Here is a 119,028-nt window from a genome sequence, read left to right as displayed (position 1 = left end):
AGCCCCGTTTCCTACACTGTCCCCCTCGCTAGCACCCACGTTCTCTGGTCACCGAGAGCTTGCTGGTTTACTGTGTTTGGGGCACAAAGCCCAGAACCGCACACATCAGAGGCGCTTGACAAACACTGAACAGGTAAGTCGTGCACATGAAGGAACATCTGCCCAGCATTGTCCCTTCTTTTCCAGCCAGGGGACCCCAGAAGACTGACCAGGTATTCAGAGACGCCCGGCCTCTGGCCAGGGTTGACGGGTCCAGGGGGAGACGCTGACCCAAGCCCGGCCCGAGGAAGTCCATCCCTGACGATGTCCAGCCACGGTTCAGGAAGGGGGTGCGCTCTGCTGGGAGTGGGGGCACAGGACCTCACACTTGCACAGGGAGAGACATGACGCACCGGGACACAGATGACAGAGGGCTTCTGGCCTCCCCAGCCCTGGCCAGCTGCGCTGGCTGTCTCCCGCAGGCTGATTGGCTGGCACTTCTTTGAATGAGGCACCTCCCCAGTTAGTCCCTCTCTGGCTTAACAGTAGCATGAAGAACAGTAAACTAGCATAAAGAAAACAAAAATGCCCCTAACCCGGCACCTGGAAAGATCCTTCTGACCATAAGCAAGCAACGCATGCTGTCCTTAGGTGCAGGGAGGGCAAACAGGGAGGGCACAGGCTCTCCTGCGGACCCCTTCCCAGGCCCCCGGCCAGCAGCGCCCTCTGGCCGCCCAGCAGCTCTCCCACCACCCCCAGAACCCAGGGGCACAGCAGGTCCGGTCACAGCAAGCGGAGAAAACGGGAATTCACAATCCCGCTCTCGTGCAGGTGCGAGCCCCTCGCTCCCAGAATAGAGCACTTCCTGGCCCTGCAGGACGGAGCAGGGACCTCACTGGGGGAGGTGCACGGGTAGGTGCCCTTGAGAGCAGAGTGTGGTCGCTGCCCTGAGACAGGTGCCTTCCCTTACCGTTCGTGCGTCTCCGTGGGTGTGCGTAGAGAACAGTTGGACAGGGTGCCGGGGGCGGGGGGTGGGGACTCAGTCGGTGAGCCGGCTGCCTCAGCTCAGGTCATGATCTCAGGGTCCTGGGATGGAGCCCCATATCAGGCTCTCTGCTCAGCAGGGAGCCTTCTTCCTCCTCTCTCTCTCTGCCTGCCTCTCTGCCTACTTGTGATCTCTGTCTGTCAAATAAATAAAATCTTAAAAAAAAAAAAAGTTCATGCGTTGAAAACAAAACCCAAAGTTGGTGCCTTTTGTCAAACTGTTCTCCAAGAAAAGCACATGCACGGACCCCATTCACGCGGGACCGAGGACGAGAACGCTTGTCCTCACGTCCTCCCCAGGACAGAAGAGCATCGAGCTTGAAAATTTTTTGCCAAACCTGCAGATGAAAGCCGCGGCTCCTGACTTGGATTGACCCGTGCTGAGGAAGAGGGTCAAGCTGTTTCTTCTGTTCAGTATATGAGAGTCCGAAGATAAAATAGTACATTGATATGGAAAAGAAGCCTTAATTGGATAAATCCCGTTGTAACAACTAGAAAACCCATCATCAAAATAACCAGCAGACCCTCAACTCCCGAATGCCGCTCTCTGGGCCAGATAATGCGCATAGGACACGAAACCCAGAAAGCCCTACCGGAAAGCCAGAAGGCCTTTCTTCCCTCTCCTGCAGCCCCAAGTCCCGCCATAAGAGAAAGAAAAACTACAGAATGTTCCTGTAGGGTCAAAACCCTAAACCCAAAGGCAAGTAAACGACAGACTGAGACTGACGGGTCGTATCCTCCGTCGCTGAAAACAGTCCAAGGCTCGTGCGGTGCCTGCGCTGCCGGGCGCCACCCCTCGAGGGCACCAATGGGGACCAGGGAGAGACGCCTGTGCGGAGAGGGCGGTGGTCCAGGGTCAGGGGGGAACGCGGGCCAGAGCAGGACGGCCGCTGGTCCCTCGGGAAAGAGATGAGAACGAAGACTCACAAAATCTTTAGCAGGGAGTGGCCAAAATGAGAGAGAGTCAGAGATGGGAGAGGAAGGGGGAGAGGGAAGGCAGAGAAAGGGGCACCTGGGGTGGCCGACGCAGCTAGGGGCTCCCCCCAGCTCAGAAGGACGTCCTCACCCTCCCTAGGACCTGCCTCTTCCCTCACGTGGCTACGGGAGAAAACAAGAGTTGTTGGGGCTCACCAGTGCAGGAGAGAAGGGGTCCACTCTGGCCGCCTGGTTACAGGCCATCTGGAACCCACTTCTCCTCTAGAACAGAGGGAGAAGGCAGGAGGGCAGGTCTCAGTATCAGCCAAACACGGACGGTGCATTCCAGGGAACATTCTAGAACATCGTGGGCTGGGCTCCGGAGGGAGAAGGCGCACTGCCACATGGATCCTGCTGACGGTTCTGAAAGCCCAGGAGAAGATGGTTCCGAGTCCGAGAAGCGCCACTGCCAGGAACTCCCAGTCCCCACCAAGCCCTGAGCCGGCCCGTCCTCACACAGGCAGGACGCGAGAAGCCCTGAGGAGCTCCGACTCCCAGGCTCTCGCCACCGGGGACCCTGTTCCGTGCACACAGTGCCTGCTCTGCTCGGATGAGAAGCAGCGGGACTCGGCCTTTTAAAAAGGCCGTGGGTGCGTTTCTCTGTGTAAATTATGACTAAAAGTCTAATAAATAAATAAATAATAGTAAGACAGACTGTTGCAGGGCTCCACAGAGGACTAGCTCCAGGAGCAGACCTGGGCGTCCTAACGGTGAAGAGATCCTTTAATGGATTTTTTTTTTAAGATTTTTAATTAATTTATTTGACAGACAGAGATCACAAGTAAGCAGAGAGGCAGGCGGGGGTGGGGGGAAGCAGGCTCCCCACTGAGCAGAGAGCCCCATGCGGGGCTCAATCCCAGGACCCTGAGATGGTAACCTGAGCTGAAGGCAGAGGCTTAACCCACTGAGCCACCCAGGTGCCCCGAAGAGACCCTTTAAGCAATCAAATACTCACAGGGACTGTCTGCTCACCGACATCGCGGGTTTTGAGGGTCTTGTCTGTGTCTGTGGAGGATGATGGTTGTGAAAGACACGAAACAGACACAGTTCCTATCGTCCCTCCTCACAGTGATGGGCGCATACATGCGACACGCAGGACGTGTTTTGGGAAAGGTTTTTGTCTGATCTCCCTGCCCATCCGTATTTTCCTTCCAAAAGTCCCCTCAGTCCCATGCTGAGATCATGAAAAAGACCCTTCCTGAGAACTAGTCATCACAAACGTTTCTCCTGCCAACGTCAGTGGTGGCGAAAGAGTGGGTATACAGTGACGGTGGACGATTCAGTTCTGCTCGGGCAGGGGGGGGGTGCCTGGGGGGCTCAGTGAGTGAAGCCTCTGCCTTCAGCTCAGGTCATGATCCCAGGGTCCTGGGATGGAGTCCCGCATCGGGCTCTCTGCTCAAGTGGGAATCTGTCTCTCCCTCTGTTCCTGCTCTCTCTCTCTCTCTGTCAAATAATAAATAAAATCTTTAAAAAGAGAGAGATTTTATTTTTAAGGAATCTCTACCCCCAACATGGGCTCGAACTCATGACCCCGAGATCAAGGGTGCCACACTCCACTGACTGAGCCTGCCGGGCACCCCCTCGTTTGATCTTTTCTATTTCATAGCATGTATATGTGCTGCCGAAGCGAGCACTATTTCATAGCATGTAAAACTGATTTTTTTAAAAATAAAACTGATTTTTTAAAGGGAAGCTATGACGACAGTTAAACAATGTTCTCCTTTTGTGGTGTAAAACCAAAGAACACAGATTCCTGTATTTGATTATTAATTTTGTCAGCCATCCCGTTGTCAACATGGGGAGAGGCTTGTTGGACAAGATTTTGAAATAGGGGGCACCTGGGTGGCTCAGTGGGTTAAGCCTCTGCCTTCTGCTCGGGTCATGGTCTCAGGATCCTGGGATGGAGCCCCGCATCGGCTTCTCTGCTCAGCGGGGAGCCTGCTTCCCCCCCTTTCTCTGCCTGCTGCTCTGCCTACTTGTGATCTGTCTGTCAATAAATAAATAAAATCTTTAAAAAAAAAAGATGAAATGTTTTTGACAGTATAATGGTCCATGAATGGCCACATCAGTTCTGAAAAATAAAAGGGGACGGGATCACCCCGGCAGATCTTAAAACACCCCATGAAGTTCTGGCAAACAAGCAACGACAAACAAAAACACAAAACACACAAGGACACAGGGGGCCTTGCTTCGTGGCTGACAAGGGAGCTGTGGGAAGCGGGTCAGAGCGGAGAAGCCGCCCGGGCGCACACAGCGCGCAGTGGTGGCAAACAGTGGGGTGACATCTGCAAGGGCAGGTGGGATCGCAGACGGGGTGAGCCGCTGCCTCCCCCTCAGGGGAGTAATGCAGGAAGAAAGCCGAGAAAGCCGCCTCCCTAAGACATGCCATGACACAAGGAGAGGGCAGGTGGAGGAAGGACTTTAAATCAGCGGGAGAGCTGCGAGGCTAAGAGAGGAGAACGTGGGAGAGTGTTTTGCGACCTTGGAGTGGGATTTTCTTAAACAAGACACCAAGACCAAGAACCATGAAAGGAAACACTGATGGCCTGAACACATCACAATTAGGAGTTTCTGCTCAACAAAGGACATCACACGCGCTCGCGCGCGCGCACACACACACACACGCCCAGATCGGGCTGTTTGCAGAGCTCGGTAGGACCAGTTTCCCTCCTCGAATTCCCAGATCCGGAGCCATCGACTCCACCACGGTCCCCCTGAGGGGCCCATCCTTAGAGCCCAGGAGACCCCCACAGACGGCCCGGTTAGTGGCTTTGCCGGCAAACACTGCGTGGGAACATTCCACACCTGACGACAGTTGGGACGGTTCCCACTTGCAGGTTTGGTTTTTAGTCCAGTTCTGCTGATTACGAGGAAAAGGAATACAGTTAAAGCACCTAGAAAGATTTTGGGGCACCTGGGTGGCTCAGTGGGTTAAAGCCTCTGCCTTCCGCTCAGGTCACGATCTTAGGGTCCTGGGATCAAGCCCTGCATCGGGCTCTCTGCGCAGCAGGGAGCCTGCTTCCCCTTCTCTCTCTGCCTGCCTCTCTGCCTCCTTGTGATCTCTGTCAACTAAATAAAATCTTTAAAAAATAAAAATAGGGGCGGCTGGGTGGCTCAGTGGGTTAAAGCCTCTGCCTTTGGCTCGGGTCGTGGTCCCCAGGGTCCTCGGATCGAGCCCTGCATCGGGCTCTTTGCTCCGCGGGGAGCCTGCTTCCTCCTCTCTCTCTCTGCCTGCCTCTCTGCCTACTTGTGATCTCTGTCTGTCAAATAAATAAATAAAATCTTTTAAAATAAATAAAAAGTAAAAAAATAAAGCACCTACAAAGATTTTTTCATGCTTCCCGGCAATGATGGAACCCCACGAGGGTCACTGAGGGGTGCCGTGGTTTGCAGGCCAAAGTCTAATTGGGAACAGGGTATTTGCGCTGGATCCAAACATCTCCCCACAAAAGCACTTCTTAGCAACAAAAGGAAAAACAGGATCTTGACCATGGGAAAGCGCACGGGGTCCGCCTTAACCACTGGCAGAGCGAACCTCGCCAGAAATAGGTCAAATTGACATAAAGTGTTTGCTGATATGATTGGCCCAAGAAAGCCACAGTCCCCACCAGATATGCGGACCCCAAGTCCAGCCATGAGAGACATGGGACAGACAGAGGGAGATTCTGCACAGTTGAGGGAACTTCCAAGTAACTACTTGACTGTGCCTTTCAAAAATGTCAAAGTCCAAAGAATAAAGACAGTTACAGGAAACCCGAGAGCTGCGGTCTACAGCAGGATCCTGGGCTTGGGTGGAGGCGGGGAGCTCTAAAGGACATCTTTTTGGGCAGTTGGCAAAATGGGAATGTGCCCCGTAGATCGAACTTCCTGAATTAGCAAGCATACTGCATCATGTCAGAAAATGTCCCTGTTCTTAGGAAACACACATGGAAATGTGAGAGGCAGAGGGACACGATGTCTCCGCATTCGTCTCAGATGGTTCAGGAAAAAACACTTGAAAGAGAGTGATAAAGCCAATGAGACAAAATGTGAACAAATGGTGAGTCTGGGCCAAGCTGATACAGAAAATTAACCCTCACACAGCGTGCTTGTTGCCGACGGTGAGAAACTGAAAAGTTGGCCATGAGAAGGTAGCCAAAGCCACCAGGGAGATTTCCGCTTCTGGGAGGTGGGAGTGGATGTGCTTTCCCCCTGTGCGGCCCACTGAGTCCGGTTAAACTCCAGAACATTCTGTATAAACACGTAGGTGAAGGAGTCGGCAATTAGAAGCAGGCACAGACAAAATAATATTAATATTAATAATAATATCCCAACAAAAGCCTGCTTGCTCTAGCCAAAGGACCAGGGGAGGGTTAGCCTAACAAGGAGGCACCTGGCGGCTCAGTGGGTTAAGCCTCTGCCTTCGGCTCAGGTCATGGTCCCAGGGTCCTGGGATCGAGCCCCACGTCAGGCTCTCTGCTCAGCGGACAGCCTGCTTCTTCCTTTGCCTGCTGCTCTGTCTGCTTGTGCTCTCTCTCTGACAAAAAAATAAACTCTTTAAAAAATAAAAGAACTTGGAAAATCACCCCTCTATGCCAGACAAATATCACAGACCAAAGAGTGAGCCTAGATTTCCACCCTCCCCGGGCTCGTTATGAGGCGTCCCAACATCCCTGCTGGGGTGGGGGGCTCGGGGTGCAGCAGCTGGTGACCACAGGGATCCTGGGTTTCCATCCCAGGCCGTCGCGAGGCACCCCTTCCCCTCCCCACTGCAGGGCCTCAGCGGAGGCAAGGCGGGTCGGAACTGGTACTCATCTCTGCACTTAGAAGGCTGCAGGGAGCGCCTGGGGAGCTGGGACCCCCCCTCACCCCAACAGGTGCCAACAGAAGCTGAGGGGGGACTTGAACTTCCAACTCTGCCTGGCAGTGCCTCTCCTCGCCAGAGCGGTGTCAGGAAAAGTCAGCTGGAGAGACTCTCATAAAATAATACAAAAATGGCCATGTTTCCATTAAAAATACGTACATATCATTCCTCATACCAAGAACTGCAAAGACCGCAATAGGAATGGCAGAGACAACCAGCCGCTGCCAACAGGCACAGGGCGGAGGTGTGAGGATTCTGGAGAAGATCTTAAAGCAGCCACGATCAAAATGCTCGAACGAGATGTTATGGACACGCTTGAAGCAGATGCAGACCTGACTTCAGCAAAGGCACAGAAGGTCTGCAGACGAACAGGAGGGAGACTGTGCAGCCAAAAGGCAGGACAGTTGACATTAAAGCTCGGGGCGGGGGCCCTGCAATACAACGGAGGGAACAGAGAAATGAATCAGGGAGCCAGAAGATACAGCTACAGAAAGCACCCATTCCGAACAACAGAGAGAAAACAGACTTCAGAAACGTGGGGTTTGGGGGCCCCTGGGCGACTCCGTCGGTTACGCGTCCAGCTCTGGATTTCAGCTCAGGTTGTGATCTCAGGGTCATGAGATTGAGCCCCGCGTCAGGCTCCTCGCTCGGTGCCGAGTCTGCTGGAGATTCTCACTCTCTCTACCTTTCCCCCTCCTTGTGCTCACTCTCTCTAATAAATAAATACAATAAATCTTAAAAAAAAAGGGATAATCCAAAGGTAGACTCCCCAAAATAAACATAGAATGACCCTATGACCAGCAGTTGCGCTCCTGGGCATTTCCCCAGGGAAACGAAGACAGATGCTCACACAAAAATCTATACACTGATGTTTAAGGCAGATTTATTTGTAACAGCCAACAACTGGAACTTTCCGGGGGTGAATGGTTACGCCATGTTCTGTTCACGCAGTGGACTACCACCCAGTCACAAGAAGAAATGCGCTACCGCTGGGCACTCTGAACCACAGAAACGTGTTGGGTGGAGAAAAGCCAAGTCCCCAAGGTCATACACTGCACAATCCCGACGTGGTAAGACTGCAGAACCGAGGAACAGAGCAGCCGATGTCGGGGGAAGGAAGGGAGCTGAGTTGGTGTAAAGGGGCCACAGGAGGGACCCTTATGGTGAAAACAATGTCCATATCCAGGTTGTGATATGGTCCCGTGGGTTTGCAAGAGATTGCCAATGGAGGAAACTGGATGGAGGGGTACACGGGAGCCCTCCCTGTCTCATTTCCTACAACTGCACATGAACCTACAATGGCCTCAGAGAAATGCTAAGTGTTTGAAAAGTTACCTGAAATTTAAAAAATTCCTTTGTACACAACTCTACTTTAAAAAAATGGAAAATATAATTTTTACCTCTTTTTTAAAAGATTTTATTTATTTATTGGACAGAGAAAGAGATCACAAGTATGCAGAAAGGCAGGCAGAGAGGAGGAAGGGGGAAGCAGGCTCCCTGCTGAGAAGAGAGCCCAGGACCTTGGGACCACGATCTGAGCCAAAGGCAGAGGCTTTAACCCACTGAGTCACCCAGGCGCCCCTAATTTTTAACCTCTTAAAGCTCATTATGTTGCAAGTAAATATCCCAATACCAACTTTTTTTTTTTTTTTTTTTTAAGAAATAAGCAGGTTTTTGGCTCACAGAATGTCACAATTAGTTCAGTACAACATCTTTGTGATACCAATGGTTTTTTTTCCACTTTTTTTTTTTTTTTAAATGCCTTTCCTGACATTAGCTTCATCCTAAGGCCACACCCCCTTGGGATCACAAGCCCGTCCGGGGTTACATTATCTCCTGTCCACATCTAGAGAAAGCGTGCCTTCTCCAACCCTCCCACAGAAGTCACGGGCCCCCTTATGAAAGGGACCTGCTTGCCTTCTGTTTCTGTGCCTGGACCAGTCTCGCCTGACCACGGGATGCTCTGACCTGCTTCCGTCAGGCTCCTGGCTTAGGCCCCGTGGCCTGGCTGAGGTCCGCTTCTGCAGCAGGAATAGAATCATTCCCACCAAGAACCCTAAGGATGGAGGCGGAGTGATTTTTCAAGAGATAAAAAAGAAATCTTAGTGGACCTTGAGTAGGTAGGCCTCCAGCTAACATCTCCTGCACAAGCTCTTTAAAAATGAACCACAGCCAGAACACTGAAGTGGATTCTTTGGCTGAGATTACCTCTGCCTAACTTAGTGTGACAGAGACTAGGTGGGAAGAGGCGGGACTCACTGGGCACAGGTGAATGCGGGCAGTCCAGGACGGCTTGGGGATCAGGCGGCAATGGGGCCTCAGTAGGAGGAACTGCTCTATGTTTTTCCTGAGCACTTTGTGAAATGAATGCTGCCCAGTTCTATTTTCTCTTGCCTTGTCGCCACACTCAACATTTGAAATCCTAGGACGAGAACAGTCGTCCATGATTAGGTTACAGCCAGGAGCTAAACTTGGGTGGTGACTGGAAGTAGGCAGTGGAAGGAGCTTCCAAAAGACATTTGGGCTTCCAAAATGGGAGGGCAAAGTGCCTGCTTCTCTACTCCTCTCAAGTCTGTGCTCCTCTAGGGAGAGGCGACCTCCCAAAATGAAACTGGGGTCCTCTTATCCAAGAGGAATGGATGCTGAATTTAAAGAATTACACATATTTCCCTTAGGTATTACAGGATAAAACACGTTAAATGGATCAAAGAAGTACTCAGATGAAAAGTATTGGGGCGCCTGGGTGACTCAGTTGGTTAAGCAACTGCCTTCGGCTCAGGTCATGATCCTGGAGTTCTGGGATGGAGGCCCACATCCGGCTCCCTGCTTGGTGGGGAGCCTGCTTCTCCCTCTGACCTCTTCCCTCTCATGCTCTCTTTGTCTCTCATTCTCTCTCTCAAGTAAATAAATAAAATCTTAAAAAAAAAGTATGAATTAAGTGGATTTACCTGAAAAGCAAGAAAGATTTAAAATAAGGGAACTAAGATTTCAACTCAAGAAGGTAGGAAGAGAACATGAAAATAAGCTCAAAATATGAAGAATTATTAAAAGTGGAAGCAGACATTCATCATCAAACAGAAAAAAAAGCCAGCAATTGTCTAGTAAAACTAATCAATCTGGTTCTTTGACTAGTCCAATAAAAGAGACTAATCTTTGGCAAGTCCAGTTAGGGAAAAAGAGGAGGTAGGGAGAGAGAGAGAGAGAGAGAGAGAGAGAGAGAGAAAAGACAAGGGCTCATAAGCACAAAATGGAGATTTTAACAAATGATAAGAGTAAACATGTTCAAACCTGCCAAATAAATTTGAATAGCCACATGCAAGATATTCTATGAAAAACTACCCACTACCAAAACTGACTCAAGAAACCTCAAAAGACCAAAAATCAGAAATTGGAAAGGTAGTCCAGAAGCTATCCCCCAAATGGCATCCAGTCCAGATGGTTTTATAGGTGAATTCCACCAACCCTGCATTGAATGGAAAATCCCTGTGATCTCTAACTTTTCCAGACAATATAAAATTTTCCAATTTAATTATTAAAGCCAGCATAACTTTGGTAACAAAGCAAAACAAACAAACAGAAAAAGACAAAGCCCCTCAAAAGAAATCTATGAGCCACTTCTATTTTCTAACTTAGATGGGAAAAACTCTAAGTAAAACGTGAGCAAACCAACCTAGTATTGAAAGAATAATTCCTGGGGCACCTGGGGGGCTCAGTCATTAAGCATCTGCCTTTAGCTCAGGTCATGATCCCCTGGGATCGAGCCCTACATCGGGCTCCCTGCTTGGTAGGAAGCCTGCTTCTTCCTCTCCCTCTCCCCCTGCTGGTGCTCTCTCTTTGGCTATCTCTCTCACTCTCTATCAAATAAATAAATAAAATATTTAAAAAAAAATTTCTATTGGCCAAGTAGTTTTCATTCCAAGCAAAGATGCAAAATTAGGGGCACCTGGGTGGCTCAGTGGGTAAAGCCTCCACCTTTGGCTCAGGTCATAATCTCAGGGTCCTAGGATCGAGCCCCGCATCGGGCTCTCTGCTCAGTGGGGAGCCTGCTTCCCTCTCTCTCTGCTTGCCTCTCTGCCTACTTGTGATCTCCATCTGTCAAATAAATAAATAAAATATATTTTTTAAAAAGGCGAAATTAGAAAAAAAAAATTCAGAACGTTGCCATGTGAGGGATGTGAAACACAGATCACGCAGATCACATCAGTAGGTTCCAAACCAGAGGAATCCCTTTTCTGCGTCTGCAAAAGCCTTCAATTTAGCAATGTTTGGAGCAGCTAAATCAGGCTCCTATTACAGAAGCTAAAGTCACCAGACTTGGTTTCCCAGACTTCCTTGCAACCGGGTCACAGATGTATGACTAATCCGAGCAACACCCAGACTTTGAAGGGGAGCTGGCCCCACAAAGGAGGAGGGGGGTCTGGGATCCCCTCTGCGCAGGGAGGTCATGGTGACATGGAGTCTCCATGGCTCGAGCAGCATGGGCTTCGGGGACCTGGTCTCGGAGCAGGAGCAGGGCTCTGCTCACCGGACTGGTTCTGCCGCTTCTGCTCCGGGCCCCGCAGTTCCCAGTCTGGTTCTCTGGCCCTTACTGGGAAGTCTGTGAATGCTGAACAAATACATTCCTTTTCATCCTAAACTCGCCAGGACCTTCTCTGTTGCCTACAAGGAGAAACCCTAATACCAGTATATCAACAATCAGCACCCCTAGGGCCCCATGCCCCCTCACAGCTTCTCTCTCTCCACAGCCTCTCCCTACACTTCCCGATGCTCGAGTCCTCTGTCGCCCATGTTCTCAAGGACTTCTTGCGGTCGGCAAAGTATATAAACGTCAAGTGTTCGGAGTAACTTACATTTGGTTCAAGTGTCCCCAGTGGGGAAGTGAGCAGACAGTGGCAGACTCACGTGGTTGTATGACGTCCTTTCCAGGGGACAGGAGGGGGGATATTTTAATAATAGGAAGGGGTGATGGACCAACAGACATGGTGGCTAATTTGCTGAAACAGGGCACCTCATTTGGTCTCAAGAAGTTTGGTTCTGTTTTCAAGTCATCTCTACACCCAACGTGGGGCTCGAACTCATGACCCCAAGATCAAGAGTCAAACGCTCTACCAACTGGTGCCGCGGTGCTGGGCGGTCTTAAAAGGCTTTAAGTATGGGTTGGGCACAAGGTGCGGAAGGGGTAAGAAGACAGTCCAGGCACAGGAAAGAAAGAAAGAAAAGGGTCTGCCGGAGTGAAAGGTGGAGTGGAGCATTAAGAGACGGGGCTAGACACGTGGGCAAGGGTCAGATCACATAGGACCCCGGAGGCCATGTCAGGGAGACCCTGTAGGCAGTTCTGGAAAACCACTCCGGTGGGGTATGGGGAGAAGGGAGGTCAGGGTGTCAGGAGACCAGCTGGGAGGATGTTGCTGTGAAGCTGGAGAGAAGAGCTGGTGTCCATGGCGGCAGCGGGGACGGAAAGAAGCGGATTTGGGAGAGATCAGGAGGTAAAACCAGCAGGACTTGGTGACCGGTTGTGTGGGGGGTGAAGAAGGAAAGGGGCAAGGATGACCGTCAGGGATTCTATTTGTACTGACTGAATAGCTGAGTGCGGGGGGTGGGGGTTGACCGTGCTGTTCACCGGCCGGACAACATGGGCGGGTCACCTATTTGGAGAGATGATGAGCTTAGCTTTGAACATGTTGTTTTAATGCTCGTGGGACATCCAGGGAATCCAAAATGCAGTGGGACCTGGATGTCGGGTCTCTGGAGAGGGGTCTGGGTCAGAGCAGAGGTGAGCCACTGGGGCGGGTGTGTGGGGTTTGACAGCCAGGGAATGAACGAGGGCAATGTTGAGTGTTCGTGAAGCACAAGAAAAGGAGAGAGCCAAAGACCGAGCTCAGGGGGGAGGCTGGCTTTCCACGAAGGACAGAGGACGGGAATCTACGGAGATTGAGAAAGGCCAGATAAGTCAGCAGGAAACGAGTGGCGTGAGTGCCAAGGTTGGAGAGGCCATGGGTACGCAGTGCAGAAAGTGAGTAAGATCATAATGGGAAGTGTCCGACAGCTACAGAGGGGTGGGGGGCACTGGTGACCTCAACCACAGTGGAGCCAGTGGGTGGGGGGACCCGTGCTGGAGAGCGGGAAGGCAGAGGGTGGTCAGGGTTAAAATTGGCAACTGCGAAGGGGAAGCAAGTGGCAGCTGGAGGCTGGGCTCGGGGGTGGTTGGAGGACTCCGCTCCCAACCTACCATGTGTAGATGGGAAGTGGGAGAAAGAGAGCCACAAGGAGGGCTGGGGACGGTTGTGGAAGGAGGTGATAAGGGCCTGTGTCCGGGAGGGTCACCGTTCCCGGGTCACAGGAGGGAGTCCCTATCGGGCCGGCATTTCCTCCCCATGCCCACCCCCTTCCTGCCCATGCCCAGGCTCTCCGTGGAGCTGGAAGACAGCAGGGCAGAGTCACACCCTGTGAGCATCTCTGTGCCCTCGGAGGTCCTTCTGCATGCCTGTAAGCTTGAGTTGGGGCTGGGGGTTGAGGCCGCTGAGGCACGGATAAGAATCTAGAACGTGGGGCCGTGGGGCTAGCAGTTAAGGCTTTTGGGGGCAAGGGTGGGAGAGGGCAGTGGGGGGAGGACAGGAGCCGGGGTTGGGCTTCTGGTGGGTGCGCTGCAGCAGGGACTCGAATCTGGGGGAATGATGCCCAGCGCCCACAAGGTGCCCACATGTGTCCCCCCGCCCCCAGGTCCCCATGCCTCTCCTCTTGCTGCTGCTCCTGCTGCCAGGCCTGTCGTACCCCCAGGAGGTCTGTGAAGTCTCCCAGGTGTCCATCCTGATGGAAGTGAACTGTGACAACCGGGGCCTGAAGGTGCTGCCCTCGGATCTGCCAGGAGACACAGCCATCCTCCACCTGAGCGCGAACCCCCTGGGCGCCTTCTCCACAGCGTCCGTGCAGTCTCTGACCCGGCTGGCGCGGCTGTACCTGCGTCAGAGCCAGCTAACCCGCCTGCAGCTGGAGGGAACGCTGCCTCGGCTGGAGAAGCTGGTCATGTCCCACAATAAGCTGAAGAGCCTGCCCTTGCTGGGACAGGCACTGCCGGCCCTCACCGTCCTGGACGTCTCCTTCAACGAGCTGACATCGCTGTCTCCCAGCGTTCTGAGCGGCCTGGGCGGGCTCCATGAGCTCTACCTGCGTGGCAACAAGCTCAAGACTGTGCCCCCAGGGCTCCTGCGGCCCGTGCCCCAGCTGGAGAAGCTCAGCCTGGCCGACAACAAGCTGAATGAGCTGCCCCTAGGGCTCCTGGATGGGTTGGGGAACCTGGACACCCTCTACCTCCAAGGGAACTGGCTGCGCTCCATACCCAAGGGCTTCTTTGGGAACGTCTCCCTGATTTTCACTTTTCTCCACAACAACCCCTGGTCCTGCGACTGTGAGATCCTCTATTTTGCTCGCTGGCTGGATAGAAACTCCGACAAGGTCTACTTGTTCAAGGAGGGTGTAGGCGACAAGGCCATGACTCCCAACGTGGAGAGCGTGCGATGCGTCAACCTGGCCAACACACCCGTCTACACCTACCCAGGAAAGGGCTGCCCCAGTCTTGGGGATGAGGATGACCTAAGCTACGATGACTATGAGAACGAGGAAGAGGTGGAAAAGGTCTCTGCCATGCGGGCTGTGGTCAAGTTCTCCACCAACACCAGAGCCCACACAACCCAGTGGGCCCCAACGCACTCAGCATCTGAGGCTTCCCCACACCGCCACGTGCCCCATCTGCCTTCCACCCTCGCGTCTGTGAAGAACCAGAGCCTGTTCCCAACCGCGCCCCGCCCCCCACCACCCACCACCCTAAAGCTCACCATGTCCCACCCCACACCCTCCACCACACCCCCCACCACCCTGAAGCCCACCATGCCCCGGCCCATGACCTCAACCACCTCAGGGTTCATCACTTCTAACATGCCCCCGACCGCCCCAGAGCCTACGACGACCTCCACCATGGCCCCCACCACCCCACAGCCCCCCATCACAATTCCGACCACCCCAGGGCTCAACACAACTTCTACCACACCCCTGACCACCCCAGAGCCTACAACGACCTCCACCATGGCCCCCACCACCCCTCAGCCCCCCATCACAATTCCGACCACCCCAGGGCTCAGCACTTCTACCACGCCCCCAACCACCCCAGAGCCTACTACGACCTCCACCACGCCCCCGACCACCCCAGAGCCCACAACGACTCTATTTCTCTCTGAACTGACCACATTCTTTGAGATCCCAAAATTAACCTCACTCCCTACCATTTTGGGATACCCGATAAGCCCCTCATCTGTCCACCTCCCAGGGGCCCACGAGGTGGTTCGAGGGAATCTGGAGAGCTCCAGAAACGACCCTTTGTTCAACCCTGACTTTTGCTGTCTCCTCCCCCTGGCCTTCTATGTTCTGGGTCTCCTCTGGCTTCTGTTTGCCTCTGTGGTCCTGATCGCGCTGCTGGCCTGGGCCCGGGACGCGGAGTCACGGGCCCTGGCCACGGCCACACACACAACACATCTGGAGCTTCAGAGGGGAAAGCAAGTGACTGTGCCCTGGGCCTGGCTGCTTTTCTTTCAAGGGTCCCTCCCTACTTTCCGCTCCAGCCTCTTCCTGTGGGTACGGGCTAACGGCCACATAGGGCCTCTGCGGGCAGGACGGCGGCCCTCGGCCCTGAGTCTGGGTCGGGGTCAGGACCTGCTGGGCACAGTGGGCACTAGGTACGCAGGCCACAGCCTCTGAGGGTGGGCAGTTTGGGGACCTGCAGAGGCTATGATGGCTTTCCTCTTTGGATCTAGATGGGGGTGGGTGGGCAAGGAGTATGGGGTCAGGGGGAGGCCTTTATCACTTTTCCTTTACCAGAAACCTCCTCTTCACAGCACACACACAACCTCGAACGCACAACCTTGGCAGGGCAGCAGGGGTGGAGAGGAACGGGCAGGTCACAGAACAAAGATCCTGGTTCCGGGACCACTAGGTCATTATCATCACCTTGGGGAAAGTTTGAGGGAAAAGCAAAGGGAACAGAGCAGGATTCTCACACGCATCCAAGGGAGGGAAATGGGAAAGGGCCTTATCGACGGGGCCCTGATAGTCGCTGGGGAGCACAAACATGGTGGTTTCCTTTTCTTTCCCCCTGTTGGGCATTTCCTACTTTTCCACCCTTGTATGGTATTTGCAGAATAAAACAAAACAAAACAAAAACCCTGTGTTTCCTCCGGAGACCAGAGTGCCCAGAGGGCCTATCACTCGCATGACCTAAGCCCCACCTGCCTCCGCCGAAGTTGGCTCCCTCACCCACAAACGTGCACCCGCTGCCTGGCGGGCCAACCACCAGGCCACCGCGGGTACTAGTTTTGGCTCTAAACCCTAAGTCTTCCTGGAGCGGCCACTCCTGAGGCGCACCAGTCCCCCAGCACCCAGGAGCCAGGCGGGCACCCGCCCCACTCCTGCCTATACCTGCCCAGCTCAGTGCCCAGTGCGTGTGCCTGGCGGCCTGCGCCACCACACCGGGTCCTACCGACCACCAAGCCACCCTGGCGAGGTGTCCTGCTTGCACTCTGGAACCCACTCCTCTCCCGCTGCCCACCATCCACCGTTTTCCCTCACCACACAGAGTGGGCTGTCTTTCCTGTGGGGTCTCCAGCCCAAACCAAGGCTGGCCCCATTCTCTGGGGCCCAGAGAACAGGAGTGAGAGCTGAGCCTTCCTAGTTCGAGACCCCCCCCACTTCTCCGGATGGCATGAACCTGAAAACCGGCCCACACCTGTCCTGCTTGGAAGCCTCCTGTGGGCACAGCACAAACCCAGAGCTCAGCCAGCAAGGGCTTTGACGCGCTCACCCATCTGACTTCTTACAGTAGGTGCTTCTCCCCGTGCTCCCGGGGCTGCAAGCTTTGAGATCACCTGCTCCCTGCACCGCCCCCCACCCCAGGGGTCCCCTCCAAGACTTCACTCTCTAGTCGGGCAGGTGTGCCGCCCCACCCATCTGACCGCCACCAGCGGGGCTCTCTTCTCCAGCCGGGCCGGGGCCCCCAAGTTACCCTGCTGCGGTCCACTCTCCACTCTCTCCTCCACTGCCCCTGGGCCATCTTCCTCTCTGGACTTAGAACCCCTTAAGGACAAGACTCAGGCTCCTGGTGTCTTAAGAGTGGCCACTGTGGCCCAGGCTGACAAATGTCCAGAATAGGTAAGAGGAGTGGCAAACATGGGAGGTCCCAGCCGGGGCGCCGGGCTGCCGGGCTGCCGGGCTCCTCCTCTCCTCCTCCTGAGGCAGCTCTGCCAAGGGGACAGCTCCCACCTGCCGCCTGCCTGTCCCCTGGCCTGGCTCAGACCACTTCGGGCCTCACGCTGCCCAGCCCTCCTTCCAGTTGACCTTGCTGTGCCCTCTGATGCCCCAGGAGAGTTTTGGGCTCCTCGAGGCAGGGCCTGGGAAGCACACATCAGTCTCTGTAGGGTGGAGCTCAGATCAAGCCTCTGGCCAACGCCCCCGGTGCCCCAAGTTCCCACAAGCCTCCTGGCCCTGGGCTTCTGCCCCCACAGCTCAGCCTGCTCCCTCCTCTCCCTGAGTCGTCAGGCCGCAGAGGCTTTCCTGGGGATTCCGTGAGATGAGTCTTGCCTCTGAACGAGTGGCCGGGAAGCAACAGGCAGGGCCTGAGTCTTGGCTGTCCTTACCTGTCGGCTGCCGCTGCTGCCGCCACACCAAGACCGACCGACAGACCTGGCGATTGCATAAAATGAGCAAGTGCCTTCTCTTTAATAACTTCTCTTTAAAGCTCCAGCTGCTGTGTTCCTGGAGCCTCCGCCTCTTTGTCCAGCTGCCTCCCCTCCCGCCACCACAACTATCCAGATCTGGGGGTGATGTCATCAATCCAATTTATTGATCACGTCCTCAGTGAGGTGGAGGGTCACGTCCACCTGCTGCGGACCTTCTGGCTATCCCGACAGCTTCTGCTGCTTCCTGTTCCCTCAGCCCTACCTTGGTTTACCCACCGAGAAGGGGGAATCTTCCGCTGTCCTACATGCCCCAAAACTAACGCCCAAGAGGAGGCTGGAAAGCTCGAGGCAGCTTCCCAGCTCCCCCAGCTGCCGACGCACAGCCAGGGGCAGAGAGGTCATGAGAATCTGGACAAGCAAGGCAGGGGGACGCAGGAGTAGGACAGACCAGAGTCCTTTGCCACAGAGGAGAGAACCACACCGTGGAGGGCAAATAAATAGAGGGGCCCAGGGCAGTAGAGTTCAGGCCCCCAGGGGTGCACTGAATGCGGGAGCAGCGGCAGATCAGGAGCCCTGGCACTCCGGGCCCCTGGCCCCTGGCCCACCTCAGCCACTGAGAAAGACACGCTTGTAGGCCTTGTTCATCTGCTCCAAGAAGATGAAGGTGAGGACGGTGTGTGGGCCCAGGCGGGCGTAGTACGGCGTAAAGCCCTTCCAGAGGCTGAAGAAGCCCTCGTAGCGGACAACCTTCACCAGCACGTCCTGCACAGGTAGGCAGGGCATCGGGGCTAGGACCTGGCTTCCAAGGCCGTGACCGGCTTCCCCAGTACCCTCTCTGCCCTCCCAGAGCCCCCAGCCCCACTGCCTCACCAGCCCGTTCTTGTATTCTGGCTTCCCGTCAATCATCCTCATGTTCTGGATCCTGCAGGAGAGGCAGGGGCGTGAGAGACACACAGAGCAGGGCCTCCCGTCTGTCTCCGGGAGCCGGCCCGCACACTCACCGGGTCTTGACGATGTCCACAGGCATGGAGGCAGCCGTGGTGACTAAACCGCTGATCATGCTGGCGCAGAAGTGGCAGAGAATGTTGTCAGAGAAGTAGCCTGGGGGAGGCAAAGCAGGGGCAGCAGTTAGCGCGGAGCCGGTCAGGGGCCAGGCTGGGGTGCCACTGCTCCGGGGCTCACCTGAGTCCAGTAAGAACTGCTTGGACTGGGAGTAGGAGGCGAGCTGGGCCGCGTTGACCACAACAGCACGAGCCATGGTAGGGATGCAGCCCTGTGGGGGGTGGGATGGGGGGTGTGGTGTCAGAGACTGCCAAGAACTGCCCCCTGCCCCCCCAAAGTCTCCAGCCCTTCACTCACCCTCCATAGCGTGGGGACCCCCTCCTCTCGGGCGATTCGAATCAGAGCATTAAACACATTTTTGTAGCCACGGCGCTGGTCAGGAGGAAGCCTGGTAGGAAGGTAGGGAGAGGTCAAGCTCAGGATAGACCACCCTGCCCCACAGGAGCAAAGAAAGGGGGGTCAGACCACAGGCATCGCTGCTCTGCTCCAGACCAGGGATAAGGAGTCAGTCCACTGATGCCAGATCCCAGAGAACAAAGCTGGTGCAGACTCAGACCTGGAACTCACCGGCCATCGGCGGTCATGCGGATAAGAGCCACCTCGGCAGGCGTGCCCACGAAGGCACCTGTCGCGCCTGCCGTCATGCCGATCAGGGCCTTCAGCAGAAAGCCAGGTGGCGTGCCGTCCGCCCCAGTCAGGCGCTCAAACAGCACTGTGTAAATGCCGAGGCGGGTGGTGGTGTAGGTGGCCTGGCGCAGCAGGCCAGCCGACAGCCTGGGGAGTGAAGAGGTCAGGGCGTCAGGCCAGGGCCTGGAGCTGCCAAGCTGCCCTCTCCCACCAGCACTCCCCCATACCCAGTGTAAATGCCTCTCAGCCCCTCTGCCCTCAGAATGCTGGTGAGGGCGTGGAAGCTGGTCTTGTACTCCCGTGTCTTGGCTCCCTCCCCGCTCAGCTGCATCCGGTTCTTCACCAGGTCCAGCGGCTGCACAAACACCGTCGCTCCCATCCTGGAGGAAGACAGAAGCGGAGTCCAGGGCCCGCTGCAACCTGGCAACGAGGGGCCACCAAGCACCAGGCCTGCCCCGTGGTTAAGTAAGTGTCCAGAAGTCTGGTGGTTATGTGTGTATGTGTCCGCCTGTGCCAGGAGCCACTGGTCTGAAAAGGTCCAGTGCGGGGGGGGGGGGGGGGGGGGCGCATGCAACGGCAAGCGCTCCACTCTGCTCCAGTGGGTCAGGCATGATCTGGAGCGGTCTGCAGCCCACCCCAGAGAGGAGGTGAGCGCTCCTGACCTGGAAATTCACGCAGCCCAACAGGAACCGGGCAAGGACCTGGAGCCCCACAGGACCCGGGAGAGCCGAGCACCGGGCGGGGATTTCAAGTGGCCCGACGGGCCGTGCAAGGAGCCTGCACGCAGCCCAGCAGGGGCCCCGCAACGGGGGAAAAGGTCCTGGCAGCCCACCAAGGACCTCGGCGTATGCCTGGGACCGCGCTGGCCCCGTGCCGACCCGGGTCCCCGCCACCGACCCGCAGCCGTCCCTTCCTCCTCCCTCCCGACGCCGGGGCCTGAGCTTACCCGGCCAGGCCCCCAAACAGGAACTTGACGGACTTAGGAGACGTGCGGGGCTTCCCGTCTACCCCGCCGGCCCCGGGACTCGCCGTGGCCGCCATCGCCGCTCAGGGGCCCTCGGCTCCGGGTCCTGTGCGCGAGCGGCCCCACTCGCGCCCAAGGTGACACCGCGCGCGCAACAGGGCCGAGGGCGCGCGCACGCCCCTCCGGCTCTCGGGGCCGGACCCAGCTGGAAGCCGGCGCAGGCGCGCGGTGCAAAGGCCGCCGGGAGCAAGGCGGAGCCGGAGGCGGGGCTTCGAGGAGGTGTTGCCGGGAAGGGGTGTGGCTGGTTTAGGAAGCCAAAGCCCAGACTTTTCGCTGAATTGGACTCGCGGGAAAACAGTGTGAGGCGATCTCGCGAGACAAAATGAGCTAGGGAAGCCGGCGGGAGTGGGGTGGGGGACTCTCTCGCGATAGGAGCAGCAGGCGTTCCCCGGCGGGAGTGACAGCGTGGGGAGGACTCTCGCGAGACCCGAAGGTGCCGCAGCCGCGGCGGCGGCCGGAGAGGGCGAGAGGTTTGTTAAATCGGGCAGCTCCCAGGTCGCGGGCATGGAGGGGAAGGACTGGATCGTTCTCTGGGGTGCGACGCTCGCTGCATCTGCAGAGGCACTCCCTCCGCCCTGACCTTCCTCCGAACGGCCCTTTTAGGACCGGAAGTCCTTCCTCTCGAGCGCCCAGGGCTGGAGGCCGCCGGACTCCTTCCCGGAAGCGCTTCCCCGGCCGCGAGGACGCCGGCGCACCTGCCCGGAAGTCCCGCCTCCGGAGCGCCCCCGCCCCGCCCGAAGTTTTCCTGTCACCTGTGCCTGGCCCGGTCCCCGTTCCCGGTCCTGTCCCTGTACCCGCGAGCGGCGCATTGAGTGCCTCCCGTCCCGCCGCGCAGACCGGGCTGGGCACCGCACGCCCGCACTCGGGGCCCCTCCGCCGCGCCCCCATGTAGCTGGGAAGCGGGGCCTGGGGGTGGTCGGACCCCCGGGATCCTGAGGGAGGGGCGGAGGGCGCAGAGCCCCCCTTCTGCTCCTGCTACGGGGCGCGGCCTGCCCGGCCTCTCGCGCCGCTGCCATGCGCCCCGCGGCCTTCCCGCTTCCTGTGGTGGTGGCCGCCGTGCTGTGGGGGGCGGTCCCCGCGCGGGGGCTCATCCGGGCGGTGAGTGGAGGGCCCGGTGAGGGGCGGGGGCGGGGCGCAGGGCCGCGGCGCCGGGGAACACGGCTCTCTCGCCCGCAGACCTCGGACCACAACGCCAGCATGGATTTCGCGGACCTACCCGCTCTCTTCGGGGCCAGCCTGAGCCAGGAGGGCCTGCAGGTGAGGGCCCCCCGCCAGACCTTCTCTCTCCCGGGGAGGGGCTTGCGGAGCCTCGCCCCTGCGGGGCTGGAGCTTGGAGCCCGTCCGGGGTGGGTTCAGAGCATGGAGGAGGCGGAAGACAGAGTCCCCCGCGGGCGCCCTGCAGGGGCGTGGAAGGGGACGAGGGCGACGGCGGGGGCAGAGCGCCGCTCCCAGCGGGGTCTTACAACGTCGGGCAACTCCGTGACCTCCCGCGGCTTGATTTGCTTTCCTGGGAAATGGGGTGAGAGACGTTTTCTCAGGGTTTCGGGGAGAGTCCGGTCCCGTAAGCAGTGCTGACGTGCTTCACCATGAGGACCGCCGGCCGGCGAGCACTCCCCGGCCCGGCGTCCGTGAGCTGGTTCGTTAGGTGTTGGTGGATCACCGAGCGCGGGAAAGAGAGGACACTTGTAGGTGTGGGAACCTTCAGGGTCGTGTGGGCTCTGGCCAACAGTTCATGAGCCGGGTAGCATCCCCTGTGGCAGGCAGGACGGAGCTTCTTGGAGTTGCGCGGAAGGGAGAGGCTTTAGTGGGCACGAGGCGGCAGGACAAGTAAGTTACACTCGAGTTAGAGCTGAGCATGGCAAGACCCTCTCGCTCCAGCGGATGGCCAGGGGCTTGTTGGGCAGATGGCCCTGCGAGTTCTGACCCGCTGGTTCCAGATGGGCTGCTTTCGGTTCTGTTGCTGGGGAGGCTGGAACTAACTCAGGGAGTCAGTCTGGGTCCCGGGCTTAGCACAAGTGGCTCCATTTGGTGCCTTTAGCCGTTTTCTTAACAGAGAGGACTGTGTTTTGTGGAAGTGTGTGCTGGAGAGAGGATGGGACACGGAGCTGGAGAGGGAGTGATCTGGGCGAGTGCAGACTTAGTTTATAATTTGAGAATCTGAAAGGCAGAATCTGAATTAGCTCCGAGTGTGGGGTAGAAGCTTCTCCTGGACAGGAGAGGGATAGTGGGAGGCCTGGCCGAGGGGTGTCGTGTGATGTCCTTGCCTCTTTAGGAGGCGGACTTCTGACTCAGGTAGGACGCTCAGGGGTGAGGAAGTGAGGGATGGCGCGCGCGCGCAGCACAGGGCAGCCAGTCTGCTTGGTGGGGCCCCGTGGGGCGGTGAATCCAACTGTTGTTTGCTTCTCTTCCTTCCCCAGGGCTTCCTTGTGGAGGCTCAGCCGGCCAATGCCTGCAGCCTCATTGCCCCTCCGCCCCCAGCCCCGGTCAACGGGTCAGTCTTTATCGCACTGCTTCGAAGATTCGACTGCAACTTTGACCTCAAGGTTGCTGAATGCACAGTGGGAGCTGGGAACTGAGGGTGTCAGAGGTACCTGGCATGAAGGGAGGCAAGGGCCACGATGGCCCCTTACCCCCTGCCTTGTCCCCCAGGTCCTGAATGCTCAGAAGGCGGGGTATGGCGCAGCGGTGGTGCACAACGTGGGCTCCAACGAGCTTCTGAACATGGTGTGGAATAGCGGTGAGGCTGTGGCACCTGGGCGAGCTGGGTTTTCGCTAGAGCTCAGGCTGAGATATGGGTGGTGTGTGGCCGCCAGCTTGGGAGAACAGTCCGTCCTTGGGGCAGGATAGAGCAGGAGAGCCGAGCGCCAGGGTTAGCGATGGAGCGAAGCGGAGGGCTGGGTTCGCAGCGTCGCGCACTGATCCCCACAGAGGAAATCCAGCAGCAGATCTGGATCCCGTCCGTGTTCATTGGGGAGAGGAGCTCCGAGTACCTGCGTGCCCTCTTTGTCTACGAGAAGGGGTAGGACGCGTCCCTTCTTCCCCCTCTCTTCAGCCCTTCTGTGACCACCTGGAGCCCACGCCTCCATGCCCTAGCCATTCAGCCTCCAATCCTTGTCACGGTGCCTCGAGATTTTCCTCCCATCTCCATCCTCATCTGTGGGCCCCATCCAGCATGTTAGCTTTGTCCCTTTGCCTTTCCTGCTCCTCTGATCCTGGCCTTCCTTTTCCCAGGGCTCGGGTGCTTCTGGTCCCAGACAACAGCTTTCCTCTGGGCTATTACCTCATCCCCTTCACAGGCATCGTGGGCCTGCTGGTTCTGGCCATGGGAGCAGTGATGGTGAGTAGCTCGAGGTGGGGGACAGATGGCAAGAGCTGCGGCTTTTAAAGCCAGACTGGGTCTGTGCGTGGGAGGTTGGGGAGGGGGGTTGTACTGGATTTGCCCTGTTTTGTTCCCTACATCAACCCACATCTGCGCCCCCTTCCCCAGGTAGTCCGTTGTATCCAGCACCGGAAGCGGCTCCAGCGGAATCGACTGACCAAAGAGCAGCTCAGGCAGATCCCTACCCATGACTATCGGAAAGGTGAGAGGCTTGGGCAGAGGTGGGGGCCTTTCCCACGGCTCACCTGGTGCCAAAGGAGCTGGAGCTCGGGAGACAAGGGGCAGGGATGGCAGGTGTCAGCCTGGGATGCTGGCTTTCTCTTTCTTCACCTGCATGCGCAGTGAGGTTGGGACAGTAGAAAAGGAGGTGGAAGGCACAGGTGGTTAAATGCAAGAGTTGGGGGGAGAGATGGAGGACGGCCCTTGCCGGGAAGGGAGCTGAGAGCAGACAGACGGAAGCAGTGGGGAGGAGTTGGTGTGAGAAGGAAGAAACAGGTAAGGAGGGGTTGGGTCTCCAGGCCCTGGAGCCTCCAGTGCCCATATAAGGCTAAGCAGAAGCCCTGCCCCCCCACTTCCGCCCCTCCACTCCCTACCTCCCCACCCCTACACCTCCCCCCACAGAAACCCACTTCCCTAACCCCAGATTCTTCGGGTCCTACTCTGGCCAGGGAGGGTATCTGGCGGGTTCAGCGGCACCACTCCGAGAGTTCTCAGGGGCCTTGGTCCAGGATGGCTCAGTGACAGGATTTTTCTTCCTGCCTCAGGAGACCAGTATGATGTGTGTGCCATCTGCCTGGATGAGTATGAGGACGGGGACAAGCTGAGAGTGCTTCCCTGTGCTCACGGTGAGACCCTCCCTTCCCGGCCCCGCCCTGGGCCTCCCCAGCCCTGCCAACAGCAGGTGCCTCACCCCCCTCACCCCCGCCCCATCTCTCAGCCTACCACAGCCGCTGCGTGGACCCCTGGCTCACCCAGACCCGGAAGACATGTCCCATCTGCAAGCAGCCTGTGCACCGCGGACCGGGGGACGAAGACGAGGACGAGACTCAGGGGCAAGAGGGGGATGAGGAAGGGGAGCCGAGGGACCACCCTGCCTCAGAGCGGACCCCGCTTCTGGGCCCCAGCCCCACGCCACCTGCCTCCTTTGGCTCCCTAGCTCCAACCTCTCCTGTTCTGCCCGGGTCTTCAACAGATCCCCCACCTGCATCCCCTTCCTCTTCAGCTGCCATCTTGGTCTAATAGTCCCGACCCCCCCCCCCATGCACCCCTCCCATGACCTATTTGCACAGCCTCTCATCCTCGCTCAGTCTTCTGTGTTGAGGGATGGGGAGCATTTCCACCCCAGGTTTCTCCCTCCCTCAACCCCATCCTTTTGAGGGGGTTGGGTCTGGAGAGGGACTGGGTTTTCACTTACTGGGTCAATAAAGTTTTTGTGAACTAAGGAAAGGTGAGATCATTCTCACACACATATGCACTCTTTTTTGGGGAATCGCCCCCCCCCTTTTTTTGGCCATAAAGGGGCAGGGGCGTGCTGAGAGAGAGAACCTGTAGCTATGGGGACAGCCCCAGCAGGCGTTTACTGTGACTCAGAGAGGGGGAGCCCCACCCACATGGGGATGACTCAACCGGCCCTGCCTTGCCCGCAGGCCTGAACCCATTCTCTGGTCTGGAAGACTCCCATTACCTACCAATTCAGCTAGCACCTGAGGAGGACTCGGAAATGCCACCGCGTAAGGGCTGGCCCACCCAGGCAGGTGGACCCAGGCAGGCGCTTACCCCAGGGCAGGACTCGAGGAAGCCCAAGTTCCTAGACCCTCTTATGCCCTCAACCCTCTTTTAAGCCGAAGGGTCATGGGGACTATCTATCCTGATACCCAGGCCAAACCACACAGCACCTTGTTAGTAGAATCTTTTTTATTCAGAAAAAAAAAACCCAAAAAACAAAAAAAGTTTTCCAACCACACACAGGAGGGGTTTGGGTAGGGGGAGGTGTCTGTCCATCCAGCCCCCAGCCCATGTGGTTTTGGCAGCAATAAGGGGTGTGGGGTAATGGCCCAAAAAATAAAAATGGTGTATGTGTGTGTCTGGGAAGGACAGGGGTGCAAAAGCCATGGGGAGTGGTGGGGGGCAGGGACGGACGAGGTCAGTACTGGGAACGCCGCAGGTGGGAGGCCATTTCATAACATTTCTTGTTGATCATACCACCGTGGACACCTTCTTTGCCCATCAGCAGGACTAGCGCTGGAGAAAAGAGAAAGGAGGCTGGGACCCAGGTGTCACAATTCCACCCCCTGCCAGCTGTTGAGCAGCTGTCCAGCCCTGGGGCTGTAACCCAACCGCCTCTCTACCAGCATTCCCCCCCCCCAACCACAGGCAGGCTGTCAGTCACTCTGGAACAATAGGGCTTTTCAAGAGGGGGAAATCAAGCTTGGAGCTGGAGAGGGCTCCACTAAAATTCAGGGGCCAAGGCTGGCAGGTTGGTGACTGGGACTCAGGCTAGAAATAACGTGGTGGAGCCTGCCATGCCACATCTTAACAAAAGAGTTCAAAAGACAGCTAAATGCCAACTTCTGGCCACCCCGTCTACCTCTCCCAAGAAAATAGGGTTTCCCCTTTGAAAAGGTTCCGGGGCAGGAAGGAACTTAAGAGGTAATACAGTTCAACTTCTTTACATTTCGAGAGGAGGAACTGAGAATTGGAGGAACCATACAGAGTCCCAGCATCCAGCAGGCTGGTGTGATCCCCTCCTACTGGGGAGCCGCACAGAAGAACCCAAAAGACTAATAGGAGGTACAGGAGGGATCCCAGAACTGGGAAAAGGTTAAGAGCCAGAAACTCACTCTTGGCAGTCATGGTGACAGTGATGTTGAAAGTGGGGGCTCCACCGGTGCTCTTGGTACGAAGGTCCATGGTAAACTCCCCATCCTGCAGCAGTGAGTCCCGGATAACAGAACATTTCTGGCCCCCAAGTGTCAGCCCGTTCACGAAAAAACTTGATCGGTCTTTGCCAACCAGGACACCAACCTCAGCTGGCTGGAAGGGGAAAGGGGCAGCCATCAGGTTAGTACAGCAAGGTTCCCACCGGCTTCAAGGACCCACCTGCCCTCCACACCTCCCCCCAGAGGGGCTCTATGTCCCCTGCTCTGTGCACATCTCTGGGATTTGAGAACCTCTAGAGAGGACCTGCTGAGCGTCGGGGCAAACCTAGGAAATGCTTACAGAGAAACAACACGTTCCTCTGGACGCCTCCATCTCACTTAATAGGAAAAGCAAACCCAAGAAATAAAGGGAGCCAAAAGCCAGGGAGCAGAGTGGCCAGGCATGGAATGGGGAGCTTTTGGATGCACACCATTCTCCTTCAGGAAAAGCAGAAGCGAAGAGGGGACGGGAGGGGGCGGGCGAAGCAGGAGAAGCAACTTTGCCCTTATTTGGTCAAAGGTTCTGCAGGAGTTGCTAGGGGCCCGGACGCCTGGGTCTCCTGGTGACTTAGGGTCTGGGTCCAGGTAGCGGTGCCCCGAAAGGAGGAAGCAGATCCCCGGGGGCTTTCCGGGGCAGCTGGAAAACTTGGGAAGGGGGCGCGGGACCAGAGGCGGCCACCCCGCAACCGGGTCCAGACACCCCAGGGAGCCTCTCCCCCCTCCCCCTAACACCCCAAACCCCCACATCCGGTCCCCTCCCGCCCGGAAATCCCCTTCCCCCCCTCCCGAACTTCCGCTCCCCCTCCCCACTTCCGGGCAGCGAGGACAGGGAGGTGGTGATGGGGCCGGCAGCCCTCATCCCTCATTCCTTCACTCGCACGGCTTCCAACTTCTCACAAAGTTCCCCCGCCGCGGGCCCCGCCGCATGGCGGGAAGGGCGGGCGCGGGGACTTCCGGGACGGGCCTTCCCGGGACGCGGGGCGCACAGCCGACCCCGGGGGGCGTGGGGCGGCCTCGCCCTCTCTCAGGAAGCCGGGAGCGCGGGGAGCCCCGGGCGAGCGCGGCGGCCTCCCGCGGCCCGCAGCGGGAACAATGGTGGCGGGGCGCGAGCCGGCCGCCGGAAGCGGGGCCGGGGATCCCCCCAGCGCCGACCGGTGCCCGCGCCCGCCCCGCCCTGGCCGAGGCGGAAGTGGGCCTCCGCACCGGGCGGCGCGCCCCTCCCCGCCCTGTGCCCCGGATGTAACGCCCCGTCGCGGGCAGCGGGGAGCGGGAGGGATGGGCGCCGCCGCCCCGGGGCGCGGGTATCGGGGCCGCGGGGGGCCCGCTCACGTGCGGCCGCCATCGGCACCGCCTCCAGGGCGAGGACCCGGTCGCGGCCCGCGCCGCCCCCACCCGGGTCCCTCCCTCTCCGCGTCCGCGCCGGCCGGTGCCCCGGGGCGCGCGGGCCTCGCACTACCGTGATGTTGACGAAGGTCTTCCCGGGGACGGCGGCCCAAACGGAGGGCGAGTCCTTATAGCCCACGATGGCCGCGTCCTGACAGGTCCCGTCCGCCATGAGGTTGTCGATGTAGGCGTTCCACCCGGCCATGGCGCTGCTGCGGGGGCTGCTCTCGGCGCTGCTGCTGGGGTGGCGGGCTGGGCTCGGGGGCCTCGGGCTGGCGGGCGGGGGGAGGCGGAGAGCTCGGGGCGCGCGCTGCCGTCCGGACCGCGGCTCCGCTCGGCTGTGCAGCAGCCCTCGCACCGCCACTTCCTGCTCCTCCCCCCCCCCCGGATTTTTATTTGCAAAGGGCGGGGGCGGGGCCTGCTCCCCGTTCCCTCCCTCCCCCCCGCCTGCCCAGAGACCGAACTTTGCAAAGGCGATTTTAAAAATCCCTCCCCCTATTGCAAAATTTGCAGAGTTGGGTGGAAAACCCTGTGAAAGGATGGGGGGCGGCGGCGGCGGGGGCACTTAGGGTCAGGGCTAGCCCCGCTTCACCCCGAAAATCCGTGAGACGCCGGTGTCGGGGAAGGCGGCGAGCCCGAGGCGGGCATGGAAGTGGAGGGAAGGCTAATCTGCGAGCCGCGAGCCGCGAGCCGCGCGGTGGAGGCGGGTGCGGGGCGCGCAGGGTTAAACGGACGGGCTCCCCCTTCCCCCACCTCCGCCGGAGGGCAGGAGCGGCGGCGGCGGCGGCGGCGCCTGCGCCTGCGCCTGCGCGGGGCCGAGCCGGGCGGGAGGGCGCGGAGCGGTTGGGGCCGGCGGCCCGCGGGGCGGGCGCGCGCGCGCCACGGAACCCCCAGCAGAGGCGGGCGGGCGGGCCGGGGACGTGTCTCCCGCCGGGCGGAAAGGGCGGGGGCGCGGCGCGCGCGGGCCCGCTGCTGCCGGTCGGTTTTATTCAGTCCAGAAGTGCGGGAGCCCAGGGGGAGGTGGCCGGGGCCGGACTTGAAGGCGCCCACCGGGGGCCACTTGTGTCCCCAGGATCTGCCCGAGGGGCACAAGCCGGGGCAGCTCCAGCCCTCAGGCAGGCCTTGGTCCTGCATTCCGGCCCCGCCCGGCCTCTCCCCCAACACACACACACACACACACACACACACTCGGGTCACCGGCCGTGCCCCTTGGCCCGGTGCGGCAGAGGTCACTGGGCGCGGGAGACGGGGGCGGGACTACTTTCCGGGCGGAAGAACACCGGGGGTTTGCATGCTTTGCAACTTTTCCGAGAAGGGGAAAGTCCCCTCCCGCTCCGGCCCCTCAGGTTCTTTCTTCTTTTCGGTGAAACTTGTGCTGAGAAGTCGTGCGCGCCCACGGCCCGGCGGGGAGGGGCGCCCGGGGTCCCCACCACCGACCAGGTGAAGTCGTCCGCGCAGCCGCGGGGCTGGGCCGCTTCCGGCCCTGGGGGAGGGGCGTCCCGGCGGTCGTCCCCGGCCCCCGACGCCCCCCGGGCCCGTTCCTCGACAGCCGCGCGGCTGAGTCACCGGGCTGCCGGGTGGGGCAGCGCTCGGGCACGTGGCGGCGCTCCTCGCCCGCCGGCTCCTGAACTCTGGCCCGCCGCGCCCGGAACCCTGGCTGGAGCACTCCGGGAGGGCGCGGCCCGGGCCAGGGCCGTGGACAGGGCGGGGGAGGGGACGAGCCCCCAGGGGCCCGCGGGCTTGTACCCGAGCTGCGGCCCCCCAGATTCGCGCCAGGCTCAGAGGCGCGCAGGGGCCACCCCTCCTCCCGCCATTCATTTTGCGCCCCGCTGAGGAACCTCTTTCACGGCTGGGCTGGGGCCGCGCTCCGAGGCGCCCGCGGTCGGCGGGGAAAGGAGCTCCTGGCTGCCGCTCCGCACCCGGGGCGACAAGTGCTGGCCCAGCGCTATCAGTAGGGAGCCGCGCCAAGTCTGAGAGCCTGTCTAAATTCGGCTCCCTGCCCCCTCCCCCACCCCCTAGCTGGCGCGAGGCGGGGTGGGGCCTAGAGAGGCCGCCATGAGGACCCTGAGAGGTGAGACCCTCTCGCTTTCCGAGTGGGAGATTCCATTTGAGATCACAGCGCTTGCCCGGGACTCCGGCCCCTCCTCCAAGGGAGGGCAGAGCGGCCGGGCGCCTGCCCAGTGAGCTGAGCATGTGTGGATGTCAGTTCTGCAGCCCCTCTTCCCGGCCCCCTCCCCAGCCCAGCAGGGTTCAGGTTACCCCTGGCCTTTACTAAAGGGCACTAGTCCCTCTTTAACCTTTGCAAAAGGGGAATATAATCCTGGTGAGAGCAGAGACCCCCGATCTGAAGGCCCTTCCCTGCACCTCCCCGGCGCTGGAATTAAAAGTTGGGGCTTTTATTGGGGGACAGAGAGGAAGGAGGAGTAGTCATTGACCTTTGGGAAGGGGGCAGGTGCCCGGGGCCCCGGGCCGAAGGCTGCTGCTTTCGGCTGTAGTGGGCACTTGGCTGCCAGCCCAGGGTGGAGGGGGAGGATGGAGAGGGGGAGAGGCGGGGCTGGCTGGGGCACAGGGTGCTTAGGGGATAAATGCCCAGCCTGAGAGGGAGTGAGCTGACACTGTCCCAGCTGCCACCTAGACTCGGAGCTCACCCCGATCCCCTCTCGAAGACATCCCAGGTCTGGTGAATCCTCCAGTTTGAGAGGATGGGGGTGGGGAAGGGTGGTGCTGATTTGGACAAAGTGGGGAAACTGTCAGCTTCTCTTCCTCCCAGGACTGGGGGTGCTTGAGAAAGACATGGAAGGGTTGGAGCAAGCAGGATGCGGGGTGCCCAGGGCAGGGAGGGAGACTGCGAAGAGAGGTATATGAAGGGGAGTGAGGGTTGGAGCCAGATGGGGAATTTGGGGTTGCCACGGATTTAGAGGAGACCAAGGAGCAGGAAGAAGAAAACCAGCATAGCAGGAGAGGGTCCGAGCGCTAGCAAACTCGGTCTGAGGTCTGAGGACCCAGTGCCCCAGCAGACAGGTGAGGGAGAGGGCCTTAGGGCACCTCTGCGGGCAACAGGGGTCCATGAGGGCCCGGGGAACTGTGCAGAGGGCGCAGTTAAAGGAGAGACCCCTGGATCCCTAGGATAGGGGTGGAACAGGAGCTGTTCTGAGGGGGGGGAGGGGTCTGTGCCAGCCTCTTTGATCTGTGACCTTTTTGTGGGATATATTTAGCTCCTGCACCTGCCTTCTTGGGGTGGGGAAGACTCTTAAAGGGCAAGGGATTTCGGGTTCCTTCAGGGATCAGCTGTCCACACGCAGTCACACCTCCTGTCTTGCAGCCATGGCCATGCAGAAGATCTTTGCCCGGGAAATCCTGGACTCCAGGGGCAACCCCACAGTAGAAGTGGACCTGCACACAGCCAAGGGTAACCCAGGCCCCTGGCGTGGCTTTGCCTCAAGACCCTGGCCCGAGTCTTGCCCCACCCCCCAGTTCTGCCCCATATCCTCTCCTTTTTCTGGGATCCCCTTCCCCAGAGTTCTTCCAGCCTGGCTCCCCAGGGCGGAGAAGCAGGAGTCTCCCTCTGCACCAGCCCTTGGCCCTGAGCTCCGAGAGCATACTCTGGCCCTTTGAGGGTGCGGGGGACTGTGTGTAACCTTCCCCTTCAACCCACCCAGGCCGATTCCGAGCAGCTGTGCCCAGTGGAGCTTCCACGGGCATCTATGAGGCCCTGGAACTGAGAGACGGAGACAAATCCCGCTACCTGGGGAAAGGTGAGGGAAAGTGATGGGGGACAAGCCTCCGTGTGCGGGTGGGGTCAGGACCTAGGCACTCAGCAGCTTCATGGGATGTGGAGGACTGGAACCCAGCATGCTTGAGGGTTAGGGTTAGGGTTCTGAACACCCCGCCCCCCGCTTCTCTAGGGGTCCTGAAGGCCGTGGAACACATCAACAAGACCCTAGGTCCCGCTCTGCTGGAAAAGGCAAGAGGGAGCTTGCTGCCCCCACCATGCCCCTGTGCCCCCACCCGCAAAGCTCAAGCCTGAGAGGCCTTGCTTCACCAGACCACCCGTCCATCGTCTCCCCCAAATACCTTCTTCCCACAGCATATGCCCTGACTCCTGACAAACATGATCTCTGCCCCCCATCCCCTGCCCCCAACCTCTCCTTCCAGAAACTAAGCGTTGTGGATCAAGAAAAAGTTGACAAATTTATGATCGAGCTGGATGGGACGGAGAATAAGTGTGAGTGGAAGGCCTGGGGAAGGGATGGGATGTGGCAGAGGGGGGAGGGACCCCGGGCTGGAGGCCTGGTTAGGATTACTTCTGCATCCCATGATTTAGGGCACACCGTGGCTGGCTGGATTTGTACTCACTCCACAGGCATTTCCTGGTGCCTGCCCACCGCCAGGCCTGAAGCTGACACATTCCCCTGGGGCGGGGGCTTCTGGGGGAGACCGCTCTTAGCACACCCTTCGTGCCCAGTGTTTTGGCCTTCCGATGCTTCCTGGGGTGACCCCAAGCCATGGGGGAGAAGCCCTCACCCTTTTTTTGTGCTTGCCTCCTCTAGCCAAGTTTGGGGCCAATGCCATCCTGGGCGTCTCCCTGGCCGTGTGCAAGGCTGGCGCGGCGGAGAAGGGGGTCCCTCTCTACCGGCACATTGCAGACCTGGCCGGGAACCCAGACTTGGTCCTCCCGGTTCCTGTGAGTGCAGCTGCCCTCGCCCCATGCCACAGTGACAGGGCCACCCCACAAGGGAGCTGCGCAGCAGCGGCCTCTGGAAAGTCTAGCTTAGAGACCCAGCTCCAAAGGAACAGTTTCCTGAAAGGGAACCTCTTGAGCTGCGGCCTGGCCCCTCCCTCTTTCCCACAATCCCAGCCTCCCATTAAGCCTTTCCGATGCTTTCCCTGGACCTAACCGCCCCCCCAGTCCCCCCTCCCCGCTGCCCCATGTTCCTTCACATTCCAGTGCTGGGCTTGGTGCTAACTGGGACGGCTCACTGTGCCCTGTACCCCAGTCCGCGGGTCAGATGGACAGCTGCTTCAGGCCAAGGGTCTGGCGTCTCCATCTCCTTTAATCTTTATCAAACCCAGGCCCCGGGTTTAAGCCCCGATGGTGCTTTCCCTGCGCAGGCTGTCCTGGAGGCAGCCGGCTCTGCCTGTTTGCTCACGGATCTTAGAGGAGGTTGCCTAACTGTGCTCTCTGCCTCGTTTTCCTCGTCTGTAAAGTGGGAGTGATGACAGGACCTCGCTAACGCAGGGAGCGAGTTCACGGACCCCACGGAAGGTTCCGCAGTGGCGCCACTGGCTGTCACAGACCAGGCACCCACAGAGGCCTCGTTTCCAGTCTGTTTGATTTTGAGCTTAAGACCCTGCAGGAAAGCGGGTGGTACTCCCGTCTTATAGAAACAAGGAGAGAGACCCTGAGAAGTCAGATTGCTCACTCTAGACCCTGCGGCTGGGGATTTGGGACGCCGGGCTTCCAGCTGGACCCTCCCAGCTGGCCCGGGTCTGAGCTGCCCTCCCCTCCCTCCCCCTGCCAGGCCTTCAATGTCATCAATGGGGGCTCGCACGCCGGCAACAAGCTGGCCATGCAGGAGTTCATGATCCTGCCCGTGGGGGCCAGCTCCTTCAAGGAAGCCATGCGCATTGGCGCGGAGGTGTACCACCACCTCAAGGGGGTCATCAAGGCCAAGTACGGAAAGGATGCCACCAACGTGGGTGATGAGGGCGGCTTCGCACCCAACATCCTGGAGAACAACGAGGGTCAGTGTGAGCGCTCTAAGGGGCAGCGCCCCTGCGTCCCCGCGGAGGTGGGGCTGCAGGGACCGCGAGCCCCGGACCCTCAGATTCCCTGTTGCTCCTTCCCCAGCCCTGGAGCTGCTGAAGACGGCCATCCAGGCGGCTGGCTACCCAGACAAGGTGGTCATCGGCATGGACGTGGCAGCATCCGAGTTCTATCGCAACGGGAAGTACGACCTCGACTTCAAGTCCCCTGACGACCCCGCGCGGCACATCACTGGGGAGAAGCTAGGAGAGCTGTACAAGAACTTCATTAAGAACTATCCTGGTGAGACCCCCCCTCCAGCCGTGCTGTCGCTCCTGCTTGGGACCCCGGCACTGGCCCAGCACGGGGACTGGGGCGCCTCCGCGGCTCCTAAAGCCTGCCGAAATCCCATCCCGGCCTGTGCCCCGCGAGGCCCCTCTGGTCTTTAACCGGTACTCCCCCCCCCACCAGTGGTCTCCATCGAGGATCCCTTTGACCAGGATGACTGGGCCACCTGGACCTCATTCCTCTCTGGAGTTAACATCCAGATCGTGGGGGATGACCTCACAGTCACCAACCCTAAGAGGATCGCCCAGGCCGTCGAGAAGAAGGCCTGCAACTGCTTGCTGCTAAAGGTCAACCAGATCGGCTCCGTGACCGAGTCCATCCAGGCGTGAGTGCCTCCCGGCCCCCGGGCAGCCGCAGCCTCCCCCGGCCCCAACTCTGCCTGTCCAGCCGCATCTGACGTCCCCCAGCTCCTACCCTGTCCCACCCTCCTGGCCCCAGAGCTTTTGCCCCAGCGACCTTGCTTGTGCCCCACCTTCAGCCCGCTGGGTTCCTCCCCCAGATTCTGCCCTTCCTTCCCACCAGTATCTCAGGAGCTCCCGCTCGAAATCGAGATTCTTCCCTTCTCTCCTGCTTCCCAAGGAACTTAGTCATTCCCCTCCCCGCCAAGAACCCACTGCCCCAAACCAAAGGGGAGAGCCCCACTGTGCCCTGGGCTTTCCCTCTGAGGCCCCGGTCAATCTTACTGAGTTTCCTCCCCGCCCAGCTGCAAGCTGGCTCAGTCTAATGGCTGGGGAGTGATGGTGAGCCACCGCTCCGGGGAGACCGAGGACACGTTCATCGCCGACCTTGTTGTGGGGCTCTGCACGGGGCAGGTACGGCTCCCAAGTGTCTGACGGGCCTTCTTGGGGTCCCCGGTTTCCTGCCCTGGTTGGATGCCCCTGTAGGCCGCTCCCACTACCAGCCTCACGCAACCCTGGGAACCCCCCTTTCCTCCCCAGATCAAGACGGGTGCCCCCTGCCGCTCAGAGCGCCTGGCCAAGTACAACCAGCTCATGAGGTATGGGGGGTTGCACAGCGGGCCTGGATGTGGGGGGCCTGGGGCGGTGGGGTTGGGAGACGCAGCTCTAACTTGGCCTGCCTTCTAGGATCGAGGAGGCCCTTGGGGACAAGGCTGTCTTTGCCGGACGCAAGTTCCGCAACCCAAAGGCCAAGTGAGAAGCTGTAGGCCCCGAGCCTCCCCGGGACCCATCCAGGCCTTCAAGCCTTTCCCCACGGAAATAAATGCTGGTGGCAAGCAAGAGTGGCCTGCTCCTTGGTGGGACGGAGGGGATGCTGGTCCCTGGCTCGGCCACACCTGGAGGTGGAGAGGTGGGGCAGGAAGGGAGGAACACCCGGATGACCTGCTGGGGCCCGGAGGAAGGGGAGGGACGGGCTCACACTTCCGGGGGCCGGGGGTCTGAGCGCCCTGTGAGGGGAGGCTCCCTCGGATCTTTCTACCCGCGGGGTGCACTGTGGGTTGGAGTCCGAGGGCTCGTGCTCACGAAGCTTGCAGCATCATCGGGCACCCTTGTAGACACTTGATATCTGTAAACCAGTGCTGTCAAAGGGTTAGGTTTCCCTCCTCATCCTACGTGTGAGGAAACCGAGGCACAGAGAGCCTCCCTGACCGGAGAGGCCAGGAGCCAAAGCCGCGGGCCCTTTGTGCTCAGCGAGTGCACTCTTTCAATGTGATCGCCTGTAAACCTCACCCAGGAAAGTGGCAGCATCTGGCCGTGCCTGGCCAGCAGACGCATTTTACACTGTTCGACCTAGAATCCTCTTCCTCCTTGGGACCCACCTTTCTCTGGCCAAACAAACCGGGACATTGGGTCAAACAGTGTTTATTGAACGTAAAGTCATCCCAGCCCCACGAGGAAGAAAATTCCAAGGAAAAAGGGGGAATAATACACGTTAAATACCCACCTGCGCGTTCGCACACACGCACGCACACACACGAGCACACGCACACGTCCAAACTCCAACAGTGACATGTCAAACACAAGCCCCCCAGCCCGAGTGACGCCGTCAGAGGTGGTGCAGGGGGCGGGGGGGCTCCAGGATGGGTTCTAGTAGCAGCAGCCTGTCCCCCCTGCCCCCTGCCCCAGGGAGCCGTGGCGCCTAGGAGGTGGGCGGCAACTCTTCCCCGCTCTGGCGCAGCCGCTTCTTGGCCCGGATCTCATTCATGGCCTCTTCGATGGAGCGCGTGTCCCTCTTGTTGGCTACAGGCACTGCGGGGTGGGAGAGGAGTGTGGGGAGGGCCCAGGAGCCCTGCTTCACAGCCTCCCCCAACCTCCCACAGCCCTGTCCTGGCCACCCGCCCCCACGGGGCCTCACCACAGCCGTAGGTCTTGTTGGCCTGCAGCATGTGGGCTGCGTCCTTGGCAGCCCCCTTGCCGATGAGGTGGCTGTACTTGTCCTTGTAGTCGCTGGCGGGGCTCACCACCACGGGGCCCTGCTGGGCTGCCTCCTCCTCCTGCTGCTGGGCCAGCTCCTAGGGGTGCAGAGACAAGGCACCAGCGCTCGGGGGCCTATCCCCAACCCCTCCCGGGGCCAGGCTGCCAGGCGGAGCTCACCTTCAACTTGCGTTTCTCCTCGGCCTTCTGGGGGTCCCACTCCTCGCCACGACGGTAGGAGTCTAGCTCTTCGTCAGAGGGCGCAAACTCCTGTGGATAAAGGAACCACGGGGTCAGGCTCCACACCCACGCTGCATCCGGCCTCCCCCTCTGGGGGGCACAGGCTGGAAAGGAGAGAGGAGGGCGGGCGCTTGGGCCTTTCACCTTTTTGAAGATCATGACATAGCGACACTCATCATCTTCCCCGAAGGAGAAGGACGTCAGGCCAGCCACTTCCACCACATCGTGTCTGGGAAGGGAGGCCAGAAGGGAGAGTCTGGAGGGCTGCCGGGGCCCAACACCCACTTCTTGGGGGCCCCGTGGGCCCGTTCACGCCTCCCCTAGCCCAGAGACACTCACAGGATGCTCCTCTCTATCTTGTTCATCGGCTGGAACTTTTTCTTGACCTGGCCGCTGTCTTGGATGAAATCTGACACCTCTTTCTCCATCTTGGAAGACAGAAGAAGAGGACGTGAGTCCATGGCTCCACCCCAGGACCCCTTTCCCGACCTGGGCCAGCGGACCTCACCCCCTACACCTTCCTCAGCCTCCATGCCACTGGCCTCCAGGCTTCTCACTGCACACACCTGGGAAAACCTGAGACCTCAACCTTTCAACCCTAGCTTCTAGAAGTCTTCCCCGAGGCTGCCTCTGCTGGCCCAGCGGCTCACCCTTTTACGGAACTCCGCTTTCTGCTGCCTATCTTGCTCCTGCAGTTTCTTCAGCCGGGCAGCCTGCTCTGGGGGAGAGAAACAGCAGCATGAACCCAGGGCTGCAGCCAGGGGCGGCGGTGTCTGTGAGGCCTCACACGAGGTCTGGCATGCCCTGGGAAAGCCGGGCAAGTGTTTCTTCCCCAGACGTCCGCGCACTCACTCTGCCTGGCACAGACACTGGGACGAAGCTGGCCCTTCAAGAGCGCACGCTTTAGTGGGAGTGACAAGGAGGAGAACCATGCTTGACCCCATTTCCCAGCCCCAGTGGGAAACCCAGTTCACAAGCATTTATTTCATGCCCACGACGCATGGAGACCTGAGACCGCTGGGGCGCTGAGAACAGAAGCAGCGCTGCCTTCCAGGAGCTTCCCATGACACTGTCTCCCCAGGAAAGGAGAAATTATTGAACTTCCTGTACTCTGTAACACCCCCGATTCTCACTTGCACTGACAGGAGGGCACCGCAGTGGTTGGTCTGACACCCAGCTTCTTTGGGGCTGCAGATGTCCAAGGTGAGCTGCGAGGCTGCTCCCCCAGCTCTGGTCTTGGCGCCCCCTCCCCTCTGTCCTGCCACTTGGAATGCCCTGGGCTTCCGGCCCACCGGGCCCACGCGGCCCACGCGCAGGGATCCGAGGCCCCCTGCTGCCCCGGACCACTTCCTGATTGCCTAACCGCTCCATGCCTATGCACCTGTGGTTCCTCCTCATGCAGACCAAGACCCACCAAGAGTCCGAGCTGTCACTGCCTCCCCTGGGGCCCGAGCACGCTGGGGTCACAGACGCGCTCTAGCGTGTGCCCAGAAGCGACAGTGCAACGCCTCATCTGCCTGCCCGACGAACTGGGAGCCGCTGCAGGCAGGGACCCTGTTGAGGCCCCGCCAGTCCCTCCCGGTGGACGCGGCCAGGCGGCCTGGGGGCTCCCCTCTGTCTCATCTCAGAGCCGTATCCCCAGGGCCCCTATGTTGACCAGTTAGACCACTGACTGCTCTAACTGGCCTGCGGGTCTCCCCCTGCGTCTGGGAAGGTGGCCTCCGACCAAGGTTAAGAACGTGAGCCAGAAACACCGCAGTTCGCCAGTCCCGGCCGGTTGACGACCCCACGGCTTCGGAACCCTGGGACCTCAGGCAAGCGACTGGACTCTGCACCTTGGCTTCCGGGTCCGGCTGCGGCCCAAAGCGCCCACGTGCTGCCCGCCTGGAGGCTCGAACACATTTCTCTGCCCAAAGGGGCAGGCGGCTCCCGCCCCGCTGAAGGCCCCGTCGGCCCCCGGACTACGCCTTTTGGGGGCTGTCAAACTCGGTTGTGACCGCTCCGTGCGCGGTCCGGACTGCGCGCTCCCGGACGCATGGCGCGGGTCCCAGCCCGCCGGGGCCCCTAGCGCGGCCGCCCCGGTGCGCCCCGGGCCTCTCGGGAAACCGGGCGGGGAGGCGGCGGCCACTCGGACGGCTATGGCGCCCTCGTGCCTCCAGCCGGCAGAGCGGCCCTGCAGCAACGGGACCCGGCAAGGGCGGCGAGGCCGCGGGAGGGGCCGGGGAGAGCAGTAGGAGGGGCGCAGCCCGGCAGGCCCGGCCACCAATCGGAGGCGCCGAGGGCGGGGTGTGCCCGAGGAAGGTCGGGCCAGACATCGTAGGCGGACTCCGAAAGGGAGGGGGCCAATAGGGGCGAAGAGGCTGCGGAAGAGCGTGCTGCGGAGCCAATCGCAAGGCGGCTGGGGTGTGGCCCGCCGACACGCTCCCCAGCCCGCCGGCGGGCCCAGGAGCGGGTGGGAGGGGGCTGGAGGCAGCCAGCCAATCAGACCCGGACAGCGGCGGACGGGCGGGCCCGCCGGCGAATTGGAGACAAGGACCGCGGAAGGCCAGTAGGAAAGAAGGCGGGAGGCTGGCGCTGGGGTCTGGGCAGCCAATCACCGGCCGCTGAGGGCAGCGGGCGGGCCGCCAGCCCTTTTAGGGACTCCGGGGGTCTCCGTAGGGGCCTGTGAGGGGGTCTTTCAAGGTTGAGGAGGCGGCAGCGTCCGAAGGGGCGAGAGTGTGGCCCTGAGAACTGGGCGAGTAGAGGCGGCTGTGGATTTGGGGTCCTCACCTCGGGCCTTGCGCCGAGACTCCTGGTCCCCGAGGCTGGGCGGCTTCTCCATGGAGCTCAGGATGGAGCCCAGCAGGTCCGCCATCTTGGGAGTGACTGCGGAGGGGCGGCGCGTCTTAAAGGGAAGGGCGAGGCGCCTTTAAGGCCGGAAACACGTCGGAGGCGGCACGCTCCGCGCCCGCGGCCCGGCCCGGCCCCGCCCGCCGCCGGCCCCGCCCCCCGGCGCGCTCAGACAGAGGCGGGAGGCTGGCTGGTGCAGCGGAGTTTAATGGCAGCGCGTGGACACCGAGCCCATGCACACGTAGACGTGCTCGTGGAGCCGGCCGGGCCCCGCCGCGCCGTGCTAGCTCGCGCGGCGCTTTAAATAGACTCTTCACTCTCCTCCGTATGTTACAGTATGTACAGGCCCCTACCCCGGGCGCGCGGGGCACCGAGCGACCCCGCCGCGCGCCCCCCGCGGCCTGGGTCCCGCGGCCGCCGAGGGAGGGGACGCGCCGACGCGCGGGGTCGGAGCGGGGGACGCGTGGCGGGGGAGGGGCCGAGGCGGGCACATTCAGAGACGCGTCCAACGAATAAATAAGGCAAGTCGGGAAGGGCCGAGGCGGGCGCGGGAGGTGGGGGAGCGCGGAGAAGGGGCAGGCGGGGCTCCGGACGTCACGGCGGGAGATGCAGGGAGGCGGGGGCGCGGGTCTGCGGGGCGGGGGACGCGGAAGCGGGGTCGCGACCCATGGGGGAGACGGGGACAGCTGCCGACAGGGGCTCCCCTCCCCCGTAGAGGCCTCTCCCTGTTGAGACTGCCAGAAGCGGCCCCCAGAGCGCTGGGGAAGGCGGGGCGCAGTCAGGTTGCCAGTCCGGGCTGGGGGATCCCTTCCAGCTCCTGGTTCTGCTTCAGTTCCCTCATCCTGCAGAGACAAGGGGAAGGAGTCAGGAGACCAGCGGTGTGGCAGGGGGGGCCGCGGGGAGGCTGGCGCCGACGCGTGCAGGTGCCCCGGGGACCCCTCCGGAGAAGGGAGCACCTGTGTCGGCAGCGCCGCAGGAATCTCATGATCTTCCGGGCTGCCTGGTCCTGCTTCTTGGTGAGGAAGGAGCCTCTGGTGGCAGAAGAAAGGATGAGGCGCCGTGGCACACCAGCACCCTCGCCCTCAGCCCCCTGACCCACGAGGGAGACGCAGGGGCCGGATGCTGGGCTCAGCACCCCCAGGGGCCCAGCTGGGAGAGGCAGAGGTGGGATGCTGGTCTGGGAGTGGGCACAGGGTGGTGGACCTGGGCATGCAGGGCTGCGGGCGGCCGTACTTGCTGCGGGCGGGCAGGCTGCCCGTGGGCCGGTGGGGAGGCCCGGGCCGACGGCGGTAGGAGCGATAGTGCTGCTGGATGAGCACAGCCGCCCTGCGGCTCTGCTGGAAGCGCTTCTGTTCGTAGTAGCTTCGAAACTTGCTCTGGATCAGGATGGCCGCCTGGGTCATCTTCTTATAGAGCGCAAACTGCAGACACGGAGGGGCAAGGACTGAACTGCAGGAACAGAGGCCCGAACCCCTGCGGGTCACCCCCAGGTTCAGCTGGTGTAAGCCTCTAGTCCACACGCTCGTGGGAAGATGAATCATCACGGACAACCTCACACCCAGACCTCAGGCCTAATACCTTAAGCGCAATCCAGGTCAGCTTGTGGAGAGAGAAGGGGAGTTAGGGCTTTGGCAGGGCCGCGTGGTGGGGGTGAGGGGTGGGGGTGCATGTGCACCGGGTGCCTGCGGGAGCACCATCTGGAGACCCAGCTCTCACCTGCTTGTACTTCCGGTAGCAGCGCTGGATCACAGCTGCCGCCACCTCCTGCTGCTCCTTCAGCCTCCGGCCCTGGGGCGAGACAAGGGAGTCAGCACCAGGGCCCCCAGTGCTCACCTGACCTGTCCTGCCACTGGCCAGGAGCCCAGTCTCCCCTGGACTTGGACTGCTGTCGTGCACACCCTGGGACCCCCCGGCCCACTGACCTTGTACTTTCGGAAGGCCGTCTGGATGACGCGTGCAGCCTCGTACAGTTCCCGCTGCTCATGATCCGACAGCGTCAGCAGAGCGAAATCACTCTCCATCTTGCCGCTGGCTGAGGCAGACAGGAACTCTGCCCAGGAGGGGGCTGGAGGGATAGCCGGGCGCCCACGCTCAAAGGGCAGTTCGCTGTAGGGGAACAGGGAGAGGGAGGTTACGAGGAGGGAACCATTGTGAAGGCAGAGCTTGGGCGACGGCATGGAGAGGGACCTGTTCCATCTCTTCTCAAAGGCCCTGGTGCCTGAGCTGCAGTGGAGCTCTGGCTCGGGAAAGGCTCCTTCCCTGTTCCTATCCGCCCAAGACACATCTAGATGCTGCTCTCTCCTGGGCTGGTCACCTGGGGGGGCCTGAGCTGGGGAAATGGTCCACGTTCTCCAGGTAGCTGGCCAGCCAGGACATGGTCTCGCTGAGCCCCAGGGCCCCTGTCCGCTCCTTCGTGGACGCTCCGGCCTCGGGGGGCAGCCCCACGAAGTCCTCTCGCTTTATCCGCTCTGGCGTGGCTTCGATGATCTGCTTGGCCAGCGAGATCATGTCCACCTGCATGAGGGAGAAGCTGCTGAGTCCCCAGCCGCCCCCACTGCCAGGTGTTCCTGCCCAGCCACAGCTGTAGCCAACGTCCACCTCCTGTCACTCCTGTCGCCACCAGAGCCTGAGGCCTCGAAGGTGGCTGTCCTGGCTCCCCACTTCGCAGATTTTTGCATTTATACTCCCTGGGCTCCCGTGTGGGTGCGTGGCGGCCCTCTGTGTGGAGACGTTGTAGCAAACAGGACAGGAAGACCCTGCTCCAGACGGGGATTCAGGAACTGAGCAGACAGAGCCCCTGGCCTTCCAGGCTGACTACCCACTGCCCCCCGCTCCTGGGCAGCCCCCCATCATGCCCTCCTCATGGGCTTGGCCAGGCCCACAACCCCAGGCCCTGGAGGCCCCCTCCATGGCCCCGTGCACTGCTCTGGCCACATGCAGCACGGTTCTCTGCCGTTCCTGAAGCTGTTGGTGACTTTGGCAGTCTCTGGGGAAGGCACATCCCAGCTTTGAGCAGCCCAGGTGCTGCCATCCCCCAGGATCCATGCCGTCAATCCATGCTGCCCTCCCTGCTCCTCTCTCCGTTGTGCTGCCAGCATCCCCGAGGACCCCGTGTCTTCGCGGATCAGCAGGGGCTGCTCCCCAGGATTTTTAACCTCTGATGCCTCATGATTTCGGAGTCACAAGCTCTGAGCGGTGCTAAGCAAAGGGTTCCTGTGCCTGTCCCCAAAACAAGGGCAGCTGACCCCTTCTTCCCAGCTGAAGCCAGACACTGCTTCTGCTCTGCGGGTTGCTCAGTGTCTGCGCCGCACCCCCACACCCCACACCCCTCACAGCTCCGTCCATCCGCGGATGGCGGCGTACCGGGATCACGTCCACGGCCGGTGGGCCATCTGTTTCCTCAGGGGCAGCCCCACCTTCTGGGGCTTCTGGAAGAGGAGGTGGGGAGGGGGCTGGCCTGTGGGGGTTGGTGGTTTCACAGTCCATGAGGAATAGGGGGACCTCGGGGCCACCAGCGGAGAGCTGGCCAGGGACAGTCTCGGAGGCCGGCAGAGGACTACCATCTGGGGCGCTGGAGTAGGCAGACGTGACGGAGAAGGTGCCCTCTGACAGCTCGGAGGGCGAGGAGACGCTGCTCAGCCCTGTGAAGGGAGGGGGAAGCCAGGATAAGGGGTGCCCAACTGTCCTCCCACCTGCAGCCTCCTCTTAGAAAGATCAGGGACGAGCCTCACCAGTGTCAGGACTGGAGGAGGGTGGCGACAGGGCGAGCAGGGGCTCGGCTGAAGCTTCCTGTCTCTGCAGTTCCTCCAGGCAGCGGGCAAGGCGCACGTGACCCCGGGAATGCGCCACGGACAGGGGCAGCCGGCCCAGGGAGTCGGGAATGCTCAGCGCCTGCCGGTTCCAGCGGAAGAGGAGCACCGCGGCTTCCAGGTGGCCCAGGGCACAGGCCCACATCTACAAGGGGGTGGGAAGCAGGAAGTGAGGCCTGGGGCCTCCCTGGCTGGGTCTCCCCTGTGAGACCCGTCCCCAGGCAGCGGCCCGCACGTGCTCACCAGCGGGGTGCAGGAGAAGTGGTCCACATTAAGCGGGTCAGCCTCTTGCTCCAAGTCCAAACTCCCTGTCCCCACGTTCCTGGAGAATTTGGGACAGGGACACCAGAGCCCGGTCAGGGTAAGGGCAGGTGCCATGGGAGCATGCTGTCCAGAAGCACCAAGATGGGCGGGGAGTGCTTGCAGAGACACAGGGCAGGAGGAGCCCCAACACTCAGAGTCCCAAGTCGGGGGATGGGGCCGCAGTGTTGAAAATCCCGGAGTGTGAGCCCTCTCCCAGCCCTTCTAACCACAGTGACCGCAGCTCCCTCCTGGCAGGGCTCCAGGTGGTCTGGGCCCTCCCCAGTCCCCGCCCCTGGTCGCCTCCCCGTGGCCCTGCTCACCGCCACTGGCTCAGTGTCTCGATAAGGCGTGCGTAGCCCTGGGCAGCGGCCAGGTGCAGGAGACTCATGCCACGGAAGGGGCTCCCGTGGGCCAGGCGCTCAGGGCCCCTCTGGGTGGAGCGAGGGATCATGCTCTCTACCAGGACCACCACTCGAGCCTCGAAGCCCGGCCCCTGGCCTTCATCCTGTGGAGAAGACCCCCTTAGGCAGGAACCTGAGCATCCGGCCTCTGGCTCGGCGTGGCCTCAGCCGCCCCCACCTGTCCTCTCCCCTCCCCGTCCGGGCTTCCGCCACCCAGGCCTCCCACTCCAGCTCCTGACGTTCCCCATGCCACGGCTTGCTTCCTCCAGCAGCTGCGGCAGCCGGACCTCACACGGCCTTGCCCGTGTGTGCCCTTCACGCTGGCTGTGGTCAGTGCTGTGCCTGCAGACAGCCCGGCCACGTCCTCAGAGACCCAGGCCCACAGGCTCTCTGTCCCCTCCCCCACCCCCACCTTCACCCCCACCCACTTCGGATTAGAAATAGTCTGTCGTCTGTGGCCTGTCATGCCAAGAGGGCGCCCAGAATAGCCGCTCCTGCCACGGGGTGACGTCAGGGAGGAGGAGGCTGGGGACAGGAGGGACAAGCAAGTCCCACAGCAGAGCCATTTGCTCCAGGGAGACCCTCCTCGGCTTCCCACCCAGACCTCCCTCCCCACGGAGGTACCTGGATCGGAGGAGCGTCAGGACCGCGGCAGGGAGCCTGTCCGGCTGCTGCCATGTCCGCCATCCGCTTCTCCATCTGCTCCAGCCGCTCCAGAATGGACATTCGGAACTGGTTGTCTGAGGGGAAGCAGTATGGGAGGCTGAGCGGGGGGCGGGCGCAGGGGACACCCGTGCCACCACGGCTAGACCCCGGAGGTGAAGACGAGGCACCACGGTCTTTCCTCTTGCCCAGAACAACAGCCCCTGGGCCCCTCGCCCTGCATACAGCCCAGCCAGGATGCAGGCCTGAAACGAGAACCTATAACGCTACCCGCCGACCGGGAACCAGAATCTGGAACCAAAACCTCGTTCTTCCAAACACAGATGGGGCAGGGGTCCCAGTGTGCAGTCCCGAGCTGCCCCAGGTCGCTCACGCGTGCACACGTTCACACACCCAGCCCTCCAGGTGAGCCCTCCGTCAGCTCTCCCTGCCCCAGTGCAATCTCTGTCCCCCACGCTGCGCTGAAGGACTCTGGGGCCCCTCCTGTCTGTCGTCTACTGCCCAAGTGAGCTCGGGGCTTGTGATTTAAGAAGCACCACCCCCTCCTCCCGGCCCCCCGCAGCTGTCCATAGAGAGCATGGCGGGGCTTGGAGGTGACAAAGATGGATCGCCATGTCCATTCCTTCTCTTCCTCCCCCACCCAGGGCACAAGAACCCGTGTGCGCACGCGTGCGCACACACACACGCACACCCCAAGCCATATCTGTTCCTTCCTGAGATCACGTGAGGACAAGGAGGGGAGGTGGGAGGGAATGGGAGCCACAGGACAACAGGCACCCAACGGGTTGGAGGTTGGAGATGTCCTGCTTAAGAGGCAGGACAGAAAAGGCTCAGGGCTTGGAGCTGATGGCCGGGAGGAGTGTGGACGGTGAGGTAAAGGGCAGAAGGGACAGGAGAGGAGGGAGATGTGGCAAAGGAGCACTGGGAAGGAGGGGGGCAGGTGAGGGCACGGGTGCGGCGTATAGGGAAGCGCGGGGAGGGAGAAGACCCCCCAGGAGGAGACAGGGTGGTGGGGCAGGGCTTTGGCAGGAGCCCCCCAAGGCTGAGACAGCAGGGGGCAAGGACTCCTGAGGCAAAGCAGTCCTGCGATGGAGGGGGGCGGCAGGGGTGGCAGCACAACTGAGAGAAACCCAGAGAAGGGGGACCCCCAGCTGGCTGCGGGGGCCACGGGGACACCGCGCTGAGAGCCACGGGAGGGAGAGCCAGGACGGGAACACGAGAGCCACGGGAGGGAGAGCCAGGACGGGAACACGAGAGCCACGGGAGGGAGAGCCAGGACGGGAACACGAGGGTCTCCGTGTAAGTATGTGTGTGCGCACATGTGTGTTTCTACAGGAAAGCATGTTAAAGCGTATTAAAGGTGAACATCACAGAGCAGGGACGCGGTCAGTCTTCTACTTTGTGCCTGTTACCCCAGATTTCTTGTTACCCCAGATTTTTTATTGCAAACACCTACCTCAAAGGCAGAGGCAGAAACAGAAAGGAAGTTGAAATCATGTGCCTCAGTACATGTGCAAGCTTGTGCACTTGGACCCCCATGCACACTGCTCCAGACCCCATCCCCGCTCCCACCTCCTGGCCTGGCCTGGCTCTGTACCATTTTTGGGGCAGAGAGGACAGGCCAAGAGCTGGTACAGAGATGGCTCCAGGATTCCCAGGGGAGGGGACGGGAGGGACAGTGGCTGCCCCTTTAGAAGCATGAAGCAGGAGCTGGGAAAAGGCCGCTGGAGTCCCGGGGTGTTTAGGAGTGTGCCCCACTCCAGTGCTGGGCCCCACATGGGGTACTTACCATCCAATGACAACCAGTCAAGCTGAGTACTAGGCAGTGACAGGAACCGGCGGGCTCGATACTCAAAGAGCACAGAGGCGGAAAGGGGCCCCTCCCGGCCTGCCACCTGCAGAGACACCAGCCCCACCTCATGGGCTGGGGGGGACAGGGTCAGGGTACAGTCTCTCTCCCTGGCTCCTTCTCTGGCCCCGCAAGAGAGCCGCACACGACTGTTTCACAGTCGGCTGTGCTGCACCCTTGCTGGAGGCAGGGACGCCCCTGGCTGACGTGGCCTTGGTGCCACCTGGGGCCGGATTCCCATCACTCAAGAACTTAACACCTGCTGCGGCTGGGCCTGGGAGGCTGAGGGTCCACAGATGCCCCCGCTTAGGAAGCAGCCGGATCCCCCAAGGTCTGGGGCAGGGTCATGAGCCTGTTACCAATATCAGAGAGAGAAAAGCAGCCGCTCACCAGCAGGGTCCAGTGAGAGCTGTGTCTGGGCTCTCCATGTCTATGGCCTTAACAAAAGCACTAGTCCCCAGACTGTAGGCTGAGAGAAGTCCCAGCACCCAGCCTTCCTGGTCTCCCTTTGCCTTTCATGCACCCCTGGACCAGGCTGTCACAGTAGGGCATGCTCATAGACAGCCAATCTGTCCCGTCACTCTGGTGGTCCCTGCGGTCCCAGAGCAGCACTGACTGCTGGGTGCAGGTAAGGAGCAAAACCGGGGGCAGAAGGGCAGAGGCGAGCCTTGGCAATGATCTCTAGACCATGCTATCCAACAGAGCTTGCCTCCACGACGGGAACGTTCTGGATTGGTACTGTCCAGCAGGGCAGCATGAAGCCACGTGTGGCTACTGAACCTTCAGTATGTGTTTGCTGGGGGCGCCTAGGGGGCTCAGTGGGTTGAAGCCTCTGCCTTTGGCTTAGGTCATGATCCCAGGGTCCTGGGATCAAGCCCCACATTGAGCTCTCTGCTCAGCGGGGAGCCTGCTTCCTCCTCTCTCTGACTGCTTGTGATCTCTCTCTGTCAAATAAATAAAATCTTTTAAAAAAATCTTACAAAAAATATGTGTTTGCTGTGTTGGAGGAGCTGAATCTCACGTTTTCATTTATTCTACTGAATTTCCATGGGCTCACGTGGCTAACCCTACCATACTGGACAGTCCAGGTCTAGGAGACAATGTCCTTTAGTCCAAGACTGATCGAGGGAGACCAACGTGTCTCCCTTCTCATGCTCCGAGACCTCCCTGCACTGGAACTAGAAACCGACTCCAAGCAGCCAGAGGGCCTGGAGCGACAGTGGAGGCCCACCCGCTCAAATGCCTGACCTCCCAGGAGAGAGGCCACAGACCGGAGAAAGGAGATTTCTCCAGGACTGCCAGTCTGCTCAGGACTAGACTGCTTACGCCAGAGCCTAGACTTCTGACACACAGCCAATTCCTGTGCCTGTGGTGGGGCATGAGGCTCCCGGGCCCGCGAGTCAGCCCCTACCCGGGGCACTCCCACCCCCGTACCAGGACAGTAGCAGCGTAAGACCCCGGGCTGAACAAGCGAGGCTGGCACAGCGATGTGATCGAAGACACAGGAGTAGTGCTCAGCGGCCTCTGTCCAGGGGCCTGTGATGAGCACCTTGACGCCACCCTGCAGAGACAAAGCCAAGTCCTGTGACTGGAGCCCAGCTGGGTGTTCATTCACTCGTTCTCTATCCTGACTTCAGACCCCCAGGGAGCACCTATGGTGCGGCAGGCCCTGTGCTAGATTCTGGGGTACAGGGATGGGGCAGGACCCCAAAGGGTGAGGTCAGCTAGCCTGGCCCCTCCTCCCAGCACTCCTGCTAGGAATAGGGAACTCACTGCTTCCCCCAAAGCTACCAGCTGATTGGCAGACAGTGGTCATCGGCCAAAGCCCTTGCCTTGGGCTCCCACTGTCCTCCCACCGAGGCTCCTCCTCTTGCTCTCTGGGGCAGCAGAGAGCAGAACTTCATTGCAGGGGACAGACCTTCGGCTTCCCCAAGTCCATATCAAGGGCTCTTGGGGGACTCACAGCCATACCCAGCATGTGGGGGGTGGGCACGGGGAGTGGGGGAGAGGCTCCCTGGAGAGACAAGGGAAGCAGCTACGCTCTACTCTGTCTATAGAGAAAGGTGGGATGAGAGCAAAGCCGCCATGCAGACAGGGAAACGCAGGTGGCAGCGCTGGTGAGCGGGATGGAGGTTGGCTGGGGCCCAAGGCTCACCTCCGGGTAGGACCACTCTGGGGAGAAGTCCGTGATGGTGCTAAGAGCAGGAGAGAGCTGGGCGGCTGGGGCAGGGGCGCCTGAAGCCTCGTCGCTGATGAGCTCTCCCATGAGGTCTGGGAATGATGCAAGACTGAAGGGCTCCAGTTCGCTGGCCCCAGCAGCTCCTCCAAACAAGGCCTCCCCTCTACCTCCCCTGCCTGCCGGCTCCAGGGGGGCGGGTGAAGGAGGGGGTGAAGGAGGGGGTGAAGGTGCAGGTGGGGTGGCCCCCTGGGCCTTGAGCTCCTCCCCACTGCCATCATCTTGAATGAAAAAGCGGTTTCCTCTTCTCCCACCTGCTCCTGGCGGAGGAGGGGGACCCCGAGCAGCTGCCTGGGGCTCCAGGGCAGCAGCAGGCTCTAGGGCAGGGCAGGGGGTGTGGGCGGCCTCTGCCTCTGGGAAGTCTGGGTTTACCCCCTGCCCCCCTCCGTATGTCTGGCCCCTCTGGGGGCTGTTGAGAAAACGATCCGGGTCAAAGGCAGGGCTGGGAGGAGCCGGTGGGGCAGAGGCCTCTGAGCCTACAACCACAGCCAAGCTCATGGGAGGCCTAGGATCCACCTGGGCAGCCAAGTGCCTGGCAGGCGTCAAGCCCCCGGTGTGCTGCTCCAGTCCTGTCAGGAGGAGGATGGCGGTGCCTCCTCTTGATGAACCCCCTCGAGAGGTGGGAGGGCTAGGTCTGATCTCTAGGGGTTCTGCAAAGCCAGAGGAGGAGGAAGAGGAGGAGGAAGAAGAGGAAGGGGAAGTATGTGCCTTGGGGAGCTCCGGGGGAAGAGGGGCTATCAGCGGAGGGGGCTCAGGGGGATGGGGGACTGAGGTCAGGGTTAACGCTCGGGGCTCCACTTTCGGAGAAATGATGCGGTGTTTCGTGCTGCTGCATTTGTGGGTCAGGCTTCCAGAACCTGCAGTGGAAAGGGGCGGGAGGACCATGGTTCTCCACCGCCCCAACCACCCCTTCCCAGCGACCTCTATCCAGCCTCCAGGCACTGGGTCCTGCATGGGAGGTGTACTACCTCCTGTGGCCACTGGGAGGCAGGAGCGGTTGTGTCGTGTGCCCCCTGCCCCCACCCAGTTAAACAGGACGGCAGGGGCTCTGCGGGGAGAAGTTAGAGAAGCAGGTAAAGGCCTGAGAGACACAAGCACACAGCAAAGGGAGTACCAGCGAGAGATTAAGCTAAGTCTGGGCGTCAACGCCCAGACTGTTGTAGCAGGGAGCTGCGAAGGACAGCAGGCAGATGGCGGCCGGGTTAGGCCTGTGCGCCCAGACTGGAAGGCTGTGCACCCGCCCCTAGGTCTCCGATATGCAAAAGACCCGCAAACCGGCATGCAAATCCTGGCAGGACTGAGGTGCCAGAAGCGCCATGCAGCCAGGCAGGAGCACAGTCCCAGGGTCAGGGGTCACTCACCAAGGCCCCCGCTGCACAGGCAGGCATGGGTTCGCGGCGCAGGCTTGGTGGGGTGCGTGTCCAGGATCTGCTGCACCAGCTGCTCTACAGAGAACTCCTCTGTCCCGTTCCCACAGCTCCACTTGATGCCATGAACTGGAAGACCGTTGTGGGGCGGGGGGGCGTGCTGGGGAACCCGAGCACCAGGGACTTCCGGCCAGCAGCCTCACAGCTCACCAACGTCCTCCAGCCCTTCTCCGTGACTGCAAGACCTCAGGACATGCCAGAATCCTCACTCCCTCCGGGTAGCACCCCTGGCTCGAGGGAGCCGCTCACCCCACGCTGCTGGGTACAGAGCCCTTCTGCCCCCAAGGGCCCGCCCACGCCCCCCTGGGAGCCCCTTACACATGGGCTTCAGCTGCCCCAGCAGCTCCTCCCGGGACCACTTCAGCCACTCTCGCCGGTCACTACTGATGGAACAGAAGATGGGGCTGCAGCCCTTCCCGCAGTCCTCCAGGGCCGGGACGTTCAGGTAGTGCACAAGCACGATGTCAGGGTTCTGGAGAACAGGGGCACACACAGGGCATGGTGGGGTCCCTGCTCTCTTCCCAGGCAGGTCCCCCCACCCCCAGGCCCGGCGCCCTCCATCCTCCAGTACTCCCCTCCATTTCCCAAGCTCCTCCTCCCACTCAGAACCCAGTGGCCCTCAGTCCATCTCCCAGCCCCCAGGCCCCCTCACCTGCAGCAGCCAGTAGCAGCGCCGATGGAATGTGGGGACGATGGAAGAGTGAACGTAGCAGCCATAGAGACACTGCCAGGAGACAGGCTGGGGTGGGGGGAGGGCCCGTCTGCTCCCCGACTCCTCCTCTGTTCCGTCCCTTTGCAGGAAGCCCCATCTTTCCACCAGCGCCTTTTCCACCCTCGCCACCCCCACCTGCACGCCACACACACCCTCCCCATCCTGGCACTCAGCAGGGGTTGAGAGGAAGGAAGAGTGGGGCCGGGGCCTTACAAGACAGGCGACAGGACAGGTGGGAGGGACTGTTGCGAGTTCAGAGAGCAGGGCGAGGACACATTGGAGACGAGGAGCAGTGATTTGGTGGGGGAAACCCCTGTGCTCAGAGGTTCAGCACTTGAACCCCTGAGGGAAACAGGCCTGGACGGCCCCCGGGGGTGCCCAAGTCCCGGAGAGCTGGCTGGTCTGAGGAAGTGGCGCATGGCTGAGGCACCCCCGGGGCTGAACCATGGGAGTGAGAAGGGAGGAGTGGCCCGGAGGGTGGGAGGAGGTGGGCCAGAGCCCGCTGAGGACGGAGGAGGACAGCCCGGCCACCGCTGCACGCCCGCCTCACCTCCATGCCCTGGACCTTCAGCTTCATATGGTCCTCGCGCGTGGTCTTCCCGTCCCTCCGCTTCTTCCACAGGTAGCCGTCCTTCCGGTACTTCACCTTCTTGCGATTGTACAGGATGATGGAGCCGTTCCGAGGCCTGGCGAGGGGAGGGCTGGCCTGAGTCCCGCGGCGGGAATCCCGGGCTGGCCACTGCCTGCCTTCACAGACCCGCTCACCTTGTCTTTGGGGCACAGGACAGCCACTCGTCATGCTTCTCAAAAGTGATCAAGTAGGATGCGATCTCCTGTAGGACGAGGGGCGCTCAGCTGGGGGGGTCCCCACGTAGAGGCTGGGGCAGGTCCCCCCCCCAACTCCTCTGAGCTCCAGGGGCTTGTGGAGGCTCCCAGTGAGGACTGCTGCCCTCCTGGGTCCCAGGCTCCATTTCAAACACGAGTCTAATCTCTCCTTCCCTCCCTCTCAACCACAGCCGTCCAAACCCTCCATCCTCCATGCATTTGATTTTGCTTTCCAAATCCCATTTTGTCCCACTTCTTGGTTCAGAAAACCTCAGTGGCTTGACACTGCTAGGAATTCTGAATTCCTCAGCCTGAGTCCAAGCTTCTCCCAGACCAGGGACAAAGCCAGCACCCACTCCCACCATTTACCCTTATTCTGCGGATTCTTCTCTGATCGTGCCCTGAGCCGCGAGCTCCTGAGTGTTCGTGTCCCCCAGACCTGATTGCCCTGCACTCATTTCTCTGAGCCTGGACACCTTGGTCATCCCATGGACCACATCCCTTCCCGGATCTCCACCGAGCCCTGCTCCCTGCCCTGGCCCTTCCTGCATCTGCAGCAATCACACCCACAAGTGCCCTCTTGCTGATGGTTTTCATCTAACAAAATACTCCAGCCGATGATGAGCGCCTAGGACACACGAAGCATCGTGTGTGTGTGTGTGTGTGTGTCGGGGGTGCACAGAAGGTGTGTAGCACGAAGACCGTGCCTCCAGAAGGAGCCAGCATCAGCGGTGCTCAAAAGCAGAGGCTGCAGACTTCACTGAACCCCACGAGGGAGACTGTTTCCTCCTGCCAGCACAGGGTGAGCAACAACGTCTGCTCCACAGGATTGCTGAAGGACTTAGGTAGGGGACTTAGCACAGCACTCAGCTTGGGAGAAGTATTCTGTTGCTGCTTGCTATCACTTTGACCCAGGCAGATGCGCTGGTAAGTGCCTACGAGATGAGGTCCCTACACCCCTTCTGTGACTCCCAAGGAGCTTAGGGCAGCGCTCTGCATTTAGGAAGACCCCCATTCATCCTCCTCCAGCCCATGTTGCCAGGCCCTACGCCCCAAGGCTCCCTGGAAAACCTCATTTGTATTCCAGCGAAGCCGCTCTGGAGGCAGCAGTGGACAGCGAGGAAGACACTCCAGCAGCTTCTTGGGGAGAAAGATCTTCAGGTGGTGGCTGTTCTCTAGAAACAACCAGAAGGGAGGGCGCAGTGTGTTGCCTCTGACACCCTTGGCAGCCCAGGGCAAAGGGCTGAACCCAAAGCACAGGGTGGGGTGGGGGTGGGGGGGAAGGACCTGGAACCAGGACAAGGAGAGCAGGGACCCAAGAATTTCACCATCACCATAGCCAGAAGAAAGAAGGGCTGAGAACCTGGGCTGTGAACTCACCAGCAACCTCGGTGGTGTCCTTGGTATTCATGGTGAGGGTTCCAGGGGGCAAGGTCACCCCCGGCCTGAGGGGCCGGGGGGAGGGGGAGTCTGTGCTGGGAAGGGAGAGAACAAGGTCATGGCAGAAGCCCCCCCCCCCACTGACCCAGGATAAGAAGATTGAACTGGAAAAGGGGAGAAAAACTGGGTTGTGATGTCCGAGAAAGATGAGGAGGCAGGGGGAAGGGGTCAGACTGAGATGTGAGTAGAGCTGGGCATGGACGTGAGAAAGAACCCAGACCCGGGCGCCAGGAGCCAGCAGGAGTGGGGAGACACCAGGGACACCACCGACAGTCATCAGGAAGAGACCGGTGGGGTGGGGGAGGGGGGAGACTGGCAGAGCTGGCGCTTCCCAGGCCCTACACCAGGGACTCTCGGAGACCCTGGGGCTAGATGGGGTCCGGGCCGGGGGGCTGGCACTCGGGCACCTGGTCCTTGGAGATTGGGTCAGCAAAGGGGAGCCTGGATGCTGGGGGAAGGGCAAGAGATCTAAGTCTGCTGGAGGGCCGGGCCTTACAAGACACACCCTGGGTTCCTCCCCAATTTGATATTTGCCGAAGGAAAGGCAGATCTCGCAACGTCCTCCCTGTCGTCCAGGTTGGTCACGGCCTGGCCGAAGCCGGGCCGGGTACCCAGGTCCCGGCTTCCCACCCCCAGGACAACCCATCCTCCACCGGAGGCTCACGGCCCTCCGCACCCCTCCCCCACCAGCGCTCTGCCCAAACGCCTCCGCTTCACTGGCCTCCGGGCCCAGCGTACCCCATCCACACTCCGGCTCCAGCCCGGGCCCCCACCCTCCCGCGGGAGCAGATGGGAGCTGAAGGATGCTCTCCGCGCGGGCTCCGGGCTCCGCCAGGTGTCCGCGGTGGTGGGGGGAGGAGGCCCGTCCGCGCGAGCTGCGTGCAGGGCAGCCGGGTCGGGGTCAGGACTCCGCCCCAGGGCGCAGGTGCGCAGTCCGGGCCCGGAAGGCTGCCAGGCTGCGGAGCGGCCCGGGCGGGGGTCCCCGGAGAAGCCCCGACGTGCGAGGGTCCGCCGCCCGCCCGCACGCAGCGGCGCTCCGGAGACGCCGCGGGACAGAGCCCGCGGGCGCGCGGCGGCGAGGGCCGGGCCGGGGTCCGGGGCGTGGGGTCCCCGAGCGGTGCGGGCGCCGCAGATCCGCCGCGGGGCCCTGCGCGTTGCGGCGCCCCCTGCCGCGGGGGAGGAGGACGGGAGCCGGCGTGGGGGCGAGTCCGGAGGAGGGGCGGGGGTCCCCGCGGCGCGCGTCCGCGGCCGGGCCCGGAGCGGCGCCCCCTGGCGCGGGGGCGGAGAGGCGGGGAGAGGCCCCGGCTCTTACCTCCCGGGGTCCCGCGGGTGACGGCGGCAGCGGCCATTCTACCCCACACCGACCCCCCCCCGCGCCGGCTGACAGCAGCGTCCGACGTCACTGCGCACGGGGCGGGACCTCCCCGTTAAGGGGATTGCGGGGGGGCGGGTGCAGCCGGGCAGCCCGGGGCGGTGGCCGCGTTGGGGGGGAGGTGTGCGGGGCGGGGCGGGGCGGCGCGCCGGGGGCAGGCTTCCGGGGTCCCGGGGTGTCAGGGACCCCGGGGCTCGGCGGGATCCAGCCCGACTTCACTTTAGCTGAGTCCTGGAGGAGCGGACGGCGGCCTCCCTCCCCGCGAGCCTCTCCATCACTGCTCCCCGGGCAGAGAGACACTCCGGGCTCGACTCGCTTGCTTTTTAATGCCAGAACAGAGGAGGGGCACAGGTCCCGGGATCCAGCCTGGGGGCTGGGGGCGGGCAGCCGGCCCGGGAAGCCCCGCGAGGGGCGGGTTGACCAGGGAGGACGAGGGGGCTAGGGGTGGGGGCAGCTGGGAGACGCTAAGGAGGGGGAAACGCCTCCCTGTCACAAGTCGGGAGCTCCAGGGCCGCCAGCCAGCCTGGGGCCCGCGGGGCAGCGGCAGCGGGGGGCACCGGGGACACGGCGTCCATCCTCACTCCTCAGACCGCACCTCCATCCCCCAGGGTTTGCAGAGGAGCGTCCTGCTAGCCCCGACAGCGCTGGAGGAGGCCAGGGAGCCCAGCCGCCTGGGGAGGCAAGACCCGCCCTGGGCCAGGGGGCTCCAGGGAGACCAGAGCAGCTGTAAGGTTGAGAACGGGAAAGGCTGTCTCTCTGCGCTTCCTATCCCCCAAGCCCAGGCACCCCCGCCCCTCTGCGCTTTGTTCCTCTCCAGGCCAGCCACCTAGCCTGGGGATCCTGGCTCCCGCTGTCCCTCCACGCAAGACCAGACAGCCCCCCGCCACACCCTCCTCCACCCCACCAGGTCCCTCCGCCAGACCTGGGTCCCGCCACTGGTGAGAAGGTGGCCGTCTTCCTGTGGATAGGCAGCCCTCTCCTCTTCCAGACCCCGGTATTGGGTGGTGCTGGGGACTCCACCGAGGTCATGGGCAAGAGCCAGGGGCTCAGATGCAGCCCCAGAGCCGCCCCACTGGGCATTTTTCCGTCTGTGAGGACGTGAGGCTTAGGAACGAGGTGCCTGGAGGCCAGGCTTCCTGTATCTCTACTTTTCAGCCCTCTGCCTTAGAATAATTCCTGCTGGGACCCAGGGATGTTACCACTGGACTTCCCCCCCTGACTCCCAGCTTCCTGCTCCCTTCAGATGGGAGCACCCTGCGTCCAGGGACTCACAGGTGACCTGCGGCTGCCCACTACCCTCCGGTTACGTGGATGGCTTTCCTGTCTTTGGTGACCCATTTCCACTCCTTGGGGCTCCTGTGGCTTATCCTCCTCCCCCAGGTCCCTCCCTGTCTCCATACAGCTTCCAATTCCTTAAGGCTCTCAACTCCTTCCTTAATTCAAACCCTCCTGCCCCCAAGCCCTGCTGGGCTCCCAGAGCCCCAGAGTCTCTCTCCTTACTCATTGATGAGTCTCTGTCGCCTCCTTAGATCCTCCAGGTGATAAGCGACTGCCCTCACCCGGGCTGGGATGCCCCCAGCTCCCTGCTGCATTCCTGCCAAAGGGGGCCTCCTTCTCTTTCTTCTGCAAAGCAGTTCCGGTGGTGGGAGCCCCTCAGGGGGGTACAGGCCAGGCTGGGAGCATCCAGTGGCTCTCTGTGCCCAAGAATGGGGGGAAAGGGGCTAGAGGGCAGAACTGGGCCTCTCAAGGGAGGGCTTGGACTGAAACAGGGAGTCGGGGTCTCGAAGCCCAGACTGTGGAAACGGGGACTAATGCAAAGAAAGGAGGGCGTGGTCCGTGCACTGGTTGGGGGACATCAGAGAGAAGAGGTGGTAAGGTCAGCTGAGGATAGAATGGCAGTGGGTACAATAATCAAGGATTGTTTAAGGGCACGTTTGTCATACCTGCAGGGGTGGGGTGTACTGTTCTTCCATCCAGGTGGGGCTGAAAACCACAAAAGGGGAGCTATGTGCAGAGGACACCCCCATCTGTATTGTTTCTCTGACTGCTCTCCCAACCATGTGTCCACCTGGCAGTAGGAGCTACGGTGGCCATCGGCCAGTGGGCCAGCCGTCCCCAGACAAGGGCTCATTGCTGTAAGGCTTAATGCAAAACTCTACAGCCTTACTTCCTCCTTCTCTTTTCTGTGTCTGCCCACCTGGGCTTTTGGCTAAGGTTCTCCCAGAAGAGGTCTCCGTATCGCTGGGGCATCAGTCCGGGGCTCTGGGAAGGCAAGCCGGGGGGTGCCGATCGGCGGACAACCCTGGAACACCTGAAAGGAGGACAAGGGAGGCTCGGGGCTGGCTCAGCTCACCCCTCACAGCGTCCACTCACTCCGGGCATTCAGGGGTCCCGCCTTTCCATGGGGCCGCACGGCTGCCCGGGCCCCACTGGCCACATGCTCTCCTAGCCACTGCAGCAGAGGAGGTGGTAAGATCTGATTTGCGAGACGAAACTGGCAGTCTTGGAGCCTGGATCTCGCCCGATCTCAAACATCTAAGCACCCCAATCAGAGAACACCACGTTTCACTGTTAAAGAGGAAGGCCCTATCCGCTCAGCTGACGTGACGGGGCAGGTTCCTTCCAGTAGAACCCTTGTTCACTTTGCTTTGTGTCCCCTAACTCACAGAATCTGCTATCCTTCTGGGTAGCAAGGGGTGTGAGAACAGGGCTCAGCACTTCCAAAGTCCCCAGACTGGATGCCAGCTGGTCTCCTGCTCCCCAGGGGAGTGTCCTAGGGCTTGGTCTGGACCCTCTGTCTTCTCATCTCCATCTCTCCTTAAGGGACCTCACCCAGGCCCATGACTTTATGTACTACCAATGTGCTAACAAAACCCCAAATCCGTGTCCTCCCCTGGACTCCAGACTTGCACGCACATCTCCCCCCAGCCTGCCCCACTTCCAGGGAAAGCACCCCAGATGGCCAGATGCTGGAGCCCACAAACCAGGTTTGTCTCACTTTCCCTCAGCTCCCATATTCAGTTCATCAGCAAGTTGTGTCAGTTACATCTAAAATACACCCAGATTTTAATTAAAAATAAAAAAAAATGTAGGGCGCCTGGGTGGCTTGGTAAGTGAAGCCTCTGCCTTCAGCTTGGGTCATGATCCCAGGGTCCCAGGATCAAGTCCCACACTGGGCTCCTTGTTCAGCAGGCAGCCTGCTTTTCTCCTTCTCCCTCCACCTGCCACTTCCCCTGCTTGTGCTCTCTGTCAAATAAATAAATAAAATCTTCAATAAAATAAAATAATTAAGGGGCGTCTGGGTGGCTCAGCGGGTTAAAGCCTCTGCCTTTGGCTCAGGTCATGATCCCAGGGTCTTGGGATCGAGCCCCACGTCAGGCTCTCTGCTCAGCGGAGAGCCTGCTTCCCACCCCGCCTCTGCCTGCTTGTGATCTCTATCTGTCAAATAAATAAATTTTAAAAAATAAAATAATTAAAAAGTAAAGTTTCATTTAAATAGAAAAAAGGAGGGGAAGGTCGGCTGGCTCAGTAGGTACAGCATGTGATGTGTGATGTCAGGGTTGTGAGTTCAAGCCCTGTGTTGGGCATGGAGCTTACTCAAAGTAAAAAATAAATGAATAAATAAAATTTTTAAAAAGTTTCACTTAAGTTTCAAAAAGATGAAATATACAATAAAGTAAAGTAAAATACATCCGATTTGAGTGCTCCTCGCCCGTTCTGCTTCCTCCACCAATATTCCAGCTCATCTGCCCCAGCCCGGACTATTAAGGCAAGGGGCTCCCCCTGCTCCCGTCCTCACCCCGCAATCATGTCTGCTGCCCAGAGCAGTGTGAGTAACCCTTTAACCATGGTCGTTTGAAATGACGCACGGGTGGAGATTTACTTCAAAATAAGCCGAGCGGGAGGCAGCTAGATGGTGGCACAGATGAGCGGATCCAGCCCGGAACCGTGATGTGGGAAGCTCCCAGAGCGCGGACGCTGGCTCCAGGACGAGTGGTTCTCTACTTTGCTTTTTGACATTTTTCACAACAAAGAAACCAGAGAGGAAGGAGAAAGCTCTGCTCGTGTCATCTCCGTGCTAAGAACCTTCCACTGACTTTCACTGTCCTTAGGATGAAACCCGGACCTTTCCCGGTGGCCTGGGAGGTCCTGTAGACGCTGGCCCCCAATGCCGACGCTGCTCTCTGCTTTTCCCTGGATCACCCAGTTTCAGTCTCGCTGGCGGGCTTCCCTGTCCTACAAGATCCCGCGCCTCTCTCTTTCGTGGGGGTCCCCCCACTCTTCCTTCTTCTCCCCTCACCCCCTGCCTGGGCTCTTGTCAGACCGGCTGATTCTCATCTTCAGATCCGAGCTCAGACTCGGGTCCCCAGAGCCGCCTTCCACAGCCGCACCGTCCAAGTGTCTGCAGAGCGCCCCGGTCGCCAGCACAGGTCACTACTTCGTCTCTCCTGACACTCTAAGGGAAGTCACACTCGTGTTGGGACGTGCCGTCTCCTCCCCTCGAAGGCCAGCTCCGTCCGTCCGTCCCTCGTCCTTCTAACCCTGGGGCCGCGCTTGACGTCGCGACCGGGACACCGCCGGTCTGGAGGGGACCCGTCGGCGGGACCGCCGAGCGCGTCGTGATCCTGCGGAGACCAGGCTTTGCCCAGAGTCCCTCGTCGGGCACTGCCGTCGGGGGGACACCGGGCGCCTACCTTCCCTTCGTCCCCTCCCCACGGGGTGGGGACGACTCACTTGGCAAAGGGGATGAGCTTGTGTCCATCGTCCCGCACGGCCGGACGCGTGGCCGGGCCGGGTCTCCTTGCCGGTGCGGGCAGCATCGCGGGAAACGAGTCGTCACGCACGGCCCAGCGGGGCGGAGGAGGCCGTGAAGCCGTCTAGGGCGGGAGGAGGGTCTGCGGCAGGAGGAGAGGGGGAGGGTCCTCGGGGCGTCTGGAGCGTGCACGTGGCGCGGAAAGCGCGGAAGGGGTCGGACGCCCAGAGATGGCCGGGACACGGGCTCTCCGGAGCGAGCGAGGTCCGGGGACGGCGGGGACGGCGGACGGACGGCCGGACGGAAGGAGCCGGGCGTCGGCGCGGAACCGGCCGTGCGGCCGCCAAGAGACCGAGGGCGGCCGGCACGTCAGGTGCGAGGCTCGCGCCGCGGGGGACCGGGCAGAGCGGGCGCGAGCGGGGCAGGGTCAGGGGCCCCGCGCACCCGGAAGGGCGGGCAGGGGAGCTCCGCGGAGGGGTTCGAGCGGGAGTCCGCATCTCAGCGGGAAGCTGAGCTTAGGGGTCTCAGTGGGCACCGCCCCTCTCCAGGGCGCGTGCAGCCGAAGGGAGGGGGACAACACCCCACAGCGGGCCTGAGCGACCAGGGCGGGGTGGGGGGCGGGGGCAGGGGGCGGGCGGGGTGGGGAAGGGATGCGCGGCAGTGAGCGGAGGCCCGGCCTGTGGTGAGGGGGCCCGGGCCCGAGACGGCACCCAGGCTGAGGCGGCGGCCGGCCTACCGGGCAGGGGACCGGGCAGCGGACCGGCCGGCGCCGCCGCCCGCTCTCGGTCCCGGCACCTTAGGCGGCGGCGCGTCGAGTTCTAGAACGCCGGCGGGCGCTGAGGAGAGACGCGCTGCCTGGAGCCCGGGGGCGGAGCCGGCGCGCCGCGCACGCGGGGGCGGGGCCTGGGTGGGGGCTCCCCTGGGCGGGGCGCGACGGGCGACTCCGCCCCTGGGCGCGCCTCCGACGGCGGCGACGTGCGCGGGTCCGGGGCCTGGGTCCCCTCCAGGGCCCGCCCCCTGTCCCCCCTGCCCCCCACCTCCCCCCACCCCGGCCCCGTTCCTCGCGCTCCGTAACCCTCCCGCCAGCCAGCGTCCAGCGCGCCTTTCTGCCCCCGCACCCGAGGGTCCCCACAGTACGAGGGCATTGCCCCTTTAACAGCCGTTCCCGGGGCGCTCCCGGGCCCCAGTCGGGACGGCGCGTGCCCGCCCCCCGCGTGCGCGCGCCCGCCGCTCCCCCGCCCCTCGCTCCCGCCCCAGCTTGCGCTGCCCGGGCGGGCGCCGGCCGCTGGCGCCGCTGCTGCTGCCGCCCCCGGGGCGCAAGTCCGCCGCCCGCCGCCCGGGACCCGGCGAGGGGCGGGGGCAGCCCCGAGCCCGCTCCCGATCGCCGGCCGCCGTCTCACGCCCCCACCCCGGGGAAGGTCGCCCCCGTGCCCTCCGCGGAGCCGCCCGGGGAGCCCCGCCGCGACGAGGTGAGCGCTGGGCGGGGGAGAGCGGGGGAGGGAGGGGACGCCCGCCGAGGAATGTGCCGGGCTGGGGGGCGGGGAGCCGGGGTCCCGGCCGGCCGCTGGAGCCGGGTCATGTGCTGTTTGTCCCGGGGAGGCGCAGAGAGGTGCCAGGCCCGGGGCGGCGGTCGGGCGGCCGGCCGGGAGGGAGCACCTCGTCCGCATGGCCGCCCGCGCAGGCCGGGACCGGGGTCGGCGCGGGGATCACTGGCGGGCTGGGGGCAGGTACCCCCGGCCGACCCTCGGCCGCACCACCCTCTTCCCTGCCCCATGAGCCGCGACGGCCTAACCACGCCGCGTCCCCGTCGTCGTCCCTGCCTTGGGTAGGGTCTCTGGGGTCAGGGCTGCGCTTCCCGGCACAGTCTCTGGGATCTGAGCTCCTCCCTTCCTGTCCTGGGACACACCAGCCCTGTCCCCTTTCCCGTGCCCTGCCCGGGAAGGCTGCGGAGGTGAGGCCCAGCGGTCGGGCGTTTAGTTCTTGGGGCCACAGAAGGGGCCCCAGCATCCCCGTCTGTCTTGCTGGCCTCCACCCTCCTGCCCGTGGGCGTGGGCTGCTCAGCCTCTCCTCCCAGGGTGTGAGCACTGGAGCACCCACATTCCTGGGCTCCTGCCTGGCACCTTCCCCAGGGCAGTGGAAGCCATAGGGCTGGCTCCAGGCTGGGGCTGCGACCTGCCTGCCTCCTTTTGGGGACACTGCAGTGCTTCCTTGTGCCCCAGTAAAGGCACAGGTGTTTTGCAGGGATCCCCCAACAGAGGAGCCCTGGGGGTTGGTGAGGATGCAGGATGTCCCCACCCTCCCCTGCCCATTGTCCAGGATCCTGAGGAGGAAGTGCTGGGGGCTGGGTGAGGGGTTTGGGGCCCTCAGCCACGGTGGGCTGGGCTGTACCTGCAGCCCTTGAACTTTGCCCACTGGCAGTTCCTCCCTGTGTGGAGGCTGTGGGCGCCAGGTGGGAGCTGGTTTCTACTTCTTGGCTGGCACTCTGGGGGAATTTCAGGGCAGATTTTATGTCTGGAGTTTTCTTTTATGTCCCTCCTGGGTTCCCACTTTGTGGTGTCATCCCAGAGCTGCTCTCCCTGTCTAAGATTTCTGTCTTTGCCATCTTCTGTGGCTCCTTTCTTTTGTCCTTTCCTCATTTCATCGATAGCACGACCTGGATCTTGTTTCCTCTTGTCTTGTTTGTCTCCCTTTCTTGCTGTCTGTGACTTTCTGTCACTCTGCCCCCTCTGTCCCTCCTCCAGCCACTACCAGTGTTTCTGCCTCGGCTTCCTTCTCTCTGGACTGCCCTCTGTCCAGCCTCTCTCTCTCCCCTCTCTCTGGGTGTCCAGTGCACTTGTGAGTGACGAGGAATAAAAATATCACCGTCCCTGCCCTTGGGTTCACATTGCCTTCAGCCACTCGGGAGGGACCGCCTTCCTCCCCTTTCCTAACCTTGCCCCCTGCCCCTGCCCCTGACCTTGCCCTCCAGCCCTGGAACTCCGACCCATCTCTGGAGCCATAGGTGCCTCCTAACCACTCTTCCCCCACAACCAGGGTTTCCCCCACAGCCCCAGCTGGTGTGGCCAGGCCCCAAAGGTAGGATGGGGCTTCCCCTACGAGGGCCGGTGGCAGCCAGAGCTGATACAGCCCCCCTGGTCTGGGGCCAGGACGCCAGGTAACTGGGGCATGATGGCCCAGGTCCCGGAGAGCTGGGGTATGGCCGGGGAGAGAGGCAGGAACACCGTTGGGAGTCCCTGAGGAGAGTGACATTTGGGAGGAAGGCCAGAGGGCCAGGAGCTAGGTCCTGGTGGGGCCGGGGAGCCGGGGAAGGGGGTGGAGATGCCGGATCCTGGGAGAAGACAAGAGGCAATGTCTGGGTGCCGCCAGCGGGCTCTGACCACTTCTCCTGTCTCTGTCCTTCAGCTGAGGAGGGTGAGAGTCTTGGGAAGCATGGCTGGGGCCTCAGTAAAAGTGGCAGTGAGGGTTCGGCCCTTTAACGCCAGAGAGACCAGCCAGGATGCCAAGTGTGTGGTCAGCATGCAGGGCAGCACCACCTGTGAGTGAGTCCCCGGGGTCGGCTGGGCACGGGTGGGGCAGGCAGGCCCACCACGCTGGCTGGCTGGGCCGGACCGGGAGGAGGACTGCACTGGGTGTGGAGCAGGTGCCAGTGGAGAGGGCGGGGGCAGGGCATGGGCAGGCTGGCCTTTCCATGCTGCCAGTCCCCGGTGGGGGGGGGGGTGTTGGCCTGGAGCCTTCCATTGCCCAATCGGAGAGGCAGCCCAATGAGGGGCGGGTCCTGGGAGCCAAAATTAGCCTTGGTGGCTAGAGGGGGGCGGGGAGTATTAAAGGGGAGAGATGAACTAGCACAGAGGTGAGGGGCGGGATGCCTGGACTCCCACAATGGGAGGTGGTGGCGGGGAATGGGCGGAGGTCCGGAGTACCTGACCTTGGCCTTCCTGCTTTTCCTTCTGCTGCCCTGTCAGCCATCACCAATCCCAAACAGAGCAAGGATGCCCCGAAAAGCTTCACCTTCGACTACTCGTACTGGTCACACACCTCGGTAAGGTTGCTGGGGTGAGAGGAGAGCTCTGTGGCGAGGAATGGGGGTTTAGGTCCCGGGGAGGGGGTCTTGCTGGGAGATAGGACCTCCGTGGGGTGCGTTGGCGGTGGGATGGGAGGACTGGAACCCTAGGGTGGCGGCGAGAAGGACCCTTAGGATGTGACTGGGACCAGGATGGGGCAGGAGGATTCCTCGGGGTGGTCAGGTCTGGCAGGAGGCTGCACAGGGTCCCGTTGTGGGCGATTGGAACCATGCGTGGGGTTTGCCTGGGGCACGTAGAACCTTTGGGTGGTCAGCGGCAATGGGGGTGAGACTCTCGGGAGCCAGACCCCGAGGACCGAGTCGTGTAGGGCTCCTGCTGAGTCTCTGCTCCCACCTCCCTAGGCCGAGGATCCCCAGTTTGCATCTCAGCAGCAGGTGTACCGAGACATCGGAGAAGAGATGTTGCTTCATGCCTTCGAAGGCTACAACGTGTGCATCTTTGCATATGGGCAGACTGGGGCCGGGAAGTCCTACACCATGATGGGGCGGCAGGAGCCGGGGCAGCAAGGGATCGTGCCTCAGGTACACGCCTGTGGCCTGGCGGGGCGGCGGGGGCCGGACAGCTTCCCCTGCTCCCTCTGGACCGTGGAGCCGAGACCTGGGCCTCGGAGGCTGTTCCGATAAGGGATGTGCTAGGGTGAGGGGTGGGTGGCTATGTGGACTTCCTGGCCCCCTGGGGAGGGGTCTTTACCCCCATTGGAAGCAGCAAAGCTTCCTGAGAAGAGCCCAGGCCTTGTTGCCGGAGAATCCTGGGTTTGGAGCCCGGTTCTGCCCCTTGCAGCCGTTTTATCTCGCGTCAGACTTCTCTGCAGAAGAGAAGATGTCTTCTCCCCCGCAGACATGTGTATGATGTAGAAAAGGCAGATATGGATAACTGGGGGCTGACCGTCATGTACCCCGCCCCTGCGGCACAGCAGCCTTGTGTGTCTGATGTTGGGGTGTGCTTCCTGCGTCACCGCGTAGTAGTTGGTGACCCTGGGCAGGCTTGAATCCTCTGAGATGGCTTTCCCATCTGTATGGTGGGAACACCTGCCTTCTCAGGGCCGTGGTGGGGTTTAACAGCAGTTTCTCTGTGTCCCCTTCCAGCTCTGCGAGGACCTCTTTTCTCGCGTTAATAAGAACGAGAGTGCTCAGCTCTCCTATTCTGTGGAGGTGAGCTGGGGTCTCAGAGGGGCCCCGGGCAAGGGAGGGGCAGCAGGGACAAGGCTCCCCACAGTCTGAGGACTCAGGTAGCCTTGGGGCTCCCCCGGCCCTTCCTGTCACTCACAGAGGCTTGGGTGATTTCGTCTCCTCTCTCTTGAGTGTGTTCACCCCTGCAATGACAGTGACCCCCCCGCAATGACAGTGACACCCCCCCCCGCAATGACAGTGACAACCCCCCCTCAATCTTAGGCTGTTGGGTCAGCGAACCTGTGTGTGCTGAGTGCTTAGTACCGCGCCCGGGCGTCCGGAGTGCTGGTGTCCATTAGACGCCGACAGCCGTGTCCCGTCTCGGGAGCCGGGCGCAGGTGTCCTTCCTGGTTCGCTTACCAGTCCTGCCGCTCACTCGCCTCACTCTGCTCAGGTGAGCTACATGGAGATCTATTGTGAGCGGGTGCGAGACCTCCTGAACCCCAAGAGTCGGGGCTCTCTGCGGGTCCGGGAGCACCCCATCCTGGGCCCCTACGTGCAGGACCTGTCCAAGCTGGCCGTGACCTCCTACGCGGACATTGCTGACCTCATGGACTGTGGAAACAAGGCTCGGTGAGGCCAGCGGCTGGAGCGTAGGGAGAGGGAGTCAGGCCAGGCAGGTGAGAGGCCCGGTGCAGTGACCACTCCCTTTCCCCCAGGACGGTGGCCGCCACCAACATGAACGAGACCAGCAGCCGCTCCCATGCTGTCTTCACCATCGTCTTCACGCAGCGCTGCCACGACCAGCTCACTGGGCTGGACTCGGAGAAGGTGGGGTTCCTCCAGCATGGGCTGCCTGCCCCATTCCCTTGCCGGGCATCCCCCTGATCTGCCCTCCCTGCCCACCGCCCACACCCTGTCATCTCCTGCCTTACCCGCCACCCTCAGGTCAGCAAGATCAGCTTGGTGGACCTCGCTGGCAGTGAGCGGGCTGATTCCTCCGGGGCCCGGGGCATGCGCCTAAAGGTGAGGGGGCTTAGGAGGGACGGCTGATGTCGGTGCTGGGCGCTGCAGGTGGTGCTTCTGGCTGGGGGGAGGCAGAGCAGAACTGGGGACGGGGCCTCCGTTGCCCACATTTCTCATCCCTCTCTAGGAAGGTGCAAACATCAATAAGTCCTTGACGACCCTTGGGAAGGTGATCTCAGCCCTGGCGGATCTGGTGAGAAGGCGGCTGGGCAGGGAGCAGCTCTGGGACAGGCGGGGGTACAGGTGGGCAGCTCATGCTGATGCCCTTCCCTCTCCTCCCCCCGCAAGCAATCGAAGAAGCGGAAGTCGGATTTTATCCCCTACAGGGACTCTGTGCTCACCTGGCTGCTCAAGGAGAATCTGGGTGAGGAGCCCCTAGTCTCACTCTTTATGCCCCCGCCCCCCTTCCAGCTTCGATATGTCTGACAGACCCTACGCCACCCCTAGAATCTCAAATCCCACAGTCGTCCCCTGCGGGGGACATCATTGACAGATGTCCCAATGCTGAGGAAAGCCATGGCCCTCTCTGACCCCGTGCCCACCGCTGGCTTCGTCCTCCTCCCGCTGATGTGTCCTGAAGATGTCGGAGGTGTCCTTGATCTCACCCCTCCCCCCATTTGACTGCCTGCGTCTGTGGGAAAGTTCCATGACTCCTAGCTTCGCCCCATCTCGAATGGTGACCCCGTCAGACCCCTGACCCAGCCCGCCTGTCCTTAGGCCGGACCAGCCTGAGCTTTGCGCGTCCGTCTTGCAGGTGGGAATTCACGCACGGCCATGATCGCGGCGCTCAGTCCCGCAGACATCAACTACGAGGAGACACTCAGCACCCTCAGGTGGGGCTTGGGCGGGAGCGGGGCGGCTGGGACCCGGCCCGGAGCTCGGCGGGAGCGGGGCGGCCGGGACCCGGCCCGGAGCTCGGAGGCTGGCAGCTCGGAACCTGGGCCAGGAGATAGGCCAGGCCTCCGCCGGACCCATTGTTTACCAGTTTGGGAGAGGGAGGAAGATGGGCCGCTGACCCAGGGGCATCTGGGCCTCACCCAGCCTGCCCGCCTCTTTCCCCAGGTATGCCGACCGCACCAAGCAGATCCGCTGTAACGCGGTCATCAACGAGGACCCCAATGCACGGCTGATCCGAGAGCTGCAGGAGGAGGTGGCCCGACTGCGGGAGCTGCTGCTGGCCCAGGGACTGTCGGCCTCAGCTCTGGGAGGTAGGGGTCCGAGGAGGGCCACTCAGGGATGCCCTCGCGGGGGGCTCAGACCGGAGAGGGTCCGCTGAGCACGGGGCTCTTCGTACACCCAGCGGTGTGGGTGCAGATACGCAGAGGGGCTGTCGCAGGCCTTCAGCCATTCCAGAGCCAGGGGGCCGGACTCTCCGGAGGCCTCGAGGACTGCCGCAGTGACGAGTGGGGATAGATGGCAAGCCTTGCGTCCATGGCTTAAGCAGTAAATCAGGTGAGGGAGGTTTTGGGGGCCCTGCCTGTACAGAGGGTCTCGTGGATCATCAGCGGTTCCACTGGCTGTAAGCGCGATGACAGTCCATGTCACGGACGCCGGGTGGTGGCTCTGGTGAAAGGGTGCCTGACCTATGCTAGCCACGTCCTGTGTGGACTTTGCATCCAGTCCTGGGGGCCTTCCCACTGTGTACAGTCAACACCTGAGGGGCACGGTGGGGCAGGGGGCGGTCTGCTCTTGGGAGGAGCAGGGTAAGGTAGACGTGACATTCCCCTCCTGCATCTGGAGGGGATGCTTGCAGAAGGGAGGGCAGTAGAGTCTTTCTTACCCAGAAGGCACCCGTGACGCGGCCAGATCGTGGCTCCCTGCAGCCGAGAACATTCTGATGGTGGGTCACCTCGTGGCCATGTTAAGTAACGAGCTCTTCATGCCTGGAGGAGAACAAGCAGACACCGGGTGGCCGTGTGTCAAGGCCACAGTAGTGGAGGGCCCCAGTTGGCTAAGGTTGACCAGATGTCTTTCGGAGTCCATAGGCACGGGGCCCCACGGACAGCTTCTGTGCATCTCCGATGAGCTCCCTATCTTTTCTGCTTCCTCTGACTTCTTTCTCCCCGCAGGCCTGAAGGCGGACGAGGGGGGTTCTGGAGGTGCCCTGCCGGCTGTATCGTCCCCTCCTGCCCCGGCTTCCCCCTCACATCCCCCTGCACACAACGGCGAGCTGGAGCCATCGTTCTCCCCCAGTGCTGAGCCCCAGATTGGGCCCGAGGAGGCCATGGAGAGGTTGCAGGTAGGCGGGCGGGGCCGGCAAGGTGGGGAGCCGGGGGCTGGGAGGAAGGAGGAATCCCGGTGGCAGGATGGCCCCTGTGGCGGGTCCCTGTCCCCAACTGCCCCAAGCCCCACACGTTGTGTGCCCCCAGGAGACGGAAAAGATCATCGCGGAGCTCAATGAGACGTGGGAGGAGAAGCTACGCAAGACTGAGGCCCTGAGGATGGAGAGGTGCGGGGGGCGGGCGGCTGGGGCTCTGGAGGGGGGCACCGGGGAGGGGAGGTTGGGCCCTGCAGGGAAGGAGTTCATGGGCCCCTGTAAGACCGTTTGTCTCTCTGCCTCCAGAGAAGCGTTACTGGCCGAGATGGGGGTGGCTGTCCGGGAGGATGGAGGAACTGTGGGCGTCTTCTCTCCAAAGAAGGTAAGTGAGGGTCTGCTGAGGCCCAGGAGACGCTGGAACGGTTGGTCCAGAGGCTCGTGGGGCACGGGGCGAGCCCTCGTGCTGATCTCGGTGTTTGTCCCACACCTGCTACCTCCTGCGCACGGTCCGGCCTCCCTGCCGGCAGTCTGCGGCTGGTCTCGTCAGGCACCTGTGGCCGGAGCTCTAGGGACCGTGGACGCATGCTGGGATCCCTGCCCATCCCTGCCCTACGGGAGGCAGGGGTTCCAGAGCTGGTTAGAATTTGTGTTCACGGATCGATGTGAGCTCATGTGGAATTCATCTCTGATTCATAAGAAACAGGCTGTAGGGGTTACCCCAGGGGCAAGGGGAGGATGTGGGAGGCTGGGGTGTGGGCTGGGCTGGCCGTGTTTGTGCTGCCGCTCTACTGTGTCACATTTTGTGCTCTGTGTGTGTGTCATGTGCTCAGACGTGGAGTCAGACGTGTGCTCGTGAGAGGGTGACGGGAAGACGATGTTGTAAGGGGACAGGCAGGGATGCAGGCGCTACGCTCCAGGATGCGAGGGTCTGCGCCGCTGGAGACGTGTGGAAACTGGCATCCTGGGGACACAGTTTGGCACGTGGGCCCTGGGGGCCGCACAGGACGTGGGTGACAGGCAGCTGTCGGGGTGAACATCACAGCCGTGTCAGCTGAGCAGGGCACCTCTGTCTCTGGCCTGCCGTGGGGTAGGTGCCCAGGGGAAGGAAGGAGGCAGGGTGGGCGTAGTCAGCCTCGCTGGAGGCAGGGGGGGCCCTTGGTCTTCACTGGCCAGCATGGCACAGGGACAGTCTGTAGACCCCCCGCGCAGCGGAGGGTGCCACGGAGCCCGGCGTGGAGGCCCGCTGGAGCAGAGCAGGGATGTCCAGTCCTTCCAGGGAGCCGGCCTCGCCCGTCTGGTCCACGGCCTGAGGCTCTCGGGATCAGGCCATTACCCATTCCTGACGTGTTCATCCAGGGGTGGTCTGTGCGCAGATAGGCGTGAGCCACGCACACGTGTCCCCACATCCACGCATGCCGCCTCTCTCTGGACCGGCACTGGGTCACCGCCCCCCCCCCCCGCCCCACGCTTCTCCAAGGACAGGATGTCGGTGTCCTGTCTGTACTTTCTCTCTGCGTCTGAACACTCGAGTAGACGGGGGCCACATTCACCCAGCCTCCTCCCCACGGGCGGTTGGGTTGTCTCACGGTCTTGAACCCTTGTCTCCTCTCCCAAGGGATAGAAAGCCACATGCCGCTGCGTGACCTCATGGGTAGGTTCATCGTCTCAAGAACAAAGTCCTCAAAGTGGGGGTTTGGGGTCAAGCAGTCACCGTGTAAATTTTGGTGTATTTTGTTAAAGTGCCCTCCAGAGATCACAACCATGCCCCTTTGCGCTGCCCGGAGCACCGCAGGGGAGCCCATGCTCCCTTACCGCGTTTGGGGTTCTGGGGTTTGCAGGCCGTGCTAGTGCAGGAGGTGCGTCAGGGCAACTCACTGTTGCGCCGCTCAAGAGGCGAGGCGGCACACGTTTGCCTGTGAAGCGGCATGCATACAGCGGGAGGGGAGCTGCTAGGCTCTGCCTTGGGCGGGGGGGGGCAGCTCCAGCCTGGAAGGCTCTGGTGGGGATCAGGTCTTGCGGGAAAAGCTAGTTTGTCTCCGAGAGAGCAGAAGGTCTTCCCGGGACTCCCACCGCTGGCCCTGAGGATCTGATTTTCCAGCCTGGCTCAGGGCCTCCTTCCCGGGGGCCGCGGGGGATGGACAGGGCCAGACTCTGGGTCCCCTGTCCCCAGCCACGGCCCTGGCATCTCCCTGCTTATCTGTTTGACGTATTAGGCTGACGTATTACCTGGGAAGGTACGGTTTCATCTGAAGAAAAGGTTCCAGGGCCGAGCAAAGATGGAAAATCTCTGCCCTAAATTGTGTCTCCTCTCCCAAGGGATAGATCGCTTTCTGCTTCCAGGGCCCGTCCGTGTCTGCTGTTCCAGAGCAGGCCAGAGGCTGCTGCGAGGGCGTGAGCATCCTCGAGCCGGGGGGAGGGTGGTGGTAACGGCGGGGTGCCCGGTTGGAGCAGATGCATTGACAAGCGTTGTATCCAGTGTGGACGACGCCGGGGGCTTGCTGTTTGCGGCGCTCCTGGAGAGCCGTGGGCCAGGAGCCTGGCTGTTTCCCTGCCATCCCGGCACGCTATGCTCTCCTGCTTTGGGGCTGTCGTCCTGAGCCTGTCTTCCCCTGTCCTCGTCCCCCTGGTCCTCAAGGACGAGCTGCCACACTGTCCTCTGATGCCCTGAACTCTGATCTTTACTGCTCTCTGCCATGAGCACTGCCTTAGCGCCCTGGGGACAGGGACGATGAGTGAGGGAGCTGAGGGAGGGCCTGAAAATGTCAGAAACTTAAACAGGGTGTCCATTTCCCACGTGTGTGGGTCCCATCCCACACTGTTTCCCTGGCTGAGAGGCCAGCAGCGTCGGGCTGGGGCTCATGTGTGGGTCCCTGGCACCTCCTGGGGTCAGGCAGGTAGAGAGGCCGCAGCAAGTCCTCACAGAGCACGGGCAGGGTGTCTTGTGTTGTGGTGGAAGGCTCTGGAAGCTCCGTGGAGGAAGTGACATGTCAGCTTGAGACAGACCTGGAGGGACAGGAATTGATGATTCTGACAGGTGGGGTCGGGTGGGGCCGGGACAGAGGCTGCTCCCTGTCAGGGAACCCGGGAGCAGCTCCGGGGGTGCTCAGGGATGCGGGAGCCTGCTTCTGGAGCGGATATGCCACAGTCCACAAGGCAGGAACATAGAAGGCTAGGGGCGCCCTGGGATGGGGCTGCAATGCATGGGCTGGGGCCCTGACCTGGGGGCTCTGGCCTGGAGGCCAGGAGTACTGCATCTAAAGCAGGCTCGAGTCAGGTGGCCAGGGGTGCCCCTGGAGCCGGCGGAGGGGTGGACAAGGGCCCCACTAGGTTGTGGAGTGTGCAGGCAAGGGGCTGGCCCCGGGCAGGGAGGGCTGAAGGAGGCTGTGGGCGGGAGGGGAGGGAGGGAGACTTCCTTGGGGCTGGGCAGTCAGGTCCATGGGGGTTGTGGAGGGACGAGGCTGGCTGTCCGGGCTGCCCGGAGTGCGTGCCTGGGGAGGGCGGGGGTGTCGGCAGAGAGACCGTGGTTGGGAAAGGTGCTTCTGGGGAGGGAGCACGGGCTGGGTGTTGGTGCAGAACAGCGTCCTGCTTGGGCAGCCGGGAGTGCGGGATGGGTCAGGCGGGGAGGCCCCGGGTGAGGCAGCCTGGGCTGGCAGTGGCCGGGGGAGCAGGGACTCTGCTGTGGGTCTGTTGGTTTCACTCGTTCTTGCATCGAACTGATGCTTAGTGTTCTTTGGTCGTAAGAGTCGTCTGTGTTCATAAGAAACTTGACTGGGGAAGTATGGTTCCCTCACCCGGAGCCCACTTGAACTCTTCATGAGGGGTGAGAGGCTGAAGGGGTCCAAGGTAGGGCAGGAGGGGATGGGGAGAGCAGAGGCAAGGGCTGGGGGTCTTGAGGTCTCTGATGGGGGCACAGGTGGGTCGGCCTATGTGGAGGACTGGGGGCTGTTGGGGGGCCGGATGGGTGGGGCAGGTCTGTGGACCCTGTGTGTGTGTGTGTGTGTGGAGGGTGGTCTTTTGTGGGGGTCAGGGTGGGAGAGCCCCCGGGATGGGGCACAGCAGGCAAGCAGGGCCTGATCCCTTTCCTCCACCCTCAGACCCCCCACCTGGTGAACCTGAATGAGGACCCTCTCATGTCCGAGTGTCTGCTCTACCACATCAAAGACGGCATCACCAGGTAGCGCGTCCTCCTGTCATGCCCACGTCAGTGACTCCCTTTTCCGGTGATCTTGCCGGAGATACTCCAGAGCTCAGGACGGCCGCCCGCCAGGCTGAGCTCGCCCTCCAGGCTTCCTGAGAAGTTGTGAGCCCAGCTGCAGGGTGGCCATCCCCTCCGTCGTCACTTTGGGATGGCTGAGCCACTCCCGGGGCCTGGCTTGGAGGGCGCTCTCCCTGAGTTATGGGGTGGGAGAGCGGGCGGGAAACTCGGACCACCACATTCTTGGCCCTTGGCCTCCCTTGGTGCTATGAAGCCCCAGCTTCATACCTGGGGAGCCAGTGCCGGCAGGGCAGGGGGCTTTGGTGGCAAAGGCCAATGGTCCCCTGGGGCCCGGGGCCTCCGAGGTCATGTCCCGGAGCCAAAGGGGTGGGGGTGCCCCTTCTCCCACCAGAAGCATGACAGCTGTCCTGGGTGATGACCCTGGACAGGGAGTGAGCCCTCAGGATGGTCAGCCCTTGGGATGGTAGGGACCCCGTGCGCTCCAGGCTCCCTCTCCCCTCGTGTAAGATGGTGAATTGGACACAGACTCCTGAGTCGGGCAGGTTGGGGGTCAGACCCTAGCGTCACTGCTGCAGGGCTATGTGACCTTAGGCCTCTGCTTCCCGACCTGTGAAGCGGGAATGCCATAGTGGCTGACGGAGTTGGGTGAACTCGCGTTCCAAAGTGGCATGGCAAACGTCTGGCCCGCGGTCAGAAAACGTCAGCCGTTGCTTCCCCAGGGTCGGCCAGGTGGACGTGGACATCAAGCTGACCGGGCAGTTCATCCGGGAGCAGCACTGTGTGTTCCAGAGCAGCCCTCAGCCGGACGGAGAAGGTAACGTTGGTGCGGGGAGAGCGGCACGGCTGCTGCATGCTGTCTTGTCCCACACTGGATACAGACTCCAGGGAGGGTCTGCAGCCTGGGAGTGCGGCTGTGTGACAGGGGCTGTGTGCCTGTTCTCAGCAGGGCTTCGAGCTCAGGTGAAGCTCTGGTTGTGGGCACCGGCCCCAGGAAGGCGGTCTGTGCGGGGGCCAGGGGGCGCTGGCGTCCCCAAGGCCGACCCAGAGCTCCGCGCCATGTGTGGGGGTGAGCTTTGGTGAGGAGGACCTCCTGGCCTCTTCTAGTTTTTTTAGCCTCAAATAGTGCCCTGGTTACCTCCCAGGAAAAGTTGTATTTGTTTCGGTGGGAATCTGAGTTGATCTGTGCAAAAGCCACTTCTGTACAGGCCACAGAGCCTCTGGCCCACGTATCCCTCTGGCCCTAAGACTCAGAGATTTCTAGCCCTAACCTGGTCATAGCAGCGAAGGCGTTTAGGAATCACGAGACCTATGGGTGAAGGCAGTAATGATACTCGTGCAGTTTGGAGTGATTTTTGGTTTTTCTGTTTAACGGTTTAGTTTTGAGAGAGCACGCGTCTGCACACGTGCACGAGTTGGGGGGGGGGCAGAGGGCAAGGGCCTCAAGCAGGCTCCGCACCGAGTGTGGGGGCCGACGTGCGGCTCGAGCCCGTGACCCTGAGATCCTGACCTGAGCAGAAATAGAGAGTCCTGCACTCAGCCAGCTGCTCCACCTGGCAGCCCAGGCTGTGTGCTGAGGTCACCGTCTTGTCTTGGTTCAGTGACTGTTTTAAGAAACGGTATGATTTGGGTTTACTCTGGCCCCCATGGACTCAAGCCCCGGGAAGTGCGCAGGGCAGGGAGGCAGGACACCCAACAGGGGAGCACTCCCTTGGCTGAGCCTTGGTGGGGGCCCCTGAAGCTGAAGGAAGGGACGGGGAGATGGGGCGCCCGTGGTCGGTGCACTCGTGAGATCAGGAAGGGCTCCGTGTAGGGCTGGTAGCTGAGGGGGACCCGTGCCCATTGGGCCTCGGCAGGGCTCGGGGGCGGCAGCTGAATGCAGTGGGCTGCAAGCTCACATCAGGACGGCCCTGAGGCCTTCTGCCGAGTTCCTGTTCTGGGGTCACCTCAAGCCACGTGCTAGGTGATAGCCCAGACCACACAGGGCATGCGGAGCGACTGCAGAGTATGTCTGGGGAGATGGGAGGCGGGCCTGGCCTGGTGGCTCAGCTGCGAGAACAGCTGCTGATTTTGGGACCCAGGGGGTGCGGGGGGTGGGGTATCAAGGTTCGGTTGCATGCAGTGGACGAGAGACGGGAGCCAGGCAGAGTGGACTGGGCGGCCCAGTGGGACAGTGGCCAGGGAAGAATAGTGACCATCCAGCTCGTGCTGCTGCCCCCAGCTGGTGGGACTCAGGCTTGTGGGGGGTTGGGCACTTGCCAGAGTGCTACCAGAACCGGATCACATGCGCCGTGGCCAGCTCAGGTGCACAGGCGGCTGTGGGCTCGTGGATGCAGATGGGGCCTCCCTGGCCCAGCAGGAACAAAGCTGTCTCCTGCTGCCTCCCTGTGCCGCCAGACTGTCTGCTGGTGGACTTGCTGTCTGTCTGACCAGCCGTGGGAACCCTGTGAGCGCTGGGTACCTCCAGGGTATTTCTAGGACCTAAACTAGCACTTGCACATGGTGGGGGGCAAAGCGCTTGTAGAGTGAGTGAATGAATTGGGGGCGTGAGGGGACAGACCGGTACCCCCACGGCCACTCCTGCCCTGTCCTCTGCCACCACCTTCCTCCTCGAGGTGACGAGGTGACGGATGTGGGTCTGGCTCTGAGCTTGTGCCCCGAGGTTGCCCCGTCCCGACAGGAGCTCTCCTCTGCCTGGAGCTGCACGCTCTGCTTGGCTTCTTCTCCCCCGGCCTCGAGGCCCAGTTATTCCGCTTGCTTTACTGCCCACGGCCCACCTAGGAACTCAGGCTCACGTGGCGCTTGCTTTGCGCCTTTCAAGGACCCTGTAAGGAAGGACTTGCTCGTCCAGGCTGATAGACGCCTCGCAGGTTGGTCAGCCTGCCCGCGGGCCTCTGCTCAGGCTGCGGAGGCTCTGAGGTGGGGCGCCGCGCTTGGAGGACGGGGAGCTGCCTGGTCTCCGCGTCCCAGCGAGCGGCAGGCTCCAGGGCGGGTGCAGCCCGAGGCACACCTCCATAGACATCTGAGCCGGCTTGGTTCTGTCTTGTCTGCGGACACAGTGCTCTGCTGGCTGCCGCTTGGGGAGGGCAGGCAGGGGGCTGTCCAGAAGGTGCGGCAGACAACAGTGTGCTGGGGGCTGCGGCAGGAGCCCAGGCTGGGCCAGGGAGAGCATCTCTGGGAAAGGAAGGAGGTTGCATCTTGGGGGACAGAAGTCACAGGCTTCCAGCTGCTGGACACCGGAGACCCAGTCCTCGGAGAGTGACTGCTTTGCGGAGCCCCTGCTGGGGAGGATGGGTGGGGGGCACCAGGGATCCCCTGCACAGGCTTCTGAATTGTAGCTGGGGCTCTAACCCTCCTTCTGCTCTTCCTTTCCTGTGCTGCCTGCCACCAGAGGGGCCATGGCACCCCTGCCAGGTACTGGGGGTGGGCCTGGGGGTGCATGCCTGTGTTTTGAGGGTCCTGCAAGATGGGCATCTGTAACCATCACCCCTCTTCTCCAGGGTCTAATGGCCCCCTTTCCTCTCTCCCTCTGGCAGTGGTGGTCACCCTGGAGCCTTGTGAAGGAGCTGAGACCTATGTCAATGGGAGACTGATGACCGAGCCCCTGGTGTTGAAGTCAGGTAGAGGAAGGGGTGCCGGACCCAGAAACAAGCAGAAGACAGCAGGGGGATGGGAAGGAGGAAAGGGCCAAGAAGTAGCGGGGAGGGACCCCGCTCTCGTTATCTCTTGTGGCTCTGGAGAAGCAGGACGAGGGTGCCAGGGTCCCTTGATTCCCTTTGGCCATCAGGGACGAGAATCAGCAGGGGACTGACTGCCCTCCGACTTGGGGTGGTGGGAGAGATGGCGTCAGGGCTTCTGGGCTTGTGGGCAGGGCCCTGGACCCTGTGGGCATCGGGATGGGTTTGCTGCTGTAGGGGAGCAACACCACCTTTCTGTGCTCCCCTCTGCAGGGAATAGGATTGTGATGGGCAAGAACCACGTTTTCCGCTTCAATCACCCGGAGCAGGCACGGTTGGAGCGGGAGCGAGGGGTGCCCCCGCCCCCCGGGCCGCCCTCCGAGCCCGTGGACTGGAACTTCGCCCAGAAGGAACTGTTGGAGCAGCAGGGCATTGACATCAAGCTGGAGATGGAGAAGAGGTACGGGGAGAGCTGCACTCTGAGCCGTCCGTCCCCTGAGCCCGCGTCACCGGCCTCCCCACTGCGGTGGTGCCAGAGCCCCAAGCAGCTCCTCCTCCTCCTCTGCCCAACTGCAGGCTGCAGGACCTGGAGAACCAGTACCGGAAGGAAAAGGAGGAGGCGGATCTTCTGCTGGAGCAGCAGCGACTGGTGAGGGCTGGGCAGGGCATGGGGGTGCGGGTGGGGGTGCATGCGCAGAGGAGGAGGGGCAGGGGGCGCATGCGCAGCGGGACCGGAAAGGGGCACGGGGGTGCGTGTGCAGAGGGACAGAAGTGGGGGGCAAAAGGGGCAGGGCACACGTGGAGGGACGGGCTTGGGGGGCAGGGCATGGGAAGACACAGAGGGTAGGGGGCATGCAGTGGTGTGGTGCGGACAGTGGGGCACAGGGGTCTCACACAGAGCGCGGGGCCTGTAGAGGCGGGAGATGGGCCGGCGGTGCTTCAGCCCGACTCTGCTTCTCATTCATGCTGAGCCGGAGTAGGGAGCGGGCATGGCGTGGAGGGGTGGCCGAGGTATTCAGGAGGAGACAGGACAGGACAGGACGGTGACTGGGTGCAGGGAGTCGCCCAACTGGAGTAGGGCTTCCTGGACTAGATCTCTCTGATCTTTACTGAATCCAAGTACCGCCTGTGCCGTCATTGACAAGATAGTGGTTTCAGCGGGCTCACCCTTGAATGTGTGATCTGGTCCTGAGCACTGATTGCCGCCGGCCTCGCAGACTCGGTGTAACCCCCGCTCCCGCTTGCGGATGGCGCTGTGCCAGCTGCTGTCCATGCGTCTGGCATCCTTAAAGCCTCAGCGAGTGTCTTCGAGGGAGGCTTGTTCCTTCCCTCATGTAGCCGAGCAGGGAGGAAGCACGTGATGCAGTAGAACAGGGGCCAAGCGTGGTACACCTGAGCATCAGCCAAGCAGGGGTGAACCGTGGGGTACAGCCGGGCAGGGAAGCAGAGGAGGTGCAGTGGAGCAGGGGAGAAGCGCGGTGCAGTGGAGCAGGGGTGACGTGGGGTCTGAAGCAGGCAGTGCAGCGGAACAGGGGTGAAGCGGGGGGTGAAGCAGGAGGTGCAGTGGAGCAGGGCAGAAGCGCGGTGCAGTGGAGCCGGGGTGAGGTGGGGGCTGAAACAGGCGGTGCAGCGGACGAGCAGTGAAGCGGGGGGGGGGTGGGGCCCGCGAAGCTGAGCAGGGGTGAAGCACGCAGTACAGCGGAACAGGGGAGAAGCGCGGGGTGCAGTCGGCGTGGCTCTGGCGCCCCGGGCCGCCCTCACTGTCCCGTCCCTCCCGCGCAGTATGCTGACTCCGACAGTGGCGACGACTCAGACAAGCGCTCGTGCGAGGAGAGCTGGCGGCTCATCTCCTCGCTGCGGGAGCAGCTGCCCCCGACCACCGTGCAGACCATCGTCAAGCGCTGCGGCCTGCCTAGCAGCGGCAAGCGCCGGGCCCCGCGCCGGGTCTACCAGATCCCGCAGCGCCGGCGGCTGCAGGGCAAGGACCCGCGCTGGGCCACCATGGCTGACCTGAAGATGCAGGCGGTGAAGGAGATCTGCTACGAGGTGGCCCTGGCCGACTTCCGCCACGGGCGCGCTGAGATCGAGGCCCTGGCCGCGCTCAAGATGCGGGAGCTGTGCCGCACCTACGGCAAGCCCGAGGGTCCCGGGGAGGCCTGGAGGGCCGTGGCCCGCGACGTCTGGGACACAGTGGGCGAGGAGGAGGCCGGTGGCGGCGGTGGCGGCGAGGAGGGCGCGCGCGGGGCGGAGGTGGAGGACCTGCGCGCGCACATCGACAAGCTCACGGGCATCCTGCAGGAGGTGAAGCTGCAGAACAGCAGCAAGGACCGCGAGCTGCAGGCGCTGCGGGACCGCATGCTGCGCATGGAGCGCGTCATCCCACTGACCCAGGTGCGAGGCCCGGCCGCGTGCGCCTCTCCGCCCTCCTTCTGCGCCTCCCCTCTTCCCGGGAGGGCTTTGCATCCGGCCCTGGGGCGCACATCCGAGATGCGGATCCCTGAGCTGCACCCACCCTCCGTGCCTTGGGGGACGACTCTGCATCTGTAACGGGTTTCTGGGGGGCTCGGAGGTACCCGAGCTTGAGAAGCCCCGTAGGAAGCGCACAGTCCTTAAGTTGCCGCTGGGCGCGCGCATGCGCCCCAGGGACCCGCCCCTGTCCCGCGGGGCCCGGTGGCAGGTGGCTGCGGGAGCTGTCGGGCTGGGCAGTCCTCCCGCACTCCTCCTCTAACCCCGGACAACAGCCCTCGAGGGGCGCCTGGTCACCCAGCCCTGGCGTGCGCAGAGTCACTGAACAAGTTCGGGGAGTGCGGGGCTGGCCGTGGGGGGTTGCTTGGTGCGGTGTTCCTGCGTGCCCTCCAGGACGCATGACCGGCAGCCACTCGCCGGCTCGGGGTCACTGAGGCTTACTTGCTCCTGCCATTTCTTCCTTGCTGGACCTGGATCTCTCTCGGCACCTGCCGCCCGCAGGCCTTCAAGAGCCTAGAGTGCCTTCCCCCTATGCCCCCCAGGTGTTTGCTGCGATGACAGCCTCCCACTGGCCCCTGGTGGCAGTCACCTTCACCCTGGCTCTTGTCCCCTTCCCTGCTCTGCCCTTCACCTGAATGTACACTTGTACACTTTTTTCCCTTTAAGATTGTTTAAAGATTTTATTTATTTATTTGACAGAGCGAGAGAGGGAACACAAGCAGGGGGAGTGGGAGAGGGAGAAGCAGGGAGCTTGATGGGGGCTTGGTTTTAGGACCCCAGGATCATGACCAGAGCCGAAGGCAGATGCTTAAGGACTGGGCCACCCAGGTGCCCCTGAGATTATTTATTTGAGAGAGAGCACGAGTGCCAGGAGGAGCAGAGGTAGAGGGAGAAGCAGAATCCCCCCTTTACTCCCTCACTGATCAGGGAGTCTGATGCGGGCTCAATCCCAGGATCTTGAGATGATCTGAGCTGAACGCAGAGGCTTAACTGAGCCACCCAGGTGCCCCCAAATGTACACGTTTCTACAAAGCACGTGGGGTCCTACGTTACAGATGCTCTTGGGAAACGTGGATAACATATGTTAAGAGCATGGGTATGCCCTTCTGTTGACCTTTTCTCGGAAGTGAGGTATATGATCACACTGTGGAGCTTTCTCATTCACTGGTCCATTGCGTCTCTCCCCTTCGGTGCTGCCCTCTCCATCCCTGGGGCATGGTACTTACTCAGTGGGATTTTTGGGGCATCTGCTCTGCAGGGGACCCTGAGCTATGTGCTTTATGGGGTTAGCAGTTAATCCTTCCACCAGCCCTGTGCAGCAGGTCCTGTGCCCTGGCACACGAGGATTGAGGAGGGGGGCACGGGAGGTTACTGGCCAGGGCGTAGACCACAGGGACAGGAAATGGCCGCCAGGATCAGCTGAGACCACTGTCCCAGCGCCCTTGTCTCCAAGCCCCTCTGGGACGCCCTGCCCTTGGCGGCTCAGCACTTGGCTCTCCTCACGGCCCTTCTCTGTTGCCCTCTCCCCACCGCAGGATAACGACGATGAGAATGAAGAGGCCCGGGAAGCTGCTTGGGCCGCGCACCCGGGGACAGAGGCAGCAGAGGAGGAAGCCCCCAGCGAGCGCACGCCCCTGGCCCCAGTGCGGCCCCCGTCGCCGCCCCTGTCCAGCTGGGAGAGGGTGTCACGGCTCATGGAGGAGGACCCGGCCTTCCGCCGGGGTCGCCTGCGCTGGCTGAAGCAGGAGCAGTTGCGGCTGCAGGGACTGCAGGGCGCGGGGGGCCGGGGCGGGGGGCTGCGCCGGCCCCCTGCCCGCTTTGTGCCCCCTCACGACTGCAAGCTGCGCTTCCCCTTTAAGAGCAACCCCCAGCACCGGGAGTCGTGGCCGGGGGCGGGGGCCGGGGAGGCCCCCGTGTCGCCCCAACCCCCTGAAGAGGTCGCACCCCCTCTGGCTGCCCCTGTGCGCCGGCCTCCGAGTCCCCGGAGGTCCCACCGGCCCCGCAGGAACTCCCTGGACGGAGGCGGCCGGTCCCGGGGAGGCGGGTCCACGCAGCCCGAACCGCAGCACTTCCAGTCCAAAAAGCACAACTATTACCCCCAGCAGCCCCAACCATACCCGGTGCAGCGGCCCGCGGGGCCCCGCTACCCTCCCTACACCACCCCCCCACGCATGAGGCGCCAGCGCTCAGCCCCCGACCTCAAAGAGAACAGCGCAGCTGTGTGAGCCTGTTCCGGCTGGGCTGAGGGAGTAGGGGGGAGCCGAGCGAGGGGGTGAGGAGCCGCGGCCGCCCCAGGAGCCCAGCGCAGGGAGGCAACAGGTGGGCGAGAAGGTCCGAGTAGGTGCTGGACGGTGTAGGAGAGGCTGGGCGGGAGGCTGGAGAGAGGAAGCGCGCACGGAGTTGCCAGGAGCAAACCAAAGTGAAGGAAGAGGATGGGCGCTGCCTCGGGGTGCCCCTCGGGTGTGTGTGTGGGGGGGCGGTCCCACAAATGCTGCTAGGGGTGGGGTGAGGGGCTGGATGCTGCGTAGTCAGGGTTTTGACTTTCTTTTCAAGCGGGGCAAAGGGAAGAGGACCTAGGGTGAGGCATGTCCTCTTCCAGGCCCCTGTCTGTCTGTCTGTCTTGTCTGTGGTGGGCTTCTGTTTCCAGGGAGGTGGGGCATGGATGGCAAGTCATTACCCTCCCCTTCCAATAGCCTCCTGCTATATTTGGGGGACCTGTCTGGGTTCTGGTTTGGCTGGGGTCCCGGGAGGATGTGGGGCGTTCAATAAAGGTAGCAAATGCAGGGAGCTCGTTGCTGGTGGTGGTTTGGGTTGGGTTTTCACCGAGGTGTAGAGGGTCTAAGTGAAATGCACAGGTCCTAAGCATGCGGTCCAGTGAGTTTTTACAGAGGCGTGCACCCTCACCGTCACCACCCAGATCAAGATTCGGGACCGCTGTGTCTTGGTCTTGAATGTTGCCCGTTATTTCCCTTGGTTTCAGCTTACCCAATGCTCCGCCTCTACCCCAGGACCGCCCTCAGTCCTGGACAGAGGAGAGAGGGAGGGATGAGGGGAGGCGGCGGGAGATCCATGCATCCATGCCCTGCCAGCTGTTCCAGCAGTGCATGGAGGATCTGGGGGCCACGCGGGGTCCAAGTCCACACAGTCAGCTCACTGCTGGGACAGTCTCCCAGCAGCTCGGATTCTGATGGCTCTTGAATGCGAACGAGTTAGTCAAGTTTCCTGCACCTGATTATTTGCATCCTTTTCGTGTCCCTGCTTTTCAGCTGGGTGTGTTCAACCTTCCAGATAGTATATTGTCTTAATACTGTCCAGGAAGGATGCTTCGGGCTTGCTTTAACGATCTGACTTGGGGGGAAAGGAGCACACAGCATGGGAAAGGCTTTGGAGGTTACATTGTATCCCTGGCCTGCGGCACCTTGCAGAACTCTGGAATCCCCATGCATCCATCCTGTTCTCAGGGAAACACTTGCACCCTGTGAAAAAGAGAGCTGTTTGCCCACAGCAACCAAAACCACAGAATTATCCCAACTGCAGACGAACCACCGCTCTGGGCGAGGGCATGATATATTTACTCTTGGTTTCCACACCCCGATGCTGGCTACCTTTCTTCTGGCAGCTGTGACTGCCAGGTCTTCAGGGACCCATTGGCAGTGACCCACGACCTAGAATGTAATGGATAGGTTGGCGACACTGTTTACTTGAGCAGTTTATCATCCAGTCCAGGAGACGGAATGTGAGCAGGAAAATGATGGAATACAGGCTCCGGGCGGGTTGGAGCGTGCCGCCGGGTGGTACGGACACATACAGCCGTGCCTGGCATGGGAGGGCTCACTACTCTTTTTTTAAAATTTACTTACTTGTTTTAGGGGGAGGGAGAGCACAGGCGGAGGGAGGGGCAGAGGGAGAGAGAGAATCTTAAGCTGACTCCACGCTGAGCGCAGAGGTAAAGGTGGGGCTCAGTCTTGTGGCCCGAGATCATGACCTGAGCCAGAATCAGGAGTCGGCCACAAAACTGATGGAACCACCCAAGCACCCTGACAGCTCATTATTTTATTTTATTTATTATTTATTATTTTTAAAAAAGATTTTGTTTATTTGAGAGAGAGAGAGAGACCGTGTGAGTATGAGCTGGGGAGGGGAGGAGGGACAAGCAGGCTCCCCACTGAGCGGAGCCCACCGACTGGGGTCTCAAACACAGGACCTGAGCCGAAGACAGGTGCTTAACCCAGTGAGCTACCCAGACACCCTGAGCTCACTATTTTTAAAATACAGGTGGGTTGTTTTCCCTGGAAGACTGCCCTATGTAAATGTGTTTTATCCGCTTCGTCCTTCCACATCAGTATTTTAAAATGTGATGAGCTTTAGGCTTAGAGAAGTGCCCACGGGTCCTCCCTGCTGCATGTGCCTGCACTCCATGTGCCCGCACTCCACGTGCATGCCATCCTTAAGACCCTATAAAGTTGATCTGTTTCGTGTCCATTTTTCAGATGGAAGACTGAGGTCTGAATAGATTAATGGGTTGCCTACAGTTCTTAAGGAACAAAGTTAGGGCTTCAACCCTGATGACTTGACTCCACGCCTCCTGGACGTCACTTGTCACCTTTCCTTCCAGAAGCCACCATGACTTCCCACTTCAGGGGTCTCACATATTTCCTGAGTCTGCCTCCCGCTTCTGGCCTCCGCCAAAGTCGCTCCTGAAGAGACGGGAGCTGCTATCTGTGGGCCTGCCCGGGGATCACGGGCAGAGGCCACCCAGTCTGCCAGCCTTCTTGCCTGCTCAGTGTGGACATTTCTTCACTTTCACCCTTGGTTTCCTTGGAAATGCCATTTACTTGTCTCTGTGTTCCTCCTTGGAGGGGCCTCCTTCTTTCCCTTAGTTGTTCGTCAGGACTTTTTTTTCCCCCACCTGGAGTCTGGGGATCTCGAATACACTTGGGGATCCCAAAACTTTCTTTGAAAAACAGTCTTTTCCACAGCTTTTCTATACTTTCTGGCTTCTACTTTGATTTCGTTTGAAATCATTCTTTTCCCTTTTCAAGATTTAATGTGAGCAGCTGCCTGATGGCGTGTGGGTTCGGGTGGACGTTGGGCGGCTCCTACTTGCCATCCCCTGACACCCCCCCCCCGCCGAATCACCATCTGGGTTTGCACCATTGTGCCCTTCGTGTGGCGACTGAGACCCTGGGGGTGCCCCTGCTTCCTGTACCAATAGTGTTTTAGGGGATGCTACCCAAGGGAGGCTGGCTTTAAGCTTTCCACCTAACCTAACTTGGCTCGCAGGTTCTCCCTATGGCCCCGATACTCTGTGGCCCTTCGTCAACATATCCAGCCACCCCTTAAAGGTGACTCAGTGTTTACCTCCCTCCAGGCCCAAGGTCAGCAGTGTCTGCCTCTCTGCACATGTTCCCACGTCTGTCTCTCTTGGAAGGCAAGAGGGGACTGGCATCTGGGTAGGATGTCTCCTCTAAAGGTCTCGTCACCAGACGGGGGTTGTAGCAGCTGCTTCTGTCATCCTGAAACAAGCCCACAGCTTAGGAGCTGCGGTTAACCTGCAGTGTCCCTGGCGGGCTCATTAGCGGGCACGTCCCCTCGGCTCCCCCCACCACACCCAGAATCCCCGGAGAAGAAACATGTATCCAGACACCTGGGAAGGTCTTGCCCTGAGCTCCTGTGGCTCCAAGCTGGTGCCCCACGCCCATGGACTAGCCTAAAAAATGTTCTCCCTCCCTCCCTCCCTTCCTTCCCTCCTTTTCTTTCCGAAGGCTCTCCCCGTAACCAGGTTCTCGTGGGACCCTGCGCTCTCGCCGCTGGAGGAGAAGCAGCTCGCCTTAGGCCAGGCTCTGGGTCCGCAGCAGGGAGGGCGCACAGCCCTGGGCGCGCATCAGCTGCCGCTTCCCTGCCGGGCCCGGAACCGGGCCCGACCTCCGTGACGCCGCCGGGAAGATCCGTGAGATAAAGCACGGAGGGCGAGCACCTGCGGGGGGCCCGCGGAGGGCGCCTTCCGGTTCCCTTGTTCTGAGCAGGGAGAGGAGGGGCCGCCGCACAGTGAGGTCGGCTCCGCGGGGGCCCGACGGCAAAGCGCTTCTTCAGCTCCGCGGTCCGCACGGCCAGCCGGAACCGCTCCCTGCAGCCCTCCTATTGTTCCCCCACTGTCCGCCAGGGGGAGACACGGCGCAGGCTCCCCCTCCCCCGGGGGCGGCTTTCGCTTGCGCGTTCACAGAGCCTCGAGCGCGCCCGGCCGTGCGGGACCCGGCGGCCGTGCGCGCCCACGAGACAGGCCGGGGGCGGGGCGCGCACGCGCAGAAGGCTGCGCCTCCCGCGTGGCCGGACCCAGTCGGCGTGAGGCTCCGAAGCCGGACGTGCGGGGATCGCTTCATCCGGGGCCAGCCCTGCGCGGGGGCTTGCGGAAGGCGCGGGCAGACCCGGGTCCGAGTTTCCTTCCAGTCGGAACCTGCGCGGCTGCTCGGCGCCCCGGCCCCCCAGCAGCGAGCCGAGCGCCCCCCGGGAGCCCGCGTCCTGGGGAGCGGCCTCTGGGCGGGGCGGGGCAGGGCGGGAGCGGGTGGCCCGCGGCGCCCCTCCTCCTGCCGGTCCCGGGGGCGGGCTGCGGGCGGTGGGCGGTGTCCGCGTGTGCAGGCCCGGGCTTCTCACGTCCTCCACCGCGTCGGTGCCCGGAGCCTCGACGGCTGCCAGCAGCCATGCCTGGAGGTCCCGCGAGGCTGCCCAAGTGTCTTTCGGCCATGAGCAGGGGCTGGCCGTGGGGACCCGGCTGGCCTGCGAACGCCCTCGGCTCCTCCCACTGCGCCCAGGGGAGGCCCGCCCTGGTTCGGAGCTGCCGCAGCCCGCGGTCACCGCGGATCCGCCTTCTCTCTTCCCCACCGGCCTTCTGCGCCCTCAGCAGCCCCGCCTGCCCTGCGCCTGCGGAGCTCCGGTCTCCCACGGCAGAGGCGGGTGAGCCCGGTCAGCCTGAATCTTTTCCTCGCTCGTCTTATGCCTCTGCTCCAGCCCGGCCCGTCGGGTCGGGTCGGGTCGGGTCGGGTCGGGTCCGGAGTCCCACTCCGCAGGCGTTTGTAGGGGCCACAACCACCCCGCCCCCGGTCTAGGATCCAGGCCACTGACAGCTCACCGAGGAGCAGGAAAGGCCAGCCAAACCGGACATCGTACCTTTAAGGTGAGGGCGAGGTCACGCCCTCTCCCCCAGAGGGATACTTCTGGGCCGCTGACTTGCTAGAAGATAAGCCCACGGATGAGGTTTGACACTTGCTACTCCATTAGAAACTCACACTGTGTAAGGGCACCTGGGCCGCTCGGTTGTTGAGCGTCCGACTCTTGGTTTCGGCTCAGGTTGTGAACTTGGAATCATGGGGTCGAGCCCTGAGTGGGGGGGTCTCCCCGCTCAGCACGGAGTTGGCTTTTTCTTTTCCCATTGCCCCTCCCCCTGCGTGCTCTCTCTCTCTCTCTCTCTCTCTCTAAAACAAAATAATAATAATAATAATAGAAACTTACGGTATTTAGAACTCGGGCCAAATAGAGGCCTTGAGAGCCGCTGGTTTGCAAGGACAGAGGAACTTCAGAGAGCTCCTAACCCATCTGTCCACTGTATTTCTTTAGAAATATACTTGGGGGGGCCCTCCTGTATGGGACGCTTCCTGCTGTGCGCTTCAGACAATGCCAAGACGTTAAATATCCACGTAAAATCCTACAGCACCTGGCCCTGTCCTTGGTCTCCCTTCTTCCTTCCGGCCCCCTGGGCCTACCACCAAATTGCTCACGGTTGTTTGCGGACATCACCCTGTTTCCCGCCCTGTGCCTTTCCTCCTCCAGCCTCACTGCGCCTTTGACGGGCTGCCTCCAGCTTGCCCCTGTGAGTCTCAGCCCAGCTGCTGTGTGTTGGGAAACCTTGGCACCCCCAAGTCTGGGTCAGGAGCACTCCTTTTCCGGAGGTTCCCCGGGATACACGTCTGTGACTACGCTTACCATGTGACCATGCAATTATGAATTTCGGGGCTGGTCATCCTCCCCCAATCCCCACTGCGGCCGCCGACTCTGGGCTCTTTAAAATTCCGGGTTGAACTTACTTCAGCCTAAGAATCAGACCCAGATTCTCCTGTGGGCAGCAGGAGAGAGAAGTCATCCTGAGGCGTCCAGCAAGGTGGGTGTGATCAAAACGGTGAGGGTAATACAGATGGGACACTGAGGCTGTTCCTCAAGCAGATCACTCTTCCAGGCAGCAGGCCAGAGCGAGAGGCATCTCCAGCTGACGGAGGTAGCTGGCCAGGAGACTGAGAGCCAACCAGCCTTCATTCTCAGTGCCAAAGCCCTCGAGTGTCCAGGAGGTTATACAATGATCGGGAGGAGCCCAGGTTACAAATGTGAATATTCTTTTTTTTCTAAAGGATTTTATTTATTTATTTGATAGAAGACACAGCAAGAGAGGGAACACAAGCAGGGGGACTGGGAGAGGGAGAAGCAGGCTTCCTGCTGAACAGAGAGCCCGATGCAGGACACGATCCCAGCACCCCGGGATCATGACCTGAGCTGAAGGCAGAGGCTTTAACCCACTGAGCCACCCAGGTGCCCCCAAAATAGAAACAAAAATCTTTTAAAAATCCCAGCTCTTAGAATTAGGAAAATAGCCCTTCCAATGTTAATGAGAAGGTCTTCGGTACTTCTAGAAAGCAGAAACAAGTAGAAACCCCATTTTCTTTTTTTTCCAATTTATTTATTTTCAGAAAAACAGTATTCATTATTTTTTCACCACACCCAGTGCTCCATGCAAGCTGTGCCCTCTATAATACCCACCACCTGGTACCCCAACCTCCCACCCCCCCGCCACTTCAAACCCCTCAGATTGTTTTTCAGAGTCCATAGTCTCTCATGGTTCACCTCCCCTTCCAATTTACCCAAAAGCACATACCCTCCCCAATGTCCATAACCCTACCCCCCTTCTCCCAACCCCCCTCCCCCCAGCAACCTGCAGTTTGTTTCGTGAGATTAAGAGTCACTTATGGTTTGTCTCCCTCCCTATCCCATCTTGTTTCATGGATTCTTCTCCTACCCACTTAAGCCCCCGTGTTGCATCACCACTTCCTCATATCAGGGAGATCATATGATAGTTGTCTTTCTCCGCTTGACTTATTTCACTAAGCATGATACGCTCTAGTTCCATCCATGTTGTCGCAAATGGCAAGATTTCGTTTCTTTTGATGGCTGCATAGTATTCTATTGTGTATATATACCACATCTTCTTTATCCATTCATCTGTTGATGGACATCTAGGTTCTTTCCATAGTTTGGCTATTGTGGACATTGCTGCTATAAACATTCGGGTGCACGTGCCCCTTTGGATCACTACGTTTGTATCTTTAGGGTAAATTCCCAGTAGTGCAATTGCTGGGTCATAGGGCAGTTCTATTTTCAACATTTTGAGGAACCTCCATGCTGTTTTCCAGAGTGGTTGCACCAGCTTGCATTCCCACCAACAGTGTAGGAGGGTTCCCCTTTCTCCGCATCCTCGCCAGCATCTGTCATTTCCTGACCTGTTGATTTTAGCCATTCTGACTGGTGTGAGGTGATATCGCATTGTGGTTTTGATTTGTATTTCCCTGATGCCGAGTGATATGGAGCACTTTTTCATGTGTCTGTTGGCCATCTGGATGTCTTCTTGGCAGAAACGTCTGTTCATGTCCTCTGCCCATTTCTTGATTGGATTATTTGTTCTTTGGGTGTTGAGTTTGTTAAGTTCTTTATAGATTTTGGACACTAGTCCTTTATCTGATATGTCGTTTGCAAATATCTTCTCCCATTCTGTCAGTTGTCTTTTGATTTTGTTAACTGTTTCCTTTGCTGTGCAAAAGCTTTTGATCTTGATGAAATCCCAAAAGTTCATTTTTGCCTTTGCTTCCCTTGCCTTTGGCGATGTTTCTAGGAAGATGTTGCTGCGGCTGAGGTCGAAGAGGTTGCTGCCTGTGTTCTCCTCAAGGACTTTGATGGATTCCTTAGAAACGCCATTTTCACAGCACGAGATCCATCGTACAGATTTCCCTTACGTTTTATGGCCACAAGTATGTGAGTGTTTCTTTGCTTTATTTCTGATCCTTCGCCAAAGCCCAGGCTCCTGGGGAGAGCTCTCGCTCTGCAAGCATCGCCTCCTGTGTCCCAGGGACTCGGTCTAGAGGAGCCCCTCCCACAGGCCGACGTGGATTTTCGAGAACCATATTAAGGTGCTGAACAGAGGAGGCCAGTGGCAGAGAACAGACATGCTGGCTGGATTCTGAGTCCTGCCCTGAACTGTGGCCGAGCCGAGTGGCCGGTCACGCACACCTGGTCCCACCCCGCGTGCGGAGAATTGCTCTCCTAGAAGCTTTCCTTACCGCAGCTCCTGGGTCGGAGTTGCATGGGCACTGGAGGGAGTGTGCAGGCACGGGGACGCTCCCCCAGCCCTGCTTTCTTTCAAGGAGGGGACAGACCCCAGACCCCGGTCTTAGGAGTCTTCCCAGGCGAGGACCTGAGTTTCCCTCCTATCTTGCAAGCGGGAGATCGGAGACCGGAGCGGGGTGAGAGGAGGCTGGCCCTGCAGCGCCGTCCTCCCGAGCCTCCCCGTGCAGTGGTTCCTCTCCTTTTAAGGGCATTGCTTTTGTTTCTGTTCTGAAAAACAACTAAGGTTTTCCGTGCAGAGGCCTGAGCGTCCCGGGAGCTGGGAGGCAGGAGACCTGCTCCCGGTTTCTGTGCAGCCTTGTAAGGGGGATGGGGAGAAGGAAAAGGGTGGCTGGGGACACTGGTTGGTGCATTCCCGAGCCGGGCCCGTATTTCCCTTACGTGAAGGTGGCCGGTTACCTCTGTGGGCAGGAGGGCCACCTACAGCTTGAGGAGTGCAGAACAGGGACCGTCGGGGCTCAGGGAGGGGTACCCCTCGTCCTTGTGTAAAAACAGCGGGAGGAGGGGCAGAGGGCTGACTTCCTTTGAAAGTAAATCACAGAGGTGTTGGGTTTAGGAAAGTCCTAAGGAAACGTTCTCAGCATCAGGTGTGGTCCCATTTATATGGAATGTTTGCAAGCAAATTCGTAGACATGGAGCAGATAAGGGGTGGCCTGGGGCTGCAGCGGCTGATGATGGAGGGCGAGTGACTGCTAATGGGTACAGATGTTCTGAAATTAGGTCACCGTGGTAAAACCATTGAATTGTACTTTTTTTTTCCTAAAGATTTTATTTGTTTGAGGGAGGGAGGGAGAGAGAGTGCATGAGCAGGGGGAGTGGCAGGCAGAGGGAGAGGGAGAAGCAGGCTCCCTGCTAAGCAGGGAGCCTGACACAGGGCTTGGTCCCAGGACCCCAAGATCGTGACCCGAGCTAAAGCCAGACGCTTGACTCAGGCGCCCCTGAATTTTCACCCCTACATTTTAAGGGCTGAAATTTATGGTATGTGGATTATAGCTCAATAAATTTATTAAAGAAAAGTTCCCCCATACCCCCAAGAAAAGCAGGTATCAGTGCTGCAGTCTTCTGGGGGGAAATGCTCCCCAGTGGGTTTGGGTTATCAGTGAAACAAGGTCAGGCATGAGCTGATGGTCTCTGGATGGGGGTGATGAATATGGGGGGGGGTCCCTTGTATTGGCCTCTCGACTTCAGTGTCTGTTTGAAAATTCGAATAATAGCGTGTTAAATTAATCTTGAAAACACCCAAACCACCTGAAAACGCTGTGGGACGTGAAAAAAGAGAAAGGCGTGGTGGGAGAAGCTGGGTTATCGCACGTGTTGCGGAAGGTGACAAGGGACTGGAACCTGGCCCGCCCCCACAGAGGAGTCTGGACTGGCCACAGCGGGTCCTCGGTGTCCAGGCCGATTTTCCCGTTCTTTGTTCAGGTCTTATTTTGTTGTTGGATTGTTCAGATGGGTGGGAGTGTGGCGAGGTGAGAATGAACTCTGTCCAGTCAGTGAAGAGATTAAATGAAGGGAAATAAAGAGACCGAAACAAGTGTTCTGAGAACCACACGGTAAAACATCGCCCTGTGTGAGGGGCGTGCGCATGCGGTGAAAATGGGGCTCCCTGCTGCGGTGGCGCCCAAGTCTTGTCCCCCGGAGACTGTCACCGTCAAGACCAACAGCTCTTATGCAGGCAGAATCTATGCGTGTGCACCTGTGTGTGCTCATATACAAATTCATCTGTTTTCTTTACACACATGCCTGTACACACACACACACCCCATATACCCATATGTACACACACACATATACCCATTTACATACAAAATATCTTTTTTTATATACACATACGTGTATGCACACATATATATGAAACACTCTTGCTTTGCTTTTTCCCCCCAATTATTTTATTTTAAAGGGAATTTATTTATTTAGAAAGAGAAAGAGCAAAAAAAAAAAAAGAGAAAGAGTGTGTAAGCAGTGGGGTGGGGGTGGGGAGGGCAGAGGGAGAGAGAGAGAATCTTAAGCAGATTCCACACTTAGCATGGGGCCCCATGCGGGGCTGGATCTCATGACCCTGAGATCATGACCTGAGCCAAAATTGAGACTGCTTGCTTAACTGAGCCCCCCAGGCACCCCTCTTTTTTGTTTTAAAGATTTTACTTTTAAATGATCTCCACACCCCACATTGGACTCGAATCCATGACCCCGAGATCAAGAGTCTCGCTCTACTGACTGAGCCAGATGGTTGCCCCTTAAAGGGAATATCAAGGTCTGTTTTTAAAGATTTTTTTTTTAATTTATTTGACAGAGAGAGATCACAAGCAGGCAGAGAGAGAGAGGAGGAAGCAGGCTCCCCGCCGAGCAGAGAGCCCGACCCGGGACTCAATCCCAGGACCCTGAGATCACGACCGGAGCCGAAGGCAGCGGCCCAACCCACTGAGCCACCCAGGTGCCCTCAAGGTCTGTTTTTAAATATCACAAAAACACCCCCCCCACCTGGACCAATCAGAGGGTGGTTTTCAGTGACCAAAGGGAAGCCTCAGCCTTAGTGAAAATAACAGCTTGTAGTGGGGTGAAGGGGGCTGTCTCCTTGCCCCCGGAAGGGAAAAGTCAGTCCCCAATCAGACCTAACCACCCAGAATATTGCGGCCCTCCCCACACATGTGTGCTCCAACTCCTGGGAAAAGTACACCATTTCTGAACGTGTAGGCCCTGTTTCTTCTCTGTCTCATTGCATGCAGGAGCCGTTGAACACCACTGGCACACTTTGTCCCTGTGCCGAGGGAAACTGTCACCTGCACGGCCCAGGCGACGAGTGTGCGCACACGTGAGGTCGCCTTTGTTGGGAAGAATTTTCCTTCATGCTGCCATGATTCCCTCCCTCCCTCCCTCCCCCACTCCTTCCTTCTTTCCAGTAAAATGTTGACAGGTTCCCACCCCAAAGTCTTTATCTGACAAAATTAAAAGATCACAATTTTTAAAAAAGGACTTTATTTATGTATTTGACAGAAGACACAGCGAGAGAGGGAACACAAGCAGGGGGAGTGGGAGAGGGAAAAGCAGGCTTCCCGCTGAGCAGAGAGCCTGATGCAGGGCTCGACCCCAGGACCCTGAGATCATGACCTGAGCCGAAGGCAGAGGCTTAACCCACTGAGCCACCCAGGTGCCCCAAAAGACCACAAATATTTTGAAATAATTTAAAATAAAAATATTTCGAGAAAATAAATCTTGTGGGGCGCCTGGATGGCTCAGTGGGTTAAGCCTCTGCCTTCAGCTCAGGCGTGGCCCTTAATCCACTCTGTCCTCGGGGCTCAGAGGCCTCACTGTGCTCTTCCAGCCTCCCTTTCAGTCTAACCCGTCGAGGATTTCTAGCCTCCAGAACCATGAGAAGACACACGTCTGATGTGTAAGTCGCTGGGTTGTCTTCTGGAAGCTCTGGCCGACTCCCGTACACAGACATCAGGTTGTTGTTAGCTCCGCAGGTAATTCTAAGAGGTGCCTGGGGGAGCATCAGGGCACAGTGAAACGGTGCCACCACCTGTGGTGGTAAGTCTGGGACTCAATCCGGAGAGATAAGGGCGCCTTGGATGCTGGGGTGAGAGCAGGTTAACCAAGCCTTAGGACGGACGCATAATAGAATTCCAGTGGTCCTGTCAGTAATTCTGCCTGCCCCTCATTCTGTCTTCTTTTCATTTTATTCACACAACGTCAGCACTCCAAGTAAATATTTCTTATTTATTTCCTCTTTGCTCGATTTACTCATTTCCTTATTTATTTATGAATTCCGGTATAATTAACATACAGCATTGTCTGAGTTTCAGGTGTACAGTGGAATGATTCGTCGGGGAATGCGGACTCCGTTGCCCACCCGGCTCCTTTCTGGATGCGATCAATGTGTTCTCTGTATTTAAGAGCCCTTTTTTTTTTTTTTAAGTCTTTTTTCTTTGCCTGTTTTGTTTCTTAAATTCCACATGTGAGTGAAATCACATGGCTGTTTGTCTGTCTCTGACTGACTTATTTCACTTAGCGTTAAACTCTCTAGCTCCGTGAATGTTGTTGAAAACAGCAAGTGGTCATTCTTTTTCATGGCCGAGTAATATTCTGTTGTAGTTTAACCGTTTCCCTGTTATCCATTCATCGGTGGATGGACAATTCTGCTTGCATAGTTGGGCTGTCTTAATTACTGCAGCTATAAACACGGGTGCATATCCTTTTCCAAATTACTGTTTTGTATTCTTTGGATAAATACCCAGTAGTGGGATTATTGGATCATATGTTAATTCTGTTGTTACTTTTTTTGGAGGGAGAAACGTCTACTGTTTTCCAGAGCGGCTGTGCCAGTTTGCACTCCTACAACTGTACAGGAGGATTCCTTTTTTCTCCACATCCTCGCCAGCACCTGGTGTTTCTTCTGTTTTTGATTTTAGCCGTTCTGACAGATGGGAGACCGTATCTCGTGGTGGTTTTGATTGGCGTTTCCCCAATGGTGAGGTGCTGCTTGCCAGCTGTATGTGTTTTCAGATGTCTCTTCCTGTCTTCTGCCCTTTTTAACTGGGTTGTTTACTTTTTGGCATTGGGTTTTATCAGTTCTTTGTATATTTTCTATAGTAACCCTTTATTGGGTCTGTCATTTGCAAATGTCTTCTCCCGTTCCTTTGTTTTGTTTTATGACTGCTCTGGCCACAGCATCATTTTATATTCCTTGTCTCAAGGGGAAGTTATCTCAATTTGTGTTACTGGATAAGTACATTTTTGTGTGTTATTAGAACATATCAATATTCACAACAATAGGGGCGCCTGGGTGGCTCAGTGGGTTAAAGCCTCTGCCTTCGGCTCAGGTCATGGTCCCAGGGTCCTAGGATCGAGCCCCGCATCGGGCTCTCTGCTCAGCGGGGAGCCTGCTTCCCTGCCACCTCCGCCTGCCTCTCTGCCTACTTGTGATCTCTGTCTGTCAAATAAATAAATAAAATCCTTAAAAAAATATTCACAACAATATTCCAAGGGTAAATAAGTGTACTTTAGGTTTCAGTAACTCACTTATATTTTTAAAGATTTTTAAAAATTTCCTTTTTATTTATTTATTTATTTTTTAAAGATTTTATTTATTTATTTGAGAGAGATAGAGTGTGAGAGAGAGCATGAGCGAGGAGAAGGTCAGAGAGCAAAGCAGACTCCCCATGGAGCTGGGAGCCCGATGTGGGACTCGATCCCGGGACTCCAGGATCACGCCCTGAGCCGAAGGCAGTCGTCCAACCAACTGCGCCACCCAGGCGTCCCAAAAATTTCCTTTTTAAAAAAAAGATTTTACAGGGCACCTGAGTGGCTCAGTGGGTTAAGCCTTTGCTTTCGGCTCAGGTCATGATCTCAGGGTCCTGGGATCGAGCCCACATTGGGCTCTCTGCTCAGCGGGGAGCCTGCTTCCCCCCTCCCTCCCTCTCTGCCTACTTGTGATCTCTCTCTGTCAAATAAACACATAAAATCTTTTAAAAATGTTTTAAAAAAGATTTTATGTGTTTATTTGATGGAGAGAGAGAGAGAACCAGTGAGAGAGGGAACACAAGGTGGGGGGGTGGTGGGAGAGGGAGAAGCAGGCTTCCCAAGGAGCAGGGAGCCTGATGCAGGGCTCAATCCCAGAACCCCGGGATCATGACCTGAGTCGAAAGCAGAGGCTTCCCCAACTGAGCCACCCAGGCACCCCTCAGTAATTAATTTAAAAACCTGTGCATGGAGGTTTAGGGATGTTCCTCTACTGTGTCGTGGCACACATTCACTGAAACAGTCATCATTACTTCTCTCATGCGTGAATTTTGGTATCCTCTCCCGTTTGCTCTGTGGGTACTGACTTTGAACTGACAGGCTTTTCCCCAGGGTGGAGGTGACGTGTGCATTTAATGGTGCCGTGATGCATCAGAATGATCTGGGGGTTCGCCATTTGAAAGCTGGAGAAGGACGCTGCGTCGTTCATGCTAATGCCCGGTTAGCGGGCGCAAACATGCTGGCATCTCGTGTGAGTGTCGTGGGAACTCGGGAGTTGTTTTGTTGTTTTGATTTGCTTCTGCATGTTCTGCGGTGACGTGCTGGGTCCTGCTGTTATTTTTAAATGTATGGTTATGTCACAGCCAAGGAGAGCCAAAGAGACATGCCTACCAAATGAAACGTGGTGCCCGGATGGGATCCTGGGTCAGAAGAGGACGTCCGTGAAGACCAGCAAGAGCTGAGTGAGTTGTGGGCTTCAGCTGGTCAGAGTGTGTGATGATAACAGTGTATGAGCCACTAATCGTAGCGCATGTATCAGACTTATGTCGGATGCTGATGGGGGAAATCAGGGGCCGGGATGTGGCACTCTCTGTATTGCCTTTGTAACTTTTCTATAAATTCAAAACCGTTCTAAAATTAGAAGCTTACTTGGGAGTGCCCAGCTGGTTCGGTCAGAAGAGCATGGGGCTCTTGATTTTGAGGTCGTAAATTTGAACCCCATGTTGGGTATAGAGATTACTTGAAATGAAATGAAATAAAATCTTAAATAATTACAAAGATGGCAATAATGTACTATTATCATTTCAAATGTTCTTATAATGTGTTCTTTTTTTGAAAAAGATTTTATTTATTTATTTGAGAGAGGGAGAGCACAGCAGGGGGAGCAACAGGGAGAGAGGGAGAAGCAGACTCCCTGCTGAGCAGGGATTCCCAACGTGGGGCTCCATCCCAGGACCCTGGGAACATGACCTGAGCCGAAGGCAGATGCTTCACCGACTGAGCCACCCAGGTGTCCCCTTTATTCTTTTTTTAAACTAAAATATAATTAACATTCGATATTACATTAGCTTTAGGTGCAGAGCTCTGATTTGGCAAATTTCTACACTCCCCGATACCCAGCACAATTTGTGCCATCTTTTGGTTTTTAAGTTCTAGTTCTCGAAGCCACTGTGAACTTCCCAGTCAATCGTGCCTGACTTCCGCGGGAGCCCGTCTCCGTCAGCCGCGCACACGCTGTGGTCAGTGCTGAGTGACAGGCACCGTCACAGGGGGCAGGAGGGGCTCTTGTCACCGGGCAGGGAGATGGAAAATGTTCTTACGGGAGAGCACAGCCCCGACGCCCAGGGTCAGGGTGGGCAGCGCTGCGTGTCGCAGCCGGAGGGGAGGAATCAGAGGCGGCTGGGGGAATGTATGACGTTCTCTGAGTCAGATGCCGGAGGAGGGGAGCCAGAGAGGTGACCCAGATGCCAGCGTTGTGCACGGCTTTATTTTGGTCGATGGGAGAAGCTCTGCACATGTCAGGAAAGTGAGATCTTGTGAAAGCCGGATTTGATATGTCCTTCCTGGAGCTGACTCGTGGAAAAGAGGGACAAAACAGGGCACACTTTGGGGCCCCTGTAAGGGGTGGAGGCAGGTTGTGCGGGACTCTGGGAAGGCAGTCAGACTGGAGTGACAAGAGTCTGCGGAGGGGTCTGAAGGTGTGGGTGCTCATCCCAGCCTCGTGGTGTCTGACCTGATGACCCTTGGACGAATCCCTGACTCATCGGGGCGCCCTCATCCAGGAGAGCCTCACCTACACCTGCGGTAGACAGTCTAAGCTTCGGGACACTCTTCCCGTGGCCAGTCTAGGTGAGGGGGCTTTGCAAACTGTGTGAGATACTTGTACAGATTGGATTTGTTGTTCTGTCGCCTCCAGACCCATATTTTGCCGACTGGGTAAGATGTATGCGTTGTGATTTCTTCTGCGGCATTAACACTGTAGCCCTATCCGTGGTCACGGGCTGACTCACTGCAGGGAGGGGACGGCCAGGAGCCCAGGATGAGTCTGGAGAGAGTCGTGGTGTTGGCAGCAAAACGAAGCCTCGGAAACAAAGGGACCCTTTTCCTCGAGAGGGGCCATGAGGATTTCGGCGGTGGTGGGGACGAGGACAGTGTTGTGGGCAGGCGTGTGGCATCTGGGAGAACACAGTTTGGAGAGTGAGTTAATGGCGTGGGAGTTGGTAAATGGATCGTGTCAGCCTGAGGAGAAAGTTGATATCACAGAGAAGGGATGTTTTTTGAAGGAAGGAATAGTTTGTCCAAGATTTTTTTTTTTTTAAACATTTGAAGTAACCCATACACTCCACGTGGGGCTCGAACTCATGACCCAAAGATCAAGAGTCGCACGCTGCACCAAGCCAGCTGCGCGCCCCAGCCAAGTCTCCTTGATGGGCCGCGGCCTGAGCACAGGAGTAGAATTAGATGCCTTCCGGGCTCCTCAGGGATAACGGCGAGGTCTGCGGCAGGAGGCTGTGTGCCTCGTCATCGCTGGAGGACGGAGGGGAACACGGGAGACTTAATTAAGTCTTGACTCAACTTTTGCTATTGCTTCAGTGTGTGGAGGTGAGACATGAGTGTTTTAGCTCGGCTGGTTTCTACCGAACATGGGCTGGGCACGGCCAGCGTCTTCCGGAGACGTGTAATGCAGTCCAGGCTCTCAGGGAACACCATCTATACCAGGGAAAGGCACGTTCCTGGGAAACAGTGGAATCATTTGTGCCCAGTTACATCTGTGTCATGCTGCGTGAGACTCTGGGCATCCCCGATATACTGTGAGGTTGGCCTGGTTGAAAGAAGGGCAGAAAGGCAGGTTTGAGGAGGGAGGGGACAGGTCACACAGGACATGGATGTAGGGAGGTGAGAAGTGGGGAGGTTCCCAGGGAGAGAAGGCCATGCGAGCCATCGTCTTGTGTTGGAGCCTGTCCTGGCTGGCTTACATGTCTGGTGGGGGGGAGCGGTTTGAAGGGACCCGAAGGTGCACAAGGTGGTGCTCACAGTCCTGTATCTCTAGGAGCCTCTCTATGGCTCACGGTGCTGCTGAAGTGTGGGCGGACATCCAGTGCTGTTCCTAATGGTGTGGTGATAGTTTGGAATGTGGTCTGCAGACAATTAAAACATAGTCATGATGAGCCATAGGTCTGAAACAGAGTCATGAGATTCATCTGAGATGATGTGATCGATCTTAAAGTCTAGCAAAGGGATGTGAGCGGTGCTGGGAGCTCTCCTCATGTTCTCCACGGTTGGGAGAGAAGGGGACATCGGAGAACATGACTGAGGTGTCTTTTATTTTCCATATGTCTGTCCCTGTATGAATTCAAGAGGGTGACCGAGATTCCTACCCAGTAGAGAAACTGCTTCCCCTCATCTGTAAAAAAGATACTGTGCAAGTCCTAAGCCTGTAGGGAGACCATGAAACACCAGCTGTATACGTCCTCATGCCCACCAGAAATGGGGATGGTATTTGCGGACCATTTGCCTCGGTCTCCTTCCCTCATGAATTTCCAAATTTCCAAATTCAGGGGCTCCAGATGCCCCTGAATTTGCTAGTTTAATAAAGCAGAGGGTGGGCCGGGGAGGAGCTGGGAAGATGCAGCTTATCTTTTTTTTTCTCTCCGACCCACGTGCAAGGGCTGATTCAAGTCAGTGCAGCTGATGTCTGGGCCCTGACAGGAAAACGTTAGTAGGCATCAGACCCCCTGAAGGGCCCGAAAACAGACTGCCAAACCCTAACACCTGAGTTTCTGATGCAGAAGATGTGTGAATGGGGCCCAAGGATATGCATTTCCATCAAGTTTCCAGGAGATGCAAATGCCGTCAATTTGGACACTCAGAGTCACTGGGGCTGCTGGTTTTCAACTTTGTTAGCTGCACGTTCAAATCACTCAGAAAGCTGAAAATCACAAAGCACGTGAGCGTGTGTATGCATGTGTGTGTGTACGTGTGTGTGTGCATGCACACACACACACACACTGCCCGGAACCTGTGGGGTTGGCACCAGACATCAGTAGTTGTAAAATCCATCGGCGGGCAGCCATGGTTGAGTCCCTCCTCTGGGTTATTTTCTTTCTTTCCTTCCTCTCTCTCCCTTTCTTTCTTTCAAGACTTTACTTATTTATTTGACAGAGAGCGAGCATGAGCCAGGGGAGAGGGAGAAGCGGGGCCCCGGCTGAGCAGGGAGCCCGATACCGGCTCGATAGGGGTCCTCTGGGATTGTGACCGCAGCCGAAGGCAGACTCTTCACCGATGGAGCCACCCGGGTGCCCCTCATCTGGGATCTTGAGACGGATGCGCGCTAATGCAGGTGACCTGGATAAAGTCAGTCAGCGGGGCCAAACGTCCCTCAGCCTTTGGTCCTGGGGCAGGGTACCTGCGTGGCCGGGCGGGCATCCTTCCTTGAAATGCCTGGTGAGCGCAGTGGCTACCGCCGCGGCCCACAGGCTGGGTGCAGGCCTGGGTAGCGCGCACGTTGCAGTGGGGGTCGTGCGAAATGCTGGCGAGCCGTTGGGGAAGCGGATGCGACATCTGGGAGCAGGGAAAGGCATGCGGGAGGGAGAAATCCCTTGGGGCTCTTCTGGAAATGTCTTTCCCACGGGCTGCGCGCAGCCTAGGCGAGGAAGACGGGCATCTCGGCCGGCCCACGGTCCACGCTTCTCGGCCGGTGGGAGGGCAGAGGGGCTGACGGTGCTGGGGTGGGGGCAGGAGCGCGGACCCCGAATTCCAACGAGCGGCTCAAGGGAAAGCTCCCCCGTCTGCCGCGTACCGGCTGCAAACACCGCGGCCTCCCCCGAGGGCAGCCGCTCCTCCGACCCCACAGGACAGCGTTGAGGCCAGCGCGGAAGCTGGCCGGGCTGACCTTCCCAGCGCCGCCGATGCACCGATGCGAAGCCGCGGACGCGAAAGGGGCCCGTCACGGCGCTCCCCCGAGGAGCGGCGTTCGCTAGCAGCGCCGCCGGCCGGGCCCTACGCGCCGCGCCCTGGGAGCCGAGGCCCGCGCACAGGCCCGAGGACCGCACGCGAGCTCAGAGGCCGAGGCCCGGGGCTGGGACGAGCCGGGCCAGCGGAGGATGCGGAGCGCACGGTGCCCGACAGAGGATAAGCGCGGCCGGCGGTGCCCCGCACGCTGCCCCCAGGGCGCTCCCGCGAGCAGGCCTTCCGACCTCCTAGCGGGCTCCCTGCTCGCCGCGCTCAGGGATGCAGGGGTCCGCGCCCGCCAGGCCCTCGGCGCTCCGGGAAGGGGCCTGACGGGCTGAGGGCCGCGGGGATGGGGCGCAGGGCGAAGGCGCAGGTGGACACGGGGGCAGCGACTGGGGAGCGCAGAGCGGCCAGCCCCGCGGCGGAAGTGCGTCCCCGGGGCCGTTCTAGGACAGCCGGAGGACCCTGCTCGTCGGTGGTCCCGCGGGGTGCGGGGGACGCGGGCGCCGGCGGGGGGGTGCCTCTCCGCTGAGCAGACCTTGCGAGGGGCGGCGAGGCGGCGCTGGGAGTTCCTGGGCGGTCCCGGGTGGAGGCCCGGGGAGGGCGCGGGGGGCGGGTCGGCCGGGGCGCGCGCGGGGGCGGGTCGGGCCGCCCACCTGCTCCTCCGCTGCCGGCGGCGCGCGCTGATTGGCCGAGCGCGCCGGAAGTGGAAGCGCCGGCCGCAGCCGCCCGGGACGCGGAGAGCTCGGTGGCTGGGAGCGCGGCGCGGGGCGAACGCGGAGCGAGCGGCCGCGGTGAGACCTCCCCCCGGCGCGGCGCGGCGCGGCGGGGTGGGGGCCGGGCCCAGAGGCTGCTTTGGCCCGCGGGCCGGGAGGACGCGCCGAGCCGGCCTGTGATCTTGGGCCGGCCGCGCGCCCCCCTCAACCCGCCTCCATTTCCCCACCTGCTCTGCGAGGGCCGTCCCCGCGCGCGCCCTGCCCCCGGCCTCCCGACCCCGCGGCCCTGAGCGCGGCCGGGACGGCCACCCCGCCAGACACTGGCTGCCGGGGCGGGGCGGGGGCCGGATGGGAGCGTCTCTGAGCGCGGGGGTCCGGGAGCCGTCCTGGCGGGGAGACCGCGGGGGGACCCGGGAGAGCCGAGAGACGGCGCTCGACAGACCGGTCCGCCGCCCACCCGGGCGACGCGCCTCCGCGGCCTGCCCGGCACCGGTCTGGGCCCCTGGGGTCCGAGAGGGCATGAAATATCCGTTTAGTCCTCGAGAGCGCCGCATCCTCGCGGTGTAGGTAGCGCGCTTAGATGCTCGTGAGCCGGCTCCGTCCGCCCGGGACGCTCCAGGCGCCGGGTGGGGCGTGCCAGACGGTACAGCGGCGTGACTGCCAGCAGACGGAGGGGCGTCGGGGTCAGGGAGGAGAGTGGGACTGCGTGTGGCCGAGCCCGGGCCGGTGCGTGTTGGTGAAGCGCACAGTGGGAGGTGGTATTCCGGGAAGCGGGAACACCTGTTCCCAAAGGCCACGACACTGGAAAGAAGAGCCGGTGTTTGGCCCGCAGGACCCTCCCAGCAGCTTTCTGGTCCTGCACCTGAGCGAACACCCCGAGGAGGGGGAGATCCTTGTAGGGGATGCTGGACACTTGGTAGGATTGGGCGTTTCAGAAGTTAGGGGAAAGGATATCTCTTAAGATGCTTTTTGTCTGTAAGTAACATAATGCAGCTCACGCTGGCTTCAGCCTTTGCGGGTGTATAAGCTCCCACAGTTGGAGCCATGCAGGAAAGTGCTTCCCGGATGGACTGAGCCTAGTGGCTCCACGGTCCCTCAATTTTTATGAGCTCTCCCTGACGTCATCCACAAGCTGGGCAGGATGGTAGGAACTATTCCCGGAGACTCCCAGCAAGCCTGCTCAGAACATCATTGACTCAGATGAAGGCATATGTCCGTCCCCGGATCCGTCCCTGATGTTCTGAACAGTCCCTTGCAAGGGAGGTGGTCTTGCTGTCTGGGTTAGCTCGGTGGGGGCTCACTCCCAGAGCTCAGATCTCCTGCAGAGCCTGTAAGACCACTGCCCACTTCTTTGATCAAATGCTCCGTAAAAGGATTGGAGAAGCGTTGAGTCCCCATACCTATGCAGAACTCAACTTCTAAAACGTTTCATCATAAATTTGAATAGTTGCAAAGGATATTCTGAGTGTATCATGAATTTTGGCATTTCAAAATTAAACCTTGGGCCACGTGCCAGGATCCTTGCCCTGTGATTCCGTGTGCTGTGTGCTTATCACATTCCCCGCCTCTCTGAAACTTCCATCTGGGGACACGCCACACCTCCCTCCCTTCCCCCTCTCCATCCCCCTCCCTGTCCTGCTCTCCCATCTCCACTGTGTCCTGGCTGACATCCTCAAGTCCCTCATTCTTCCACCGCCATGTCCCCAAATTCCCAGCTGCTTTGGGGCTGGAGCGGGTGGGGAAATGATGTCGATCGGCTCTTCCTCCTCACACGGGCATGCTTGTCTCCTAGGGAGGCTGTGAGGGTTTCCCAGGGTAACGTCTGTGCGTCACTTTGCGCCCAGCACATAGTAAGCACTCCCGGTCCCTCTCCGCATCAGAATGCCATCGCTCTCACTGACTCTCGGCCTCCACATGCTACGCCGAGGCCACAATGCTCCCTCTGTTCCTTTTCTCTTTACTCTGGTGCTCGCCTCGTGCTCTGCCTGGGTGCTGTTGTAGTTCTGTGGGGATGGGGGTGTGCAGACACCATCTGTGACCTCTCTGAGCCTGGGGAACGTTGTCTGGAAGCCCGTTTGCATGCCTGCCCTGCCCTATCTGCATCTGCCCGGCAGCGGACCCTGTGGACCCCTGGCCTGCAGCTTTCCCTTCCTGCTCTTTCAGCTTGCTCTCGTCCTGTTACCAAAGGGAGACCTGTCTCCCACCATGCCTTCCCTACAGTTCCCGCTGTGTGTCCCTCTGGGCTGGAACAGCCTCTGCGTGCAACCCTGCGGAGTCTGTTGGCAACAGGAGTGATTCTTGGGCTTTTTGTAGCTCTTTCAGAAATCTTTGCTTTCAACAGATGTTTTAAAAAGACCTAAGCACAGTGTCAGTGGCCAGATTAGTCAGTGTTTATGACAAATCACATCATGATTTTGGGCAGATGAGTTCAAAGGATTGAGTGATGTTGCTATCCCTGGAGATTGGTATGAACTCGGATTTAGGCAGCCAGGGGCAAACTCCACTCCTGTCCCAGCAGCTAAGGTCTGATGGGTGCACAAGTGTGGGTTTCCCTCCATGAAGAGCCTCTAGCATGCGGGACTGGATCTGCCCTGTCTGGTCTGCAAAGTGGAGGGGAGGGGAGGGTAGGGTAGTCCAGCCCAGCCCAGCGGGAGGGTCAGAAAGGAGAAAAGAAGTGTCCGTGTAATCCTGTAGCTTCACACATGTGGTGGGCGCGGTAGGCCAGGCCTTGGGTAGAGCCAAGCGTCCCAGACTGAGTTTGGAGCAGCTCCCACCCCTGCTGGGGCATCAGGATCCCCCAGGGCAGTTGTTAGACCCCCAGCGCCCTGGGCCTGCCCCGGGGATTCTTAGAGGCCTGAGGTGGGACCTGGAATTCGTCGTTTCGAATTTCCTAGTTTCTGCACATTTCCCAGAGGACTGGAGTGCATCCTGCCTCATTCCAGGCTGAGGATTGTTGTTTAAGAATCAAACAGTCTTCCTGCTCTAATTGCAAGCTGTGATGCAGTTCTCAGGGTTTCGGTGGCAGCATGGTCCTTTTAGAGTCGAAGGTCTTGGGGCGCCTGGGTGGCTCAGTGGGTTAAGCCGCTGCCTTCGGCTCAGGTCATGATCTCAGGGTCCTGGGATCGAGCCCCGCATCGGGCTCTCTGCTCAGCAGGGAGCCTGCTTCCCTCTCTCTCTCTCTGCCTGCCTCTCCATCTACTTGTGATTTCTCTCTGTAAAATAAATAAATAAATCTTTAAAAAAAAAAAACCCACTTTAGAGTCGAAGGTCTTGTTAGTGGCTACATGGGTATCTGATGGGTGCATCGGGACTCTGGGTGAGGCTTTCTGCGGGTGCTTTTCTGGGGTGCAGTGAAAAACAAATCTGGGTTTGCAGAGCTGTAGACCGTGTTCTGAGCTGCGGTGAGCTAGGAGAGGTCTGCATGTCCCCCCAGACCGAGGACCAGGAGCCGTCCCCCCTCCTGCTCAGGTGACACCGCCATCCTCTCTCTCCAGAAGCAGCCAGTTTCAGGGTTAGGAGAGTGAGGACGTGAGAGACAAAGTTAGGAAATTCCGGCTGGAAGTTTGAATCTAGGCTGTGAGGAGGGGAGTGTTTCTGCATGAGCATGAGGCCTGCCGCATGCCCTCGGCTTTGACGCACACGTGAGGAGCTGCCAGAAAGGCATACAGCAGTGTGACCTGCCAGGGACGCTAGTACCGTGTCGCTGGCAGAAGGCAGAGGGGAGGAAAGGTCAGGGGGTCACGTTCCATTGGGGGAGATGTTCTGGATTTGACTTTTGAACCAGATCTTGAAATTGGGGGCAGATAGAACGCTTGTACTGTTGTACCGTGGACAAGTGCTTTTCTGTGCGGTTCTGAGAATTCCAACCTTGTGAGGCGCTGGACGGTGGACTGTAGGAGAGACATGGGTGAGAAGGGGACAGGGGAGGGGTGGGGCGTCGACGGGGACCGAAAAGTAGCAGCTTGTGGGACTGGACCACGGCTGCGTGTCAGACGTCTCTCTAAGGCTGTGCTTCCCAGCCCATGTGCGTCACGAATGAGGGCGCAGTTGAGTCCCAGTGCCGTGGACCCTTACTCAACCGCAGTTTGCAAAAATTTCAACAAAAAGGAGAAGTCCAGCTTTGGGGGGCTTTCCTTGCTCCGTGGGAAGGGCAGAGCCTGTGTTGCGGGTGGAGCTGAAGATTGAGGGTCCTCTCGGGGGAGCCCAGAGATTCCAGGACTCAGTGACCCCACGAAGAGGTCAGGCTCCTTCCAAGTGTCCCGGACTGGGTGGCGCCACGCCTTCTGTACCAACATGTGTGGGGCATGTGTGGGGCATGTGCGGGGCGCTCCCATCGGGAGGTCCTTGGTCCTTTCATCCAGACTCTTGGAAGAAGCAACAGACCGGTCCATCCGTCTGCTGCTACTGGGCTCGACTTCTCCAGTGTGTCTGCTCCCACAGGCCCCTGTGACCACCAGACTGTCCCCATAGGCACTTTCCAGGCGGCCCTGTGTCATTCTGTCCACCCTGGCCTGGTGACTCGGTCACTCACCATCCCTTCTCTTGTTGGCAGGCTTCCCTTCGTCCTCCCACTCTCTGTTGCGAGGGTCCAGATGGGAAGCTGCTCATTCAGATTAGGGTCATTGAGGGAGGTTAGTTACAAATGATCCAGGTGTGGATCCGGGAGCTGGGCCTGGGGGTACCAGAGGCTGGGGAGGCTGCTGGCTCCGGGGTTGTGAGATGATTGGGTCGGACAGACTTCCCAAGAGGAAGAACAGCCTTCGGTGAATGGGGGGACACCGCCAGCCCAAGGCGGCCTCACAGGAGGGAACCGGGGAACAAATGCCCCGATCTGAGTCCTCCCTCCTTCTGGTCTCCGTGGGGCCTCCCCACAGCTGTAGCTGGTCGCCAGGGGGTTGTGAAAGTCTATGCTGAGTGTAACTTCCTGGGGCGGAGAAAGGCGGGAAGCCCCGGAGGGAAGGATGGCAGGTGACGGCAGAGCCTGCACGCTAGCTTTGGCTTCTGGGTGTCTGTGCCCTATCTGCAGTGGCCATCACACGGTGCTGCTACCAGCGATGCTCAGTCTAGTCTGGGCCATGTCTCTGGTCTTGGCCAGGGTATCTTCAGACCGGGACATTTTAGCTGACTCCTTGGTACTCTGTATGGATGCCTTGAAACGTGTCTTGTGCAAAACAGCGTTGATGGGTCCTCTTGCCACCCGTATGAGCTGCTGCTGCCGGACCCCCGACCGTTGGCACCGCTGGTCATATGATGATGGGCAGGGAGGTCTGGGCATCGTCTGTGACTGCATTCCCCTCCTTACCCTGTGTCCAGCCCCGTCAGCTCCCAGCCGAGCCTTACAGTTTGACCCTGAGCTCTTTCTGCAGCTGTCTCCTCTTCATTCTCTCTGCTGCTGTTGCCCTGGTCAGCTCATGCCCCCAGCTCTGGTACGTGCCTCTACCTTCTCACAGGTCCTACGTCCCGGCCTGCTGCTTTCTGGCTATGAAGTGGTTGTTAGTGCACCTTGGCCTGAAATGCTTATCTGGCCATGGTCTGTGTCACTCCCTGGCTTAGAAACCATTCCGTGACTCTGCGGTGTAGGGTGAGGGCCCTCGACTGCCTGTTCCCCCTTGAGATTCAGCTGCCACAACTTAACGGGCAGAGAATCCTATTCCTCTGATCAGCCGCAGTGCCCCTGTGCCCTGCCCCAGGCTGCTTTCTCTATGGACAGAGGCCAGGCCCGTTCTGGCATTGACCCCGCTTCTGTGTCCAGGATAGCTAACCCCCCAGGGCCATGGTGCCAGTTAGGAGAAGGTCTGGCTTCCTAAAAACAAAACAAAAAACCACAATGGCTTAAGCAAGGCAAAGGCGTGTTTCTCTCTCAGATGGAAAAGTTCTGGGGGTGCCTGGATGGCTCGGTCGTTAATGTGCCTTTGGCTCAGGTCCTGGGGTCCTGGGATTGAGTTGCACATGGGGCTCCTTGCTCTCTGCCCTGCTCATGTCTCTCTCTCAAAAAAAAAAAAAAAAAAAAAAAAAAAAAAAAAAAGTCCAGAGGCAGGCATTCTAGGGCTGGGATGGCAGCTCCGTGGAGCCGCCAGGGACCCAGTTCCTTCCAGCTCTGCCCCGTTCTAGGGTATGGGGGGGACGCTGCAGTGCTCACGGCCCCAGATGGCACCTGCCTGCCACCTGTCTCCCCAGGCACAGTGTGGAGAAGAGTGAAGAAAGACAGTCCCCTCAGGAGACTTCCCAGACATCCCACGCATTTTCGTCTGCTTTTTCCTGTCTCACCGAGCAGAATGCAGTTGTGTGGCCAAACCCGTCCACAGAGAAGGCTGAAGGATGTCCGTCTTCAGCCAGGTTCCATCCTGCAGTAAATATGTTCGTTATTCTGTGGGTGATGAGCTGTGGAAGAAGGGATAGTTTTAGTAACAACTAAAACTTTTGCGGTAGCCTTTTAGAAGTTTAAAAAAGTGTAGGTTTAGATCTAAAATTATGTTAAAAGAAACTCTCTGAAAAGGCTGTTTTATAAACAGTCTGTAGAAGTTGACATAGTTATGTATAAAAAGAATTAACTCATTTGAAAATAGAAGAAAACTCACCAGAAGGAAAGACAGAGACGTGTTGGATATAAAAACATCAGGATACATTTGGCCATTTCACAAAAAGATAAACTTATTTGGAGAAAGGTGAACGTCGACAGGAAGCATTTGAAAAAGACGGAGTGCGAAGCTCTCTCACATAGTGAAGACTCCAGGGAGCCGCAGTGATCTGGAGCTTTGGTCCTGGGGCAGGAATGGGTCTGCGGAACTGAAGGGAGCCCAGAGCCGGAGCCCGACTCAGCGCCAGACTGTGGTGTGGGCTGCGTTTCCATGGAGGGGGGGAGAGCAGGTGTCCATAGGGTGGAAACCTGGAGAAGACGAAGACAGGGAAACCTCGCCCAAATGGAAGGGAGCCAAGAGGACTGACTTCTGTTGTGGTTCTGGTCCTGGCCCAGCCCTGGGACCCTCTGGACAGTCAGCCCTGCCAATCTGGCAACAGACCCCTGTCCTGATGAGCGCCACAGGTCAGCGCCAGGGAGGGACCCTGTCTCTGGTGAGAAGTGTGTGGTCTCTGCCGCTTCACCTAGCCTTTCGCAGTGGACCCTCTGTTCCCACTTATCTTGCCACACTCAGGTCCCCGGCCATCTTTTGGGAGCATCCCTCTCCTTACATGTCTCCCTCTGACGATCCATGTCGTGCTTCTCAGGCAGGGCCCGGCCTCCGTTTGGCGTGCCCGCCATCGCCCCGGTCCTGTCCTGTGCGCTGACCCCCAGGCCGCCGTGGTGTGCGGTCCGACCGCGCCAGCTCTCGCGGGGGCCCTGTGCGCTGCATCCACTTCACGCCTGCCCTCTGTCATTTCAGATTGTGAGATGGGGACTGAGCACGCGGAAGTAATCCCCAAGGAGGAGGCTTCTGAAGACCCCGAGCCACACGCGGCCACGTCGGAGAAATTTCCCCAGGTGGTTTGCCGGGGCCGGGAGTTGGGAGCCGCCCGGGCGGAGGACGCGGTGGTGAGGCGTTCGGGAGCGTCCGCGGACGGGAGCGCACAGCGGGCGTCCCTTCGCGGGAAAGGCCTCGTGTCGGGGCCGGCCTTCTGTAAGAGGTCCCCGTCGGGTGAGGAGTCCGGGGACAGCGACGAGAGCGAGCACGTCCGGGGTCCTGGCCCGCACCCGCTGGTGCCCCGGACCACGCCCTGTACCAGCCCCGCCGAGAGGGCTGCGGCACCCGGGGCGCAGAGAAGTCCGGTGGGAGGAAAGCCTCACGCGTGCAAAGAGTGCGGGAAGGCCTTCAACCAGAACTCGCATCTCCTGCAGCACCTGCGCGTGCACAGCGGGGAGAAGCCGTTTGGCTGCGAGGAGTGCGGGAAGGCGTTCGGGACCAACTCGAGCCTGCGGCGGCACCTGCGCATCCACGCGGGCGAGAAGCCGTTCGCCTGCGGCGAGTGCGGCAAGGCCTTCATCCAGAGCTCGCACCTCGTGCACCACCACCGCGTCCATACCGGCGAGCGGCCCTACAAGTGCGGCGAGTGCGGCAAGGCCTTCAGCCAGAACTCGGCGCTCGCCCTGCACCAGCGCATCCACACGGGCGAGAAGCCGTACGCGTGCGGCGAGTGCGGCAAGACCTTCCGCGTCAGCTCGCAGCTCATCCAGCACCAGCGCATTCACACGGACGAGCGCTACCACGAGTGCGGCGAGTGTGGCAAGGCCTTCAAGCACAGCTCGGGCCTTATCCGCCACCAGAAGATCCACACCGGCGAGAAGCCCTATCTGTGCGGCCAGTGCGGTAAGGGCTTCGGCCAGAGCTCCGAGCTCATCCGCCACCAGAGGATCCACACGGGGGACAAACCGTACGAGTGCCGCGAGTGCGGCAAAACCTTCGGCCAGAATTCGGAGATTGTCCGGCATATCCGCATCCACACGGGCGAGAAGCCGTACGTGTGCGCGCAGTGCGGGAAGGCCTTCCGGGGCAACTCGGAGCTGCTGCGGCACGAAAGGATCCACACCGGCGAGAAGCCCTACGAGTGCTTCGAGTGTGGGAAGGCCTTCCGGCGTACCTCCCACCTCGCGGCGCATCAGCGGGTCCACGCCGGGGAGAAGCCCCACCAGTGCAGCGAGTGCGCGAGGACCTTCTGGGACAGTTCGGAGCTGCTCCTCCACCAGAAGACCCACGGTGGCGGGAAGCCGTACGCATGCGGCGAGTGCCAGAGGACCTTCGGACAGCACTCCCAGCTCGTCCTGCACCAGCGGGTCCACACCGGGGAGAAGCCGTACGCGTGCGGGGAGTGCCAGAAGGCCTTCGGCAGGAGCTCCCACCTGCTTCGGCACCAGAGTGTGCACGGCGCCGACTGAGCGCCCGGAGTGGGGCCCCCTCCCTGCGCCGGGCCTGCACACCCTGTGGGAGGACCACACTGCGGTTCGTCAGCCCACACAGTGGTTGGATAGGAGAGGCTTTTAGGAATTGTTCCCGGAGAGGTTTCAGGATCACGAGTTCCACCATAAATGCTGTTTCAGGCCTCAGTGTTTCCTCTGTCTGCCTTCGCACCCCCTCCCTGCATCCCCAAGGGGATGCCATCGCCTTCTAGGTCTGTACAGGCCACATAACCTGGATTATTACTAATCAGGAACTGTGGGGGCCTACTGTTCCGCCACCTTCCAAGAGAGGCAGTGCTGAGTCGTGGATGATTTTCCTCTATGGTGTTAAGATAATCGAGCAGAGGACACCCTCCCTGTCCTCCTGCCCGCCACGGAGCCCTGGGACGCTCGATGGACCTTCTTGCAGCTTTGACATCTTGCAGACGTGCTGCCGAGGAGCCTTAGACGATCACAGAGGTGGCGGGAAGCTTGGGGACTCCACACCCGCGGGGCCTCCTTGTTCCTCTGCAGAGTGTGCAGGACGGAGGAGGTGACAGCCACCTCCAGGATGGCAAGCGAGGCTCTGAGCATTCTGAGGGGCTGGTGGGTGATGCCAGGGGCGGGAGGAGGGCAGCGAGCCTGGGCCATCCAGCAGGGCAGGAACGGCCCATGGGCAGCTGTGCCGGACGTGGGGGCTATGCGGATGGATGGATGGCCGGCCGGCTGGCCTCCTATGTCCCGTGCCAGGACGTCACACAGGGACTACACAGCCTTGCTGTCAGCAGGCACCTGCCCCCACGCTGGGCCAGTTCTCCTGCCCGACCTGGGCCTCACCTTGGAGCCGTCTGCTGTGCGCAGCCCCCTTGTTTCTTCCACACGAGTGTCCTGTGTCCTCCTCGGGTGTGTGCAGGTCCGAGCGTCGGAGGCACCAGGAGGCAGCAGGCCATGCGCAGCTGGACTCCAGCAGGTAGAGACGGCTCTGACCTTGAGACGAGGGGAGATGAACTCTGCGAACTCCAGGGTCCAGCTGGCCCCACGGTTCTGGACTTCTTACATCTAACAGGACACGTCCTCAGTGCTCTGTTTAATCTCTTTGTCATGCGTTACTGACTCCTAGTGTTTTCCCGAGTGTTTGCTGTGCCAGGCCCAGTGCCAGACGCCTTCTGTTCTTCCTTTCATGGCATCTCTGATGTGGGTCCCCTGTAAGTGGCTGAGTGGGTTCCATGTTTGGACCATAAAATTCACCTGGTTTCCATGTTTGTCGAAGGACTTTTAATTCACAGAGTTGTACAGCCGTCGGCCGACAAGGTGGCTGTGGGTGCTCCTGTCGGATGTCGAAGACCAGGAGGGTGGGAGGGATGTCAGGTGACTTGTCCGTGCTCCGGAGCCCCGGGCTGTGCCGTGGACGGGTGGACTCGACCGCCGTGTGTGCAGGCTGTGCACGTCGATGTTTGTACGATGTGGTTTGAATATCGGAGATTTAAGTCAACATCCTTGGAAATGTAACTGCTCACAGGCAAAACCCATTTAGTGGGTTTACGCTGTGCTCCCCCAGGTTCACACCCTTCCCTTGAGAAAAGGGCCACCCGAGGCAACAGCAGGCTGCACGGTCCCCATCTTCTGTCCCACCTCTGGTCTGGCGGTCGGGCGCAAGTGGGAGGGAGTCTCCGAACTCCCTCGTCCCTACGGGGATGACAAGCGCAGTGCGCTCTCTTATTGCTGGTCAAGTCCAAGCTGAAAATGCTACTGGACTGTGTCTCTGTCACGTGAAACTGGGAGGTTCCTGTCCCTCCCTACTCCTGGTCCTGTGTTTGTGGGGTTTTCCCCCCCAAAGATTTTATTTATTTATTTGACAGAGAGATCACAAGTAGGCAGAGAGGCAGGCAGAGAGAGGGGGGGAAGCAGGCTCCCCGCTGAGCAGAGAACCCGATGGGACCCTGGGATCATGACCTGAGCCAAAGGCAGAGGCTTTAACCCACTGAGCCACCCAGGAGCCCCCTGTGTTCTCGTGTTTGATGTCCACACTCATCACTGGCCAGCCTTGGCTGAGAACTTGACCCCGATTTAACTTCACCCCCCCGAGAGTCCACTCCCACTGACGTGTCCACGGGCAGGTGGAGAAGGGCACTCACATTGTACATCCTCAAATGCCCCTTGTTGACCTAACCACCGCTGTTTTTTCCCTCTCTCCCCAAACCCCCCACCCCCACCCCGGGGCTTAGCACCTGACAACACCCAGCTCCTCCCTGCGGCCCCGCCCCAGCTGTGCCCCAGCTCAGAAAAGGAAAAGACCCTCGATAGCAGTCCGCTTCCTGGAGCGTGAGAGGGCAGCATGGCTTCCCTCTTTCTCGTTACCATGGAGCATGTGGGTAAAGTGGGGGAGGTCTCCCCTATCCCAAGGAGAGTCCTTGTTTCCCAGGAGGAATTCTGGTGAATGAGTCTCTCCACCTCGACCACACACTGTGTGTGCAGCTGGTACCCTCGCTCCCTGTCTGTATCCGCCTTGCCCCCCTTATCTCAGGGAGCCCCAGACCTTCCTCTTCTGTTGGCCTCCCCTCTTCTCTGTGGACCTGGGAGTCAAAATCTGCCCAATATTATAGGCGATAGTCATACGCTCATGCAAGTAGGATTTCATCGAGGAAAAGAAACACGAATTTTCTTAGTTTTAGAGCTACCGGGCCTTGTAATCTCAGAGACCTCCCTAAATGCCCAGAAATAACCCTTGAGGATTTTTGCAGCCCGGCCGGTGTACATTCTCACCCTTCCCGTTTCCCTGGTGGTAAATAAAGTGTGTCCTTACAGGTTCACTCACTTGACGCCTTCCTGATGTTTATTATCCCAGAGTACGTTGTTCTCATGTCAACGTGTGACCTCCTAGGCCAGTGTCACCCATCCCGTGCGGGGTGCTCTCTCCCTCGGGCCACAGTCATCTGCTCTGTGCCCTTCCTTCAGCTGAAACTTGACCCTGTCCTCCACTCTCTGCTTGGCTTTGTGAGGTCTTTATTGTTCACAGCGGGCTGTGTTACTGGTTTCATGCATCAATCCTAAGTGATTGGTATATGCAGTCCATGTTTTTCCTGGCTAACGAGGTAATGTTCTGGATCATCTGGACGGTCCAGCTTTTTTTGAAGATCACCTTCCCGCTGCTGATTTCAGGGCTGGCGTTCATAGTTGTTACCACTGTCTAAGATTCACGGCATGTCCTCCGAGGTGACTGCCGATCCGAGGCAGGTCCCTATGCTTGTAAGGTCAGGAATCTTTGAGACTCCGGAAGGCTCTGCCTAGAGAAATGTGCGCAGGACCTCAGGGGACTCACGGGCCACCTGAAGCCCATGCTTGGACCCTGCCTGTAGTCCTTTACCTCGCTCCGGAAAGCCAACTTTGACCTTCGAAAAACATTAACCCAGAAGGCTTCAGTCGCTGCTCCCTCATCGTGGGTCTCAGCTTTGGGGATGAAACTCTGTGCAAACAACCTGCCTTGGGGCACCCCTGAGATGGAGGGAGCCAGAGCCTCTGGTGCTGACCCCAGGGAGGAGCTCCAGGAGAGCGGGGGTGGGGGGTGCACAGTCACCCAGCACTTGCTAGTGCCGTGAATGCATTAGCACCTGTGTGCTGACCCTGGCCCCCCACAACCTGGGACAGATGGGGCTGGCCTGAGTACTGGGAGACTGGTGGGGACTGGAGGTCTGAGCACTAGGAGGCTGGTGGGGACCGGAACAGTCCAGTGGTGGGCAGTGCCCCCAGAGATGCCTGGAGCTCCAAGAGGGGAGGAGGGCTGGGGGCTGCCGGCGGGCAGGTGAAGCCTCTCCATGAAGGCTGGGCTCCTCCTGCATCCTCGTGTCCAGCCTCCCTGCAGGTGTGCAGACCAAATGCTCACTTGTCCTTGTTTGTAACATGCTTTGCAGGCAGTGTGGACTAGATTCGCCCCTGGCACCTGCCCCATCTCCAAAAAGCCACCTTCTGCACCCGGCTGCCACCTTGCCTCTGGGACCACGAGGTAGGATCCCCACTGAGTGAGGCCCCGGCCCGAAGGGCTCCTGGACCTCCGGGGGCTCCATGTCCCTGGGGAGCAGTGGGGTCGGGGTACCGGGCACTCAGCTGACTCACGTCTGGAGGCTCAGGTGTCCGTTGTCCGCATCCTGGGGTGGGTGTCATTCGCAGGTTCTCTGGCGCTCCCACTGCCATCCAGGCCCCTTTGGATAGTTACATTTAACAGCCATTAGATTTCGTCTCAGTTGCAGTGGGAGCGGCTAGACTGAGGTGGGGAAGGCAGGGCTGCCTTAGGAGGAAGGCGCTGTCGTCCTAGGCTGTGGGGCGGGAAGGCCGGTGTGGACGTGTGAGGGCCCGTGTGGGGACTCACTGTTAGAGGCCTTTTGTGCAGAAGGTTGGTTGTGCACCAGACGGGTCGAGTCTGGGCTGGCTCCTGGGTCGGTGACCCCAGTGATCACCGGGAAGGGAGCAGGGCGCGTCTACACCCTTGGTCTGCTGGTTTTGTGGGACACTCTTTCAACTGGACTGCAGGGGGCACCGGGGTAGGCCCATGACCATGTTCTGGTCCAGTTCCCACGTTGGGGAGCCCCTGGGCCGCAGTGCACGTGAGGAAGACCTTGGAGGTCTTGAGTGGCGCCTGGAGATGCAGCGCATGGGAGATGGTCACGCCGGGAGGCCCCTCGAATACCAGTGAGGAGGACCTTCTGGTCTCGGCTCCTTTAGCGTCACGGAACGGGCACCATGCGCAGCCATCTGCGGCTGGACGGACGGCAGGCTGCACGCATTCTGAGCTAAAGACTGTTCTCCCTCCTCCTCCCTGGGGTCAGTAGATGGCACACACCCCTGTGGCGGCTGCTGGGTCTTGTTCCTTGAGGACAGGCTAGAGAGGGGAGTGTGCCGCGTCTGCCCAGGGGGGCCAGCCCGACGTGAAGACACGTGTAGCTTCCACGACCTAGAGGCCTCAGGGGCGAACCGGACGCGTCCACTGCCAGGGGCTGACGGGAGCGTCGTGATGGCTTGGCCGCCCTTCCTCTTCTCAGGCAGATCCTTTATCCCCAGGCCATGCCGGTGGTGGTGGTGTGAGAGTGCTGTGTCGCCCATGGCAACCTGGCAACCCGTTATGTGGGGTGGGGGGGGACAGGGAGGCGGTTGCCTGTGCGAACCGCAGGCTTTCTGGTCCACGACTCCGTTTTCCCGAGTTCGAGCGGCCCCAGGTGCCTGAGCAGCTCAGATCTCACTGTGCCGGTCTGAGTCTCCCGTCACAGCTGTCACTGCTCTCCTTCCTTCCTGGTTTTGCACGTTCCTCCCGTCTTGGACACACCGTTGCTGCACGCAAGCCAGCCCCGACTTGTCCGCTGGGACTCCTGCCTTCCTGGGTGCGGCTTCCTTGTGGCACGGGCTTGTGCTCTCACGTGTGTTCCTCTGCCCAGGATAGCCCACAGCATGGCTCTGAGACGGCTTGTTCTTGACTAGAACAGATGGCGAGACGCATCGTGTCCGTCCTCTGGATGCGGGGCGGACCCCCAGCCCTGCCCCTTCCCTCTCGCTCTCGCCAGGTTGGCTGGGCGCCTGTGAATGCGTGTCCTTTTCCCCTTTACCCCGTCTCCTCCTCTGACAACCCCCAGTTGGGGGCACCTTCTCCCCAGCAGCAGGGCGCGAGGACAGTTCCGACGGCACCTTCGCCTCTGCACCGATCGTTATGGGCACCTCATGCCCTCTGCGTTAGAGCTGCTGGCACCCCCTGGGAGCGGACGTGGGGACTGACGCCCCTTCCCACGCTATGTGTGTGTCTGGTCTCCCCAGTGGGCTTCCCGGCGGGCTGCGAAGGCGAGGTGTTTGGAGGTCTGTCTGGGACCACAGAGCAGTGAGCCAGCCCAAGTCAGGACTTGATCCTAGGACCCCGAGATCATAACCTGAGCCGCTTAACCAACTAAGCCCCCGGGCACCGTTTTTTATTTTGATTTATTGTTTTTTAAAAGATGTTATTTATTTATTTGACAGATGGATAGAGAGAAATCACAGGTAGGCAGAGCAGCAGGCAGAGGGAGAGGGAGAAGCAGGCTCCCCATTGAGCAGGGAGCCCATGCGGGGCTCGAACCCATCACCCTGAGATCAAGACTCACAACCTTTCCCGACTGAGCCAGCCAGGCACCCCTGTTTATGTCTTTCTGTGTCTCTCTCTCCATGCTCATGTTTCCTTTCCCTTCTGGGGCATACATATGGAGCACAATAGCTGTGTTTAGTGTCCCGTCTCATAGCTATCATCTGCGCCATTTTTGGATCTGTTTCTGTTGGTAATTTCTCTGTCATTACAGTTCATATTTTCTTTTCTTTTTTTTTTTAAAGATTTTATTTATTTATTTGACAGAGAGATATCACAAGTAGGCAGAGAGGTAGGCAGAGAGAGAGGAGGAAGCAGGATCCCTGCTGAGCAGAGAGCCCAATGCGGGACTCGATCCCAGGACCCTGAGATCATGACCTGAGCCGAAGGCAGCGGCTTAACCCACTGAGCCACCCAGGCGCCCAGTTCATATTTTCTTCTGTTTCTTGGTCTGCTTTCAGTTTTTGACTGTGTCCCAGACATTGTAAATTTGATATTGTTGGTGGTGTGTTTTTTTTCTTTAGATTTTATTTATTTATTTGAGAGAGAGTAAGAGAGAGAACGCACAGTGTGGGGGGACGGGGGAGAGGCAGGAGAAGCAGGCTGCTGCTGAGTAAGGAGGCCGACATGGGACTCCATCCCAGGACTCTGGGATCATGACCTGAGCCGAAGGCAGATGCTTAACCCACTGAGCCATTCGGGTGCCCCCCCCCAACCTTTTTCTCAATTTCTTTCCATATTTTGAGCTTTGGACTGGGATGCAGGTAAGTTACTTGGCAAGAGTTTGCTTCTCTTGAGGCTCGACTTCCTGCGTGGCTGGGTGGGACTGAGCAGCCTTGGGGCCCAGGGCTAATACGCTGATGCCTGCAGTCAGACCCTTGCATGGCCCTGTGGGGTGTGTGCCCACAGCAAGGGTTCTCCTCTCCAGCCGTTCTCAGACATGTGTGAGCCCCAGGAACACTGCCCGTGCCTCCCACGGGTTCTGTCCCTGGGTCCAGACGGGGGACATGGCTCCAGCACATGTGTTCGAGGTCTAGGGGCAGCTGGCTCTCCCCTCTGCGACTCTCAGCTCTGTCCCTTCAGCTGGGCCTGTCTGGAACTTACCTCCCCTGTCCCCTTCTCTTGGGGCTCCCTGTCTGGCGCCTCTTGTGGTCCATTGTCCTGGCTGGCTTCTTAGTTGGGTAAGGGGGGCCGTGGATGATAAATCCAGTCCTTGTGACTCCTTCACGGCCAGACGCAGAAGTCTTGTCTGTGTACGGAGATGTGCATGTCTGCTCTGTAAGACTCTTCCTTTTGCTTGTTTTGTGGGTAACATAAGTATTTTCAGGTTTGAAAGAAAAGCCATCACTTCTCATGTTCTGTTCTGCAGTCCAGGGGCAGAGTGAATATAATTCCATGTGGCTACCTGGGGCAGCAGGGGAAGGCAGGTCTCTGGGACCAAGAACCCACCTATCTGCAACCAGAACGAGGAGGCTGGTTCTCCCTGCCCCACACTTCAAGTCAGAAATGTGAAAAGCCGCTTTCCTCCTCCTCCTTGTGGCTCTGTTGAGCCGACCGGGAGCCGTGTGAGCGCCTTGGATGTCATACTTAGGTTCAGATCTTGGCTCAGCCACTGACACATCTGTGATCTTGTGCAAAATACTGAACCTCTTAGTGTTTTTCTTCATCCGCAGTGTAGAAATGTAAACCCTATTTCTTTTTTTTCTTTCAAGATTTATTTATTTTAGAGCACACATGTGGTGGGAGGGGCAGAGGGGGAGAGAGAACCTCCAGCAGACTCCCCACTGGGCACAGAGCCCGAACGGGGCTCGATTCTATGACCCTGAGATTGTGACCTGAACCTAAATCAAAAGTTGGACTCTACACGGACCGAACCACCCAGGCGCCCTATAAGGCCTATTTCTTAAGGTTAGAAGTGACTAGAAGACAGCTTCATTAACTTGGAGGTGCCCAGGGGAAGAGAACAAGGCTCCCGGACTGACGGGGTCCCTCTGCCCCAAGCCAGCCCCCTGCCAAACCCTGCCTGTGAACAGACCCCGTCCACACAGAAACAGGGACAGATGCCGATCATACAACGACTGCCCCGCTGACCCCCAGGACCCCTCGAGTGTACGGAACAGTTCCTCTAACAGAATCAAATGAAGCACACAGAGCCTCCATTCTTTTGTGCCAACATGTCAAAAGAGACGTTCTTGGGTCAATATTTTGCCTATGAAGGATGTCTCCGGTTTCAGCTCTTCTCAGAGTCCCCATGATGAGGCACCGCAGTGGAGTGGTGGCCATTTCTGGAGTGGCCACTGAGCCCAGCGCTCTCCTCCAGCCCCCTGGGCTCTGGCCCACATCCTCTGCTGCCTGGTCCCGCTCCACCCTCATCCTGGAGCCAGAGCTCCCCTGGTCAGAAGGCAGCACCCGGCTGCAGAAGCGGGGGCTGCTCCCTGGGGGCAGAGTAAGACTTCTAACTGGGCAAGTGGCCACTATGTAAGAGGTGTTTGCAGCCTCCCTGGAAGACAGACGTGGCTGTGTAGTTAAGTGTCCATGAAGGGGGTGGGGGCGCCTTCCCTGACCCTTGCCGAGAAGGAACATGTCTGTCCCTCGGACTGCAGCTCTGCTTTCCGTGAGCCACAGCAGACCCGGGGGGTGGGTCGAGCTTCAACGCGCAGAGTAACCATGTAGCCTGCGGGATGCGGGAGCAAGGGGGAGCATGTGGGTTCCTGGGGTGTTGGTGGGACGAGACTGAGCTGCCCCTTGGCCCAGGCCTTGGCAGGTCTCTCCTGTAAGGGCCGGAGAGTGAGTAGTTAGAGTAGTAGTAGTGAGTAGTTAGTAGTAGTAGTAGAGAGTGAGTGGGCCTCCTATGTGCCTGTCACCTGCTCTTCCTGCCTTTCGGAGCACTTAGACGCTGCAAAACCTTTCTTAGCTCGTGGGCTCCAAAAACAGGCCACAAGCTAGATGTGCATCGAGCCTGCAGGCCGTCGTGTGCTGACCACCTGTGTACCCCCAGACACTTCCAATCGGCCAAGAGCTGTGACCTCCCATTTCCCAGCTGGGCCGATCCGCCCTTCTGTGGGCAGCCTGCTGGTTCCCCGCTCTCGGGAGGCCACCGTGCTGATGGACACCTGATCACCCCGGACACCTGGGTTCATGTGGTCCTCTCGCCTCCCTCAGTCCTCCCGCCTCAGGCTCCCAAAGTGCACGAGCCGCCGTGCCTGCCCGGCTAGCTGTGGACCTTTGTGTGAGCAGGGATAACCCGGTATCCTAGCGGGAGGGGAGGCTTCTCGGAAGAGGGGACATAGGAGCAGAGATCTCAAGCAAGTGTGACACATGTTCCAATCTGGGTGGAGAGCGTGTCACCTTCTGAGTCAGAAGACAGACTTTATGCCCAAGCGCTGCCCCCTGGTTACACTTGGGTTTCCAGCAACGCTCCAATGTCTTCCTGCCTCCGGATGCTTTCCAACAATAAACAGCTCCATGGTGCAGTAAGAATGGCCTCCCTTAGGTTCTGTCCCCTCTGAGTCTTGTCTGCAGGCTCTCACCAGCCCCCTGGCTTCTCCCCGGGGTGCAGCCTCTGGTGTTTAAGGAAGACCATGCACCCCCTGAAGGCCTTCCCACAGGCGCCGCATTCAAACGGTCTCTCTCCAGTGTGGATCCTCTAGGGAGTGAGAAGGTGGGAGTTCTGACCGAAGGCCTTCCCACACTTGGGGCAGTCATAGGGTTTCCCTCCCGTGTGCACACGGTGGTTTTTATGAGGTCAGAGCTGCCCCTGAAGGACTTCCCACATTTAGCACAGGGGTAAGTCTTCTTCCCGCTGTGGGCGCTACGGTGCCTCATGAGGTCCGAGCTCTGCTGGAAGGATTTCCCACACTCTGCAGATGCATGGGGCTTTTCTCCATCCCGAGCCACTGGAGGTCGCATGAGGTCCGAGCTGCCCTGGATGGTTCTAGCACGCTGACCACGCCAGTGTGCTCTCACCTCCCCACAAGTTCCCTGCTTGTCCCCAGGCACCTGGTCCTGGCTCGGCATCCTCCCATGTCCCTGGGATTTCTCTGCATCATGAAGCCTCTGGTGTTTGAGGAAGGCCATGCTCCAGATGAAGGGCTTCCCGCAGGTCCCACACTT

At 59.9% G+C, this 119,028-nt stretch overlaps 10 protein-coding genes and 1 pseudogene across 26 annotated transcripts; 6 read left to right on the top strand and 5 right to left on the bottom strand.

Moving 5' to 3' along the window:
* Window positions 1–13,567: 13,567 nt before the first annotated feature.
* On the top strand, window positions 13,568–15,589 carry GP1BA (glycoprotein Ib platelet subunit alpha). The gene has a single exon (XM_044248897.1). The coding sequence runs from the start codon at window positions 13,568–13,570 to the stop codon at window positions 15,587–15,589; it is 2,022 nt and encodes a 673-aa protein (XP_044104832.1).
* A 2,115-nt stretch (window positions 15,590–17,704) lies between these two features.
* Window positions 17,705–20,420, bottom strand: SLC25A11 (solute carrier family 25 member 11). The gene is made up of 8 exons (XM_044248901.1): window positions 20,198–20,420; window positions 19,479–19,631; window positions 19,192–19,398; window positions 18,922–19,012; window positions 18,745–18,835; window positions 18,564–18,663; window positions 18,433–18,484; window positions 17,705–18,324 (listed from the first exon to the last, which is right to left on the bottom strand). The coding sequence occupies exons 1-8, from the start codon at window positions 20,290–20,292 to the stop codon at window positions 18,169–18,171; spliced, it is 945 nt and encodes a 314-aa protein (XP_044104836.1). The 5' UTR covers window positions 20,293–20,420; the 3' UTR covers window positions 17,705–18,168.
* Window positions 20,421–20,665: 245 nt separating this feature from the next.
* Window positions 20,666–25,095, top strand: RNF167 (ring finger protein 167). Of its 2 annotated transcripts, XM_044248898.1 has the most exons (10): window positions 20,666–20,745; window positions 20,879–21,373; window positions 21,452–21,532; window positions 22,693–22,818; window positions 22,925–23,012; window positions 23,204–23,294; window positions 23,507–23,612; window positions 23,763–23,856; window positions 24,419–24,499; window positions 24,592–25,095. In XM_044248898.1, the coding sequence occupies exons 2-10, from the start codon at window positions 21,290–21,292 to the stop codon at window positions 24,891–24,893; spliced, it is 1,053 nt and encodes a 350-aa protein (XP_044104833.1). In that variant the 5' UTR covers window positions 20,666–20,745; window positions 20,879–21,289; the 3' UTR covers window positions 24,894–25,095. The 2 variants fall into 2 exon arrangements, with proteins under 2 accessions (XP_044104833.1, XP_044104835.1); XM_044248900.1 differs by lacking the exon at window positions 22,693–22,818 and having other exon boundaries at window positions 20,669–20,745.
* Window positions 25,096–25,676: 581 nt separating this feature from the next.
* On the bottom strand, window positions 25,677–28,257 carry PFN1 (profilin 1). Its single transcript, XM_044248902.1, has 3 exons — window positions 28,029–28,257; window positions 26,495–26,687; window positions 25,677–25,895 (listed from the first exon to the last, which is right to left on the bottom strand). Exons 1-3 carry the CDS (start codon window positions 28,158–28,160, stop codon window positions 25,798–25,800), a joined length of 423 nt encoding a protein of 140 aa, XP_044104837.1. The 5' UTR covers window positions 28,161–28,257; the 3' UTR covers window positions 25,677–25,797.
* A 689-nt stretch (window positions 28,258–28,946) lies between these two features.
* ENO3 (enolase 3) lies at window positions 28,947–35,287 on the top strand. Of its 5 annotated transcripts, none has more exons than XM_044248892.1 (12): window positions 28,947–29,301; window positions 31,278–31,364; window positions 31,615–31,710; window positions 31,861–31,919; window positions 32,111–32,180; window positions 32,506–32,639; window positions 33,478–33,700; window positions 33,807–34,004; window positions 34,173–34,374; window positions 34,753–34,861; window positions 34,988–35,046; window positions 35,135–35,287. In XM_044248892.1, the coding sequence occupies exons 1-12, from the start codon at window positions 29,247–29,249 to the stop codon at window positions 35,202–35,204; spliced, it is 1,362 nt and encodes a 453-aa protein (XP_044104827.1). In that variant the 5' UTR covers window positions 28,947–29,246; the 3' UTR covers window positions 35,205–35,287. The 5 variants fall into 5 exon arrangements, with proteins under 5 accessions (XP_044104827.1, XP_044104829.1, XP_044104828.1 ...); XM_044248894.1 differs by having other exon boundaries at window positions 28,948–29,395; XM_044248893.1 differs by lacking the exon at window positions 28,947–29,301 and adding an exon at window positions 29,428–30,026.
* A 773-nt stretch (window positions 35,288–36,060) lies between these two features.
* On the bottom strand, window positions 36,061–39,593 carry SPAG7 (sperm associated antigen 7). The gene is made up of 7 exons (XM_044248891.1): window positions 39,431–39,593; window positions 37,312–37,379; window positions 37,001–37,089; window positions 36,806–36,890; window positions 36,602–36,691; window positions 36,363–36,519; window positions 36,061–36,256 (listed from the first exon to the last, which is right to left on the bottom strand). Exons 1-7 carry the CDS (start codon window positions 39,513–39,515, stop codon window positions 36,147–36,149), a joined length of 684 nt encoding a protein of 227 aa, XP_044104826.1. The 5' UTR covers window positions 39,516–39,593; the 3' UTR covers window positions 36,061–36,146.
* Window positions 39,594–39,681: 88 nt separating this feature from the next.
* Window positions 39,682–54,527, bottom strand: CAMTA2 (calmodulin binding transcription activator 2). 5 transcript variants are annotated; one of them, XM_044248888.1, is made up of 23 exons: window positions 54,468–54,527; window positions 53,096–53,190; window positions 52,787–52,890; window positions 51,656–51,723; window positions 51,441–51,576; window positions 50,831–50,917; window positions 50,497–50,650; window positions 50,113–50,247; window positions 48,671–49,608; window positions 47,950–48,076; window positions 46,456–46,590; window positions 44,628–44,743; window positions 43,923–44,107; window positions 43,543–43,621; window positions 43,222–43,444; window positions 42,854–43,131; window positions 41,805–42,004; window positions 41,413–41,596; window positions 41,207–41,278; window positions 41,069–41,089; window positions 40,724–40,911; window positions 40,447–40,521; window positions 39,682–40,332 (listed from the first exon to the last, which is right to left on the bottom strand). In XM_044248888.1, exons 2-23 carry the CDS (start codon window positions 53,124–53,126, stop codon window positions 40,269–40,271), a joined length of 3,600 nt encoding a protein of 1,199 aa, XP_044104823.1. In that variant the 5' UTR covers window positions 53,127–53,190; window positions 54,468–54,527; the 3' UTR covers window positions 39,682–40,268. The 5 variants fall into 5 exon arrangements, with proteins under 5 accessions (XP_044104823.1, XP_044104820.1, XP_044104821.1 ...); XM_044248885.1 differs by lacking the exon at window positions 54,468–54,527 and adding an exon at window positions 53,894–54,207 and having other exon boundaries at window positions 50,831–50,902; XM_044248886.1 differs by lacking the exons at window positions 41,069–41,089; window positions 54,468–54,527 and adding an exon at window positions 53,894–54,208.
* Window positions 53,946–54,586, top strand: LOC122907360 (annotated as a pseudogene).
* Window positions 54,587–54,806: 220 nt separating this feature from the next.
* INCA1 (inhibitor of CDK, cyclin A1 interacting protein 1) lies at window positions 54,807–60,039 on the bottom strand. 6 transcript variants are annotated; one of them, XM_044248880.1, is made up of 7 exons: window positions 60,017–60,039; window positions 59,262–59,422; window positions 56,725–56,838; window positions 56,471–56,510; window positions 56,028–56,221; window positions 55,450–55,615; window positions 54,807–55,251 (listed from the first exon to the last, which is right to left on the bottom strand). In XM_044248880.1, exons 2-7 carry the CDS (start codon window positions 59,345–59,347, stop codon window positions 55,105–55,107), a joined length of 747 nt encoding a protein of 248 aa, XP_044104815.1. In that variant the 5' UTR covers window positions 59,348–59,422; window positions 60,017–60,039; the 3' UTR covers window positions 54,807–55,104. The 6 variants fall into 6 exon arrangements, with proteins under 6 accessions (XP_044104815.1, XP_044104817.1, XP_044104818.1 ...); XM_044248882.1 differs by lacking the exon at window positions 60,017–60,039 and adding an exon at window positions 58,828–59,152 and having other exon boundaries at window positions 59,262–59,325; XM_044248883.1 differs by lacking the exon at window positions 60,017–60,039 and adding an exon at window positions 58,828–58,983 and having other exon boundaries at window positions 59,262–59,319.
* A 559-nt stretch (window positions 60,040–60,598) lies between these two features.
* On the top strand, window positions 60,599–80,897 carry KIF1C (kinesin family member 1C). Of its 3 annotated transcripts, XM_044248877.1 has the most exons (24): window positions 60,603–60,749; window positions 62,314–62,434; window positions 62,683–62,815; window positions 63,243–63,319; window positions 63,704–63,883; window positions 64,448–64,513; window positions 64,926–65,104; window positions 65,191–65,302; window positions 65,420–65,497; window positions 65,625–65,690; window positions 65,786–65,861; window positions 66,252–66,330; window positions 66,560–66,705; window positions 67,567–67,736; window positions 67,867–67,946; window positions 68,061–68,136; window positions 71,849–71,928; window positions 72,690–72,784; window positions 75,504–75,587; window positions 75,918–76,104; window positions 76,221–76,293; window positions 77,427–77,775; window positions 77,943–78,035; window positions 79,646–79,728. In XM_044248877.1, the coding sequence occupies exons 3-24, from the start codon at window positions 62,710–62,712 to the stop codon at window positions 79,648–79,650; spliced, it is 2,457 nt and encodes an 818-aa protein (XP_044104812.1). In that variant the 5' UTR covers window positions 60,603–60,749; window positions 62,314–62,434; window positions 62,683–62,709; the 3' UTR covers window positions 79,651–79,728. The 3 variants fall into 3 exon arrangements, with proteins under 3 accessions (XP_044104810.1, XP_044104811.1, XP_044104812.1); XM_044248875.1 differs by having other exon boundaries at window positions 60,599–60,749; window positions 77,427–78,035; window positions 79,646–80,897; XM_044248876.1 differs by lacking the exon at window positions 62,314–62,434 and having other exon boundaries at window positions 60,599–60,749; window positions 77,427–78,035; window positions 79,646–80,897.
* Window positions 80,898–99,983: 19,086 nt separating this feature from the next.
* Window positions 99,984–110,079, top strand: ZFP3 (ZFP3 zinc finger protein). Its single transcript, XM_044248874.1, has 2 exons — window positions 99,984–100,033; window positions 107,335–110,079. The coding sequence occupies exon 2, from the start codon at window positions 107,343–107,345 to the stop codon at window positions 108,819–108,821; it is 1,479 nt and encodes a 492-aa protein (XP_044104809.1). The 5' UTR covers window positions 99,984–100,033; window positions 107,335–107,342; the 3' UTR covers window positions 108,822–110,079.
* Window positions 110,080–119,028: the final 8,949 nt, after the last annotated feature.

This window comes from Neovison vison, chromosome 5, assembly GCF_020171115.1.
Source record: "Neovison vison isolate M4711 chromosome 5, ASM_NN_V1, whole genome shotgun sequence".
In the NCBI taxonomy this organism is placed as follows: domain Eukaryota; kingdom Metazoa; phylum Chordata; class Mammalia; order Carnivora; family Mustelidae; genus Neogale; species Neogale vison.
This window is presented reverse-complemented; position numbering and strand designations above follow the sequence as displayed.

Excerpts from the sequence above, each read along its gene's own strand:
- KIF1C (XM_044248876.1), top strand. The coding sequence starts at position 62,710 with ATGGCTGGGGCCTCAGTAAAAGTGGCAGTGAGGGTTCGGCCCTTTAAC. Across the intron at positions 65,303-65,419 it reads CTGGGCTGGACTCGGAGAAG|GTCAGCAAGATCAGCTTGGT; the intron begins GTGGGGTTCCTC and ends CGCCACCCTCAG. Across the intron at positions 68,137-71,848 it reads GCGTCTTCTCTCCAAAGAAG|ACCCCCCACCTGGTGAACCT; the intron begins GTAAGTGAGGGT and ends CTCCACCCTCAG.
- GP1BA (XM_044248897.1), top strand. The coding sequence starts at position 13,568 with ATGCCTCTCCTCTTGCTGCTGCTCCTGCTGCCAGGCCTGTCGTACCCC.
- RNF167 (XM_044248898.1), top strand. The coding sequence starts at position 21,290 with ATGCGCCCCGCGGCCTTCCCGCTTCCTGTGGTGGTGGCCGCCGTGCTG. Across the intron at positions 21,533-22,692 it reads TGAGCCAGGAGGGCCTGCAG|GGCTTCCTTGTGGAGGCTCA; the intron begins GTGAGGGCCCCC and ends TTCCTTCCCCAG. Across the intron at positions 22,819-22,924 it reads ACTGCAACTTTGACCTCAAG|GTCCTGAATGCTCAGAAGGC; the intron begins GTTGCTGAATGC and ends CTTGTCCCCCAG.
- CAMTA2 (XM_044248885.1), bottom strand. Across the intron at positions 48,077-48,670 it reads CAGAGTGGTCCTACCCGGAG|GGTGGCGTCAAGGTGCTCAT; the intron begins GTGAGCCTTGGG and ends TTGTCTCTGCAG. Across the intron at positions 40,912-41,068 it reads TGACCTGGATTGCGCTTAAG|TTTGCGCTCTATAAGAAGAT; the intron begins GTATTAGGCCTG and ends CCGTGTCTGCAG.
- INCA1 (XM_044248880.1), bottom strand. The coding sequence starts at position 59,347 with ATGCTGCCCGCACCGGCAAGGAGACCCGGCCCGGCCACGCGTCCGGCC. Across the intron at positions 56,511-56,724 it reads AACCTTAGCCAAAAGCCCAG|CCCCACCTGGATGGAAGAAC; the intron begins GTGGGCAGACAC and ends TGTGGTTTTCAG. Across the intron at positions 55,252-55,449 it reads TCACCAGTGGCGGGACCCAG|CTGCTCTGGTCTCCCTGGAG; the intron begins GTCTGGCGGAGG and ends TCAACCTTACAG.
- SPAG7 (XM_044248891.1), bottom strand. The coding sequence starts at position 39,515 with ATGGCGGACCTGCTGGGCTCCATCCTGAGCTCCATGGAGAAGCCGCCC. Across the intron at positions 37,090-37,311 it reads AAGCGGAGTTCCGTAAAAGG|ATGGAGAAAGAGGTGTCAGA; the intron begins GTGAGCCGCTGG and ends CTGTCTTCCAAG. Across the intron at positions 36,692-36,805 it reads ATGTCATGATCTTCAAAAAG|GAGTTTGCGCCCTCTGACGA; the intron begins GTGAAAGGCCCA and ends CTTTATCCACAG.
- PFN1 (XM_044248902.1), bottom strand. The coding sequence starts at position 28,160 with ATGGCCGGGTGGAACGCCTACATCGACAACCTCATGGCGGACGGGACC. Across the intron at positions 26,688-28,028 it reads AGACCTTCGTCAACATCACG|CCAGCTGAGGTTGGTGTCCT; the intron begins GTAGTGCGAGGC and ends TTCCCCTTCCAG. Across the intron at positions 25,896-26,494 it reads TGTCACCATGACTGCCAAGA|CGCTAGTCCTGCTGATGGGC; the intron begins GTGAGTTTCTGG and ends TCTTTTCTCCAG.
- ENO3 (XM_044248892.1), top strand. The coding sequence starts at position 29,247 with ATGCTTTGCAACTTTTCCGAGAAGGGGAAAGTCCCCTCCCGCTCCGGC. Across the intron at positions 32,640-33,477 it reads ACTTGGTCCTCCCGGTTCCT|GCCTTCAATGTCATCAATGG; the intron begins GTGAGTGCAGCT and ends TCCCCCTGCCAG. Across the intron at positions 34,862-34,987 it reads TGGGGCTCTGCACGGGGCAG|ATCAAGACGGGTGCCCCCTG; the intron begins GTACGGCTCCCA and ends TTTCCTCCCCAG.
- SLC25A11 (XM_044248901.1), bottom strand. The coding sequence starts at position 20,292 with ATGGCGGCCACGGCGAGTCCCGGGGCCGGCGGGGTAGACGGGAAGCCC. Across the intron at positions 19,399-19,478 it reads CTGAGAGGCATTTACACTGG|GCTGTCGGCTGGCCTGCTGC; the intron begins GTATGGGGGAGT and ends TTCACTCCCCAG. Across the intron at positions 19,013-19,191 it reads CGCATGACCGCCGATGGCCG|GCTTCCTCCTGACCAGCGCC; the intron begins GTGAGTTCCAGG and ends CCTTCCTACCAG.
- ZFP3 (XM_044248874.1), top strand. The coding sequence starts at position 107,343 with ATGGGGACTGAGCACGCGGAAGTAATCCCCAAGGAGGAGGCTTCTGAA.